We start from the raw sequence: 144,179 nt of genomic DNA on the forward strand, positions 1-144,179 counted from the left end.
AATTCTGAAATACCTTTAAAAGTGGAAAATTTACGGTTTACCCTAGTAGATAAATTAGAAATACCCCTAGGGTTAAATTGACCTAAATGCATGTTTTGATGTTGTTATTTCTTGCATGCCATGTTGTTATTATCGATGCATGGGATGGGATATTGACGGAGGAAGTCTTGAAAGTGGCTTGTCCACGTCTTGGAGGCTTTGCCTCAATTCTTTGATAATCGGCGACAAGGCTGCAATCTGTGGAGTGTTGAAATTTGGGTGGATTGAGCTATTCCTACATGGAGTGTATGGCTGGTACGGTGGAGTGTAGTGGTTGGTGGGTTGAGTAGTCTCCCAAATGGGCTTGCATCGTTCTTGATGTTGCATGTATTTTGAAATGGGCCTATGGGCCATATTGTTATCTGAATAAGGGCTAAGGCCCGTTTATTATGTCTGAAAAGGGCTTTGGCCCAAGATCTTTATTACCCAAATGGGCTTGAATATGTTATTGATGTTGCATGTATTTTGAAATGGGCCTATGGGCCATCTTCATTATCTGAATAAGGGCTAAGGCCCGGTTTATTATGTCTGAAAAGGGCTTTGGCCCAGACCACTATTACTGAATGGGCTTAGGCCCAATAGGCTTGAGTGACTTGGGCTTTGAATGGGTTTTCCTTACACATTGAGTTTCCCAAACTCACCCCTTTTATTTTCATCCATGCAGAAATCCCCAACCATAGTGGGCTTGGAGTCGTGAGGGAATTGGAGTGGCCACCCGCTCGAAAGTTTGATTTTCTTCGGTGAACTGGACATCCTTTTAATTACGTTTGAGGTTTTGGGCTTTTAAATGTAATAAGGCCGCTTATTTATTTTGATGGTTTTATATGTTTTTTAAGATAGATAATATTTATTTTAACTGTTGAAATTGGATAGCTTTAGGGCGCGTTTTCAAAAACAACAGTTGATTTCAAAATAACACGACAACAAGCAAAGCTTCCGCAATGAAAGTATTTTCCAAAATTAATCACTTTTCCTAAAAATGACTTAATCGAATTGGTTTCCTAGAAATATCCATGACGTTAAGGTGTGGCAATGGCGGTATGCATGTCTAGGATTGGATCCGAAGGAAGCTTGGTACTTAAGTAGTCCGATGGACTCACCACCTCTTTTCCGGTTTCCTACCTGGTGCACAGCTTCCATTCACTTTAACCCTTAATGAATGAACATCAAGTACGATTTTCTGGACTTAGAATGGAAATATTTTTTTTTACGTTTTTGATGTGGTATGCCGGATCCGACCATAACTTCTGGGCCGGGTTTGGGGTGCTACATCTAGTGGTATCAGAGCCTAGGTTGCAACAACTCGACTGTGGAATGGGTTTACAAAAACAAAAATTTTCGAAAGCGAAAATTTTATAAAGAATGCGAAAAACTCGATTTTCAAAATTTAGATCTTTAAAAAGTGGCATTAGAATCTCCTACCAAGCCTCGTAAGTATTACTCGAGCTCTTCGAATATTTTTCTAAATTATTTGTGCATCTTTGAAACCCTACTAGGACACTCTAGATAGGATGATCTGAAACCATAGGAAAATCGATAAGAGATTGAAGCGTAGCTAGACTTCGATTCTGCGAAAACAAACTCTCAACTCTTATCGATTCATAAAACATCGTAATAAACATTAGAATATTAATTGATGCATAAAAATTCGTAATCAAGATAATACGATATGAGTACAAGAGGCCGTGGGCGTGGCCGAGTAAGTGCTCGGCGAGATCTTCGTCTTCGAGACATATGCCTGCGGTAGATGCACCGGTACCACCGATAATAGAGGTAGAGTCTCATGATCGCGTCTTCGGGATGATGCTCTATCACAGGCAATGTTTCGTGTTCTGGAAAGGGTTACCGGGACAAGTTCGGGCAACGAAATTCGAGGATCGATTTCTAAATGACTCCGGGCTAACGGAGCAGAGATCGTTAGGGGCGTGTCTGGTATAGCCCTAAATGTGGCGGAATATTGGTTGGAGGCCACAGAACGTGTGACAGCCCCAAAATTGACCCTAGTCGGAATGTGGTTTCGGGACCATAAAACCGAGGCATAAAAATAATTAAAAATTTATTTTGATGCCTATAATATGTGTGTGCTCATGTATGACATTTTATGATGATTGATTTAGTGTTATAAAGGTGAATTTCACTAGAAAGGACTTGTGTGAGAAAACTTAGAAAAGAGATAGGCAAATGTTGAAGTGGCCTATTGATGCACACTAGGAAATGTTGTCCTTGCATGTCAAATTCCCAAAATTGACTATAATGGCCGGCCAAGGTGGGTATGATGGGCAAGGAAAACATGTTTCCAACATGTTTGGCTAGTGAGTTATGTAGGAAGTATTATAATAAAAATAAGCATAAAAAATGAAAAAAAAGAGAAAGATGAGCTTGGATGCCCTTGTTGCCGTGAGTAGAGGAAAGAGAGGAGAAATTTTGTTCATCCATTTTCACTTCTTGGCCGAAAATACTAAGGAAAAGGGGAGGATTTTTGCTTCATGCTTGGTTTAGAAGAGATCTAGAAGGAGATTTGGCTAAATTTGCATCAAGATTAAGGTATGTATGAGGTTGTGTTGGGAGTTTCATGCATGTTTTGGTTGCTAACTTGATGTGCATGTTAGCCATGGCTCAAATCTTTGTTATGCCATGGAAATGGTATTTGGCCAAAGTTGTTATGGTGATAAAGCCATTGCATGCTAAGTGTGAAGCTTGATGATGATGCATGCAATGATGGATTGTCTACTCTTGAGTAAGATTTTGAGTTTTCTTTTGTTTAACCATGATTGAAGTTGAAAAGGGCATGATTGTCATATTCGCCATGATGCATTCATGAGCATGGTTCATGCTTCTTGCATGTTAGTTAAAATTTGTGTTTTGGATGCCTATGGACACCTTGAAATTCGGCCATGCTCATATATGTATATATATGTTTGCACATGATGTTTTGGTTGTGAACTAAGTGATGAATATGTTTGTTTAAAGAAGAAGATGTTGAAGAATGATTGTGAAATTGCAAGCACATTCGCCTAGCACACATATGAGTGCTTGATGCTATAATATAAGTTTTGAGCTACAATATGCAAAGCATTAACTAGTAAAATGCATGCTGTTTTTGTGAGGTATTAAGTGCATAATTGGCCTCAACATGGACATGAATATTCGGCCTTGGGTAGCCTATTGAAGGCCTTAGCTTTTCCTTGATGCTCGAATAAATTGTATTGAATTGCTTGATGTAGTATAAAATGTGCATGACCATTGTGTATTCAAGCTAAAGGGTGGCCATATGACCATTTAAACTCCTTGTCATATTCGGCCATAAGCTAGCACAATGAGGTTTTAATAAATTGAATTTGTTTGAATTAGCTCAAGAGCTTAGAGGGCCACAATTGGACAAGGGGAAGGAAAAAGTGATCGAATAGCCGTAAAAGTCGTTCGACAACATCCGAGGTAAGTCCTCAAGAAGTGACCCTACTTGAATTATGTGGAATGAAATATGGATGTATTGATTATTGATTGATGTGTGTATGAGTATTCGAATGATACCCGGGCTAAGTCCCGAAGGCGATTATGCTAGTGATTATAATTGTGTTTGAGCCTTAGTAACGAAAATGAAATATGTATGTCCAATGATTATTGATGTATGTGTGCATGAGAAATTGAATGATATCCGGGCTAAGCCCCGAAGACAATTATGCTGGAAATTATATCCGGGTTAAGACCAAGGCAATTGTGCTAGTGGCTACATACGGCTAAGACCAAGGCATTCGTATGAAGTCATTCTATCCGGGCTAAGACCCGAAGGCATTTGTGCACGTGGTTACATCCGGTTATATTCCGAAGAATCTTAGGCTGGAGGTGAGTGTTGGTTGCTGTATTAAATTCAATTAGTACGCTCGAAAAGCCCAAAGAATAAGGTACGTTTATATGTGCATCGGAAAGTCGACATGTTTGAGCAACATTCGCTCAATCGACTAACGAATTTCAGCTATTGGATTGGTTGATACGTTATGAAAGTATATAATGATGAAGTGTGAAGTAAGAATGATTATGAGAATGTGTATTAATGAAATGATGCATTTGGTTATGTGAATGTATTGCTTAAATGAGAGCTGATTTTATTCCTTGAGACTTACTAAGCATAAAAATGCTTACCCCGTTGCTTTGGCTCTCTGTTTTATAGATTTTGCTCGATAGCAATCGGATTCGGGATCAATAAAGTCGAAGTCATCCACACTATCAACGCCTCTATTTTGGTATAAATTTTGGTTGAACTTTGAAATGGCATGTATAGGACTACCCCTTGTTGGTTTAAAAATGTGGTGATGTATATGTGTACGGCCATGCGAAAATGGCTCGTAAAAGTGAAGTATCAACTTAAACTATTTGCGGTTTGTATATATATATATGGTGTCATGATGTGACTATGAATTGGAAATGGGAATGTTGGTCACATGATCAGCCATTGGCATGGTTAAAATGATCATATGTGGACCTATGTATGGCAAGACTAGTTGGTTCATGGAGACTACAAAATAGGTAAGACCTACCTTAAAAACAGATGCTGCCAGTTGCAGTAATGTGAATGTGAAAAATCACCAAAATTTTTAGAAATGGTATTAAATAGTGAATCAGCTATGTAAATGAACCTTGATGAGTCTATTTTCATATGGAAGAAACGAAATGGTCATAGGAGTTACATGTTAAGAGATATTAAAGCTATTGTGAGACAGGGCCAGAACAGTTTCTGGGTTCCCTGTCGCAACTTTAAAAATTTGTTATAAATTATCCAGAAAGAATTAGGAGTCATGCCTTATATTTACAGATTCCATTTTGAGTCTAGTTTCATTAGAAACAAACGGCACCAGTATTAAAGCCCTTTACAGAGAGATATTCAAGTTATAACGCGCGAAGGTCAGAGCAGTCGATCCCTGTAACATGGGTGACTTTAACTAATAAACTGTACCAATTGGCCTGACCAAAAATTCTAGAAATAAATCCATGGATGGATATATGAGTCTAAATTCAGGGAAAATTTACGAAACCAGTTTCTGAGTTTTGAAACTCGAGATATGATTTTTAAGGCGACGGTGACGCAGTTTTCCAGCCTGACTGGAAATGTCAAATTGGTGGGCAAAATATGTGAACTTGGCTTGTTAACCCCTCGTGTCCGACACCGGCGATGGTCTCGGGTTCGGGGTGTTACAGAACGGATTATGGACAACTTGGACTGCTCTGAGGAGATTGTGAGTGGGGTATCTGTACTAAGTCCTTTAGGTCACTCGGTTAGGGTAGACAAACTGTATAGGGATGTACCCTTAGAAACTCAAGGTAAGATTTTCCCTAGAGATCTGATGGAGTTACCGTTCGAAGAGTTTGATCTCATTTTGGGAATGGACTGGCTTGTTAAGCATAAAGCGACTCTGGATTGTACTGCTAAACGAATGGTGTTAAGGACCACAAAGGATGAGGAGGTTATGGTGATAGGTGAGCGAAGGGATTATTTGTCCAATGTGGTGTCAGCATTAAGAGCCGAAAAGTGGATTCGGAAAGGTTGTGAGGTCTATTTGGCATTTGTAAGTCAGTTAGAAGAGGAGGGGCTGACAGTGGATAAGGTTAGGACCGTAAAGGAGTTCCAAGATGTTTTTCCGGAGGAGCTTCTAGGATTGCCTCCGAACCGAGAAGTTGAGTTTGGAATAGATTTGTTGCCTGGAACGGCGCCCGTGTCCATCGCATCGTATAGGATGGCATCGAAGGAGTTAGTGGAGTTCAAAGCTCAAATTCAAGAGTTGTTGGATAGGGACTTTATTAGGCCAAGCGTGTCTCCATAGGGAGCACCGGTGCTATTCGTGAAAAAGAAGGATGGTACGATGCGGATGTGCATTGATTATCTCTAGTTGAACAAACTGACGATTAAGAATAAGTATCCACTGCCAAGGATTGACGATCTATTCGACCAGCTTAGATGAGCTTCTGTATTTTCCAAGATCGACCTTCGATCTAGATATCATCAGTTAAGGGTCAAGGAGGCAGATATCCAAAAGATGACATTCAGGACTCGATATGGTTATTACGAGTTTCTGGTTATGCCATTTGGACTAATGAACGCTCCTACAGCGTTTATGGATCTGATGAATCGTGTGTTCCAACCATTTTTAGATCAGTTCGTAGTCGCCTTTATTGACGATATCCTGGTATATTCTAAAACTGAAACGAAACATGATGAGCATCTCCATATAGTGCTATAAGTATTAAGGGAGAAGGAACTCTTTGTGAAGTTCAGCAAGTGTGAATTTTGGTTGAGGAGGTAACCTTCTTAGGACATGTGGTCTTTCTTTGAGGGATTAAGGTGGACCCTCGAAAAATTGAAGCGATTTTAGAGTGGAAGCCGCCTAGGTCGGTGTAAATACGGAGTTTTCTAGGACCGGCGGGATATTCTGAAGGTTTGTGGAAGGTTTTTCGTGATGACAGACTTTGACAAAACTCATAAGGAAATGAGTACCGTTTGTATGGACTAAGAAGCAGCAGGAAGCTTTTGAGAAGTTGAAGAAAGTTCTGACTGAAGCACCTGAGTTGATTCAGCAGGAGTCTGGGAAGGATTTTAGTGTGTACAGTGACGCATCACACATGGGTTTGGGCTACGTGTTAATGCAAGAGGGTAAGGTGGTTGCATATGCATCACGATAGCTTAAGCCTCATGAGGGAAACTATTTGACTCATGATTTAGAGTTGGCAGCAGTGATATTTGCACTTAAGATTTGGAGACATTACTTGTACGGAGAAAGGTGTATTATATACACTGACCATAAGAGTCTTAAGTATTTGTTGACTCAGAAGGAGCTGAACCTTAGGCAAAGGAGATGGATTGAGTTGCTTAAGGATTATGACTGTTCGATCGAGTATCACCCAAGCAATGCTAATGTGGTAGCCGATGCTCTAAGTCGTAGAGTCAGATTCGATCCGAGAGCAATGTTGCTCGTCTCGAGTCTCAGATGATGATGGAAGTCATTGGTGAGTTGCAAGTGAGGCCAACTGGTTGGATCAGATTATGGAAAACAGTTGAACGATGAGTCTTTGGTCGCTCGTTTTCAACAAGTTAAGGAAGGGAAACTTCGAGTTTGGGAGCCGAAGAGACGATGCAACAAAGAATACCCTCATCTGTTTGATTAGGTAAATTTCGAGGACGAAATTTCTTTAAGGAGGGTGGAGTTGTAACGCCCCAATTTTCGGGAATTCTATGAATGTTGACAAAATTTCATGCTTTGATTTTGTCATTTGTGAGTGAAATTATGAAATAGGACCTATGTGAAAATGTTTGAAAATGCTATAGGCTAAATTGAAGTGGCCAAATAAATAGGAGTGCAAAATAGGAGGATTTGCATGATAAACCTCCCATTTTACATGAAGTGGCCAACCATCATGTTGTTGTAGACAAAATGTACACTTGATATCCATAATTTATGGTACAAATTGATACAAATTGATAATAGGTTAGGTAAATGTTCCATGATAATGGGTTAGGTAAATGTTTCATGATAATAGGTTAGGTAAATGTTCCATGATAATGGGTTATGTAAATGTTTCATGATAATGGGTTAGGTAAATGTTTCATGATAAGAATATCATGTCTTTTGTATTAAAGAATTAAATGGATGAAATATGAAGTTTTATTAAAAGAAAAAGGGGTGAAAAGAACAAAGTTTTGTCTATCTTTGTTCATCATAGCTGAAAGTTAGAGAAGAGAAAGGAGAGGAGAAAGCTCTTGAGTATTCGGTCATTAGGAGGAGGAAAATTGAAGGTAAGTTCTTGGTACCTTGTTTCTATTTTGAGGTTCATGAGTTCTTCTTGATTCTACCTTAACTCTTGAAGTATATTTTTATTTTTAGTTGTGTTGTGAGCATTTAGTCATGAATTAAAATGAAGGAAATGGTTGTTGTTTCATGTTCTTTTGATGAAAAATGGAAGATAGGTGAAGTTGAGCCAAACAAATGAACATGCATGTGCCTTAGATGCTAAAGGGAAAAATCGGCTAACATGTTGTGCTTTAAAATGATGAAATGGAGATTATACTTAAGTAAAATCATAGATATGTGATGATTGATTGGTGATATACATGTTTAAATAACATGCATGCAAGTTAGGTGTGAAAGAGTGATTTGGTAATAAATCTGCTTGGGACAGCAGCAATAACGTGACTTTGGAAAATTACCATAAATTGTGGGAGATGAATTAGAAGCTTAATAAATTATGTAATTAAAGCTTATTGAGTCTAGTTTCTAATGAAATAAACAAGAACATATTTTGAATTCTGTACAATGAGAAATTTGATTCGTAATGAAGAGTGGTCAGATTAGTCAAATAGTGAAACATGGGAAACTTTGAGAAAAATCTGGTATTGATTGGATAAACCAAAATTCTGAAAATTTTATGGATAGAAGATATATGAGTTTATTTTAGGAAAATTAACGGAACTTGATTTGGAGTTTCGTAGCTCCAGTTATAAATGATTTAGTGACTGTTGCTCAGGAAGACAGCTTGCAGTGAAATTATGATTTTGTGGTAAACATTGACAAAAATTTGTTAATGGGTTGCTTATTGATTTCTTATAAGCTTACTATGATCTGTAGGTGTGGTTGGCCGAATATTGTAAGGGATTAATACGTAGTTCGTATTTGAATAGTTAGATTAACGTGTTAGTAATCCAATTGTAGGCGGTTCGTGTGTGGATCTAAATCAAGATATCGTCGCAAACAGTGTGTAACTAACACCCTCTTTCTTAGTCTAGATCGGTAAAAGCGAAAAGTCGAAATGCGAAAACCGGTATTTTGTAGATTTGCGAAAAGCGAATGCTCATGAGGTAAATCGATTAATGTTTTTGGTAAGCTGCAATGTTTGGACCGCAAAGTGCATGATTTCTATGCCCTCGATATTTTTGGGCTTAATGGGCCAAAATTGGAATGATGGGCCAATCTGCCCAATTCGGTAAGAACCCTCGACGTGATTCTATTAGTACGTGAAAAGTAGGAATATGCATGAAAAACCCTAAAATAGATAAATTACTGAAATACCTTTAAAAGTGGAAAATTTACGTTTTACCCTAGTAGATAAATTACCAAATACCCCTAGGTTAAATTGACCTAAATGCATGTTTGATGTTGTTATTTATCGCATGCCATGTTGTTATTATCGATGCATGGGATGGGATATTGACGGAGGAAATATTGAAAGTGGCTTGTCCACGATCTTTGGAGGCTTTGCCTCAATTTATCGTTAACCGAGCGACAAAGGCGCAAATGTGGAGTGTTAAATTTGGGTGGATTGAGCTATTCCTACATGGAGTGTATGGCTGGTACTGGTGGAGTGTAGTGGTTGGTGGGTTGAGTAGTCTCCCCAAATGGGCTTGCATACGTTCTTGATGTTGCATGTATTTTGAAATGGGCCTATGGGCCATCTTATTATCTGAATAAGGGCTAAGGCCCGTTTATTGTAATCTGAAAAGGGCTTTGGCCCAATATCCTTATTACCCAAATTGGCTTGCATATGTTATTAATGTTGCATGTATTTTGAAATGGGCCTATGGGCCATCATTATCTGAATAAGGGCTAAGGCCCGGTTTATTGTAATATGAAAAGGGCTCGCCCAGTACCACTATTACTGAATAGGCTTAGGCCCAATAGGCTTGAGTGACTTGGGCTTTGAATGGGTTTTCCTTACACACCTTGAGTTTCCCAAACTCACCCCTTTTATTTTCATCCATGCAGAAATCCCCAACCATAGTGGGCTTGGAGTCGTGAGGGAATTTGAGTGGCCACCCGCTCGAAAGTTTGATTTTCTTCGTGAATCTGGACATCCTTTTAATTACATTTGAGGTTTTGGGCTTTTAAATGTAATAAGGCCGCTTATTTATTTTTGATGGTTTTATATGTTTTATTAAGATAGATAATATTTATTTTAACTGTTGAAATTGGATAGCTTTAGGTAGCGTTTTCAAAAACAACAGTTGATTTCAAAATAACACGACAACAAGCAAAGCTTCCGCAATGAAAGTATTTTCCAAAATTAATCACTTTTCCTAAAATGACTTAATCGAATCGGTTTCCTAGAAATATCCATGACGTTAAGGTGTGGCAATGGCGGTATGCATGTCTAGGATTGGATCCGAAGGAGCTTGGTATAAGCAATCCGATGGACTCACCACCTCTTTTCGGTTTCCTACCGGTGCATGACTTCCATTCACTTTAACCCTTAATGAATTAATCTTTTGAACATCAAGTACGATTTTCTGGACTTAGAATGGAAATATTTTTTTTTTTACGTTTTTGATGTGGTATGCCGGATCCGACCATAACTTCTGGGCCGGGTTTGGGGTGCTACACTTTAGGTACAAAATTACATTTTAGTACTTTTTTTCACCCGCAGACTGATGGTCAATCCGAGCAGATTATTCAGATACTCAAGGATATGTTAAGATGTTGCATTCTTGAGTTTGAAGGTATGTGGGAATAATATTTTCCATTGATTGAATTTGTGTATAATAATAGTTGTCAATCGAGCATTAAAATGGCATCATATGAAGCCTTATATGTTCGCAAATACTGTACACCATTGTATTGGTATAAACTTAGTGAGAATAATATATACGGGGTTGATTTGATTAAAGAGACTGAACAGAAAGTAAAAGTAATCCGAGATAGTTTGAAAGCAGCTTCTAATCGTCAGAAATCATAAGCAGAATTGAAAAGAAAAAATATTGAATTTGAAATCGGAGATAAAGTGTTTTTGAAAATATCCCCGTGGAAGAAAGTACTTCAATTTGGCAGAAAAGGTAAATTGAATCTGAAGTTCATCAAGCCGTATGAGATTATCAAGCGTATTGGGCCAGTTGCTTACAGATTGTTTTTGCCACCAGAGTTAGAAAAGGTTCATAACATGTTTCACGTATCAATGCTTCAATGATACAAATCCGATCCCTCACATGTGATTTCTCCGTCTAAGATTGAAATTCAGATTGATATGACCTACGAAGAATAACTGATCCGTATCTTAGTTCATGAGATTAAAGAACTGTGAAATAAGAAATTTTCTTTAGTAAAAGTATTGTGGCATCGATACGGTGTTGAAGAGGCCACGTGGGAGCCCAAAGATGTTATGAGACAGCAATATCCGAATCTGTTCAACGGTAAGATTTTCGGGGATGAAAATCCTTAAGGGGGAGAGTTATAACAGCCCGATTTAGACTCTAGTCAAAATAGTGATTTTGGGACCACAAATATGAGTCAAAAAATATTTTAATATTATTTTCCGTATTTATTATACGTGAATTAGCATGTGTAAAAGTTTCGTATGAAAATTTTATCATTTGTGTGCTTAATTTGATAAAAGGACCTAATTGCATAAAATGTAAAAGCTGCCTGCTGTTTGTTAAAGTGCCTATTTTCTATGTCTTCTTAAATGTGAGGTTCTTATGTTGTAAATGAACCATTGGATTCATGAAATGACATGGATGAACATTAGTTAGTGGAATTGTAATGAAAAATAATAAGGCTAATTTAGTAAATGGCTTATTATGTTAATTAAATTAAACAAAACATGAAATTAGTTCATTTTATGCTCATCCTTGCCGAAAAACACAAAGAAAAAGAAAAAAAATACAAGCTAGGGTTTGGCCATTGATTTCTTTGATTTAGGTATGTGTTTTGTTTGGTTTTTTATAATATCTACGTTTTTGTGATTATTGCTCTGTATTCTATCAACCCCATGTTTCGATTTTTTGGACAGTGCCCAATATCCCCACTCAAATGTCAACAGCTAAAAGATGTCACTTGATTTTTTTGATGATTTTGAGTTGAGCCATTGATGAAATTATGAGTTTTATGAATTTTGATAATAGTATATGAAAGATTGATGTTGGGTTAATATGTTTTGTCTTTGAATTTTTTATGAATTTGGGTAAATTGGGCTAAATTGTAAAAATGAGATTTTGAGGGACTAAAATGTGAAATAAATTAAATATATAGACTTATATGAACACCATGTATATTCAGCTAAGCAAGTGTGTATGGAAATTTGGTGTATTTTGTTATTTTAAGAATTAGGGACTAAAATGCTAAAATGTGAAAATATGAGGGATAATTTGTAAAATTCTCTAAATATGTATATATGGATTGATTTGAATGAATGTATGATTGAATAAGTCAAATTTGAATTTATATAGATCAAGAACAAAAGAAAACGAAATTAGATAGGGGAAATAGAAAATCGTCGAGTAGTCGCTTCCGTTTGTTCAAATCCGTACGAGGTAAGTCAATATACAAATAAATGTGTTTTAAATTGAATTATTATTGTTTAATGCTCTTGAACAATGATAAATGATTATATGAGTTGAGTATGAGATATTCGAGAAAGTATCGACAAAGTATCGACGTCCAAAAAGCCTCGTACGAACCATAGGAATAGTTAGGATACATATGTCATGACATAGGATCCAATATGTGTTATCGTGTAAGACTACGTATGGGATGTTGGCATCGACTTGTGATTTACGTGTAAGACCATGTTTGGGACATCGGCATCGTATTTGATTTCGTGTAAGACCCTGTTTGGGACAGTGGCATCGATATTTGATTACATGTAAGACTACGTCTGGGATGTTGGCATTGTACGAGCTTTTTGATCTATCTGAGTATCCTTATTGATTCCGAATGGTTAAACAGATATTTTGAGAAAATGAATGACTATGTGAACATGTATCTGATTCAGGTACGTTTGAAAAGTATATTAAGATTGAGAATGAAAGGTAAGTACATGAACCTTTGTGAACATATGATATAATTATGAGTTGTTATGAGAATGAGATATGATATATATATATATGTAAATCATGATCAAATGAACTATAAAAGAAATATGGCTATGTGAATGTATATTGCCTTGTGTTATATGAATGAATTAATTTAGATTGATGCTATGTGTTAAATTTGTTTGTATATGGCTTACTATGCTTTTGGAAGCTTATTTTGTGTGTGTTTGCATTGTTTTATAGATATCGTAGCTATCGGGAGCTCATGGATCATCGAGGATCATCACCAGACAATCGAACTCTATTTTGGTACCTTTTCAAAATGTATATATTGAAGTATGGCATGTATAGGCTAGAAGTTTGAGAATAAGTTTGGTAATGTGTATATCTAGCCACGTGATTTGGCTTGGTTTTGGTTGTATATATGAATGAGTTTTTGGTATGAATTATGTGATCCAATAATGTTTATGTGATGTGTTATGGATGACCAAGAGAGTTAGTCAATTTGGTAAGTTTTTGGTATGTCCCTAGTTTGGCATTTGGTTAGATTTTGGTATGTGAATGAATAAAATGAAATGAGGTTATGAAAAAAAGTTTAGATATGATTTTGGCTTATGAATTGGCATGATTTGGTAGGGATTACAAGCATGAAATTTGTTGATAATAATATGTCATGATTGGTGCATGTTTTAGTTGTGAATTGATTGAAAATTTGGGATAAAATGTTTGATTTTGATCATGTAGGGAGGACCCAAAATAAGGGTGGCATATTGGCCTTGAAAATGGCCTATTTTTGCCCATACGGGCAGGGACACAGGTGTGTGTCTCAGCCGTGTTGTTCGAGGGCCATTTCGAAATGAGCCTGGGTAGACCACACGGGCGTGTGCTAGGCTGTGTGGCCAAGTTAGTTGCGAACACGGGCGAGTGACTGGCCCTGTGATCCAAGTTAGTAGCCTCCCTAATTTTCACACGCCCTGACATACGGGCGTGTCATGTGGTCGTGTGGACAAGTCAGCATGTATGCCCTGTTTTACCACGGCTTAGGCACACAGGCGTGTCTAATGTCGTGTGAGGCACAAGGCTTGTTCACACGGGCATGTGACCTCTGTAACTTTGAAAAATGTTTAAGTTTCGAAAAATTTTGTATGAGCTCGGTTTAGTCCCGACCCCTTTCTAAAGCATGTTTAGGGTCTCGAAGACCTATATAAAGGACAATTGTGAATGATTATTATATGTTTTGATTATGTTATGCTTAAGTATATATGAATATTCTGATCTGTCCGGTAATGCCTTTAACCCTATTCTGGCGACGGATACGGGTTAGGGGTGTTACAGAAATGTTATTTTCTTATTTTTAAAAATAAAGCTTAGGTGATTGTGGATTTATCTGGTCAAGAGTTAGTAACAGTGGCCATGGCTGATAGATTTTTTTTTCTAGATGTAAATCAGTTAAATTTGAAGGCTTATGCTAGTTTAGCTGATTATTCATGTTTATTTCACAAAATACTAGGGCATGTTAATCATAGATCTCTAAATTTGTTGCACAAGTTGGATCTGGTTGAAGATATGTTTAAGGTTGATGTTAAAGATGAAGTTTGTAAGGTTTGCCCGCTTGGGAAGCAGGTTAGATTGCCATTTCCAGTCAAAAAAGCATGAAGAGCTCAAAATAAGCTTCAATTGGTCCATACTAATGTTTGTGGACCTATGAAGACTTTCTCTCTGAGTGATACCAGGTACTTTGTTTTATTTATTAATGATTACAATAAGTTTTGTGAGGTGAATTTCTTGAAGCAAAAGTCAAAAGTAGTTGATTTCTTCTAGAAGTTTAAAGCCTTGGTTGAAAATTAGGCCAACTATAAGCTCAAGACACTGAAGTTAGACAATGGCACTGAATACATATCAGAAATGTTTCAGAGGCTTTGTAAAGAGGTAGGAATTCAGCATCTGCTGACCAACATTTATACACCTCATCAGAATGGTGTTTGTGAAAGGAAGAATCGAACGGTGTTGGATATGGCTAGATTTTTGTTATTTAAGAGAAAATTGCCAAATAATTTTTGGGTTGAGGTAGTAAATACCTCAGTGTATCTGCTCAACAGATTGCCAACTAATGCAGTAAAAGGCAAGACACCTTTTAAGTCCTGGTTTAGACACAAACCATCTATTTCATATTTGGGAGTATTTGACCGCATTTTCTATGCACTTGTACCTACTGAGAAGAGAAGCAAATTGGAGAGAAAGTCAATGCCTGAAATTTTTGTTGGCTATAACAGCACAAAGAAAGGGTACAAAGTTTTTTATCCTTCTACCAAGAAGATTGTTATGAGTTGGGATGTGAAGTTCAATGAGAGCATTGGATGAAAATGGGATGGTATTGATTCAATTTTGATTGAACAAGATAAAAAAAAAAAGAAGTGATCTACGACCAATTGAAGATGAAGTTCAGATTGATGGGGGGTTTGATGACATACTTGTTAAGGGTACAATGCCTACCACTGACATTTAGCAAAGATGTGATCTGGCCATTTTGGAGCCTTCAAGTTTTGATAAAGCTACAAATGAAGGTTGTTGGAAAGAAGTTATGGAAAAAAAAATAGACGTGGCACACAAAAATGATACATGGGAGCTGGTTGATAGATCGGTCTAAAAAAAAAGTCATTGGTGTGAAATGGGTATTCAAGTTAATGGGTGACCGAATAAGCATAAAGCAAGATTAGTTGTGAAGGTTACAACCAACAACATGGAGTTGGTTTTTCAAAAACCTTTACAATAGTTGCAAGGTTAGACATTATAAGGCTCTTATTTGCTTTAGCAGCTCAAAGGCAGTGGAAAATACATCAGTTAGATGTAAAATCTACTTTTTTTGAATGGTTTTCTCAATGAAGGGATTTTTGTTGAACAACCAGAAGGTTTCAAAGTGGTTGGTGAAGAAATCAAAGTTTATAAACTAAAAGAGGCATTGTATGGCCTAAAACAGGCTCCAAGAGCCTGGTATGACAAAATTGATGCTTATATGTCAAAGCTTCGGTCTGAAAAGAGCATTAGTGAGCCTAGTCTTTATGTAAAGAAGTTTGAGAATAAGTATTTGCTAATTTTGTCACTGTATGTGGATGATTTTCTTGTAATTGAAAGCAGAAATGAGTTGATTGATGAGTTCAAGAAGCAAATGCAAGTTGTGTTTGAGATGTCTAATTTAGGAGAGATGACTTATTTTCTTGGCATGGAAGTAATCCGGACTCAACATGCCATTTTTATAAGTCAACAAGCATTTATTTTTAAGATTTTGAGGAAGTTCTGCATGGCAGACTATAAACCTGTTAGCACTCCAATGGCACAAGGTGGGAAGCTTTCTAGAAAATGTGACTATGAGAAACTAGATGAAAATGGGTATAGAAGCATTGTAGGTTTTTTGCTCTATTTAACAGCATCGATGGCTAAAATTATGCTTGCAGTCAGCCTTCTATCAAGGTTTATGCATTGTTGTAATGTTGCTCATTTCAAAAAAGCTAAGAGGGTCCTAAGATATGTCAAAGGAACTATTAATTATGCTATGAAATTTGTGAAAACTGAAGAGCTCAAGATGGTTGGATATTCAAACAGTGACTAGGCTGGTTCTATTGATGAAATGAAGAGTACTTCAGGGTATATTTTTCACTCTAGGCTCAGGAGTTTTTTGCTAGAGCTTGAAGAAGCAACAAACAGTGGCACAATCTACAATAGAAGTAAAGTACATTGCAGGTGCTATAGCTGTTAATCAAGCCATTTGGCTAAAAAAGCTTTTGTGTGGTTTGAATGTGAGTCAAGGGGAAGCAACATATATTTAGGTTGATAATTAGTCTGTAGTTGCTATAGCTAAAAATCCATCTTTTCATGGGAAAACGAAGCATATCATTTTGTGAGGGAAGTTGAACAATCAAGGAAAGTCAACCTAATTTATTGCAATTCAAAAGACCAATTTGGAGACATTTTAACCAAGCCCCTTAGGACTACCAGGTTCAAAAGTTTGAAGAGAAATATTGGTGTCTGTTGCATAGAGACCAAGGAGGAGTGCTGAATATTGGCTAGCAATGCAACAACTTGGACTTTTGGTGAACAACTGTATGCATCTGAAATTTTTTTTGCTACATGCAAACTAGTCTAGTTCACTTTGTAGTCTGACTTGTTGATGTATAAAGACTAGTTAGATGATTTGTTGATGTTTAGGTACTGATTTGGCTGATAAGTCAGCTTGTTTACGTGTACAAGTTATGTTTTGTAATTTTCAATGTCATTAATGGGAGTTGTTATGTATTTGGTAATTGTTTGTAACAAAAGAAAACAATGCCTTAATGAAAATCAGATACGCCGAAATCTTTTTGATCATCTTATTCCCTTTCAGTTTTCTTTTCTTTCTAGTTTTTGTCTATTTGTTGCTAATAACCCCAACAGTAAAACTATGCAGAATTGAACGAATCTGTATTGTGATTTTCTTCACTTAACAATGTTAGGGTGCATCGGAAGCCAATTTCGTGTGAACTCTTGGACCGTGAAATTGAGTAAATGAGAGAAGTTACAGCAAGTGCTTGTCGAAGGAAGAGGTCAAAGTGGAGTTCACACAAGGCATCATAAATTCACATAAAATATTGGGATTATTAAGAAGATTCCATCATTTCCCTCAGAAAAATCAGATTAAAAGTCAAAACGAAAAGCCATACTGATGGTACAAACGAACCTTCCTCCCAATATCAGTTGAGTTCAATTCTTCCAAGCTACTATTATAAAAAAGGAAAAAAGAACACAAACTTATGACAAGAACCATTTCTTACAGAAAATCTATGTGCAATTGATGCAAGGTCATACAGATGAATTTTCAGCTACTCGGCTTATAAAATAATTGAACACACAAGTTGTATTCTGCCGCTATCGGATTATATCGATCATCACAAGGGGAAATAAAAAAAATGCTGAGGCAATTTTGGAGAAAGAGAGGTTATTTCAGACAAGTTAGAAGGGAGAAGGGTGAAGGTGTTGTTCCTAAAGGGTATGTTCCAGTTATGGTTGGGAGGGAGGAGGAGGGAGCCAAGTGTTTTATCCACATCGATATGTTCAAAAATGATTATTTCGTTAGCTTGCTTGAAATGATTGCTGTGGAGGTTGGGTATGAAAATCCAGGCATCCTTAGAATCCCATGCCACACCCAATGTATCACTCACATACTTAACCAGATTTCAAGGATCAACACCTAGTTTTCATTGTTTCGCCTTCCACCACTGTTTTCATTGTTGCGCTCTACTTTTATTTTATAGTGAGTTTCTTTTTGTGAGTTTGTAGTTAAGGCATTAATAAAACAAAGATTTATTGGTCCCTTTTCATTCGCAAAATGCTATTATTCGTTTTAGTATATTGAGGTTCCACAAATGGTACAATTCTTGACTTAAAAGGGGTTGCTAGAATTTCTTTCCATCGTAATAGAAGCATGTTCAAGCTCATGGTGAAAGAACAGATAGGTAATCAGATTACCATTCCGTCAAGAAAAATATATTTTTCTGCGATAGGTGTGGTTCCTTGTCAAAATTATAGCCTAATCACTTCTACACCAACCAGTAATAAGAATTTTCATCTTCTAAAAGGGTAAATTATAGAAATAGTCACTTTTGTTTGCCTTAGATTACATTTTAGTCACTTATATTTAAAATTTTATATTTTAGTCACTTATATTATCATTTTGTTACGAAGTGGTCACTTTACCGTTAAACTCCGTTACCTCTGTAACGATAGTCCTACATGGCAATCCAAATAGGTTTTATTAAAATTTGAATATTCAATTGTTAGGATAAAAATAGGTTTTTAATTAAATAAATTTAATTTGGACTCTCACGGAAGATCTCCGTTAGGGAGGTAACGGAATTTAATTGTAGAGTGACCACTTCATAACAAATTGATAACGTAAGTGACTAAAACATAATATTTTAAACATAATTAATTAAAATATAATTTAAAATAAATAAAAGTGACTATTTTTATTCTCTACTATTTCTAAAATAGGCTGAAACAGGGAAAGGGCATCCATTTATTCCAACGAAAACAGGACTAACAGTGTATATTGCCGGGGCAAAAAGTATGATACGAGGAGGATAATTATTTACTAAGCTAGTGTACTTTTATTTATTTCATAATTAGAATAAAAAAAATCACAGCCCATCGATCTTCGATATTGTTGGAACTTTGCCAGATAGGTATTTGCATTTGGGCTTCAACAATTTTCATATTATATTTGGGGTTATTTTTAACTTGTTAAATATTTATTGAGTGATGTTTACGACGAATTTTTTGGAAGAAGAAACTAGAATACTTATGGAAATATGATCATCCATAAAACGGATTTTATCTTTTTCTATTATCCTTAGATATTGATATTGATGAGGAGATATTTCAAAAGTTTATTTGAAAAAAAATTATGACCAAATTATGGAGATCTAGTATTTTGTGAGAATTAATATATCTAATTGCTAGACTTGCGCCTTTTGTGAGAATCTAATGTACAACTATTTGAGTGTGTTTACTACTTCTATAGGAGGTTGTCGGTTGAGAGTGAGTGCATAAAAATTTATAATCTTTGTGGCTACAATTATCCTTGGTGAGCTTGAGTAGATTAGGTTAGTAAGCAAAGCTAGGCAAGGACTTGTAGAGGTATGTTGTTGAACTCAAAAGCAAATATAGAGGCTGGCGGGGGCCCTGGCCCCCCTTAAAATGGAAAATTATTATTTAGACCTTTTAATTTTTTTTTTAAATTTTAAATTAGTAAAGGTAAAATTACTCTTTGGCCCTCCTAAAATTATAAAAATCTGATTTAATCCTTTAAAAATTATAAAGATATAAACTATTAAAAATTAAAATTTCATTTGGCCCCCCTAAAAATTTTTTTGCCTTCGCCCTTGGTTGAACTGAGCTACACCAACAAAGTCCTGGTCTCCATTTTTGTTTTATCTTGTTGTTTTATTCTCTCATTGTAATTGCCAAACTAAACTTACATTACACCACTAGTTGTGTATGCTAACTCAAATAGGTTGTTTATTGAACTTAATCAAATTTCAATTAGTATCAAAGTCACAAATCAAATGTATTTGGTGAGATCCTAAAGTCTGGTAAGCTACAGAGGCCATGAGAGAAGGAAGTTCTATCACTAGATCACCTTTTTTGATCAACATTGCAAATTATGCCTATTGAAAAACAAGATAAGGGCATTTGTGAAATATATTGATGAGAGTTGTTGGATGGCTAGAAAAAACCCACAATACTCACAAAGATGGTGTTGTGTCACTTAAGGCAAAGAGTAGCTACATTGTTGCAACACCCCTCACCTGTCTCGACGAATAATACAAATAAGAGATGTTACCAAAGCACTTATTGAACTAAAACCTTGAATATCTTTAAAATTTAACATCTAAAAACATTTTTTATAAAATCATTAAATCAAGTTTGAGATGATTTAGGGGCTTTAAAAATAATTTAAAATCATTTCCAAAAGGTGCGGAAGTGATCAAGGTGTCCGGAAGCCAAAACTTGTCAAAACAGTGCAATGGCCTAAGTCTAAAGAAGAGGTACAAGTACGTCTAGGAGAAGTACTGATAGATTTACCCTAAAATGCCCATTTTTGCACTCTAACTCAGTTGTTCCAAACAACTTAGCCAAATACCAATACCTTGGACCTTTAGAGCAGAAAATTAGTTCAAAATAACTTAAAACCATGTCTAAACACTTTCATATCATAAACATAAGTTCCAAAGAATTATAAAACAAAGTTTAAACCTTACTTAAGCTTGGAATATAAATCATAAACATATTCAAATTAAATAATGATTCAAGGTTCAATTAATAACACTAATAGGGGTTCCAAAATATAGATCAAATTTACAAAATTTCAAGTTCAATTAATTTTTTATGTACATGCCAAAGTAACAATACAAATGGTAATCAAATAGTTGAACTACCACCTCAAAATCTCAATGGTGATACGATGCTCCCAAGCTAGAATCACAAGCTTCTCAAACAATTCATTGATCTACTGTTTAAAAAACTAATGTGTGAGCTTGATGAACCCCATAAGTACATTAGGATAATCATACTTATTCTATCCTGTTATTAATGTTGAGCCCCTTAAAATTAATTATTTTAGAGTTCACTCATATCATATTTTAGTATCACAAGTAGATTCATTTCTTATTATCAAATTATAAGGGCTCAACTTATATATTAATGGTTTATTTGGTAACCATATTATGAAGTCCAGACAAGTGGTACTCTTAAGGAGTGCTTACATGAAATTAAATCAAACATATGCTCTCTTTTTATCTGGTTTTTCTTAACATAGTATTACATGAGTTTGTTTCTCTTAGATTCAAATGCTCATTGGTCCCATTTAAGTGTCTGCCAATATATTTTCATTTCTCTAATCAAAAGCAAACAAAAAGTAGAGATTTCAATATATTATCATCATTTTAAATCCCTTATATGTGTATAACTTACTTCATAGCTTTTCTTTTTGGTTGAAAACTTAGTTTCTCATCTTAATTAATGTAACCCCTAAAATAGGGCCTAGACACTATAGCCCAATCTGAGCAATTACATAGGCCTTAAAGATGGCCAAAATGATTTTAAAAGAAAATTCACATGTCTTTGAAAACATTTGATTTGTAAAACATCTTGTACTTTTCGTTATAGAGTCATGTGTTCCTTTATAGCTAAAAAATTATTTGAAATGTAACTTAGTTTTTTTAAAACTCATATTTGCAGCGGCTAGTAATCACTAAAACATTTCTTTGATCATGTAGAAATCTCGTAAAAACAATTCATGCATAATACCTTATTATATCAAAATAATGTCCCATACCACAATTCATAATATAAAAATGAAAGTCCCGAAACCATTTAAACACCCCAATTTAAAGTCCATAGTAAATGTCCAAAAGAAGTTTAAACACCAAACCATATCCCAAATGTAACACCGCTTACCCTTACCTGAGACAAGGACCAGGTACGAGGCGTTACCAAGCATGTACTCGAACATTTTTAGGAAATACGAGTTATAAAATTTCGTTCCAGTTTGAACCCAATCCAATAACATCTTGGTGTTACTATTATGGGCCAAGTCATACATTAAAAAGGATCCGGGACCAAATCGGAACTTAGGAAAATTTCAAGGAAAATCCTAAGTTAGTATCTCACATGCCCGTGTGGAGACATAGCACACGCCTGTGTCCCCTACCCATGTGGAATTAATTGAATTTATTTTCTACTTCGAACCTACAGAGGTTTTCACACGGCCAAGCACACGCCCGTGTCTCCAGCTCGTGTCCTTCACACGCCTAGATACGCCCGTGTGGTCACCCGTGTCCAAAAGCTCGAACATTCTGTTTATGACGTCAGCATGCATTTAAGGGCACACGGCCAAGACACATACGCCGTGTGTTAGGCCGTGCCCTCCACACGGTTGAGACACACGGTCGTGTCTTTACCCATATGTTTACTACCATGCATTCTGACTTAAAATTTTAGGTGCACGGGACATATGTCCATACCACACGCCCATGGGGTGGTCCGTGTGTCACACACGGCCTAGACACATACCCATGTGTCTACCCGTGTGGATCTTGTTAGGCTATTTTCCAAGCCTTTGGTCACCCTTTAACATCCATTCTCACTTATAGGTTTTCATAATACATAATAGGGCCTAATTATACACTTAAGTGACCTTAATAAACCTCATTGCATGTAAACCTCATTTCATCGGTTTTACACAAGCTAGGTTATTTCTCTTGTATCAAGGATAACTTATTGCCAATTATGGCCTAGCCATCCCATGTGATTTGGTCACATTACAAGTGTATCTACTTGTGATGTGCCATGTTCATTCATCACAATAACATTTGATTACAAATATGCATAGCTTTGTAGGTCATACCTTATAACAAAATGAGCCAAATCCCATGGCCATGTGCATATGGACATATACCTTACAAGCCTTCATATTGGCTAATCAAATGGTACATATTACAAAATAAACAAAAGCCCTATACATTCCATTGAACAAAGTAAAAGTATCTTTATACCAAAGCTAGACAAGATGATAGAGTGTTGACTCTCCAACCGTCTCCCAATCTTCTCGAGTCCACGAGCTCTATAAGACAGGGAAAATAGAGCAGTAAGCATTTACATGCTTAGTAAGCCCGAATAACTGGAAAGTAAACTTACCGATTTATTAGCATACATCCATATTAAGCAATAAGACTAACAAGTAAGAAATAATTTCCCTATCACATGCACTCAATCAACAAGTAAGTTCCATAATAATACACCATGTAATTTGTCTTAGATGAGCTCACCATTCAACATTTTCATTTTTAAGTCTCATGTTAATCCCGTTGAGTTTCTCGGAAATCTCAATGGATTATCCAATTGCCGTCAAATCATAAGAGCGATCATCTCATGTATGCACTCCCTTGAACCTCACATCTTACGGTGGGATTACCAATCTAGGCTAAATCCCTCGTAATGTAAACTCATAAGGTGATGTCAAGATTACCAATCCAGGCTAAATCCCTTATAGCGACAAACACCCTTAATAAGCTCGGATCTGAATTACCAATCCAGGCTAAATTCAGAACCTAATCGGATTACCTGTCCGAGCTAAATCCACAATGCACACATATTCTTCGAGGGGCTCGATCACTCAAGAAACACCCGTCTGGGCTAGATCCTTTTTACATTTGAGATCAACGAATTACCCGTCCGGGCTAAATCCTTTCTGCAACACATGCAGGATCTCAAGTCACATGCAAATCATGGTTTCCCCATCGGACTTCCTTTTTAACCTCAATGGGGACATTTATCATAATGTCATTGTTAATAACAAATTTCATAGGCTTTCATGCCATCATCAAAGACAATATTCATACATTCATAAAACATGTAATTAGATATATTATGAGTTTACTTTAAGTTATTCGAACTTACCTGGTATCCGTTTTGGCTTTGCGTCTCGGTTATTCTGAAACCTTTTGTTTTTCTTGATCGACCTCCGGAATTTGTTCCTCGGGGTCTATAATAATAAAAATGAATCATCAATACCTCACATTATTCTTTTCGAGTCTAAATTTCACCTTTGAACAAAATGACCGTTTTGCCCCTAACCTTTCACATTATTTACAATTTAGTCCTTAGGCTCGTATAATGAAATGCATGCAATTTCCACCTTACCCAAGCTTAGCCAAATGTTTTTCTCTCTTATGCCAGCACACATCTTTCCATTATTTCACATTTCTACCACATATTTTACACATTTTGCAAAAAGGTCCTTTTAGGGGTTTTTCATAAAAATCACCTAAGAAAAGATATTTAACACACATCCAACTTTCATATTCCTCTATAAAACATCAAAGAATAAATATCTCACACATGGTTCATTTTCCAAATATGAACCCTAACTCAAAATATAGGTAGAAATGAAGAGAGTAAGTTACCAGGATTTTAAAAATACAAAGAACATTAAAAACGGGGTTTAGGAGCACTTACTATTGAGCTTGAAAATGTTGAAAACCCTAGCTATAGAGGGCTTGAGGAATTCAGCTGGATGAGGGAGAAGAATGGCTGATTTTTGCCTTCATTTTCCCATTTTATTTCATTAATTAGCCAAATGACCAAAATGCCCTTAAGCCCTTCCTTCAAAATTTTATCCATACATTCCCATTTTTTTTCCAAAAACTTAGAAATTGGGAAAATTTCTCTTTAAGACCTTCTAATTAATAATCTAAAGCAATTTCATACAAATTTCTTCTAGAATTCTAGTTTTGCACTTTATTCAATTTGGTCCTTATTTTTCAATTGGACACCTTACTCATAGAATTTCTTCATGAAACTTTAACACATGCATATACCCATATTCTAGACCTCATAATGATCATAAGATAAATATTTCAATGTTGAATTTGTGGTCCCGAAACCACTGTTCCGACTAAGCCCTATTTTGGGATTACACCAAATCTATAATCACGAAAACATATTATACCAAGAGCCCTTCTGAAGATCCAATTCTGAGCCTTAAGTACGAGGATTACCTAAGACACACGAATACCATGGATGAGCTTTAAAAGGCTTAGTGTGAGCTCAATACAAACACTTATTTTAAAACACAACACATTAAAATATCACAAGGCATTTTTCACAGAATTCACATATTATTTCATTTATTGAATCAAACATGGCATGCTTATGAACAATGCACAAATATAGGATTTCCTACCCATCTCCACCACACACTGATATCGAGTTCCAAGAACTCGTCCATCTAATAACACACTAGTTTGTGGACAAGCCACCACATAGATACTGATGAATACTCACATAGCACATCATGAATAAACCACCACATAATTGCCGATAACGACCACATAATTGTAATTAAACTACCACATAGCTTACTCTTTACACAATCCCACCCCATGCATGTAATATAACCCTTTAAACACATATGTTTCACTTTTCACATTTTTCACATATTCATGGTCATAACTCATAACTCATATTTCTCAATTTTTACACATATGCATGTATCATGCTCACATTTTCACATATCACATAGTTTTCACTTTAGCATGCTTTGATCTACATATTTATATTAAAACATGGATCTTAACATACACATACATATATATCATATGTTTAGATCATCACATATCAATCTAGCCATAAATCAGATGACATAGAGTTGAGATCAACATTACATACATCACATATCACAAATCATGGATTTTCACAACACTTAATAGTTTAGGTCACTTACTTGGTTTCCTCTTTGATTGAGTTTTTCAACTCCACATGAGTATTTAAGGTACTTACACATTAATTAATTAAATAAAATTTTAATTAAATAGTAATATTAAACTTCCACTTAGAATGGGAGTTAAAGCCCACACCTTAATGCAAATCTAAATCGTTTGCTCCCTTATAGAAGTTTCATTTGGGACTAGCCTTGATCGCAAATCTAAACGCACGATTAACCCATTTTAGTCATGATCTACTAGAATAATTTGGCTTTTAATACATGATCTAATGTGAAAATCTCACCAACACTTAGCCTCAATTCGAATGCTCGAATTCGTCACTCTTGCAATGTTTCAATATTGATTTCTCGGAGATTGATATTCGGTTCTTCATGATAAAACAAGATCATATTAGTACTAATATTTTTGATATAATAAAAATAAAATACTAATTATTTAGGCCCTAAACCATTTGACCATGTAACAATCTTAAGACGAAGGATATTCAATCCCAAACTTCACTTACACTTATTTCGTTACGAGATTATCGAAGGAACGAAAATGGAACGAAATTGATGGTTGAATAATCTAAAATAATCGAATAAAATAAAATAAAAAATAGGTGTTTTAGTCATTAGGGTAATCAAAAAAAGAAAGAGAAAATAAAAAGGAAAAATCAATCACCGGAGGTGATGGTGGTCAGATGGCAACTCGTTAATGGTCCGGCTATGAGGAATGTGGTTGTTTGATGGTGGTGCAAAATATAAGTAGGGAGGAGGGTTCTGTTACTTTCAATTGAAAGAGAGGAGAAAAAGAAAGAAGAAGAAGAAAAATTTGATGGAGGAGAAGATGACCTGCGGTGGTTGCAATAGTGGACACGGCGGCGTACAAAAGAAGAGAGGAGGGAAAATTGATAGGAAAAGTGAGGGAATGTTGGTTGTGGACGATGGGGTGGTGCAAATAAGCTCACGGTGGTAGACAGAAAAGAGTGGTGGTTATGGTGGCAAAAAAGAGAGAAAAAATGAGAGGAAGTAAATGAAAAAAAATAGAAACTAGGGTGCAAATGGGGGTGATGGACAGCACAAGGGGTGGTGTAGCTTGGTCAACCATGACCAAGTTCAATGCACCACAAGCTTATAGCAAAAGAAGAGCTTTTGACAGGGAAGTGAAACAATAAAGGAAAAGGGGGATGTGTTTCATTTTAAAAAGGCAAGTTTGACTTGCTAATAGAGGAAAGGAATCCTCCCTATATGGTAACATAAGTGAATGACAAGGCTAGCTAACACATGCTAAAACTGTACAAATATTAAATAAAAGAATGTACACAAAGGGGTTTGAACTAGTGACCTTAAAGATAGCTAAAGAGCTTCCTATCACTAAGCCACAACACTTCCTTATTTCCAATAATGCGCGAATAATTTTAAGACATAAGAGCTAGCAGATTCACCCTATTTACTAAATAAAATTAATTAAGAAAATGGGATGTGAAAACTCTACCCTCCTTAAAAGAAAATTCTTCCTCGAAATTACTTGATAGAAATAGGTAAGGATATTATTGATGCATCGTATCTTCAGGTTCCTAAGTTGCCTCACTTGAATCATGATTTCTCTACGACACTTTCACAAGTGGAACTTACTTCCTTCTTAAAACTTTAACATCACGATCAATGATCTATACCAGTTCCTCCTCAAATTTCAAATCACAACAGACCTCAATATCCTCTACTTGAATCAGATGAGAAGGGTCAAATCGATAACGTCACAATACGGACACATGAAACATATTGTGAATACACTAGAGAACATTACTAATCCTCCAAAACACCATAGAATAGATTAGTGCTAAACTTGTAGGCAACAGAGAAGACGTGTGAATGTAGAGATCAAAGGAAAAAAATTTCAAACACGTCATCTTCTAGATCAATATGCATCTAATCTTTATTGGCATGTCAATCATATCCTAACTCTTTTACTAAGTTTACTAGAGAACATTATAATCACAAATAGCTTATATCAATTAAGGCTATTGTTAGGCTGAACTCGAATTATGCAACGAACATGAACAAAAACTGAGAAAATTAGACACTAATATTTATGTGGAACAACTCCTCTAAAGAGGATAAAAAACCATAGGTAGAGAAACTTCACTAAAAATTACAAAAAATTGAAAGGGAATACAAGATGGAGAAACAAATAAACCCTGAACCAAAAATACAAAATTTTCTCGAAATTTGCACAAACTCTCTCTTAATGTTGTTATTATTATTCTAAATTATCTATGGTTGCTAATAGGCCTATTTATTGGTTGAATTTAGTGTACAAATATGAATAAGACATCCCTAGAACAATTAGAGTTAGACTGAGAAAATATAACAGAGTTTAACTAAGAGAAGAAACCCAGTTGAGTAGGGAATATGTCACCACGTTGTGGCATGGCATGTTGCCTCATCGGGACGCCCTTTCATCGTTCTTCAGGATGTGGTGAATATTCTCATCGTGACATCAATGTCATGTCACCGGGTGATCGCGTGATTCGTAACAAGTAATAAATATTTATAATGAAGATCAAACCTAGACTAACTATTATCACGACGAAAATGCAAGCACACCTATCGAACAATAGTATAGTAATGGCAAGACCGAGATATTGTACTCAAGGGAACCAAAAATACTAGTAATAACTATCTTTTTATTATCTAGCCTAAGAATAAAAGGTTTGTTGTAATTAACTAATTATTTAAACTAAGAACGCACAGAGAAAAGAATTAGGGAATTGCTTTTGAGAAAATCGATTGACTTGAGACAATACTTAAGGAAAAATCCGCCTAGACTGTACTTGTTATTCTAGCTCCGAATTGGACGATTTATTCATTCAACTTGTTCTGTAGAGATCCCTAAGTTATGTTATTATCCCTATTCAAGACTAATAACGTTTAATCCCTAGATTGAATAACTGAGACTTTTCTCTAATTAACACTCTAGGGTTGCATTAACTCGATCTATGGATCCCCTTATTAGGTTTCACCCTAATCCGGCAAAATCTTGTCACCCTATTTCTAGGCGCGCAATCAACTCCGCTTAATTATGGCAAATGTACTCTTAGACAAGGTCTATTCCTCCTCTGAATAAGAGCGTGTCTTAAATCAGTATCCTAGGATATCAAAACAAGAATTAAGAACACATAATTAAGAACAAGTTAAATATTTATCATACGATTCAGAAAATAATAACAAGATTCATCTTAGGTTTCATTCCCCTTAGGTATTTAGGGGATTTAATTCATAACTAAATAAGAAAACATCTTAGAAGAATAAAGAATACAAAACATAAAGAAAACCCAAAACTCCTGAAGGGGAATTGAGGAGAGATTTTCAGTCTTGATGATGAATTCGGCTTCTAAGATGGATCAATCGGCTTCCTTGAGGTAATTCATTACCCCTCTTCTTTGTCTCCCCTTTTCTCCTCCTCTAGCGCGTTTTTATAGGCTTTGGAATGCCTAGAAACCCTCCAAAGTGGCCTTTTTCGAATTGGACTTAACTTGGGCTCAGCAGGGACACGCCCGTGTGACACGATCGTGTGACGTGATTGCCAGGCCATGTTCAATCTGTTAAATTGCACACGGCCGTGTAGGTCAATAGCCAGGCCATGTGAATCGTGAAAGCCTTGGTCGACACCCTCAAAAGACACGGGCGTGTGAGCTACCCGTGTGGCAAGGCTTAAGCCGTGTCATCTTCTCGATTTGGCCCGTTTTGTCCCTTTTTGGCTCTTTTTTGGCTCCTTTTGACTCTTAGTGCTTTCCTGAGTACAAAACATGAAATTAAAGCATTAGGAGCATCGAATTCACCAATTCTAATGAGAAATCATCTATAAAATGCATTAAACATGAGGGAAAAATATGTAAAATTTACGGTTTATCACTGGGATATCGAATCTTCCTTGTCCCAATGTCAACCCTATTTTGCTCGAAATGCGAAGTATACTCCACGAATCTCCACCTTGAGTCGTATTTTTGTACCATTCCCAAAGAGACTGCTTTAGGCTGTATAATGATTTCTAAAGAAGACAAACATGGTCTTCCTTGCCTTCAATCTTGAAGCCTTCAGGTTGCTGCATTTAAATTTCCTCATCCAAATCCCCATGAAGGAATTCAGTTTTCACATCTAATTGCTCTAACTCGAGATTGTTTGATGCAACAAGAGCTAAAAGTGTCGGAATAGATGTTTGCTTTACAATTGGAAAGAAAACATCATGAAAATCAATTCCCTCCACTTGACTGTAGCCTTTTGCAACAAACCTCGCCTTGTATCTAGTGTTATCTTAACCTGATCATTATTTTTGAACATCCATTTGTAGCCAACTATTTTCTTTCCAGTGAGTGGTTTAACGAGCTAGTCTCATTCTTTTGAAAAGACTCCATCTCTTCTTCCATGGAGACAAGCCACTTGCTGGAATAAAAAGCCTAAACTACCTCTAAATAGTTTGAAGGTCGACTGAATCGATGCTCTCTACAACACTTAAAGCATATGCTACTAGATTTCCTTCATAGTACTTTTGCGGTGGTTTGATCTCTCACCTTTTCTGTCCCGGGCTAACTTATAATCTTGAAGGGTCTCCGATCAAGATGAAATTACTTCGAAAACCTTCTGCTGCATCGAAGAGATATTGAACTTGAAATTTCTATGCGATGTCGTGACATGGCAATTCTCCTCATCGAGATATCGCCTCTGTTCATCTTGACATTGCGGTATCGTGCTCCATGACGTCAAGACATCACTTTCTATTTTTGTTTCTGACTCCACCTTGCTCGAAACACTTAACTTTTTGGTGTTGTTTTGTCCTAGTGAGCCTTTTTGTGACAGAATCATTGATGTTCCATCAAATGTAACATATCTACTGACAATGATCTTACTTGTTTCTGGGCACCATAACTTGTAACCTTTTGTCCTGACCGCAAAACCTAGAAAAATACACTTTACCGCCGTCAGTTCAAGCATTCCCTAACTAACTCAAGCATAAGTAGGACAATCGAATACTCTAAGCTTATTGTAATTAGGATGGTTACCAGACCAAATCTCTTCGAGAGCCTTTCCATCTAAAACTTGATGTTGAGACTGGTTCACCAAATAGCTTGCAAAATTAATTGCTTCAGCCCAAAACTCCTTTTCTAAGCTTGCATTGGAAATCATACATTGGGCTTTCTCAAGTAATGTTCTATTCATCTGTTCGTTGACATCATTTTGCTGCGGGGTACCAACAACTATGTAGTGCCTTTTAATTCCTTCCCGTTTGCAGAAATCATTAAATTCGATTGAACAGAACTCGAGCCAATTATCCGTTCTAAATCATTCTATGAACTTTCTAATCTGTTCTTCAAGTAGGGTCTTCCACTGTTTAAATATATAGAAGACTTCGTTTTTGTGCTTTAAGAGGTATACACAAACTTTTCTGGAGTAGTCACCTATAAAGTTAAAAGATATCTACTACCTCTTTTAAAGACGACTGGAGCCGAACCCCATAAATCCTAGTCGAGGGTCCCTTTAGTCCTGTATACTATCGAATCGAAACTGACTCGATTCTGATTCCCATAAACACAATGCTCACAAAAAAATCTAACTTTCCAACTCTGGTGCCTCTGAGAAGACCTCATTTGCTTAAAACAATCATACCTTTTTTCACTCATATGATTGAGTCGCATGTGCCACAACTAGGTTGATTTAGAATCTGGAAAGAGTGGATTTTTTTGCTTCATCGTGACGTTAGAAGGATCCTCATTGGGACATTGTAATGATTTCATCCCTTCTTCTGTAGTTGCTACCAATCCAGACACCGTTTTACTTGTAGAATCTAAAAGCTGCTAACTTTCTATTCTCTCATCAAAACAAGGGCTCATCAAGATACTTTTAAGTCGTTTGACTCGATGATGATCTTACAACCATTTGAGTCTAAAATACTGAACATCTCTCTCCCTCAATCTCATGAATGATGGGAGAGAGTAGAAATCAACACTAGGGAATTAAGATAAAATAACGCGACTTTACTGTAAGTGTGACAGGTCAATTGTAATATTTGCAGTGTTACAATAGAACATTAGAGTATTCCAAGGATCAAACCCAAGAGAATCATGGATTGAAAATTTTCTAAATAACGTGCACACGAAGTAAATAGTCGAACCAACTAATCTTAAAAATTTATATTACGGAAAATCATTAAGTTAAAAGAAATGAAATTAATTTACTACCTAGCTAATAATGACAAAATTGTAAAATGTACGAAATTATGAAATTAATAATTAAATCACAAACGATGGTCTTGATGTGGTTTATTAATTTTTGAATTAAGGATTCAAATCACTTAAACTCCCAAAATGACTTTATTTTACATCTCGGTCTCAATTTTGCTACTCTGCTCTTTGCTCTAACCTCTGCCTTTTATTGCAATAGAATCCCAACAACTCCTAACTAACCGATATGAGATTTAATCTGAATGATACTCATACAAATTGTTCATCTATATCTTGTTAGATACTTTCGTTTGGCGGGGTTTTCAAGACAAGTAAGCCTCCTACGGTTTCCTCATACACCTTTGATAAACCATAATTTATACATATTTCTATCCCATGCTTAGAACATTTTATGGATGATTTTTCCTTAAAATTAGTGAATTCGATGCTCTTAATGCCTTAATTTCATATTTTATACTTAGGTGAGCATAGGAGAGTGAAAGGAACGAGAAACGGGCCAAAAACAGAGAAAATGGGCCAATGTACGAAATCAACACGGCCTGGACCTCCTTACACTGGCAGACCACATGGCTGTGTCAATTTGGAAAAATCGAAGCACGACTCACAGGGTGGACCATACGCCCGTGCCTATTTAACAGGCTTGACCACGACCTGAAGTAATCGCACACGGGCGTGTCCCTGTCGAGCCCAAATTGAGTCCAATTCAGAAAAGGCCAATTTTGAGGGGTTTTAGGCATTCTAAAGCCTATAAATACACCTTAAAGGAGGAAGAAAAGGGGGAAACAGAGGAGGAAGCAGGGAACTGCTCAACTGAAGATCTCCCCTCAATTTCCCTTCAGAAATTTTGGGTTTTTCTTTATGTTTTGTATTCATTATTCTTCTAAGATGTTTACCTTTTTAGTTATGAACTAAAACCCCTAAATACCAAAGGGGAATGAAACCTAAGACAGATCTTGTTATTAATATCTGAATTGTATGATAAATATTTAACTTGTTCTTAACTATGTGTTCTTAACTCTTGTTTTGATATTCCAGGATATTGATTCAAGTTAAGTTCTTATTCAGAAGAGGAATAGACCATGTCTAAGAGTACATTTGCCATAATCAAGCGGAGTTGATTGCGCGCCTAGAGATAGGGTGACAAGATTTTTTCAGATTAGGGTGACACCTAATAAGGGGATCCATAGATCGAGTTAATGCAACCCTATGGAGTTAATTAGAAAGAGATTTCAATTATTCAACCTAGGGTTAGACGTTGTTAGTCTCGAAAGGGATAATAATATAACTTAGGGATTTCTACTGATCAAGTCAAATGAATAAATCGTCCGATTCAGAGTCAAATAACAAGTGAAGTCTAGGTGGATTTTTCCTTAGGTATTGTCTTAATTCAATTTTCCAAAAGTAATTCCCCAATTCTATTTTCTATGAATTATTAGTCTAGTTAATTAGTTAGTTAAAATAAACCCCATTATTCTTAGGCTAGATAATAAAAAGACAGTCATTACTAGTACTTTTAGTTCCTTTAGGTTCGACAATCCAGTCTTGCTAAAGCTATACTACTGTTCGATAGGTACACTTGCCTTCATCGTGATAATAGTTAGTTTCAAGAACGATTCATTATAAATATTTAAAACCTGTCACGAATATCACGTATCAAGTTTTTGGCGCCGTTGCCGGGGAACTAAGATTTAGGAACACTTGATTTTTATTACTTTAGCCATTTACTTTTACTTCAATTTAAATTTTATTCTAATTTTTATTACTAATTCTTCTTTTTCCCTTTTTCTGGCAGGTTCTTATAGTTTATGACTAGAAGAAACCCATCAGGACCATTGCTTTTTGACAGTGAGATAGACCGCACAGTTCATAGAAACTGGAGAGAAATAAGGCGAAGCCTAAGATACACAGAGGACAAGCAAGAGGACGATATTCAAACCACAACTGAGGAGATGGCTGAAACCAAGAAAATCTGCTACCTCCTGCAATTGCTGTTAATCAAAATCCTGCCCCGCGCACTATGTATGATTATGTTAAACATAATTTAACAGGAACTGAGTCAAGTACAGTTAGACCTGCTATTGCTGCAAATAATTTTGAACTAAAACCTAACACAATTCAAATGATACAACAATTTGTTCAGTTTGATGGTTTGCGGGACGAAGATCCCAACACTCACTTGACAAATTTCCTAGAATTTTGCGATACCTTTAAAATTAATGGCGTTTCTGATGACGCTATTCACCTTCGGTTGCTTCCCTTTTCGTTAAGGAATAAGACGAAACAATGGTTGAACTCGTTACCACGAAGGTCAATCACTACTTGGGAACAAATGACCGAAAAATTTTAATTAAAATATTTTCCACCGGCTAAAATAGCCAAATTACGTAATGATATCTCTTCTTTTTTGCAGATTGATTTAGAAACACTCTACGATGCATGGGAGAGATAAAGGACCTTTTGCGAAGATGCCCTCACCATGGGTTACCATTTTGGCTACAGTTTCAAACTTTTCATAATGGCCTGAATCCTTCGACTAGACAAATGGTTGACGTAGCTGCTGGCGGAACCATCAATAATAAAACACCTGAAGATGCCTATGAATTTATAAAAGAGATGTCACTGAATAACTATCAGTGGCAAGTCATGAGGACAAAGCCAATGAAAACAGTTGGTGTTTATAACGTCGATTCGGTCACCATGCTTTCTAATCAGGTAGAATTCTTGAATAAGAAAATTGATGGTTTTCTTAGTTCTTCACAGGTTCACCCAGTAATGCAGTGCGAAGCAAATAGAGGTGGATCGAGCAATTCAGAATACCCACCTTATGGCCACAACATGGAGAATGAGCAGTTAAATTACATGGGTAATAATTCTCGATCTCAAAACAATCCTTATAGCAATACTTACAATGCAGGTTGGAGGAATCACCCAAATTTTTCATGGGGAGGCCAAGGAAATCAAAAACCACCACCCCCTCCAGTCTTTCAGCAACCACCATACCAGCAGAAGAAAAAGTCGAACCTTGAGGAGATGCTAACCAAATTTATCTTGGTATCAGAGACTCATTTTCAAAATACTGACACGACACTCAAAATCAACAAGCATCGATCCAAGGGCTCGAAACTCAAATTAGACAGCTGGCTAAGATGATTTCAAAAGGAGCACCAGGAAATCTACCTAGTAAAACTGAACCTAATCCAAAAGCACATGCGAAAGCAGTTACACTGAGGAGTGGGAAAGTGTTAGCTGAATCAAAAAAGAAGCTACAACAAGAAGCTGACAGAAGCAAAAGAGATGAGGTAAAACCTGAAAGCAATGACAATCCAATGCCGAAGGTATATAAACCACCAATTCCATACCTAGAAAAGTTGAAGAAAGACCGCATGGATGCATAATTTGGTAAATTCCTTGAACTTTTTAAACAACTACAAATTAACTTACCTTTGAAGCTATATCGCAGATGCCTACATACGCAAAATTTTTAAAGGAGCTCCTAACAAACAAAAAGAAGTTTGAAGACTTATCTACAGTGGAAATTAATGAGGAATGTTCGGCTATACTTCAAAACAAACTGCCAACCAAACTAAAAGGTCCAGGAAGTTTTACTATACCCTGTTTAATTGATAGTTTTAACGTTGATAACGTATTAGCTGATTTAGGTGCTATCATTAATTTGATGCCATATAAAATGTTTAAACAACTTGGCCTTTGGGAACCTAAACCTACTAGGATGAGTATTCAACTAGCTGATAGATCTGTTAAATATCCTAGGGGTATTATAGAGGATTTACTTGTAAAAGTAGATAAATTTATATTCCCTGTTGACTTCGTTGTGCTTGATATGGATAAAGATGTTGAAGTGCCTTTAATCTTAGGGCGTCCATTTTTAGCCATTGCTCGGGTTGTTATTGATGTGGGTGATGTTAAAATGGTACTTAGAGTAGGTGATGAAGAAATCGTTTTTAAAATTTATGTTTCCATGAGATTTTCTAGGGAACAGGATGACTCATGTTATTTTATTGACTCTATTGATCATGTTGCTCAAGATTCTTTTCAGGAAATCATACATAAGGACACGTTGGAACTGTGCCATGCCCAAAGAGAGGAGATAGATGACAATGATTCCGAGACAAGTAAAATAAAAGCTAAACTGAACTTTAATGAATCTTCCCAAAGACAAGCAGAATATGAGAACATTAAAGGGAACGATGATTTTAAGCAAAAACCCTCTATTGAAGAACCTCCCAAACTGGAACTCAAACAATTACCAAATCACTTGGAATACGCATTCCTTGGAAATAATTCTACATTACGAGTTATTATTGCGTCTAACTTGCAACCCAAGGAGAAAGAGGAATTAATCTAAGTATTAAAAGAACATAAAAATGTCATAGCTTGGAAAATTTCTGACATTAAAGGGATCAGCCCTTCTTTTTGCACCCACAAAATTTTAATGGAAGATGAATATAAACCATGTGTGCAAACTCAAAGACGACTGAACCCCAACATGAAGGAAGTTTTTAAAGCCGAGGTAATTAAACTTCTAGATGCTGGAATAATTTATCCTATTTCTGACAGTTCTTAGGTAAGTCCAGTGTACGTTGTTCCTAATAAAGGAGGTATGACTGTGGTAGCCAATAAGAAGAATGAACTATTCCAACTAAGACAGTCACAGGTTGAAGAGTTTGCATTGACTATAGGAAGCTAAATGATGCCACGAGAAAAGATCACTTCTTCTTGCCATTCATTGACCAAATGTTGGAAAGACTATCAGGGCACATGTACTACTGCTTCTTAGAAGGACTATCTGGCTATTTTCAAATCCCAATAGCTCTTGAAGATTAGGAAAAAACGACATTCACATGTCCATATGGTACATTTGCCTATCGAAGAATGCTTTCTGGATTATGTAATGCTCTTGCTACGTTCCAGCGCTGCATGATGGCCATCTTTGACGAACTTGTAGAAGATATCATAGAGGTATTTAGGGATGATTTCTCGGTATTCGGTAACTCTTTCCATCTTTGCCTTAAAAATTTAAAACGAGTTCTAATAAAATGTGAGGAAACAAACCTTGTACTTAACTGGGAAAAATGTCACTTTATGGTTCAAGAAGGTATTGTGCTAGGACATAAAATTTCTAGTAAAGGGATTGAGGTTGATAAATCTAAAGTCGAAATCATTGAAAAATTACCTCTTCCTAGTTCGGTTAAGGCTATTAGAAGTTTTTTAGGACATGCTGGGTTTTATAGAAGATTTATTAAAGATTTTTCTAAAATAGCTAAGCCTTTGACCAAACTATTAGAAAAAGATATGCTCTTTAATTTTGATCAGGAATGTTTAGAAGCATTTAATACTCTAAAGGATAAATTAATTAATGCTCCAATTATAATAGCACCTGATTGGAATTTACCTTTTGAACTAATGTGTGATGCGAGTGACTTTACAGTGGGTGCAGTTTTGGGACAGCGAAGGGACAAGCACTTTCAACCTATTTATTATGCTAGCAAAATTTTGACAGCCACACAGGAGAACTACACCACCACGGAGAAAGAATTGTTAGCTGTGGTTTTTGCATTCGATAAATTTAGGCCATATCTAATATTGTCTAAAGTTGTTGTTTATACTGACCATTCTGCTCTTCGCTACCTGTTAACTAAGACTGATGCAAAACCTCGACTCATTCGATGGATTTTGTTATTGCAGGAATTCGACCTGGAAATTCAAGATAAGAAAGAAGCAGAAAATCTCGCAGCTGATCATTTATCCAGGTTTGAAAATTCAAGTACTAAAGAGCTAGATGAAGTGGAAATAAATGATTCATTCCTTTTGCTATTTCTGACTCGGAGGTACTTGGTTTGCAGACATCGTGAATTTTTTAGCCGCTAACGTTATCCCAAAAGGGTTGACACATCAGCAAAAGAAACGATTCTTTACTGATGTGAAAAACTATTTTTGCGAAGATCTTTGTGACAGCCCAAAATTGACCCTAGTCGGGAAGTGGTTTCGGGACCGCTAAACTGAGTCACCGAAATGTTTGAACGTAATATTTATTGTCTAGAATATGTAATTATGAATGTGTGAAAATTTCAAGCTTCGATTTAGTCGATTGCATGTGAATTCAATTAGTAGGACTTGTGTGACACTTTTGAAATGTGATAGGCTAATCTATAAGGATCTAATAGTGCATGTAATCAAAAGGGAGGACTTGCATGTCAAATTTCCCCCCTAATTAGTAGTGGCCGGCCATGCTATGAGTGGAAACATGTCACAAACATGTTATGTTAGTGAGGTATGTTAGGAAAAATAAAATAAGGAGTATGGGTAATAAAGAAATGGAAAAAAAAAAAAGAAAGAATGTGTGTGAGTGTTCCCCCCCCCCATTGCCGTGAGTTGAAGAAAAGAGAAAAAAAAATTTGTTCATCCTTTTTCATTTCTTTTGGCCGAAAATTCTAAGGAAGAAGGAAGGAGTTCTTGCTTTATGTTTGGTTTGGAAGAGGATTAGGAAGAGGTTTGGCCATACTTGTATCTAGATTAAGGTATGTTTGAGATTGTGCCATGAGATTCATGCATGTTTTTAGTTGCTAGCTTGAGTTCTAATTAGCCCATGGTTCAAATCTTTGCTATGTCATGGGGATGATATTCGGCCAAGGTGGATTTTGTGTTAATGCCATTGCATGCTAAATATGAAACTTGATAATGATACATGTGATGGTGGATTGATGACTCTTGGATTTTCTTTTTAGCATTTTTGAGTGAGACATTAAGTTCTTTGTTTAACCATGACCAAAATTGAAATGGTATGGTGTTGTGATGTATTCGGCCATGGTATATCCATAAGTATGATTTATGCTTATTGCATGGTAGGTAAGATTTGTGTTTTGGATTTATGTTCATGTTTAGTTATAATCAACTTTGAGATTCGGCTCTTGCACATATATATATATATATATATATGTTTGCACATGATGTATTGGTATGACATATACAATATCTCAAGGTATATACTTACATATGATGGTGTTTCGGTTATGGAGTACATGATGGATGCGTATTGAGTTATAATATGTAATGCATTAGTTAGTAAAAGGTATGCCATTTGTGTGTGGTATTGAGTATATAATTGGCCTCAACATAGACATGCATAATCGGCCACATGAATGAGTACATAGGTTGATGTGTTGTTCGGCCATAGGTAAGCATATTGAAGGCTTTATCTTGACTTAGAAAATTCCGCTAAGGAGAGTATTAACTAATGTGTTGAGTTTGATTCATGATTCCGTACATATGTGACTTTAATGTCTAATGAATATATGTGGGCTAAGTACCTTGAGTTCCTCTTTTCGATGCTCAAATGATTAAATCAATTTATTTGTTAAATTAAGCTCAAGAGCAAAGGGGAACTAAATCCGATAAAGGGAAGGAAAAAGTGGTCGAATAGCCATCGGAATCGTTCGAGAACATCCGAGGTAAGTTTTCGAGTAATGGAACTTAAATTATGATTCGGTTAGATTATGTCTTAAGTAAATCAAAATCATGCTCTTGTATGTGGCTATTGAGCCGAAATTGTAAATGTGATAAGTGTCTTGTGTTTGAGCTTTGGTAATGAAAATGAAATATGAATGTGTCATGATTTATTGATATATGTGCATGGTTACTCGAATGATATCCGGCTAAGTCCCAAGGCTTTTGTGCTAGCGACTACATCCGGACTAAGATCCGAAGGCATTTGTGCTAGCGACTATATCGGGCTAAGTCCCGAAGGCATTTATGCTAGTGACCATATCCGGCTAAGACCAAGGCCTTGTGCGAGTGGTTATATCCGCTAAACTCAAGATGCTTGATTTGGGAATGAGCGATCTTGCTGTAAAAATTTAAATTAATACGCTCATAAAATCCTAGCGATGAGGTATGTTTCGTGTGTGCTTGAATTAGTTGATCCCTCATAAATCTGTATTCGCTCAGTCGATAAATGAGCTACCGGCCTTTGGCTAAGTTGATCTTTTGTGTATGAACATAAGGGTTGGTAATGTGAAGTATGATATTGAGAATTTGTGCATATGAAATTATCCGTTTAGCTATATGAATGCTATGCTTTTGTTGTGCTGGAATCCCTTGCTCAAAACTTACTAAGCATAAATTGCTTACTCCGTTTCTTTGTTTCTCTGTTTTATAGATTTTGGCTCGTCAGCTATCGGACTCTGGATTTTTGGAAGTCGAAGTCTCCCACACTATCAAAGCCCCCTTTTGGTACAATTTTGGTTGAACTTTGAAATGGCATGTATAGGACTACCCTTTTTGTTGTTGGTCATGTACCCATGGATTTTGTGTAAATTTGGATAGCCATGCGAAAATGGCTTATATCGTTTTAGCATAGTACTATAATCGTTTTGTATGTTGATCACTAAGAGGTATGGAAATGTTTGGAAACGATTAGCCATTGGAATGGTTAATCATGATTATACTTTGTGCTATGTATGCAAAAAGGGCTAATTGAATCATGGAAACTATGAAATAGGTAAAGTCTACCTTAAAGGCAGATGCTGACAGTAGCAGCGATGTGGATGTGAAAAATCACTAAAAATAGTAAGAATGGAATTAAATAGTGAATAAATTATGTAAATTAACCTTGGTGAATCTACTTTCATATGGAAGAAACGAAACGGTCATATGAGTTGTATGTTAAGAGATATTTAGGTTTTTGTGAAACAGGGCCAGAACGGTTTCTGGATTTCCTGTTCCAAGTTTGGAAATTCATTATAAATTAACCAGAGATAATTAGGAGTCATGCCATATATTTATAGATTCCTATTTGAGTCTAGTTTCTATAGAAACAAACGGCATCAGTATTGAAGCCCTGTACAGGGAGATATCCAAGTCGTAATGCGCAAAGGTCAGTGTAGTCTATCCCTGTAACATGGGAGACTTTAACTAATAAACTGTACTAATTGGCCTGACCAAAAATTCTAGAAAAAAATTTGTAGATGTATATATGAGTCTAGTTTCAGGGAAAAATCACGAAACTGATTTTTGAGTTGTGGAACTCAAGATATGATTTTTAAGGTGACAGTGACACAGTCAGCCAGCTGCCTGGAAATTTTTAAATGGACTGTGAAAATAAATATATTATGTCTGTTAGCACCTCGTGTTCGACTCCGGCCACGGTCTCGGGTACGGGGTGTTACAATCTTTCTCTTTTCCGTATATGTGCAGATCAAGTTATTCGGCGATGCGTTACAAGAATAGAAGCATTAAAAATCTTGGAATATTGCCACTTAGGACCAGCTGGAGGACATTACGGTGGAAACAAGACCGCACATAAAATACTTGAATCAGGTTTTTACTGGCCCACCTTATTCAAAGATGCCAACAGGTATGTTATTTCTTGTGACAAATGCCAAAGGACAGGTAATATCTCTAACCGTGATGAAATGCCTCAGACATATATGCTTTCATGTGAAATATTTGATGTTTGGGGTATCGACTTCATGGGTTCATTCCCTAGTTTATTTGGAAATAAATATATCTTAGTAGCTGTCAATTATATGTCTAAATCGGTTGAAGCCCAAGCTTTGCCTACAAATGATGTCAGAGTAGTGGTACGTTTCCTTAAAAAACTTTTCTCTCGATTTGGAACACCTAGATTAATCATCTGTGATAGGGGAACTCATTTCTGTAACGCCCAATTTGGAAAGACCCTCAAGAAATATGGAGTTTACCACCAAACAGCCACCACTTACCACCCTCAAACTAGTGGCCAAGTCAAAGTGGCAAATCGAGAACTTAAACGTATCCTAGAAAAGACGGTCGGATTAAACAAGAAAAATTGGGCAATGAAAGTAGATGAAGCATTATGGGCTTAGAGAACTGCTTTTAAAACCCTCATAGGAACATCACCATACAAACTCGTTTATGGAAAAAGTTGTCATCTACCATTTGAGTTAGAACACAAAGCATTCTGGGCTATAAAATTTCTAAACTTTGATCCCAAACTTGCAGGTGAAAACAGGTTGATGCAGTTAAATGAGTAGACGAGTGGCGAACCTATACATATAAAAATTCAAGACTATATAAGAAAGCAACGAAAAGATGCCATGATGCTCGATTAAAACAAAATAAACAATTTGAAGTTGGAGATCTTGTACTATTATATAGATCGAGACTCAAATTATTCCCTGGGAAGCTTAAATCACGATAGTCAGGTCCATTCGTAGTCAAAACAGTTTTCCCATACGGCACCGTAGAAATAAGTCACCCATCGTAAGGTACTTTCAAAGTAAATGGACATCGCCTCAAACCTTACAACGGTGAGAAATTTAAAGATGACAGGGAGGAGCTACGGCTCCACGAATCGCCTTAAGTATACTCAAACGGTAAAGTCTAGCTTAGACTTTAAATAAGCACTTCTTAGGAGGCAACCCGAGCACTAACAATATTACTTTCTTTAAATTTTAGTTTTTAAAATCTAATATACTAACCAAATCATTGAACACAAGCTTTTCAGAACCACACGGGTGTGCCGTAGGCTGTGCACATACCACGGGATACAACACGGCCGTGCGATACGGCCGTGTGAAAATAAGGCAAAATTTTTTTCCCAAACACGGGATGTGATAAGTAGCCCTGGCCGTGCGACATAGCCGTGGGCAAAATTGCCAAAATAACACGGGCGTGCAACATGCCCGTGTTTTGAAACCGTGGGTAAACCCGTCAATTTAACACTGGCATGCGCCTGCATACACGGGCGTGGGAGAAGTGAACGGAGATCAACACGGCCGTACACCATGGACATGTACACCAATGCGCCCAATTTCGAAAATTACGAAATGCACGGGCTGAGCTTAGAGCACACGGACGTGTCCCACGGCCGTATGCCCTAATTTCTCTATAAACACCTATTATTTATTTTATTTTATTTTTTGAAATTATATTTTTATTTTTCAATACTATTTTATCCTGAGTTTTTTTTACAATTTTTATTCTTTGGCTATTTCATTACGAGTAATTATGCTTCAGTATACCTCTTAAAGAGTTCTTGATTTTATCACAGTCAGAAAGAGCTCCAAAGCTCATCCTCGCATAGGAACTAAGAACTCCACCGGGAAAGGTTCTCCACGACTGCCATGTCCAGCTCGACCACGACCATAGCTACCACTAGATATAATATTCTTTTGGCGCAGGACTTATGGACTAATGAACCACTACCACCACTAGAGTATCCTCCTCCACTCTCACGCCAATTATCCTCCAAAACTCCAGTTCAAAGAATTCATTCATTATTCAGGAAGTTTCACTTCTCTCCCTATCTTATGATTATGAATCTATCTTTTTCATTATATCTATCTTTGTACATTGAGGGCAATGTACATCTTAAGTGTGGGGGGCCTTTTATATCATCATTAGAAATCCCTAAATTTTTTCTTTTTCTCATGTGAATCACTCATATCACTATTAGAATGAATTTTAATTAATTTATGATTTTTATTGATATATCTTAAATTAAAACATAGGTATGCTTGTTTAAACTTTAAGACATTAGGGAATTAAGCATGATAAGTTGATTTTTGAAGAACTAAAAACTTTTAGGTTGTTCCCCCAAGTTTAGGTATTATCTTGAGTTGGAATTCACAAGTTTAAACATCAAAAGGCCATAATTTTTGTGAGATCTTGAGCCTTTAGAGCATATATTCTTTCTTTCATGCTCACTTTCATTATGAATGCGTCAGTATTGAATTGTTATTCTAGAACTTGCTTGATTATGCATGTCAAGACCACACCATTTGATTTGATATGTCAAAATGATAAAGGCACTTAGGTTTAACCCACTCACTCCATAAAAACCTACCTTCGCAATTAACCCTTAGTGAACCCTCTAGAGCCTAACAACCCATTCATTGATTTACCCTCAATATTAACCCATAACTCATTATTATTGAAATCCCCTAAATTAATTTAATCCCTATTTTTGACGAGATTTGAGTTGGAATAGTTGCTTAGCTATGTTTTATTCTATTTTGTAATTTGACTTGTTCTTAAAAAAAATTACATGTATACATATTAGTAGTAATGATCTTCTGAGCTAAAGAAGTTAAATTCCATATTCTGAGAAAAAGCTCTATTGTGCACAATTGATAACTGGTCATTTTTCTAGTTAGGCAATTTTTCAATTCAATCTTGATTCTAACCCTTTCTTTCAGTTTGTGACTACACCCTCTAACCAAAGCCACGTTACAACCCTCTAAAGACCTTTTGATTGATGTTTCATCTCAATTTATAGTGGTGGAGATTTGATTTTTATGCAAGCCTATGGTAATGACTCTTCATTATTGACTATTAAGTGCTTCAATTATTGTTCTTAAACACCTCAAGTGATTTGAGTGAATCTTTAGTGAGGATATGAAACTCTGTGATATTTTGAATCAAAGGTAATTACTTAGACGAGGGGAGACACCTATGTTTTCATGATAAAATGCTCAACTTGGAATGTTTGAAACTTTGATGTTCTTTTAATTGAATTTTCAATGTATGATTACCTATGGATTATTTTGAGATGTTATCGATAGAAATTATAAGTTGAGAAGAATTTATTTTGATTATGAGTTGAGGATTTTGCTTGAAGACAAGCAAATGCTTAAGTGTGGGGGTATTTGATAAACCGTAATTTATACATATTTCTATCCCATGCTTAGCACATTTTATGAATGATTTTTCCTTAAAATTGGTGATTCGATGCTCCTAATACCTTAATTTCATATTTTATACTTAGGTGAATATAGGAGAGTGAAAGGAACGAGAAACGGGCCAAAAACGGAGAAAATGGGCCAACGTACAAAATCAACACGGCCTGGACCTCCTTACACGGGTAGACCACACGACAGTGTCAATTTGGAAGAATCGAAGTACGACTCACACGAGTGGACCACACGCCCGTGCCTATTTAACAGGCTTGACCACGGCTTGAAGTAATCACACACGGGCTTGTCCCTGTCGAGCCCAAATTGAGTCCAATTAGGAAAAGGCCAATTTTGAGGGTTCTTAGGCATTCTAAAGCCTATAAATACACCCTAGAGGAGGAGGAAAAGGGGGCCACAGAGGAGGAAGCAGGGAACTGCTCAAGGAAAGCCGATTAATCCATCTCAGAAGCCAGATTCATCATCAAGACTGAAGATTTCCCCTCAATTTCCCTTCAGGAGTTTTGGTTTTTTCTTTATGTTTTGTATTCATTATTCTTCTGAGATGTTTACCTTTTTAGTTATGAACTAAAACCCCTAAATACCTAAGGGGAATGAAACCTAAGACAGATCTTGTTATTATTATCCGAATTGTATGATTAATATTTGACTTGTTCTTAATTATGTGTTCTTAACTCTTGTTTTGATATTCCAGGATATTGATTCAAGTTAAGTTCTTATTCAGAAGAGGAATAGACCATGTCTAAGAGTACATTTGCCATAATTAAGCGGAGTTGATTGCGCGCCTAGAGATAGGGTGACAAGATTTTTTCAGATTAGGGTGAAACCTAATAAGGGGATCCATAGATCTAGTTAATGCAACCCTATAGAGTTAATTAGAAAGAGATTTCAATTATTCAACCTAGGGTTAGACGTTGTTAGTCTCGAGAGGGATAATAATATAACTTAGGGATTTCTACTGATCAAGTCAAATGAATAAATCATCCGGTTCAGAGTCAAATAACAAGTGAGTCTAGGTGGATTTTTCCTTAGGTATTGTCTTAATTCAATTTTCCAAAAGTAATTCCCCAATTCTATTTTCTGTGAATTCTTAGTTTAGTTAATTAGTTAGTTAAAATAAACCCCATTATTCTTAGGCTAGATAATAAAAAGACAGTCATTACTAGTACTTTTAGTTCCTTTGGGTTTGACAATCCAGTCTTGCTAAAGCTATACTACTGTTCGATAGGTACACTTGCCTTCATCGTGATAATAGTTAGTTTCAAGAACGATTCGTTATAAATATTTAAAACTTGTCATGGATATCACGTATCAACCATGCAGTCTCCTCATGTTTAAACAAACTCTGAGGTGTACCCCCCGTTTTTATAGGTGTGCACTTTCTTAGGTGTAATCTTTATCCTTCTGGGAAGATCCTGCAACCAAATCCTTAGGTACCACCAAGGGGCACATACTTTAACACTAGTATGCGGCAACACTTTAATTCACCAAGTAGCTAGTCGAGTGGTGAATTAAGCTGTCACGATACGCCCAAAATAGAATTAACATATGTTATCTCACTCTTAATTGGAATCGTAAATTCTGGGGCGTAACATACGATGTCTTCATCCCATAGGTTCATCGAACCTCTATTCCTATCGGATGTATACTTGTTCAGTTTAGGTGGGATTTCGCTCAAACGCTTGGGTTGTTCGTCTTTGTAATCTCGCCTCCATTGGTTTGTCAAATCTTCGCACAACCAACTCAATTTGGATTGTTCATACATCGACCTATAAAAATCAATATTCATAATTAAATCTGATAATAAAAGAGGTAGATAAAAAAATTAAAATAAATAAAATTTACTTAACTATAAAAATTCAAAATGATTTTTTTAGAGACTAAAAGAATAAATTAAATTAAAGTTAGAACACTATCTAGCTCGTTTTTCTTTCGACTAATATTATTTTATTGTAACCAATCTAATAAAAATTTCACCATCGTAATCACCGATAATGATGCCAACAACTTATCTGCCTATACACGTGTTATTGTTTATAATAAAATATCCCACCTAAAAATATATATTAAATTAAATCAGTGGTGTCCACAAGCGTACATGTCAAATTGTAATATAGTTAAGTTTACAATGAAACACTAGTAAGTATTCCGAGGATCATACACAAGGGATTGCAGATTGGAAAATTTAATATTAAATTAATTACAGAAAATAATTAATAAACTAATCAAGTCACGAATCAGTAGTGTAAATCCAAATTAATATTTTAATTAAACTAACTAAACTAAATTAACCTAATGGACTTTCCTATTCCTAGTGTTGACAATGCGAGCCTCTATCCTATGATCGATTAAATCATTGGTTGCTTAATTAAATAATTAATTATCCTAGATTGAGTTATTGATCACCCTTAGCTACAACTAAGGATTACCATTTATCACCTAAGTCATCCTTTCGGTCTCTTCCTTGGCATATGGATCCCCTTCTGGTCTCACCACTTGGCACAAGTTATACACGACAAGGTACCCTTTCGGTCTCACCTGTCTCAATATTCTATTAGAAGTGTCACTCCCTAATACACTAAGTACCCTTGAATACATAATCAATTTCATATAAATAATAATTCAATAAATAATTTAATTTATTAATCGAATCATGCGAGATAGAAAATAAACACAAGACTGTATTCTAATATTCATACATCGAGTAGTCGGCCTAATTAATGAAAAACAAATAAAAAAAATAGAAGAGGAGATAAGAGAATGCTCATAAATATATATATATTGAAGTGTGGATTTGGAGCAATCTACGCTCGCGATTGTCTACACATCGGAATGGAAAAGTTCGACTACACGAACATAAAAAGAAAAGAAAACTAACAACATAATAGTAAAATTATTTGTCTAAGTCTACTTACAATTCTGATGACCCTAAGGCGTCTATATATAGTATATGAGTTGCTTGGTGACCACTTAACCTAGATACACTTTGGGATTCTAATAAATAAAATATTTTGATAAAGCTAGGGTCCAAATAAGGAAATTTCTCAAAATTATCGTCCAAGGAAATCAAATTCGTTTTGGTCTACCATCGTTGCCACATTGCCATGCTAAAGAAGAGCTCATCAAGACATCGTACGTTACTTCAACTTGGGATGTTTCTCTGTAACGACCCAAAATTTATGGGTATCAAAAAAGTACATTTTCGAGTCTCCGTTTTCGTGAAACGAATTTGTAAATATTTATTAAAAATATTTACGAAGTTAGTTGTGTGATTAATTAGGTCTTGGTTAGGTGAATTAGCTTGAATTAAGGTTAATTAGGTGAAAGGACTAAATTGAATAAAGGGTGAAAGTTTAATTGTAGATTAAAGGAAAAGTGAAGGGACTAAAATAGTAATTAAACCATAAGTAACAAATATATGGAAAATATAATTTTATGTGTATGTATAATATACATATATTTATTTATATTAAATGCATACTTAATATTTAAGAAAATATTATTATATTATATTATTATATTATAACTAAAGTAAATAATAAAACAAAGAAAGAAAATAAAGGAATAGAAACAATAAGGGCAAACAAAATAGGGGAGAAAAAGAGAAAAAGAAAAGGAGCATTAGGGTTTTAAGGGTTCAAATTCAATTTGGTAAGTCAACTTAGCTCATTTTCTTGTAATTTTTGAGTTTTTGGAATCTTAATGATAAATACTATTTGATTTATGTTGAAATTTTGAAAGTTAGTGAATTTATAGATATAGTTCATGTTGAATAAATTGAAGAATTAGGGTTTAATTGATAGAATTCCAAGTTAGAATTGAGAAAAAGATTGAATTGTAAAATAAATCATAAGTTTTGAGTAAGGGACTAAATTGAGAGAATTTTGAAATTAGGGTCTTATGGTGAAATTAAAGAGTTGAAATTAGTTTAAAGTGGAAATTGAATAAAATATAGAATTAGTTGTGGAAAAATAAAGTTAGTTTCGGTTTAAGGACTAAATTGAAATTTGGGCAAAAGTTGTGTATAAATTGAATTATTTAATGTTAAATTGTGTTGTATTGATAATTTTTAATTGTTTAATTCTCGTAGCTAACGCTGAGCCGGAGACCTCAGTTAAAAAAGGAAAAGACAAGATTATCGAGGAGTAACTCGAGAATTACGGTTTGTATTTCTATAATCTGAAGCTAATTATTAATTGTCGTATTTATTATTTTATTTATGGTAAGTGGAATTGAGGTGAGTATTGGTATTGAATGTGTATTGATTGGAAATTGAAAAGTGAATGAAACTCTATTAACTGTATCGGGTTGAGTCGGATATAGTTGGCATGCCATAGGATTGGAAGAGTTCAGGGATTCTTCGACCATGAGTCAACGAGACACTGGGTACCAACTATTACTTCGGATAAATTCGATGAGGTACTGGGTACCAACTTACTTCGGCATGGCCGATGAGACACTAGGTGTCAACTTATTACTTCGAATTATTCGATAAGGCACTAAGTGCCATATTGGTCTGTTTTGGTTGGATTTGTGTATCCGCCAAAGTCTGAGTCTTGTTAATAGGGGTAAATAAATGAATTGACAATACGAATGATATTTGATGATTTTGAACATGAATTGAATTGAGTTATGAAATTGAAATGTATGAACCAATAAGTTCATGAAACGGTTATTGATATAGTGAAATGATATGTGTATTCTATTGAGAAAAAAATTATTTGATTATCAATCATGAGATTGAAATAGTAAAAGATGAGAATTGAAAGTGTTATGAATGATGTGTTATGAAATTGATTATTTGTTTAAATGATTTTTGTTATGTGTGTTTAGATATATAAATTTTGTAAATTCTTATTTAGTAAGTATTCAGATTATAGAAATACCACTGAGTTTATACTCAATGTAGGTTTATTTTCCGTGTGTAGGATAGGTTGAAGTCAAATTGTTGAATCAACGTCCAAAGCCGATCCCGAACTCATTGTGGTGAAGTACATTTCCTTTGGTAACGGCATGTACCTAGGTCATTATATGTATGTCATCTTGAGAAATGGTTGTAAATAATGTTATAAGATGTTATTAGACACTTTATATACAATAATTATATATAGAACATATTGAGATATTAAATGGTATGATTAAGGTAGTGAATATGTGAGAATGCATTAGTTTAAAGATTTGAGCTAAATTTGGTATGAATTAGAAATTGTTTTGATTGATGATATGTTAGATTGATTTGATAATAATAGTATATTAGATAGGTACTTAAAATGATTAATTTGACATGTATTAAATGTATTTGAATATGTTTTGGATTGGTTGAATGATTGGTTTTTGTGTTTCTTAAGGTTTAAGATTTGTAGGGTTGGTAAACTTTATGTATAAGGCTCATTTTGAGTCCACATAGCCTGGCACACGGGTGTGTGACCAGACCATGTGAGACACACGGCTTACACATGCGCGTGTGGATAGGCCGTGTGTCCCTGCATTTTAAAATTTTCAAAACAGAATGCCTAGGAATCTCCACACTGACAAAGACACGGGCGTGTGTCTTAGCCGTATGAGGCACACGGCCTAGCACACGGGCATGTGTTTCGTCCGTATGGAAACTGCACTTAATTTTTGTTTAGGGCAGAGAGTTGCACGGGGTTGGACATGGCTTGAAGCACGAGCGTGTTTAGGGTCACACTAGCATGTCCCTAAACCACACAGGCGTATGAGCCCTGTACTTAGGAAAAATTTTGAAATTTCACGAAAAATTTTCTAAACTTTCGATTAAGTCCCGATTTGTTTCTAACACGTGATTTGAGCCACGAGGACTCAATAAAGGGACATTATGACTAAATTATGATATGTATGTTATATTATTATATGATTGTTCGTATTTGATCTAAAATATCCGATAATGCTCCGTAATCCTATTCCGGCGACGGATAAGGGTTTAAGGGTGTTACATTCTCAGCGTCGTGTCTCACCACGACCTCCATTCCTTGCAATCATAGGCCTGAAACAACTTCCTGCATATTTAATTAACCTACTAGACCTTATCGAGGCCTGAGTCGGCTTTACGAGTCATTAGAATGGTAGAAAATGCGTGTAAATGCTTATTTTATTAGCTTTTAGTTCCTAACCTACTAATAATGGAAACGAAATAATTAAATATAAAATGGGTTTAGGTTAATAAAACAAGTTCCTTAAGTGTAGAAATGACCTAAAATAACTACTACAATTGACGTCAGATTAAAAACCTAGCCAAAAATGGAAGATTTGTCTACGGAAATCTAGTTAGGAGTTGTTTTCTAAGTGATTTAAACAAAAACTCAAAGTTAAGAGTTGAGATCTTGAGAAAAAGAAAGAAAGCTCCATAGGTGGAGAGAGAGCCAATGCTAGGAGAAGAAGAAATGGCCAATTTTTGGCTTTTTGTTTCCTTCTTATAAAGTAAAAGAAGACTAGGTTAAAGTTTGGTTAAAAGTCCAAGTCAAATATTCTAACATGTGGTCGACATTTTATACATTCAAAATTATCACATCCAATGCATCAAATTTATTTCATATATCAAATATATTATCATTTTTCATTATGAATTATTGAGAAAAGACCAAATGCTTTATGTTGTAAAATTATTATTTTTTGCCCATTTTCACTTATTATTTCACTTTATTCACATCAAATAGATATTTAATAACTTAAATTTCAATAATTCACATTTAGTATTTATTATGAGTCCATGGGTATTGTAAATTTCAGTTTTACCCTTCTCTTGGTAAAATGGAAAATTTACAATTTCGTCCTTATACTTTTGAATATTTTTAATTTGGTCCCAATAATGATTTCCATCAGACAATTTCTCTATTGGCCAAATTGCATTCTAGTCCTCTAACCTTTCAAAATTTTCAATTTGATATTTTTCTCACGTTTTCACATCCACAATTTTCTTTATTAGATTTCATCTCCATTATCAATTTTAATTTCATAAAATTTCTTCACCCAACTCATTTTCCAAATTTTCTAGATGTTATATAGGAATTTTTTGGGAGTTACAACTATCTCTCAAGAAAATTTCATCTTCAAAATTTCTTCCTAAAGATTTCTAAATAACACTGTCATTTTCATTTCATATGATCTTATATAAGATAAATATCGACTCACGTCGAATGCTAAGCCTTAAGAAATATAATAATTTTAATTATATTTTCACCAAATGATTTAAAAATATAATATATAAAATTTATCTTTAAATGCTATTATACCAAAAGTGTGAGACATCAAAAGCTAACAAAAATTAATAGTTTAAGTATCCCATTTAACCACAAAAAGTTGAGTTCTTAAGTGAGAAAACTGATACAGTTTGAAAGCCAATTTTGTATTTAAGCCTAAAACAACATTTTATCAAAATAAAGTTAAAAATCCAAAACCTAAAATTAATAACAAAAAAATTAAGAACATAATTGAATTAAATTACCATAGAATTGTATGAAAAATCTAAAAGACTCAATTGAACTCAGTCATATGAAACTCTTTGAAATAATGTATTTCTAGAAATAAAATGTAATAAAAAGAATTATCTTGAATATAAATATGCAAGAGGTCCCAATATTATAAAATTAGGGATAATTTAGTCACTCTTAAAATGAAGAAAGCAATTTAGTCCTTTATACCATTCAAAAGTGACTAGACAAACAAAATTGAGATTGCATAAATTATTTGGTTAAAATATGCCATAAGTTTTCATATTTTTAAAGAAATTAGAATTTAATCTTTGTACTTTTATTTTTAGGAATTTAGTTTCTTTACTTTTCAAATTTCAAAATCAATTTCCAACTATTATCACTGTTATTTTTTTGTTTAATTTATTGGTATGACATTTTAAAATAAAAATTACATTATAATTAATCTAAATTCAACAAAACAAATTTAATAGTGTAAACAGTTAAATCTGAATTTTGAAATCTAAAAATAAAGGAACTAAATTCTGAAAATAAAAGTACAAAGACTAAATTCCATATTTTCAAAAAACATATTTTAACTTAACTATTTTCGTTAATACATGACATATTTTTATCCAAAAATTTCAAAAATAATAAAGAAGTTGTACAATATTTTAAAAATTCAAAACAATTAAATTCTTTTTCAAAAAGTAAAAAATTACAAAAGAATCTTAAAATTCTAATATTTTATAAAGAGAATCTAAAATTAATAGAAATTTCAAAGTTATGAAAATTGAAAAAATAAATAAAAATTTTGAAAAATAGATATTTAATATTTTAAATAATTTTTAATTTTGCTAGAAACTATTTGAATATTATATAATTTTTATATTTTATACGTTTTTGGATAAATTTTGTAAAATTTTGAAATTTTTAAGAATTTTTCCCCAAAACATTGGAATTTTCATTAGTTTTTATTTTTGTTTTTAAATTTTTCTATAATAGTTTAGAATCTTTTAAGAACTTTAGAATTTGTTTGTAATTTTTGGAAGTTTGATTAATTTTAATTTTTTTATGATTTTTGTAAAACCTTTTGAAACATAACACGTTGAATGCATCAAAGAAAATAACTAATCCTAATTTTAATTTTTTTACTAACTTCAAATAATATATGAAAATAAATTACATTGTTGAGAGAGAAATTAAATTATTCATAACCTTAAAGTATAGGGAGTTCTGGGTATTTATACCAATATAAATTTCCCAGATTCAGCCGCAAAAACACCCCACGATCCATAAAAAGGTGGATGGCGGTATGGTCAAGGCCATTGTCGTAATTTCATAATCACAAGCGCCTAGTATATAAAGAGAACGGAACGCGTGATTCCAACGTCTTCGAAAAAGAAGAAGAAAAAAAGAGCGAATGAGTTTTGGCGTTTTAAACTCGATTCTGTGACTCAAGGGTTAACTTGGAGGCGGCCATTGCTCCGTCTAAGCATGGTACCGTAATATTTCATCCCTTTCCTGTTTTTATTTATTTAGCTTTTGTTTCAGTAAATTTCTTTTGTTGAAAACTATGGGGGGATTTTTTACTTGTTTGTTTGATTAAAATACCCTTAGATGGAGAAAAACAGGGGATCTATGTCTTCCATTGTAGACAAACATGGAGTTTTATCTAAACGTAAGTTGCGTTCTGAATCTGCTGATGATGATTTATCTGATATCAATGACGCCGAGGTAAGTACATCACGGTTTTTTTTCTTAAAAAAATTATTTTAAATTTTAGCTAATAAATGCATTGTAGATTACTGGTTATCTTAACAACAAAAAGGAGATGCTTTTCAAGAAGTTCATTTGGGAAGCCATGAATAAAGATTATCAAAAGGTATTTTAGTTCTTCTCTCTTTTTTGTATTTTTTTTCAAAATTCAAATTACAGTTATGGCAATGTCTTTGGGTTTATATTACATTTGTTTAGAACTCGAAAAAAGAGAGGAGGGAAGTGGTAGAGAAAAAGGAAACTGATTACTTGTCTGAATACTTGGTCTTGGAGTGTAGGGAATGAGATAATGAATCTAGTTTGAATGTCGGATTGTGTTGTAGAATTTAAGCAATAAGTTGGCGGAGTGAGCCGTGGAGTCAGCTGGTGATCTCTCACTGAAAATTATCAATGAAGCTTGTAAGCAGTGTGCTGAAGGTATTTATTGTTATCCCTTAACGGTTAAGTTCATAAAAAGAATAGAGAATCTTTAAACCAAAGTAATTAGGTGAGTTTAGTTGTAAAGTAATTGTTTTGGATACTGTTGTTCTTGTGTATTGCCTGGTTTAGAGGCATAAAATAAGTAATCTTTATCTTCCGAGTGAAACTATGAACTAGTGGAGTTTTATGAATTGGTCTGATTGCTAATTTGTCACTGCAATTTTCCATAAAACTAAATTGGCTACCAAGAGGTCCATTAAATTTGAACTTAAATTTAGCTTTTTTATGCACTTTCTGCCAAGAAAAGATATACGTCTAGGTTCTGAGTGAATTATGATCAATGGGGATGAAGAATTATTAAGCAGAGAGGAAATATAACAAGGCATAAATGATGAGAGGAAGTATTTGGTTCATTCTATCTATGAGTATTGTCAATGGGGAATATAAAATACTTCTTATGGTCTAAGCTGCACAAATTCTTAGCAGTCATGCCAACTGCTAATTCTTCATCTCTTCTGATGGAGTCCAACATTAGAAGTGCTTAATTGGCGTTTTCATATTTGTTTAACATTCATATAACCACTTTCACACGCTTTCCCTTATTTCTCTATGAATGTTCCAGACTGATATTTGTCCATGTATAGAACTACATTTAACTATACTTTTATCATTCGTTATTTTCTCAAAGTGCTACTAAACCATGCATTTCGTTTGTCATCCTGCTTGAACTGTTCAATCACTTGAATACACTTCATTGTACACTAGAAACTTGTGTCACAAGTATTGCTTTTTACATTCTTTATTACACCTTTTGCTCTTTTCATATACACGGTTGAGTACTATTAGGGTATCTGTATACTCTTGCATGGAATTTCAAAATTGCATTAGCTACCGCTTCTAATTCTGTGCAACTTATTCAAATTCATCCGTATCTTATACGGCAGAAGAAACAAAGCAAGCCTGCTACAAGGAAAAATTCTTCTGCTAGGAAAGCTGTTGGTAGCAGGATGGAGAAAGTAACGGAGGAGGAGGTGGTGGAGAAGAAAAAGGTAAGTGTAAGGATAGTTGTTGGCTATTTCAACTGCCCCATCAGATGTAGAATATTCCTTGTTGAAGCAATGTCGTTTCATGCCTCCTTGAGAACATAGAAGAAAATTCCACTAATCTACAACGAATTTATTTACATTTCATGTCTTGCCTTGTTGAAAATTTTCTTTATATTTTATGGTTATTTGTAGGCTTTCTTTCGAGTAAGTTTTTAGGTCCATATTTGTTGGCATATTGATGTTGTTTTTTCCTCTTTTCTAGGGACTAAGTTCAAAAATCAACTATGATGCACTGGAGAAGCTAAACAATGAACCTGTATGCTCTCTCTCTCTCTGTAATATATATGCTATGTTGTTTTGGAGATAGATAATCCAGTATCGGTCGATTAGTAATTTTTACCCTGGAGTTTGATTCCTTGTAGGAGGAGAAAGATTCCGAAAAGGCTAAGGAAGGTATAGACTCGAACAGAGACAAGCAGATTGAAAGAGAGCACTCCAAAGGATCATCAACTTTGGAAGATGGTGGCTTTGAGGAAGACAATTTTAGTGACGAGTCTGAGCACGAGAATGCTTATCTATGCTCATACGAGGAGGATGAGGAGTATGGTTATGGGGAAGATAATGAATATGAAGAGTATTGATATGGTTATAGGTAGGATTATGGTTATGAAGAGTTTTATGTGATTTTTGTTGAGTTTCGAGGCATGCTATTTGGACACAATCATGTGATCAAATTTTGGGGGAAGCTTCGGCCCTTCTCTAAAAGAAAAAAGAAAAAAGGAAGTAAAAGCTTTTACCACCATATCAATTGGTTATAAGTTACTTCGTGTGGGGACCAATAGAGCTTGTTATATAAATAGATTTATTGATATATATTATAGATTTTGTTATCAGTATAAAATGTTATATAAATAGTTAAATTGAAAATTATAAAAATTATAAAAATAATTTTTTGGCATTATAAATTTTAGATTTTTTTATAATTTTGAAGAATTTTTATAAAATTGGATTTCTAGAATGAGTATTTGATTAAAATTTTGTGTTTTCATTAAGAATTTGAGTAAATAGTTTATGGTTTTGGTAGTTATAAATAGTGTTATTTAAGGAGATTTAGTGAGATAATTTGTTATCTATTATATAAATAGATTTTGAACTGAAGACGTGACATGTTGATTGGCGTTGACGTTGATTATCGTTGTCTCATTTCATAGGAAACCTTAAGTGGCTTTATTTCATTTTATTTTATACTGAGATATCAATTTCATTTTTATATTGTCATTGACATGATATAAGAGATGTCGGTTCTAGTTTATCTTTTTCTATTTTTATATATGTATATGGAAAGTTCAAAATCATCATATAATAATTCGAAATAGAAAATATGAAAGGGAGGTTAATGATGATTTTAAATTTTTTTATATTAGGAAATCTAATATCCTTATGCATGACGATAATCAATTCAGTCATTATGGTCGATAAAATATTTTAATTAAATTTTATTATAATATTATTCTAATTCATATTCGAATTATATAATAATAATTTTGAATAGTCTAAAATTAAAAAGTAAATAAATAATGAAACTATATAAATATAATATTAATATATAAATTGTATAAAATTAAAATAAAATAAAGTAATAAATTACTAAAAATGAATACATAAAATAAATACAATAATAGATAAAATGATATGCGACTTCCTCCTATATATTTTACACTCTCCTACAAAAAAACTTGTAATGTCTACTCCATTTATAATTCTATCATTACTCGCCTATAAAAAATGAGTTAATTTTGCCAATCCTCTTATACATTTTGTTAAGGTATAATATATTTATAATAACTACCAAACCTATCAATTATTTACTCAAACTCTTAATGAAAACACAATTTTCTAATTAATTGAAAATTAAAAAGTGTGGCGAATCATAACTACAATTAACCATTTTATAATAATTTCATTTGTTTGTTAAGATTTTACTATGACTTTTATACACTTATAACAATATGTTATAAAAGATAATTGTTGTAAACCTACCATAGAATTCATATCGTGATTTTTCATCAAACAAATAAAGTGAGAATTATGTTCAAAAAAAAATAAAGAAAGTTGGAATCAAATCAACTAAACTAAAATACGTATGCATTATTGCTTTCATATGATTAATTTTATGAGTTATCAAATTAAATTAATTAATTTATCACGAGTTATTTAATTCATGTAATCAATTTATAAGTTTATGATATTCAATTCATAGTAAAATATTTATTTAGGGAACTTAATAATCTATTAAATTGATGTTTTTAAGTTCACTCATTGATGATTATTTTCATTTAATAAAATATTAATATATTTTTATGTGAAATTTAAATTTTTATTGAAATTATATTTTAATTAATATCATTTTATTTTAAAAACTATAATTAATAAGTTTACTTATACAAAAAACTATAATTTTACTTCAACTTTTAAAGTATATGTTGTAATTGAGAACTAATTTAATAAAAATAGGTTTTTATAAAAAAAACTTAAAAGATTAATTAATTATATAAATGATCCATTTTTTTTAATTAAACACGTAAATGATTTAAAATCTACAATAGAAGTTGGTGGAGTCAAAGAGTTTGGCACCACCAATATGCCACGTCAGCGACTAGGAAAAAAGTAATTTTTTGGTGGAGTCATGTAGAATGACGCTACTTGTATAAATACTAAGAAAATATTGTAATTTCTGAAAATATGAAGGAATTTAAAAAAATTTCTATTTCCTGATGGAGCTAATTAATTTGACACCTCCGGATTCGCCTGACACACCCACCTTGTTACTTTCTTTGTTGTTGTTTTTTTTTTTACTTTTTTAACTTTTGTCCTACTTTTTTTAACTTTTTAAGTTTTTCTTTGTCCTTTTTTATTATTAATTTTAAAAACTTGAAATGTATATTTGAAATGTTTTATAATATATTTTTAAAATTTTAAATATATATTTTGAAATTATTTTTTAAAATTTTAAATATTATTTTTAATTTATTTTTAAAATTTAAATATTATTTTTAAATACTAAATATATATTTTTAATAATATAAAAATTTAAATATTTTAAAGATATGACCTTTCAAATTTATTATTAGTTTTAAAATATTTTAATATTTTTAATTTGTTTTATAATATTTTAAATTATGATTTTTAAATTATTTTTAAAGATATTCAAACTTTTTTAAATTCTATTTAAAAGTTAAAAATAATATTTTATTTAAAAGGTGAAATTTGAATTAATTAGAAAAATAAAAAATTGTTAAAAACGATTTATTTGTTAAAAATGAATTTATTTAAAATATATATATTTAAAATTAAAAATTAAATTAAAATTAAAATATATTATAATTGGTCACATCATGTCAGTTTTTAAAATTTCAAAAATAATTTCAAAATATATATTTAAAATTTTTAAAATATATATTATAAAACATTTCAAATATACATTTCAAGTTTTTAAAATTAATAATAAATAAAGTAAATAAGGATAAAGATAAAACTTAAAAAAAAAAAGAAGAAAGAATAGGGCAAAAGTTGAAAAAAAAAACAAAGAAAGTAAAGGGTGGGTGTGTTAGGCGAATCTGGTGGCGCCAAATTAATTGGCTTCACCAAAAAATTGAATTTTTTTTAGAGTCCCCAATATTTTCAAAAATTACATTATTTTTCTATTATACAGGTGACGCCATTCTACATGGCTCCACAAAAAAATTAATTTTTTCCTAGTTGCTGACGTGGTATGTTGGTTGCGCCAAACTCTTTAACGCCACCAACTTTTACTGTAGATATTAGGTCATTTACGTGTTTAATTAAAAATGGTAATTAATTAACTTTTTTGGGCTATTTTTATAAAAAAAAGCCAAAAAATGTACTTCTTAACTTTAATGATTGCTGCTATAAGTGAAAAGCTATTATGAAGTGTAGAAACGAGGAGGGTACTTGCTTTCCAAACAAAAACTATGTCTGAAATAATGTTTGGAACTATGACAACAGTTTCAACCATGAAATCAAAAGTGCAAAAACGTAAAGATGAACACCAAGATTGTTTATGCAGTTTGACATCAGTTTATGTCTACGGGGTTTTGCCTAGAGCAGTGATCCACTATCTCAGTACAACTAATTATTGAAGTTCTAACTTCAGTCTAAATCTCACCAATTTAGCAACCTCCCCATTGTAACAAAACTAGACCACTCTCCCATTAAGCTTTCCCCTCAAAAGCTTAGTTTTGCAATATATAGGAGTGAGAAAAACTCGATTCGACTCGAAAAAATTGAAAAAAATTTGAATTTCAAGTTAAACAAATCGAGTTATTCGAGTCAACTCGAATTTTTTTTGAATTTCGAGTTCGAATCGAGTTTGGTTTTTGAATTCGAATAACCCGAATAACTCGAATATCAAACTATAATAATTTACATTATTACCTCAAACTCCTAAACCTCTTCATTTTCCTCCAAAAACTTTTTTTCCTTCCCACTTTCCCCCCATAACTTTTGTTCCCCTCCCATCCCACCCCCCTTCAACCCCAAACCCATTCCCCCCTCATTGTTTTTGAATATTTCTCTCCCAAAATTTTACTCCTCCCATTTACCTCCCTCCCAAAAAGATTTTTTTTTTACTCCCTCAACCTATAAAACTTTTTATTTTCCCACTAAACTTTTACTTCTCACCCTTTACCCTCAAATAAAAAATTAAAATCATTCAAAATATCCTAAACCTAAATAATAATAATTTTATTTATATCTATTATTTATATTATTAAATTAAATTTCATATTTTGTACTATTTATATTATTGAGTTGTTTTATCATATTGAATCTTTATAATTTTTTCTAAAATTAAATTATTGATGATGTCATAAAATATTCGTATTAATATTTTATGTTGGTATCAATTTCACATTTTATCCTTAAGATAATTTTTATTAGAAAATCATATTTTTACATTTAATATATTTTTTAATTTCAAAATACTTAGTGATAAGAATCGAAGATAATTAAAGCAACTAAATAAGCAAAGAAGTTAACCCCGTATATAAAAGGTTAATAAAGAAATTATAAGGGGATCAAAGTTAATAACAAATTTGATTACAATGGACAAATTTAATTACAGTGGGTGACAATGATTATAAGGACCTAAAATATTTTTTAAAATTTAACTTGAATAAATATATTCGATTCGATTAGAATTCCATCTCACTCGACTCGATTCGAGAAATTTTCAAATCGAGTTAGGATGATAAAATATGATTCGTCAACTCAATTAACTCAAAAAATTTTCATTCGATTCAATCGGGCGCTCACCCTTAGCAATATAAGAGACTCTCTTGATTGCTTACATAAACAATGCTCACATAAAATGTTCCTAACTTAAACAAATTTGCACTCTATAAATCTCTCGGATATTGCTTAACCTAGACAAAACTTAAGTTTATATACTACTTAAGTTTTGCTTAGATAAGAGTCATAATCTAGTCGTTTCTCTATAAAGTAAAGTTAAAAAAATAAGCATAGAATAATAATTCCATAAGAGTCTTAGGGTAATTCAAAGTCTTCAACTATAGAAAGTGATGTTACTTATTTCGCAAGTAACCAAATGTAACACCCCTCGCTCAAGTCGATCACAAGACCTGAACTACAATATGCTACATTCGTTACCAAGCAACAACAGTCAATTAGGCAATATATAAACATTTACACATGTAATCAAGTATCAATCAAGTTCAAACTATGTTAAACAATCATTTCTGAGTCTTATACGAGCTTACAAGAACTCTTTTGTCAACACGAGCATGAAATAGGACCAAATTGTAATGTTTTGAAAATTGAGGACCACGTCGTGACTTCATCACTTCCACGTTGTGATGTCACCAAAACAGTAAGTCACGTCATGACTTCATGCCATTCGACATCGTGACATCACTTATTGTCGGTCAACATTGCAACGAGGGACGGTGGTCATGTAACGTGGACCCTATTTTTGGCAAATATATACAATTTGGTACCTAATCCAAAGTTTCCAACCAAACCTTTCAATATGTACATCTAATTTCCACTTCTACTTGACTTAAAACATACAAAATCATGCCAAACAAGTTCAAACAACCAAATTCAACTTCTTATCAAGACATACAACTCTTATACATTAATTAGACTTAAACAAATTAATTTCATTAAAACTTAACATCCAAACCATTCAACTACCAATCTTCATCTATGCCATACCGCAGAAAACATGTCATTTTACTTCAATTACCTACACTTATGTACCTATACACATCAATAGCTTTTTAGACTGTAAACATGAATCCCAACAATCAATAATAAGTCACATTTCTTAACCATTCATGATTTAGGCATATTTGATCCCAAATTTCTATCTAACTATGTCAACCATCTTTAGTCTAACTCAAAATTTGCATACATATACAATTCAATCATCAAAACCTTCATGACATTAACAACGAACCAAATTAACCATTCACTAACACATACCTCAAGCATGGAAATAAAAAATTATCATTTTCAACTAGACATTAACTTACTAATTCATATACCATGACCAACATTCAAAATCGTCATCATATACCATATTCATCACAAATTTTCAACTAACCAAGACTTTTATACATTAAAGTATACAGTAACACACATATACATGCCACAACCTTAGATTCAAAATGATCACATAACTACCAATTCGGTGGTAGTGTAAGCTTCGAAATAATCCAGCTTGACAAGTTTCGTAATGTGACAATCTACAATGAAAAGGGAAAAAAAAAAGGCAAACAAGGTAAGCATGTAGGATACTTAGTAAGCTCATATGTATAGTATAAGACTTACCTTATCTTTTTATTTAGATATTATAAGCTACCTTAACTTGGCATAATTTTGCTAGACTTGGCAAATCAAAACATTAATAAGGTGAGCATTAACTTATAATCAACCATATGATGCCACAATTACTTAAAATGCCAATTCATGTCATTTAATCAAAGGTAATACAATCACATACATGTTAAACACATTACTCCAATCCATTTTTCATATTTAGTTCATTCAATATTTTTCCATTTGATCATCAAGTTCATTTCATTTCATCTCATTTTAATTTCTCATTTCATATACTATTTCACCCAATGAACCCTAGTAAACAGACTCGGATTCACATGTATCTACACCACACCAGTTGCTCATACAAGCTAAAATTATACATATCAAGTTACCTGTTCGGGCTAGACCTTTACTACGACATATCAGGTTTCTCATTTGAGCTAGACCTGTGTCATATATAATTGAGAATCTATAACAAATGCTAGACCTCGAAAATATCTGTAATCAATCCCGTACAATTGCGCATAAGACCCTATTGGTATGCCAATCGTATCCTAACATTTACTAAGCTTACATGGGCATCTATTACACATATAAACGTCACTTTTTAGTTTAGTCTAATTGTCACCTTTCATACTAATTCATAACCAATTAAATTCACAATCATATATATATATATATATATATATATATAAATCAAATACATAACAACCTAAGTAAACCAATATCATATGAACTTACCTAATCAAAACATCAAACAAGTTGATTCTTTAAAGACTAATCAACAATTTTAACTTTTCATTGATTACCTCTATTTTGATCATATTCTTGATCTATACAATTATTCCATACAATCCATCAATACCAAACATTTTCATAATGTGCCATGACAAAAATGAACCAATGAAATCTCATTTTTGATACCCTTAAATTTTTATATTTTATTCAATTTAGTCCCTGAATTTGAAATAGCCATAACTTTCAATTTTTTAACACAGTTTAAAATTCAATTCAAATACATTTACTTTTTATTTATACAAAAATTTCACAAAAATGCATATTTTATTCACTTTAGTCCCTATGTACAAAACTAATAATTAAAATTTACAATCTAGTCCTTTTTATAATCTAAGCTTAAAATCTATCAATTTCACACCAATTTCTTCAAGAAATCAACAAAGGAAACTTAAAAGTTTTTTTAAAAATTGGTACATGGGCTAGCTAAATCAAGCTTTCATGACCTAAAAAATATAAAAATTATAAGAAAAAAAACTAAAATTTACCTACTAATCGGTAACCAAATTCATACAAGCTTCCAAGGGTTTTCTTTCTTTCAATTTTGACAAGATGAAGAAGATGAAATAATGGTTTTTCAAGATTTCCCACTAACTTAGTATATATAGTTTAATTAGGATTTAATTAAGCTAAATAAATTAACAAAATCATGGTTTGATTAACTTAAACCTATCTTAATTAACATTAGTGTATTTCATCAACATTGTCCACTATCTAACATTTAAAAATGGTTTAATTACCATTTTGGGCCTTTGATTAATTTTTATTTAAATCCCTAAGCCTTTGACCAATTAAAAACTTATACCGGTTGGACTTTTATAATTTAGCCCATATTCCTAAATTAACTATTAATTTAGAAAAATTTCTAGACCAAACTTAAATATATTTTTATACAAACTTCATAAATATTCATATTTAATACTTACAGGCTCAATTTATAGAAGTAGGGTTTTGAAACCGCCTTTTCTAGCTCCATTGAAAATTAGGTTATTACACCAAACTTGAATTGCTAGTAACCAATCTTCAAGCCTTCAATTTTAACTCAATTGGTCTTTATAGTTTGGGCTCTAACTCTGAAAACAGATAGTTTAATGCTTTTGTTCTAAAATTTTCCAACTCTGAAAATAGGGAAGTAAGATAATGAAACAATGCCTCAAGTTGTGGTCATTATTTTAGGCATAGAATTCACCTTGCCTTCAAATATGTCAATAATCTCCCCTTTTGGAAATTTTTGAATAAAACATACAGAGGAAAAATTAAAATAATCATAATTTCATATTCTCCCCTTAAGGATCTCTCTCTTAATCAAACAATCGCAACTATCTTATCTCAAACCATAACAAAAGTAAAGGCTTGTTAATATGATCCAAAACATGTAAGGGCAAGAGTACAAGATTATTGGATTGAGTGAACCACCATATTGGATTGACGAGAATTGTATTTTTAAGTTTGAGGTGTTTATTGCCCAAAAAGATGTACTACTTACTCACTACTCCCCTTTTTTGTTCAATGATTGCAAAAAGATCACTAAAGTTGCCAAGACAAGATTTCCAACTTCATGGTCAATAGCTTACTATTGTGTGCTTTAAAATCCTTGATTTGCATATCATTGGCAACACTCTCATAAAAAAAGTAACTTGAAGAGCCTCTGTGTAACACCACAATCCACTCATCTGATCGATAAACGATGATGTTATCGAAAAATAAAAATCATTTCGGATTGACAGAAACATTGGTTTTGAAAATTAAGACAATCAATACAATGTAAATAAAACAATCTTAAGAATAATGTTTGGTGGAGTAATATTTTTTTTAAAACAAAACCAAAAGAAAATAAAGGTATACATTCTAAAATATCATTTGCAGGATTAAAAGCATTAAAGGATAAATCAAGGGAAAATAAGAGTAAGTCTTGATTTTCAAAATATAAAAGTTAACAAATTTGGAAAAGAGCCAACATTCATTATGTATGGACAATTGTATAAAAGAAGTTCACATTAACTTTTTTCAAAACGATAGACTTAAACCATAGGCCACCGACTCGATATACATGTTACGACAGAACGAAGATTGGCTCACAAAAGAGTCCTCTGGCTGGCTGAATCCCTTCAAAAGTTCACTTTCTCAATAGATCTTGAAATGGTAAGGGAAAAAGTAGGTAAGTTCATAATAAACTTAGTGAGTTCCAAAGATAAACAATAAACATTCAAATAACATTTTTGAGAAGTGAAATTTAGCTAGATTTTTACCACACTTAGTAATACCAACAATTCACACACAAATATGCCAATATAGTTGTGTGCGATCTATTGGCGGATTCAAAACAACACAAAATTTGAGTCCGTTGGTGGATACTATCCGCCACTAAATGCAGACATTAGTAACTTCAATTTTCATGAGAATAACATATATGTCAAATCACAAACACAGATAATTTCACACCACAATCAAAGTTAGCTAACATGTGAATACTTTTCACTGTTAAGTACAAATCACGCGGATACTTTTCATGGTTAAGCACAATTCTTGCGGATACTCAGTCATTTAAACACTATTCATGTGCATTAACCTTACGTAACACATACATGCTTTGCATGGATTGTTCATGGACCCCTTCCCTATGTTAGCTTCTGATCCACATATTGTTTTGAAGAGCCACGTTTTCATATTCACGATAAGGCTTTATTGAGCCAGTATTTCATATCCAATTGAACCTCTGTAAATTCTCCTTGTTAGTTTAAACACTTACGTGTTCCCCTGCAAGGCCAAGGCATTTACTAATCGTAATTTGCATTTACATGTCGTACCAGAGGTAAAAATCATTTCATATCATAATCTTTATACATTTCTCCCATTACATCTCATCAATTTCCACCATTTTTCCCTTTCGACCATTCCAGATATTTAGACTCCTTATATTTCATGTTCGTTAGCTAGAAATTGTTCAATTGCAGACTTTCTTGAGTTCGATCCTCGGATTACTCCGTACCCTATTGTACAATTATATTACAATTGACATGTCACACTTGCAAATACCACATGTATTTTTGAAAAAAGGTTTGGTTTGAAAATGATTTTCTTTCGTAGTGAAAAATTAAAATTTTGAAAATCGACTTAGTTTGTGATATTTATAACAATAAACCCTAACTAAATTCATACATGTGTTTTCGGCTTAATAGATGTTTGTCGTTCCAACTTTCAACCAAACAGTCTTCTCCTCTATTCTCGTACCGCAAACTGCTTCAAGTGAGGCCTTGAACCAATTGAATTGAAAAACAGAACTAGAAAAAGTTTTCTCTCTTTTATTTGGGGTGAAAACAAAAATTCTCTCTTTTTAATAGAAACTGGTAGAATTATTATTCTAGAAAAATATATTTGATAGTTGAGAACAAATTCTCTCTATTTTTTGACAGAATAATAATCTCTTAAAGTTGTGTTAATAGCTCTACTGATGTCATTTATTTATAGGAAGAGAAACTAGAACCCTTGTTGAGTTGTAGTGATTTATTTCAAATAGAAAAAAAAAACAACTTCCTACTTAAAGTAGGAGTGGGGTGGATGGAACACCCTAGTATTTCTACTAGGGTTGTCGCCCTTTTCATGTTATATGAAGGGTTTTGGGTCTTTCTCATATCGGGTCCTATTATGAGTACTTCCTAAGCCTTTTGACCCAATACTTTATAATGTGATCCAATCCGATTTGGTTTTTCTATTTCCCAAAATAAAATTTAATATTCCATATTAAATAATTTTCTCATCCCTATTTTACCCCAAGTAAATTTTTTAACTATTTTACCCTTAGTAAAATTTTGAGAAAATATGTTCAATATTTCATAACTCAACATGTTCACTGTGACTGAATGGTTTATTTTCATTTTCAGGCTTCAAAACAGCTCAAAAACATAAACTCATTCTTCTGATCATTTCTAAGTATTCCATATAGAGTTCCAAAAGGATCATCTCTATTTTTATTTCCATTTTTGGAAACCTACATTTATTTCCAAATGATTCCATTTTTCCATTTTAGAAAAAACCATAATCATTCTAGAATATTTTCCATTTCACTTTTCCCATTCATTTTGTTCATTTCTATTCAAACTCGCAATTCATTTCTAGTTTCAACGAGCTAGCAAAGGGACCGATTGGACATATGTAATTAGGGCTCAAATGATTTATAATTAAGTTATGGATTTTTGTTTATTAATTATAAACTCATTTAGTCACGAAGTCATTCCAATGTAGTATCGTGATTGAGCTCCCCCCAACGACTTAACATTACGAAAGCAACTACTCAATGCTCGCCTAATGATATTGTCATAAGTGTGTTACCCCCATAGGATAAAATTCGTTCTCCTAACATGATCCTATTTTATTTCATGGTAATCATTACATCTTCCTTCATGAAAAGTCAATTACTATCGAATAGTAATTAAGTCATTCATCATAAAGATGAAAGACCCATGACAATGTTTACTTTTCATCAACCATATAATGCCAATGAGAGGATATCATTTACCCATGTCTCGAGCTATGAATTCCACTGTTGTGAATGATGCTACATACTACAGAAGTCGTACACCCAACACACCAAATTTCAATTCCTTATCTATTCGAACTCAGGATTTTACTTATATCAAAGTGTACGAGTCACACATATATAGCCTGTCATCCATTCAAGATTTAGGTATGCTACACTATGAACATCACAAGTGGATAAATCTATAAAGGGATTCAAGATCTATTTTTCTTGGGTCTTATCCGATGTACTATCAGTCCATTCAGCCACATCTATATCTCTATCTTCTGGGAGTCATCTGCTTCGATGCTTAAGACAAGACATTTCCCCAATTAGACTTGATAGACAACATATTAGTCTTTCAATTGGTTTGCTCACTTCCAATTAGACTAAGGACATGTTTAGGTTCGTTTACTAATATAAGTTGTCTTTCTGTATTACAATCTTACCACATAATATTGCTTAATATTAGTTAAACATTAGACAACCAATGAACAACATTTGCTTCCATTTTGTTTTGCATGCCAAAACCATGAGAAGACAATATACAAAGTATTAATGTAATTCATAATAATTTTATTAACCAATCTGTTTGAAAAATTACAAATGTACTTAGGCGAAAATACTACACCTAGGGCATCAAATCCAACACATATTAGTTCTATTCAATTCTTGTCTTCGTTTGTTGATTTCCTCTCCTTTGTTCGCGATAGTAAGGAAAGAGGGCAGTCAAACCTCCATGTTGTGTGGATTCTAGTTGAGTAATAACATTGAGTACTAAAATTTAATCTTAGTATGACACCAAAAGTTGATCCTCTAACCTCAGCATATTTTCTTCCATTTATTTGTTTTTATTATTTTTAGTTAATTTATTTAAGTGATTTTTATTTTTATTTCTAGTGTTTCTTACTCATACTTTCATTTTCGACACTCACTCTAACGTTAAGTGTTAAATATTTGTTCTAGCATACTTTTTGTAATCTTGTAAGCTCTAATCAACTTCCCTGTGGATCGACCTTGAACTCTCAAGATTTTATTACTTGAATATTACCTGCACTTGAGTTGTAGACCTAGAAAATCCCTATCACCTAGTGATCCGAGTTATAACTAGGATTAAAGCCCCTTTGTTAGGTTTAATAAATTATTAGTTAATTTCAAATTAAAATTTATTAAATAGTAAAAAAATAATTTATCATATTTTTATTATATCTTATACAATTCAAATTAATAATATTTATATGCATTTAAAAAATAGTCGAATGTATATTTTTATTTAAGTTTATTGGTATAAAAGGCTCTTGAGATATTTAAAAAAAAAATCATTAATTAAGCTCCTTTGGATATTTTGCATCCAATTAAGCTCTCCAACTAAGAATATTGGTCAAATAAGTCTTTTGATCATTGGCTATTAAATTTGCTAATGTGGCATTTAACGGTAGATGGGTCAACAACCTCTATTCATGTGGTAGTCCAATGGATCATTTTCTTGTTGTGACACTATTTTATCTTATTTTTCATGTTAGCAAATAATTTAAAATTTATAAAAAAAATATTTTAAAAAATTAATAAAATTCAAAAAATATTGTTGAGGCAATTATGTGAATAGTGGCTCATGCAATGCCAGAAGTAGTGGCTACTATAATTAGCATTACGACTCGAAACATAACTTGTCGTTTTTGAGTTAGCAACCTTTTAGAACAAAATCCTTAGGCTGTGAATCTTGTTGATATTCTAGAAGTATGACAACCATTTTTGAAGACCGATCCATTTGAGGCAACATATCTTGAGGATTGAATTTGATTGGATCAAGTAATCAAATCCTGTAAATTGAGTAATTAGTTTATGTTGTGTTGAAGATTGAATTTTTATTTTTTTTATATAGTATCATGAACTTTATTAGAAAATTGTATATGCTTGATTAGTTGGTTTTTAGTAGGGGGATTAATTATACTTGATATAGTATATTAACAAGTCTTAAATGCTTATATATTTGAAAAGACTTGTATAGGTTTTTTATTGATAGTTTATATCACTTATCTTTTCATTGAGAACCCTATTATCGGGAGTGTATAAAGATTGTAAACAAGTTTTATTATTTAGTTTACAACCTAAGTTTTCAACGAAAAACTTACAGTTGAGTGATATAGATCTTTAGGTACAAAAGTGAGGTTGCTATATCGGGGTGCGATTGAACTTAAATCATTGGTTGAATTATGTTTAAAGATAGTGGATTATCTCATTGAGCTAGGATTTATAGACATAGGGAAATCAAACTGCGTAAACAACTTGTTTGTGTTTTTCTTTTATCTTGTCGTAGTGCTGATTTAGTGGGCACAACAGTCAGCACTTCCATATGCACACCTTGTTCTCTTTGCAACTATCAAATGTAGGCTCTAATAATTGGTATCAAAGCTTCCCACTTAACGTAACTATGGTGTTTTCCTAGTGTTAATAATTGTTAGAAATGGAGGGATCTTTGGTGTCTCGTCTCCTATGCTTATTGGAAGGTTAGAAAAAATAGATGGTTCCAACTATGCTTATTGGAAGGTTAGAACAAAGGCTTTCACTAAATCCATGGATGAGAAGTATTATGTGTTGTTCTTACTAGTTAGGAACCACTTGTTATTGAGACAAAAATATGAAGAACTCCTAAATATGAATTGGTATGGACTATTGATGAAGGGTGACTTGCAAATGCCAATTCTAAAGCTTTAAATGCTATTTTTTAGAGAATGAATGCTCAAGAGTTTAAAAGAATCTCAAAGAGCACAATTGTAACAGCCCAATTTCAGTAGTGTTGGAACAGTGGTTTTGGGACCACAATTTCGAAAAGTGAATTATTATTTTAATATTTATTTAATGTCTACAGGATTATTTTAAGGTCGTATTAAAGTTTCATTTAAGAAATTTTGAAGTTTAAACGGTTAATTAGGTAAAAATGACTAAATCATAAATGTTTCAAAAGTGGGTATCTATTAGTTTAAAAGGCTAAATGGCTATGGAAAGGAAATCTAATGCATTTTGGTAGTGATTATACCATAATTAAGTTAGTGGATAGTTATGGACAAGGTTTAATTGAATTTTTTTGATTGAATTTTTTGATTAATAATAATATTAAAGTAGTAATTAGTAAATAAAAGAAATTTTAAGTAAATAAAATACAAAAGAAAGATGCTATCTTCTCCATCTTTGTTTCTAAAACCTAAAATAGCCATTAGAGAAGAAGGAAAGTTTGGCCAAGCACTTTGATCTTGCATGGTATGTAATTTGTCCAGTTTTTAATGATTTTTATGTTTTTGAACTCGTATTAGCTTAATCTAGCTAACCCGGGGGTTAATTTGCAAAATTGTTAAAGGTTGAGGGACTTTCCGTAGTTGAGTTTGAATGTGTTTTGATGTTAGTTGATAAATTATCAATATTAGTTATTAAACAAACTTGTTTTGTTAAGTGATTTTTGATGAATTTAAAGTTTAGGGATTAAATTGTTTAAATGGTAAATTTCATGAATTTTGAGTAAAATGAGAAAAAAATATGGATTAATATAGTTAAAGGGAAGAATCGGCTATCATGTATGGAAGATTAAAATGGTTAAAATTCAAGTTACGAGCTTGAGGACTAAATTGTGAAAAGTTAAAATATTAGAGGTAATTTTGTAAATTTACATAAATATGAATTATTGATTCAATTGAATACTTGAAGTACGTAATTGAATGAAATTATCTATTTAGATCAAGATAAACAACAACCGAATTTAAATCGAGGAAAGACAAAAGCTTCGGATTAGTTCCAACTCTACTTCTACAATTATAATTATCAAGGTAAGTTCGTATGAATTATAATAGTATTGATTTTAGCTAAATTGATTATCTGTTATATTTTGTTAGTTATAAATGAAATTAAATATACATGGATCGATGTTTTGAGTAATTGACGGATAAATGAGTCCATTTGAACCTTAAGAATTTTTAGGATACGAATGACATGTCATTAGAGATTTCATGTTTTGGGTGATGGTCTTGAATGTCCTACCGATGGCTGAGGTCTAGCATTTGTTGTGGATTCTCCACAACTCATATGAGCAGCATCATGTAGCTAACATTCTAACCCACAACTTGTGTGAGTAGGCCTATTTCATAGCTCGTGTGAGCACTAATGAAAAGTAAAGGTTACGGTTATATGGAAAGGCACACTATGTGTGAGCATTCCCAAGTATCCAATATAATTCTAGATGGTTCAATAGGTAAGTAAAGGTTAAAGGCAAGGTATGAATACAATTGAACAATGGTTCATGATCTTATGAAAATGTTAATGAGTGAAATGATGTTTATATAAAATCTATTTACTATATGATTGAACTCATATGTATCATGGATAAACTTACTAACTTGTGAGCTTGATGGTGCTTGTATAAGATTTTACTAAGCTTATGGTCCTGGTAATGATATTACGCTTATTCTATAATTGTGCTAAAGAAATGGTAAGTTATGTTTGAGTTTATACGAGATTACTAAGAACTAGTTACTTATGTAGTTATTTTCATTTATTTCGTAGATTATCAGAAGCTCGATCGGTTAGAGGCTTGTCGGAGATCTATTACACTATCCAGTAACCATTTCGATAGTTTTTGAGTTATTTTGACCAAGGTTATAAATGGCATGTATAGGACCTTTTGTAATGATAGTTCTTGAATGTGTTAATGGTTGATTTGGTAGTATATGCTTTTGAAGCCTATGTTTGATTTGATGAACTTTGGAGCTTTGACAAGTTAGGTCATGTTGGTCACTTTAGGTACTTGTAATGTATGATACTTTTTGGTATGTTTGTGATGATATGTAAATGGTTGTATGTGATGTCATTTAGTAGTTAAAGGGTCTAGGCTTTGTGCTTGAAATGTGGCTATGTTGCTTTGTTTTCATTATTGGTGTTTTGGTATAAATGTGGTGTCTTTGAATGACTCATTCATTAGGTGAAATAGATTGAGCGATTTGGTATGTTTATATGTTTTTTAAAAAGTATTTAAGTCTCTTGAGTGTGTGCACAAATGGAATAGTTGATTAGGTGTGTTGTGGCCTTGAAATGGCTTGAATAAGGGTCAAATTATGGAGTACACGGCCTGAGACATGGGCTGTCACACGGTCTGGGACACGGGCTATCACACGGCCTGGCAACACTGTTGTGTGTTACTTGTTAATATTTAGTGTAACAAGTCAGTGTGTTATACGGCCTAGCACACGATCTATGACACAGTCGTGTGTCACAAGTCAGAGAGTTATACGGCTTGGCACACGGCCTGCAACACGGCCATGTGACGCAACTCAATAAGTTACACGGGTTGAGACACGAGCTAGGACACAGCCATGTGTGTAACACCCCAAACCCGGCCCAGAAGTTATGGCCGGATCCGGCATGCCACATCAAAAACATAAAAAAAAATTTCATTCTAAGTCCAGAAAATCGTACTTGATGTTCAAAAGATTAATTCATTAAGGGTTAAGGTGAATGGAAGTGCGCACTGTAAGAAAGCGGAAAAGAGGTGGTGAGTCCATCTGACCGCTAATACCAAGCTTCCTTCGGATCCAATCCTAGACATGCATACCGCCATTGCCACACCTTAACGTCATGGATATTTCTAGGAAACCGATTTGATTAAGTCATTTTTAGGAAAAGTGATTAATTTTGGAAAATACTTTTATTGCGGAAGCTTTGCTTGTTGTCGTGATATTTTGAAATCAACAGTTGTTTTTGAAAACGCGCCCTAAAGCTATCCAATTTCAACAGTTAAAATAAGTATTACCTATCTTAGTAATACATATTAAAACCATCAAAAATAATTAAGTTGCCTTATTACATTTAAAAGCCCAAAAACTTCAAACGTAAATAAAAGGATGTCCAGTTCACTAGAAGAAAATCAAACTTTCAGAATGGGTGGCCACTCCGAATTCCCTCACAGCTCCAAGCCCACTATGGTTGGGGATTTCCTGCATGGATGAAAATAAAAGGGTGAGTTTGGGGAAACTCAGTGTGTAAGGAAAACCCATTCAAAGCCCAAGTCAGCTCAAGCCTATTGGGCCTAAGCCCATTCAGTGTAATGGGTCTGGGCTAGAGTCCTTTTCAGATTACAATAACCGGGCCTTAGCCCTTATTCAGATAATAAAGATGGCCCATAGGCCCATTTCAAAATACATGCAACATCAATAACATATGCAAGCCCATTTGGGAGACTACTCAACCCACCAACCACTACACTCCACCCGTACCAGCCATACACTCCATGTGGGGAATAGCTCAACCCACCCAAATTTAACACTTCTCATTTAAACCTTCTTCGCTCATTAATAGTAAATTGAGACAAAGCCTCCAAAGACGTGGACAAGTCACTTTCAGTACTTCCTTCGTCAATATCCCAGTCCCATGCATCAGATAATAACAACATGGCATGCAGTAAATAAAAACAGTCAAACATGCATTTAGGTCAATTTAACCCTAGGGGTATTTCGGTAATTTATCTCTTAGGGATAAAACTGTAAATTTTCCACTTTTAAAGGTATTTCAGTAATTTATCTATTTTAGGATTTTTCATGCATATTCCTACTTTTCACGTACTAACATAATCACGTACCGAGGGTTCTTACGAATTGGGCTGTTGGCCCATCATTCCAATTTTGGCCCATTAAGCCCAAAAATATCAAGGGCACGTAAATCATGCACTTTTGCGGTCAAATTTTGCAGCTTACCAAAAACATTAATCGATTTACCTCACGAGCATTCGCACACTCGTAAATCTACAAAATACCGATTTTCGGCATTTCGCCTTTTCGACTTTTGCCGATCCAGACTAAGAAAGAGGGTGTTAGTTACACATTGCTTTGCACGATATGTCGACGAGATCCACACACGAACCGCCTACAATTGGATTACTAACACGTTAATCTAACTATTCAAATACAAACTACGTATTAACCCCTTACAATATTCGGCAACCACACCTACAGATCATAGTAAGCTTATAAGAAAACAATAAGCAACTCATTAACAATTTTTTGTCAATGTTTACCATATAATCATAATTTCACTGCAAGCTGTCTTCCTGAGCAACAATCACTAAATCATTTATAACTGGAGCTACGAAACTCCAAATCAAGTTCCGTTAATTTTCCTTGAAAATAGACTCATATATCTTCTATACATAAAATTTTCAGAATTTTTGGTTTAGCCAATCAATACCAGATTTTTCTCAAAGTTTCCCATGTTTCACTGTTTGACTAATCTGACCACTCTTCATTACGAATCAAATTTCTCATTGTACAGAATTCAAAATATGTTCTTGTTTATTTCATTAGAAACTAGACTCAATAAGCTTTAATTACATAATTTATTCAGCTTCTAATTCATCTTCCACAATTTATGGTGATTTTCCAAAGTCATATTACTGCGGCTGTCCCAAGCAGATTTATTACCAAATCACTCTTTCAAACACCTATCTTGCATGCATGTTATTTAAACATGTATATCACCAATCAATCATCACATATCTATGATTTTTACTTAAGCATAATCTCCATTTCATCATTTTAAAGCACAACATGTCAGCCGATTTTTCCCTTTAGCATCTAAGGCACATGCATGCTCATTTGTTTGGCTCAACTTCACATATCTTCCATTTTTCATCAAAAGAACATGAAACAACAACCATTTCCTTCATTTTAATTCATGACCAAATGCTCACAACACAACCAAAAATCAAAATATACTTCAAGAGTTAAGGTAGAATCAAGAAGAACTCATGAACCTCAAAATAGAAGCAAGGTACCAAGAACTTACCTTCAATTTTCCTCCTCCTAATGACCGAATACTCAAGAGCTTTCTCCTCTCCTTTCTCTTCTCTAACTTTCAGCTATGATGAACAAAGATGGACAAAACTTTGTTCTTTTTACCCCTTTTTCTTTTAATAAAACTTCATATTTCATCCATTTAATTCTTTAATACAAAAGACATGAAATTCTTATCATGAAACATTTACCTAACCCATTATCATGGAACATTCACCTAACCTATTATCAATTTGTATCAATTTGTACCATAAATTATGGATATCAAGTGCACATTTTGTCTACAACAACATGATGGTGGCCACTTCATGTAAAATGGGAGGTTTGTCATGCAAATCCTCATATTTTGCACTCCTATTTATTTGGCCACTTCAATTTAGCCTATAGCATTTTTAAACATTTTCACATAGGTCCTATTTCATAATTTCACTCCCTTTTTCTTATGGAACAAAAATTAACTAAAATTACTGGGTTTTATCTTAAGCTTGGGCCTTCTAGAGGCCCACTAACATAATTAAACCTATGCCAACATTCACAGGATTCCCGAAAATTGGGGCGTTACAACTCTACCCTCCTTAAAGAAATTTCGTCCTCGAAATTTACCTAATCCAAACAGATGAGGGTATTGCTGTTGCATCATCTCTTTTGGCTCCTAAACTCAGAAGTTTCCCCTTCCTTAACTTGTTGAAAACGAGCGACCAAAGACTAATCGTTCAACTATTTTTCCTTAATCTGATCCACCCAGGTTGGCCTCACTTGCAACTCAGCCAACAGACTTCCATCATCATACAGACTCAGACGAGCAAACATTGCTCTCAGATCAGATACAGTTCTACAACTTAGAGCATCGGCTACCACATTAGCTTTGCTTGGGTGATACTCGATCGAACAGTCATAATCCTTAAGCAACTCAATCCATCTCTTTTGCCTAAGGTTCAGCTCCTTCTGAGTCAACAAATACTTAAGACTCTTATGGTCAGTATATATAATACACCTTTCTCCGTACAAGTAATGTCTCCAAATTTTAAGTGCAAATATCACTGCTGCCAACTCTAAATCATGAGTCAAATAGTTTCCCTCATGAGGCTTAAGCTATCGTGATACATATGCAACCACCTTACCCTCTTGCATTAACACGCAGCCCAAACCCACGTGTGATGCGTCACTGTACACAGTAAAATCATTCCCAGACTCCGGCTGAATTAACATAAGTGCTTCAGTCAAAACTTTCTTCAACTTCTCAAAAGCTTCCTACTGTTTCTTAGTCCATACAAATGGTACTCCTTTCCTTATGTGTTTTGTCAGAGATGCTGCCATCACACAAAAAAAAACCTTCCACAAACCTTCTGTAGTATCCTACCAGTCCTAGAAAACTCCGTATTTCTAACACTGACCTAGGCGGCTTCCACTCCAAAATCGCTTCAATTTTCCGAGGGTCCTCCTTAATCCCCTCAGCAGAGACCACATGTCCTAAGAAGGTTACATCCCTCAACCAATGTCCTAAGAAGGTTACCTCCGTCAACCAAAATTCACACTTGCTGAACTTCGCAAAGAGTTCCTTCTCCCTTAATACTTACAGCACTATACGGAGATGCTCATCATGTTTCGCTTCAGTTTCAGAATATACCAGGATATCATCAATAAAGACGACTACGAACTGATACAGACATGGTTGGAACACACGATTCATCAGATCCATAAACACTACAGGAGCGTTCATCAGTCCAAATAGCATAACTAGAAACTCGTAATGACCATACCGAGTCCTAAATGCCGTCTTATGGATATCTGCCTCCTTGACCCTTAACTGACGATATCTAGATCGAAGGTCGATCTTGGAAAATACAAAAGCTCCTCTAAGTTGGTCAAACAGATCATCAATCCTTGGCAGTGGATACTTATTCTTAATCGTCAGTTTGTTCAACTGGCGATAATCAATGCACATCCGCATCGTACCATCCTTCTTTTTCACGAATAGCACTGGTGCTCCTCATGAAGACACGCTTGGCCTAATAAAGCCCCTATCCAACAACTCTTGAATTTGAGCATTTAACTCTACTAACTCCTTCGGTGTCATCCTATACGGTGCGATAGACACAGGCGCCATTCCAGGCAACAAGTCTATTCCAAACTCAACTTCTTGATTCGGAGGCAATCTTGGAAGCTCCTCCGAAAAAACATCTTGGAACTCCTTTACGGTCCTAACCTTATCCACTGTCAGTCCCTCCTCTTCCGACTAACTTAAAAATACCAATTAGGCCTCACAACCTTTCTGAATCCACTTTTCGGCTCTTAATGCCGACACCACATTGGACAAATAATCTCTTCTCTCACCTATCACCATAACCTCCTCATCCTTTGTAGTTCTTAACACCATTCGTTTAGCAGCACAATCCAGAGTCGCTTTATGCTTAACAAGCCAGTCCATTCCCAAAATGAGATCAAACTCTCCGAACGGTAACTCCATCAGATCTCCAGGGAAAATCTTACCTTGAGTTTCTAAGGGTACATCCCTATACAGTTTGTCTACCCTAACCGAGTGACCCAAAGGACTTAGTACAGATACCCCACTCACAATCTCCTCAGAGCAATCCAAGTCGTCCATAATCCATTCTGTGGCCTCCAACCAATATTCTGCCACATTCGGGGCTATACCAGACACGCCCCTAAAGATCTCCGCTCTGTTAGCCCGAAGTCGTTCAAAAATAGATCCCCGAACTCCATTGCCCGCACTTGCCCCGGCAACCCTTTCCAGAATATGAAGCATTGCCTGTGACAGGGCATCATCCCCGGTACCGCGGTCATGAGACTCTACCTCTGTTGCCGGTGGTACCGGTGCATCCACCGCCGGTATATGTCTCGAAGACGAAGATCTCGCTCGGGCACTTCCTCGGCTTCGTCCACGGCCTCTTGTACTCATATCGTATTATCTTGATTACGAATTTTTATGCATCAATTAATATTCCAGTGTTTATTACAGATGTTTTATGAATCGACAAGTAGTTCGAGTTTGTTTTCGCAGAATCAAGTCTAGCTACGCTTTGATCTCTTATCGATTTTCCTATGGTTTCAGTATCATTCTATCTAGAGTATCCTAGCAGGATTTCAGTATAGACAGATAAGTCAGAAAAATATTCAGAAGAGTTCAGAGTAATACTTACAGACTTGAGCCAGAGATTCGGAATACCACCTTCTAAAGATCTAAATTTTGAAAATCGAGTTTTTCGCATTCTTTATGAAATTTTCATTTTTGAAAATCTTTGTTTTTGTAAACCCATTCCACAGTCGAGTTGTTGCAACCTAGGCTCTGATACCACAAATGTAGCACCCCAAACCCGGCCCAGAAGTTATGGCCGGATCCAGCATGCCACATTAAAAACGTAAAAAAAAAATTTCATTCTAAGTCTAGAAAATCGTACTTGATGTTCAAAAGATTAATTCATTAAGGGTTAAGGTGAATGGAAGCTGTGCACCAGGTAAGAAACCGGAAAAGAGGTGGTGAGTCCATCGGATCGCTATACCAAGCTCCTTCGGATCCAATCCTAGACATACATACCGCCATTGCCACACCTTAACGTCATGGATATTTCTATGAAATCGATTTGATTAAGTCATTTTAGAAAAGTGATTAATTTTGGAAAATACTTTCATTACTAAGCTTTGCTTGTTGTCGTGTTATTTTGAAATCAACTGTTGTTTTTGAAAACGCGCTACTAAAGCTATCCAATTTCAACAGTTAAAATAAGTATTACCTATCTTAGTAATACATATTAAAACCATCAAAAATAATTAAGTGGCCTTATTACATTTAAAAGCCCAAAACTTTAAACGTAAATAAAAGGATGTCCAGTTCACGGAAGAAAATCAAACTTTCGAGCGGGTGGCCACTCAATTCCCTCACGACTCCAAGCCCACTATGGTTGGGGATTTCTGCGTGGATGAAAATAAAAGGGTGAGTTTGGGAAAACTCAGTGTGTAAGGAAAACCCATTCAAAGCCCAAGTCAGCTCAAGCCTATTGGGCCTAAGCCCATTCAGGTAACAGTGGTACTGGGCTAGAGCCCTTTTCAGATTACAATAAACTAGGCCTTAGCCCCTTATTCAGATAACAGTATGACCCATAGGCCCATTTCAAAATACATGCAACATCAATAACATATGCAAGCCCATTTGGGGAGACTACTCAACCCACCAACTACTACACTCCACCCGTACCAGCCATACACTCCATGTGGGGAATAGCTCAACCCACCCAAATTTAACACTCCACGATGCTTGACCTTGTTTGCTCGATTAACGAAGAATTGAGACAAAGCCTCCAAGACGTGGACAAGCCACTTTCAAGACTTCCTTCGTCAATATCCCAGTCCCATGCATCGATAATAACAACATGGCATGCGATAAATAAAAACAAATGAACATGCATTTAGGTCAATTTAACCCTAGGGGTATTTGGTAATTTATCTCTTAGGGGTAAACGTAAATTTTCCACTTTTAAAGGTATTTCAGTAATTTATCTATTTTAGGGTTTTTCATGCATATTCTTACTTTTCACGTACTAACAGAATCACATACCGAGGGTTCTTACCGAATTGAGCCCGTTGGCCCATCATTCCAATTTTGGCCCATTAAGCCCAAAAATATCAAGGGCACAGAAATCATGCACTTTTGCAGTCCAAATTTTGCAGCTTACCAAAAACATTAATCGATTTACCTCACGAGCATTCGCACACTCGCAAATCTACAAAATACCAATTTTCGGCATTTCGGCTTTTCGACTTTTGCCGATCCAGACTAAGAAAGAGGGTGTTAGTTATACACCTGTTTGCGACGATATGCTGACGAGATCCACACACGAACCGCCTACAATTGGATTACTAACACGTTAATCTAACTATTCAAATACAAACTACGTATTAACCCCTTACAATATTCGGCCAACCACACCTACAGATCATAGTAAGCTTATAAGAAAACAATAAGCAACTCATTAACAAATTTTTATCAATGTTTACCACATAATCATAATTTCACTGCAAGCTGTCTTCCTGAGCAATAGTCACTAAATCATTTATAACTGGAGCTACGAAACTCCAAATCAAGTTCCGTTAATTTTCCTTGAAAATAGACTCATATATCTTATATCCATAAAATTTTCAGAATTTTTGGTTTAGCCAATCAATACCAGATTTTTCTCAAAGTTTCCCATGTTTCACTGTTTGACTAATCTGATCACTCTTCATTACGAATCAAATTTATCATTGTACAGAATTCAAAATATGTTCTTGTTTATTTCATTAGAAACTAGACTCAATAAGCTTTAATTACATAATTTATTCAGCTTCTAATTCATCTCCCACAATTTATGGTGATTTTCCAAAGTCACGTTACTGCTGCTGTCCCAAGTAGATTTATTACCAAATCACTCTTTCATACACCTATCTTGTAATGCATGTTATTTAAACATGTATATCACCAATCAATCATCACATATCTATGATTTTTACTTAAGCATAATCTCCATTTCATCATTTTAAAGCACAACATGTTAGCTGATTTTTCCCTTTAGCATCTAAGGCACATGCATGCTCATTTGTTTGGCTCAACTTCACATATCTTCCATTTTTCATCAAAAGAACATGAAACAACAACCATTTCCTTCATTTTAATTCATGACCAAATGCTCACAACACAACCAAAAATCAAAATATACTTCAAGAGTTAAGGTAGAATCAAGAAGAACTCATGAACCTCAAAATAGAAGCAAGGTACCAAGAACTTACCTTCAATTTTCCTCCTCCTAATGACCGAATACTCAAGAGCTTTCTCCTCTCCTTTCTCTTCTCTAACTTTCAGCTATGATGAACAAAGATGGACAAAACTTTGTTCTTTTCACCTCTTTTTCTTTTAATAAAACTTCATATTTCATCCATTTAATTCTTTAATACAAAAGACATGAAATTCTTATCATGAAACATTTACCTAACCCATTATCATGGAACATTCACCTAACCTATTATCAATTTGTATCAATTTGTACCATAAATTATGGATATCAAGTGCACATTTTGTCTACAACAACATGATGGTGGCCACTTCATGTAAAATGGGAGGTTTGTCATGCAAATCCTCCTATTTTGCACTCCTATTTATTTGGCCACTTCAATTTAGCCTATAGCATTTTCAAACATTTTCACATAGGTCCTATTTCATAATTTCACTCCCTTTTTCTTATGGAACAAAAATTAACTAAAATTACCGGGTTCTATCTTAAGCTTGGGCCTTCTAGAGGCCCACTAACATAATTAAACCTATGCCAACATTCACAGGATTCCCGAAAATTGGGGCGTTACAATGTGTCCCTTTGTTCGATTGTTACACAGTCTAGGCTATATCACACGGCTTGGCCACATGGCCGTGTAACCCTTGTCACTACAAGAAAATAGGGCTTTAGCGGCGTTTTTAGCGGCATTTTATTAAAAAACGCCGTAAAAATTGTAAAACACAGAGCAATAGCGGCATTTTAACAAAAATGCCGCTAAAAACAAAGTAATAATGACGTTTTAGTAAAAAATGCCGCTAAAAATAGAGCATTAGCGGCGCTTTTGGTAAACCACCGCTAAAAACCAGAGCATTAGCTGCGCTTTTGGTAAAACGCCGCTAAAAACAAGAGCATTATCGGCGTTTTTGGTAAAACGACGCTAAAAACAAGAGTATTAGCGGCTTTTTTGGTAAAACGTAGCTAAAAACCAGAGCATTAGCGGTGTTTTTGGTAAAACGCTGCTAAAAGTCATATAACCCCTAAACCCCAAAAAAATCATAAACACTAATCTATAACCCCTAAAACAATAATTATTAAAATTTATGGTTGTACAATATATTAATATTTTCTTATATAATCGTAAAAGAGATAGTGTTGAAATTAAAATATTGAATTAATTATCATTATAGTTTAAGGTTTATGGTTTAAGATATATGGTTTAGGGTTTAAGGTTTAAGGTTTATGAGTTAACTATGGTTTAAGATATATGGTTTAGGGTTTAAGGTTTAAGAGTTAACTAGTATTTGAAGGTTTATGATGAATTATGGGTTTAGGAAATATGATTTAGGATTTAAGGGTTAAGGTTGGAGTTTAAGGTGTAAGGGTTTGGGGTTAAGGGTTAAAGTTTAGGGTTTAGTGTTTATAGGATAGGGGTTAAGAGGTTTAGGGTTTAAATTAATTAGTATTTTTTAATTTATATATTAAACGATTTCTTATGTAATTGTAAAAGAGATAATATTAATTTGAATATATTAAACTTATGATTATAGTTTAAATTATTTAAGAGATAATAGATAAACTTTATATATATATTAAATGGTTTAAGATTTAATCTAAAAATATTTTGATATATTAAAATAATTCAATTCAAATTAATTCCTCTACACTTAATTTATTTAAGTGAAATTTAAACTTAAAATTTAGTCCTTATATTTTAATTTGATTAGTACTTTTAGTCCCTGTATTTTTCAAATCGATTAATTTTATCTTTTGTACTTTTCAAAATTTAAAATTTTAGTCATGATCACTCAAATGATAGCAATTATATATGTTTGGTTAAATTATACTATTAGTCTTGGTATTGTGTGTAAAGCTGTAGGTTTGGTTCATGTTATCTAATTAGATCATTCTTGGTCCCTATACTTTTCGAATTTTAAAATTTTAATTTTGACACAAATGACAACCGTTAAATCCATAACTGGCTTTTTGTGAGTAATATGTTTGTTACATTAGATTTTAGAAATAGCAAAACTTAATGAATTTAATAGCTACCATTTAATTAATACTACAATTTCAAAATTCAAAATTCTTGATGAATTACTAAAAATAACAAAATTAAAGTAAAATGACTAAATCCACAACTTACATATAATTTAATGACTGATAGAAAAAATAATTAAAAATATTTAACTTGTTTATATTTAAAAATTAATAAATATGAAAATAACATGTACACATTTATAAAAAATTTAAAACAATATTATTAAGTTTAAGTAAATTTACGTTTTTTAAAAAATTAGAGATTTAAGAGATTAGCGACCTTTTTTTAAAAAACGTCATTAAGAAAAATAATTTAACGATGTCGTTTTAATTGAAAATTTAGAGGATTAGTGGCGTTTTTTTAAAAAAACGCCACAAAAAATATGCAATAGTGGCGCTGTTTATAAAAAACGCCACAAAAATTCATTTTACTTTTTTATCGCAAATTTTCCCAAAATTTCCCGCGCTAAAACCCTTAATTTTTTCCTCTAAAATCAGTATCCTCCAAACACCCCCAATCTCACCCCTCTGTTGCCCTTTTCAATAAAGAAACTCTCCAACAACAGCGTCTCCAAGCTCTTATCGAAGGTGCCCACGATTACTCTGGCTCCGTTGTACTTGAATGGGGCGATTGGTATTACACGGGTGAAGAGGATAAAGGAAAAAGGAAGTTGAAAACTTTGTCTGCAGTTGCGAAGTAATTCCTTGTGGAAAGAAGGAATTTATTGCAGAACTTCATTCAGTATTCTATACACAGTAAGTTAGGTTTTATGTGTTTGTTATTTTTATTAATTAGCACTAGCAATTAGTGGATTTTTTGTTTCTTGGCGTTGTTGTTGTTCCCATAACAGTTTGCTACTTTCATTTTTTGTCTATTTATCTGTGTATTTATCACTCAGCAAAGCACTAATATTGACTTTTGGCTGTCTATTTATCTGTCTTAGTTTCCCCCTTTTTTCTATTTTCATTTTCTCTCTTTCCTTCTAAATTCCGAATCATTCTTTAATTCCCTAAAGGTAAAGAAAAAGATTACCCCTTCCTTAAGGAAATAAAATCAAAGGAAAAAAAACCCACCTTTTTCCTGTACAAAACAGTTAATGTCCATAGTCAAATAATAGTAATTTGTTTTGTTATTTTCTATGAAAGAGCAATGGAAAATATTTCTGGGTTTTGTCTTTTATAGGTATATATGTGTGTTTCTTTCTTTTGATGGTGCAGGATCTTCAAAATCTGAGAGAAGAAATTCAATCCAAAAAAAGAAAAAAACCCCAAAAGGTGAGGATTAATGGGAGTTGGGAGTTGATTTTTATTAATTTTTTCAAGGTAAATTCTTTGTTTTTGTTCTTTATTTTTCTCTGTGATTATTTTATTTCTTCTAAGTGTTTGTTTAAATGCCTGAGTTTAGACTTTAGCCCTATTATTAAAAAAGAATTTATTTTGATTCGTTGGGTTTAATTTAACCCAAAGTTTCTCTTCTAATGTTCTGTAAATTTACTTTCATTGGATTTATTTCCATTATAACTTGTGAATTTGTCAATGCCTGCATATATATATATATATATACACAATTTGATAATTAAGTCAATAAATGTTTGCTTTTTTATTTTGTTTTTTTGTTAATACTTATGAATATTGATGCATATGATCTCTATGTGACCCGTTCTCATACTTTTTTATTGTCATTAATCAATGTTTTTTTATGAGGGCTTTTGTGTTTTTTTTATTTATTAAATTTTTATGTTTCAATTATGAACTTTGAGTTTAAAGGAGCAAATTTTTATTGTTAAGTGATATTGTTATATAGTAAAAAAAAGATGAATTCACAAAATCAAGTGGAGTCAACTCTGAAGGAAATACTCGAAGTGGTCAAGCCGTTGCATGAAGACTGGGTTACTCGGTTTAAGATCATCAATGAACTGCATGAAGTCATTCAATCTATCGAAAATTTAAGAGGTAAAACTTGATGTTACTTTATTTTGATTGTTCCATGGGAAATGCTAATAGTGAAAATAGTTTTCCATTTTTTGCCTATCATATCTTATCTAAATCGAGATTTTTCACCCCTTTTTATACCGAAAATTTATCATAGAGCTATGTAGAGGTGTATGCCATTTCTTGTGAATTTAATTGAATTCTGGGTTCTTTCTTCTTTCTTTCTTGTTTTTGCTTGTGAATTTCATTTTGGCTGCTGGTAATATTATGTTTCAATGCCTGGAATTGGTTAAAAGCCGTCAGTATTGCTACTCCCTCGTTGTTAGAATATTGGTACAATATAGTATGGTGGCGTTTTCTCTGGGAAATTTCATTGATGAAATTGATGCTTTAGCAACTAGGTATGATAGTCTTGTTGCTACTCCTATCCCTTCTTTTTTTAATGCAAGAACTTGTTGAAACCACACCATTTGTTGCTTTTTGTTACTGATTAGTTATATGATTTGGTATGTAAAATTCGTAAAGCTGATAAATATATTTCTTTGTCTGAGTGCTCTGAAAGTTCGAAACTAGTAAACTCGAGATTGGTGATTTAAATGAAAATATTCTTGATTGTTAATGTTTCTTACTCTGTATTGCATTGTCTTGGTTTTCTATATTGTGATAGTTTACTGTTCTTAAAATGTCTTTGCAGCTTCCGTGGTGGGCTCTTATCCTGCTTTGTCTTTCAAAGCGAGTTCACTCAATATTTGTGCTTCGTCTGTTTAATGACTGTTTCGCAATGACACTCCTCCATGCTGCAATGGGATCTATTCTTTTTGGATGGTGGCATTTGGGGTTGATTATTTTTAGGTACTATGCTTATTTTATCAGTAGCTTTTTCCCCTTCTAAGAAGGAAAAGAAAAGAAGTGGATCCTACTTTGCCTCTTTTTTTATGTGTAGTGCTGCCCTATCGATAAAGATGAATGTCCTACTCTATGCTCCATCTCTTTTTATACTCATGCTAAAGGTGCATTAACTTCTACTTGATTACATTTTTCTAGTAATTGGCAACTAGGTTAGATAGTATACTTAAACAGTTCTGTCTTTCTTTGTTATCACTTCTTATAACAGGCTATGAGTATCAGTGGGGTAATATCAGCTTTAGCTGGTGCGGCACTTGTGCAGGTGTGTCAACTATTCCTCTTTGGCCCTTGAGGACTTATTATTAGCATTAAGAATTTCCTGTTAATCGAGATTTCTATTTCTATTTCCCTTCCTTGCTTTATAGATTACATTCTTTTCCTCTCTTAACACGGGAAGTAAATATAAATCTCCATGCATCTTAACTTATTTCAATGTGGTTAGGTGAGTTGGACTACTACACTTAATGTTTGTAGCAGGGGACATTGCCTGCCAGTGTGTTGATTCTTTTCTACATACTCGGTAAAGGGTTCTGCAGATTGTGCTGGGGCTGCCATTTTTATTATCATTTCTAGTTGAATATATATCACGAGCCTTTAATCTTGGACGTGTCTTCATCCACTTCTGGTAATTTTATAGTATTGAAAATGCTCCCCCTTCCCCTTAGTTGCCTGTTACTAACATATTGACAGGATTAATCAGCGCCATTTCTCTGAATGGTGGTAAATAAAAATATTGTTTATGTAATTTTTCTTTTATTATTGATATTTCAAGTAATATTAGCTTGATAGCCCCATCAGCTTGGTTACATATTAGGTTTTCTTTTGTGCATAGGACTATATATTGTATTGCTAGATCAAAACATGACCTAAAGAATTCCGAACTTGAGAAATTTTTTCTTTATAAATCATTTTGATAAGAAATTATTTCTTTGATCTCCTTAAGGATTGTGTGCCCTTTTGCTGTCAATGAACTTAAATTTTAAAACTCATGCAAAAGCACTCCATGATGCATATGCATTATAATGTTCGTTCTGTTACTGCTTTTGAGGGTATTAAACATATTTGGAGTAGTTCGATTCTTAATATAAACTTGCCTCTGAAAAATATAGCTTTTCATACAAAGAGCTGTATAGATTTTAGGGGTCAGGAGTACTGTTCTTTAGTAACTTTTTGAAGGGATAAAGGTTCAAGATGACATTTCCTAGCAGGTGCTTATATGCATGAGCATGCTTGTCATTTTGTATGTTAGAGTGGTCTGCACTTTGCACTTCATTGGTTTTCAGACAACTTTTTCTGTATTTTACTTGCACAACGATGGGTGTTGTTGAGTTCTAACTTTGATATTTATCCTTTGGCTAGGTCTTTCAACTTCAAGTTTGTTCCCGGAACCTTTCAATTTTCAATGTTGTTTAGGTTCGCAAACAAGATACTGTATTTGGACTTGCTGTTAGTAAAAGACTTGCTGTATTTTATTTATATCTTTATATTTAATCTAATTTTTATTATTTATTTTAGTTTTGATTCTATATTTTTATTTTTATTTTAATATTTAATAACTTGAGTTCTAACTTTTGAATTTTAATTGTGTTATTAATTTATTATTTTAAATTCTAAATTTGAATTCATCAAATTTTATATTTAGTTTTAAAGTTAAAATTTTCATAGAAAATTTAATTTGATAATGAATTTTAATAGAAAATTTTTATATTTATATCATGGATATTATTCTCCTCAATATTTTGATAATGAATTTTAATTTTTCATGACATTTATAATATTTTTATAATATTTTTTTAAAATTTCACAGCTTTTAGCGGCGTCTGTGGGAAAAACGTCGCTAAAGGTCACGGTCACTAAAAGTCAGTTTTGCTGTAGTGTGTTTTCAAATTTTGCAACTTTTTCCCAAATTTTTTGATTTGTTTCAAATCAGTCTTGAATTACTTCTAAACTTTTTTTAAGGCCTCGAAAGCTTAATTTAGGGCCTAAATGCATATGTTTGATAGGTTTTTAATGAGATTTATTTATTAATGTTAAATGATTTTATTGAAATGTTATGATGTTAAATGTTATTCTAATTGTTCAACAATACTCCATAACCCCAATCCGGCAACGGAAACGGGCTAAGGGTGTTACAATAATTGCCAAAAAGGCTTGGGATATCCTTAAGACTACTCATCAAGGCATTGATCAAATATACAAATGTTGACCACAAAGTTTGAGACATTGGTAATGCATGATCGCATACTTGGTCACCCGATGCTATGGAGGGTCCCACTCCAGTATCCGCTTTGATTCATGCAGCTACTATGGTAACAGCTGGCGTTTTCATGATTGCAAGGTGCTCCCCTTTATTTGAATACCCACCTACGGCTTTGATTGTTATTACTTTTGCAGGAGCGATGATAAAAGAATTGGAAATTTCTGAGCTAAACTTTATGACATGTTTATGTTGGAAAATCCAGTTTAGAAAACAATGCTTTTAGGCACGCTGGAATTTTAAATTTTTTCTTTAAAATCTAGCCATTATGATATTTATAATAATAAATATTAATCCCAACTTTCTACCAAATGACCTTTTTTACTATTCTTGAATCACAAACTGTTTTCAGTGTGGGCTCAAAGTGTCACAAACTAATTGCATAGAATGAAAAACTGTATTAACTTTCAATAGAAAAATTAGTTCTCTCTATAATTGAAATTACGTGTTTTACCTAGAAAATGGAATTTATTTTGTAAAATAAGTAACCGTTATTTTTAGACATTTAAATAACGGTGTTGAATAATGCATGTATATTTTTTAACATATAGTTCATATTTATAGCCAATATTTGCTTTTATTTTTCTTTACATGCAAAAACTATTGAGGACAATATACAAAGACATTAATGCTTCCAATGGATATTTTATTAAACCAATTTGTGTGAAAAATTACAAGTACATTTAGACGAAACTACTACACTAAAAGCAATAGATCCTAACAATCTAACCAAGTTCTCAATTCAAAATTGGTTAGAAAATTCTTAAGATCTTTATTTGAGAGGATTGCCACCAAATTCATTGCAATCAATGAAGCTAAGGACATAAACAATATGAGGATGATGAACAGATTGGATATTTACAAATGTTTGAAATGAATCTTGATAAAATCAAAAGGAGCAAATTAAAGGTGAAAAATGTATTGCTTTGCAAATGATGGACTCAATGGCCACAACAAGGTTCATTGTGATTGAAGATATTCAAGAACAAATAGCTTTGCTTACTCAAACATTCAACAAAGCTTTCATTAACTTAATTAAAAAAATTAATTATTTTTTCAACACAATTTCAATTCCTTAAAATCATAAAATTTTTACCATTTACAATTTATAAGTAAATTAATTTAATTAACTTGTTATCATGAAACTACGATGGATTTATTAATTTAATTTTCACTTTCAACTTCAATTCTTTAATTAACAAATATTAAATAATAATTCAAAAAAATTAATTTAATTCTCAAATCATCTCTCATTTATAGTGAGAAAACGCATTCACTGCAGATAATGATACACACAATCTATTTCTTCAGTTCGTTGTTTCACATTTTCCATATCGTCAATTAATGCAAACCATCACGGTTATACCGAGCTAGTGAAGGGAACAATTGAATATATATAATTAAGGATCAAATAATTTGTAATTAAGTTTTGACTTTTTGTCTATTAGCTACAAATTTATTTAGTCATGAAGTCATTCCACTAAAGTATCACGACTGAGCTCTCCCTATTATATACCAGAACAAAAGCATATAATTAACTACTTGTTAATGACCTTGTCATATGTGTGTTACTTATAAGATATCCTTAATCTCTTTGGGTTAAATTCATTCACCCAATATTATCTTATTTATCTCATGGTAACTATTACATCTTCCTTTATGAAAACGTTAGTTACTAACAAATAGTAATTAAATCATTCGTGCTAGAAAAATGACTCATGATCATGTTACTTGCCCATCTATCAAGTAATGCCTATAAGAGGTTACCATTTGCCCTTTACTAAGCTATGAATTCCAATATCATAAGTGAAGCTATGCCATGCAAAAGTCATATACCCAATGTATCAATTTTCAACTCTATTACCAATTGAATTCAGGCTCTCAATACATTAAAATATACGAGATAGCACACAAGTCAGTCACTTACTCAGGATTGAGGTAAGTCACACTATTATATACAATTACGAAAGCTACTTAATCAATTGGATGAACAATGACTTTGTGATATGTGTGTTACCCCCATAGGATATCTTTAATCTTTTTGGGATAAATTAGTTCTCCCGATATGATCCTATTTTATCCTATGGTAACCATTACATTTTCATTCATGAAAAGTCAATTACTAACAAATAGTATTTAAATCATTCATCTAAAGAAAAATGTCATGTTGCCATGTTACTTTTCATCTATCATGTAATGCCAATGAGAGGAAATAATTTATCCTTTATTGAGTTATGAATTCTACTATTGTAAGTGAAGTTATGTTATGCAGAAGTTGTATATTCAAAGTACTAGTTTTTGGCTCTATTACCAATTGAGTACAGGCTATCAATACATCAAAGTATACGAGCCACACACATATAGTTCGTCATTTACATAAGATTGAGACAAGCCGCACTATGAATGTCACAAGTGAATACATCCATAAACGTATTTAGGATTCACAAGTGAATACATCAATACATCCATGTTTAGACTTCATAGATGACATATTAATATTTTAATGGACTTGTTGAATTTTGATTAGATTAAGGAATTATTTAGATTATCTTTTAATATAAGCTAATTTCTTATATTATAATCTAACAATATAATGAAACTTATTATTAGTTAAACATTAAATAATTAATAAGCTAATATTTACTTTGATTTCACTTTGTATGCAAACATTATTAAAAATAATGTATAAAAGATATTAATGATAGATGAAATTTTATTAAACTAATTATTTAGTTGAGTACATATAAGCAGATCATGAAAATGTTACTTTCATATGTATCAGAAGAAATATTTATATTATTTGTTTTAGCACTTTTACTATAAACTTTAGTGCATATGTACTAAAATAGTCCTTTGGATTCTTTATTTCCTTTATTAAAAGTGATGTATTAAAATTTAAAAAGAAATGTCATGGTTTTGATTATGAAATAAACCCAAAATTTTATAATTACAAGCATTTTAAACAATCTTGAAAGAAATTTCTAAATACTAAAATATATATATTTGAAAAATTAATCAATTTTTGGTAAGTTAAACAAGTGTCATAAAAGAAAGAAAAGTCAAAAGTTGGGGCCCCACAATTCCGTGTTTGTAGGAGCCACGATTGTCGGTACTGCAGCTATCCAGCCACGTGTTGTTTGAAGTCGATAAAGAAAGTAGTGTGGGGAGTAGATGTTGCTGATACTACTTTAAGCAAGTGACACGTGTCGGAAGATGGATAATAACATATAACAATTGGGACCATATTTGGAGTGAGGTGGGAATTTGTGAGTCACAAATGGTTGAGGGGCCAATATTCACTCTATTTCTGATGCGAAAGGACAAAACAAAACAAGGCTTTTAGCTTTTATTTTTCCCCCTTAAAATAATTACCTCACTTCCATCTTATAACATTTTCCGAATCAGGTATATAACCAATTATATCATATAAAAATTGATTAGCATTTATAAATAAAAAAAATTCTCAAAAAAACACTGCTAATCCCATCCTTAGTCAATCAATCATTGTCAAATTACTTTCTTTTGCTATAAATAATTTCTTCTTTCTTTTTTATTTGTCTCATTATAACCATTTTAACGGTTACACTCTACATCCCTCTTCACATAGAAAGAGTGAAAGAAACAGAGAGAAAGCATAAGATTAATCAAGGAAAGAAGCTGTTTGTATAGGTTTTAGGCAACCAGAAAAAACACATCCAGATGGAATTTAGCTCCTTTTTGACGTCCTTAGGGACTTCATTTACGATTTTCATAATTTTGATGCTGCTCTTTACTTGGCTGTCGGCAAAACGAGGGAACGCGGTGGTGTATTATCCAAATCGGATCTTGAAAGGTTTGGAACCATGGGAAGGCGGTTTAAAGACACGAAACCCTTTGGCTTGGATAAGAGAAGCCTTATCTTCTACTGAACAAGATATTATAAACATGTCCGGGATTGACACTGCTGTCTACTTCGTCTTCTTGGGCACTGGTTTTCTTCTCCTCCTCCTTTTTTGTTTTTTGAGATCTGTTTCTGTTTTCTCATGACGTTTAGTTCTCTTTTCTTGTTTTTGTTTTACATTAAGGTTAGAATTTCTGTAGGTTTGTTGTTTTTTTGAGGTGATTTGCTTCTAAATTTGGATTTTTCCTTCTTTTTTTTTTTTTTGAGTTTTTAAAATATATTTTAATGATTTGAATATGGCAGTACTGGGAATATTGGTTTTGTCTGGCGTGGTACTGCTTCTAGTTCTTCTACCCACTGCTTCAACTGATGATGAAGTAAAGAAAAACGCAAAGAGCACTACTAGCAAGGGGACTTTCAATGACCTAGACAAATTGTCAATGGCGAATATTGAAGTACGCTATAACATTCTCATCACCTGGAAATAACCCCCCTTTTCATATTACTGATAAGCTTCATTTTGATCCGTACAGGAGAGGAGTCCAAGGTTGTGGGCATTTCTGATAGCTGTATACTGGGTCTCTCTTGTCACCTATGTCCTTTCGTGGAAGGCTTATAAACATGTTTCTGCACTAAGAGCTAATGCTTTAATGTCTCCTGAAGTGAAACCTGAGCAATTTGCTGTTCTTGTTAGAGACTTGCCTGATGTCACTCCAGGTCAAACTAGAAAGGAGCAGGTTGATTTGTATTTTAAATCTATCTATCCTGATACATTCTACAGATCACTGGTGGTAACCAACAACAAAAATGTAATTTAAAGTTCCATTGATTGATGGTATATATTGGTCACATATATATGTTCATTGATTCCATATGTCATCTTGCCTTGTTAGGTTGACAAAATCTGGGCAGAATTGGAAGGATACAGAAAGAAGCTTGCACGAACTGAAGCAATATACGAAGAGTCGAGAAGGAAAGGCAATTCGGAAGGGAAGAGACCGACCAACAAAACCGGCTTCCTTGGTCTCTGTGGTAAACAGGTAGACAGCATTGAGTACTACAATGAAAAGATCAAAAAAATGACACAAAAATTGGAAGCTGAACAAAAGGTGACCCTCCGAGAAAAGCAGCTCGGAGCTGCTTTAGTTTTCTTTACCGACAGGGTAACTGCAGCCTTGGCTGCTCAAAGCCTGCATGCTCAAATGGTAGATAAATGGACAGTAACAGACGCTCCCGAACCTCGTCAACTTATATGGACCAATCTGACTATCAAGTTTTTCGTAAGGATAGTTCGACAATACATGGTTTACGTCCTCGTGTTTCTGACTATAGTTTTTTATATGATTCCGATTGGTTTTATCTCTGCAATCACAACCCTTGAGAATCTGAGAAAACTTTTGCCATTCTTGAAGCCAATTGTTGATCAGGTTCAAATAAAGACAGTACTAGAGGCATATCTTCCTCAGCTTGCACTTATTATATTCTTGGCATTACTACCCATGTTTCTTTTGTTTCTATCCAAGATAGAGGGAATTCCATCAGGGAGCCATGTAATAAGGGCTGCATCAGGGAAGTATTTTTATTTTAGTGTGTTGAATGTGTTCATTGGGGTTACTATTGGTGGAACTTTGTTTGATACATTGAAGAGTGTTGAGGAAGAGCCTAACTCCCTTGTTCCGTTGCTGGCAAAAAGCCTTCCAGGCAATGCAACTTTCTTCATCACATTTGTGGCTCTAAAGTAAGCATAATTGGCTTCGTTGGAGTTATAGTCTATCTTCTATTATTGCTTTTATGATTCCTTTTTTATCATTGACATTTTGGTTTGTAGGTTCTTCGTCGGTTACGGGCTTGAGCTTTCCCGACTATTTCCTCTAATCATATATCATCTGAGAAGGAAATATCTTTGCAAGAGTGAAGCAGAGATAAGAGAAGCTTGGTTTCCTGGAGATATTAGCTATGCCACTAGAGTTCCTAGTGACATGCTTATCATCACCATTGTTCTGTGCTACTCAGTTATAGCTCCTGTGATCATCCCATTCGGAGTACTTTACTTCGCCTTGGGTTGGCTTGTTCTCCGGAATCAGGCACTCAAAGTCTATGTTCCATCATATGAGAGCTATGGAAGAATGTGGCCACACATGCATACACGAATAATGGGTGCCCTGCTGTTATACCAAGTTACTATGTTGGGTTACTTTGGGGTGATTCAGTTCTACTATACTCCCATCCTGATTCCGCTACCGATATTGTCTCTGCTCTTCTACTATGTCTGTAGAAGGAAATTCTATAACGCATTTTGTCACACGGCTCTTGAAGTTGCTAGCCAAGAGCTGAAGGAAACTCCAAACATGGAACTGATATTCAGATCGTATATCCCGCCGAGCTTGATTCCTGAGAAGCAAGAAGATGAGCAGTTTGAAGGTGCTTTATCTCGTGTTTCTAGAACAGGATCATTTGTTTGAAGTACATCTTTTGTGTATTTCCACCACTCAGATGCCGTTCTGTAACTTGGATTGTCTGTTTATAATGTGCTATATAGGTTGTTTGTTTGTAACATAGTCCTTTCTCCTCTGGATCCTTAGCTCGAGTTTGTTTAATCGTCACCTCGTTCAGCTTGGATACACTTCAATAACTTGTCTATTATTTTTCAAGCTTTCTTCATTGCTTCATTAAAGGAGGCCTTCTTGTTTCCGCTCCTGATTTCGCTAAATTTTAATGGTCAAATCACTGACAAGAAATTGTTGATAAACATAAATAAATGGTTTTTATATTAATTAATATTCTATACATTTAAAAATATGGAAACCAATTGATGGAGTACCTTGTTAATGATAAGTTTAAAGATTTTTTGAATTAGCTGGTGTAATTTAATTTCTTGAGTTTTGTTTTCTCTATCAAAAAATAAATGGCAATCAAGAAAATGGTTCATAAAAACAATTTCCCATAGCATATATTCTAAAAGAGAATTCCAACTAGTGTTGGGGCAAGTTTTTGAAGTGACCTCTTAAGTGTCAATCGAAAGTGGTTACTTCCATTGATTTTACGGCAGTCCAAAAAGCTTGTTATATTTAGAGTTGACAATTTATTGAAACAAAATTTTTGGGATTTGAATTATGATGATACTATGGATACATAGAAGCTCGACTTTGAAGACCAATTCATTCAAAGTAATTATTCTTGAAGATTGAATTGAATTGAGTCAATCAATTACATCCCTTGGAACATGGAGAATTGATCTAAGTATATTGAAGATGTCATTCAAGAGTGAATCTCCATTAGTTCACTTTATATTGGACTTTATTAGTATAATGCTTTTGTTATTTTGTAACTGCTATTTTTAAGGGGTTAGATTGTAATTAATTAGTAGTATGTTAGCAAGTCTCAAAAACTCTTATATGTTGAGAAACTTGTATAGGTTTTGTAGGAGAGCATAGGGAACACTTTATTGTTCATTAAGGAACTTATTTTGTGATATTTTTTTATTGCATTTGAAGAGTAACTATTTTGTATTTACAACCTAAATTCTCAAGGGAAAATTTAAAGGTGAGTGTCCTATTCTTTAGGTACAAAAACGAGGTCTCTATACTTGGCGAGTGATAGAGTGTGATACGCTTATTGTATTGTCGATTGAAGATAGTGAAATTACTCACTAAGAAAAGCTCCACAGATATAGGGAAATTGAACTATATAAACAATCACCCGTGCTCTTTGTTTATTTTGTTTACTTAATTTTCTGCAGTGGCAGTCGAAGTGGCCACTACAATCTGGCACTTCTATTTAACAAAAATTGTAAAGGCAACTTACAACTTTAGGTCCCAACATTTGGTATCAAATCTAGATGCTTAACATAATTAGTGGTGATTTTTAGTGTTGTTTGTAATACCCCCTACCAGTATTCATTGCCGGAATAAGGTACGAGGTATTACCGGAGTTTACGATTTTTTTTATATATATTCAATATAGCCCCTTTATAAATATCTAACCTTGCCTGCAATATTAAATCGAAACCAAAAATAATCCACATCAACCAATCCAATTCAACATATTTTCAAGATAGGTTAACGCATATATATTCACGCATATTTATAAGATAACATCATCGCATACCAAAACCAAGATTTGTTAGCCATACCATTGGTTGACCTTACATTCATTTCACAGAATCATTTACTTTATTAGCTTATACATGCCATTGATTTCCAAAATAAAGTTTTTTTTATATACCGAAATCCTGAGGTTGATAGTGTGATGTGTCTCCGACCAAATCCGACTTCCGAGCTCTTAAGACTACAAAACAGGGGAAAAGGAAACAGGGTAAGCACTTTGTGCTTAGTAAGCTCATGTAACAAGAATTATACTTACCTAATATTTTCAATACAATACAATAAGCATTCATATATCCATTCAATGCATTATTACCCTAACATGCACAACCTCAACATTCAAGTTAGTTCAATAATTTCTATGTACCAATAATATATACTATGATTGATGAGCTCATCAATACCATGATTTTCATTTCCTTGTTATTTTTCCAAATTTATCCCGTTAAATTTCTCAGAATTTCGATGGATTTTCAGAGGTACACTTTTAGTGTACATTCCCGGGTCCGTCAATTCATATTCATGTGCGCACATTTCCATTTCAGAGAGCACACTCCCACGAACCTCATCCTTACAGCGGGATTACCAATCCAGGCTAAATCCTCTGTAATATAAACTCATAGAGTATTGTCAGGATTACCAGTCCAGGCTAAATCCCCTGCAACGACAATTACTCTAATGAGCTTGGATCTGAATTACCAGTCCAGGCTAAATTCAGACCCTAATTCGGATTACCCGTCTCGGCTAAATCCATTTTACACATATTCTTCGGGAGGGCTATATCAGGATAGGATCACCCGTCCGGGCTAGATCCTTTTTACCGTCAATTCCTTTTCAGAGATCCATCGAATTTTCCATTCATTCAACTGGGATTTCTTCCCATTTTATCAAATATATCAATGTTTCATTAGTTTTCATACAATGAACATTCAAATGATATTCAAATCAATAACATACATTTCAAGCATTTAAGAATATAATTCAAGTTACACGAACTTACCTTGATACTTGTTTGTGTACAAAAATCTACTAATCCTGAACTTTTTCCTTTCCTCGATCTAGCTTCGTATTTGAATCTTCTGGATCTAAATAAATAAATTTAATTATCAATTTAATACATTTCATGTTCATATGCAACAATTTCTATAATTTCATTATTATTATTATTTATAGTTTATTCAAAGCTGTCTATTTGAGTCATAGTCACTAAATTATTTATAACTCGAGCTACGGAACTCCAAATTAAGATCCGTTAATTTTCCCTAAAACTAGACTCATATATATTCTTACCATAAAATTTTCAGAATTTTTGGTGTAGCAAAAAGTACAGTTTATTCTTTAAAGTCACCCCTGTTCTGTTGTCTGATAGTTCTGACCCTTCTTCACTAAAAATTAATTATCTCTTAATACAGAATTTGGATGATGTTACTGTTTATTTCTCTTGAAAATAGACTCATTAAGGATTCTAGGCATATAAATTTAAGCCCCTAATTATTTTTTTTTATGATTTTTCAAAGTCAGAACAGGGGAACTCGAATTCATTCTGACATTGTCTCATAAAATTCATTATATCTCATGATTTACAGATCCATTGCTTACACTGTTTCTTCTATGAGAAACTAGACTCAATAAGCTTTAATTTTATATTTTTTCATCTTCTAATTCGATTTCTAAAATTTATGGTGATTTTTCAAAGTTAGTCTACTGCTGCTGTCCAATATTGTTTTAGTACAAGCTGTTTATTACCAATTTTCCCTTAAGCTTTTAATAAATAACAATTTCATCCCTACTCAATTAGCCTCTCAATTGAGCTGATTTTTCTCAATTAATACTTTATTCTATCACCTTAAACTAGTTTACAACCTTTAAGAATCAAAAATTCAGCAATAGACTTTAATTCCAAACATTTTCACAATTAGGTCCTAAAAATAAATTTCTATTGAACTTACCTAATAAAATCATCTCATAAACAAATTAAAGCTTTAATTTCATTCTATTTCATCATAAACTTACAGCACTCAACCATGGTGACTTTCAATTTCATCCATGAAATCAAAACTAATGAATTTAATAGTAGGACCTAGTTGTAAAAGTCTTAGAAACACAAAAATTACAAGAAAAAGGCAAGGATTAACTCACTTGGTGCAAAAATTATAGAATACCAGCTTAGAGAACCCTCCTATGGCATTTTTAGCTGCTGGAATTGAAGAGAAATGAAGAGAAATCTAGATATTTCCTATTTAGTCCTAGTTTTATTTAGTTAATTTTGCAATATTCCAATTTTGCCCTTAATTTATCAATTTTCCTGCTGATTTCATGCCCTTGCCGTCCAGCCCAAATAAATTTTGGGTCTAATTGTCTTTTAAATCCTCTCTCATTAGACACTTAAGCTATTTAATCATCCCATCCACTTTTACACCTTTTACAATTTAGTCCTTTTCATTTAATTAACTATCCAAACATTAAAATTTTCTAACGAAATTTTAATACCATATTACTAACATTTCATAAATATTTATAAAATTATTTTCGACTCGGTTTTATGAGATATAGGTCCCGATACCTTATTTTACCCAATTTCTTCAATAATTTCTTTTTCTAACTAACCATTAAATCGGTAAAATTTTTCTATCAATATTTTCATACGATTTTCCTATCATATCAATTTTCATGCAAAAATATTGAAATAAATTTCTCTTTAAATCGGATTTGTGGTTACGAAACCACTATTCCAATAACCTTGAATTTAGGCCATTATATTGTTAGTTGCTAGCAATGGAATGATCTTCGACTACTCGACCCTTTATGTTGGAAAGTGGAAACTATCCCTACTGGAAGGTAAGGATGAAGGCTTACATTAAGTCAATTGATGAAATGGTCAGGCGCTTTGTGCTTACTAGTTAACAAACCCCCATGGTGGATTCTGAATCAAGTAGAATTCCAAAATCTGAACTGGAATGGAAAGCTAAAGAAGAATGTGTGGCCAGTGCAAATAGTAAAGCCCTGTAAGTCAAATTTTGTAGTGTTGATCTATAAGAGTTTAAAGGATCTCTAAGTGCACTATGGCGAAATAAGCTTGGGACATTCTTCAAACTACTCATGAAGGAACCAACACAATCGAGTAGTCCAGGATGTAAATGTTGACCACCAAATTTGAGGCCTTGAGAATGTAAGACTTAGAAAACATTGGTGAATTTTATGCTAAACTCTGTGACCTAACTAATCAAGCGTTTACTTTCGATAAGGAGTATTCCAACACTAAAATTGTAAGAAAGGTTCTGAGATCACTTTCTAAAAGGTTTTCAATTAGAGTGGTTGCAATTGAAGAGGCGAAAGACATAAAATGCTTAAAGATTGATAAGTTAATTGGATCTTTACAAACATTTGAGATGAACATGGATGAAGTCAGGTATAGCCATACCAAACGTGATTGCAATAAAGGAACTTCAAGAATAGATTACTTTGCTTACTCAAAATTTCAACAAAGCCTTTAAGAAACAATCACGAAGGTTCAAGAAGTTTGAAGCAACTAAGAATAATCTCAAAACCAAAAACAAGGGAATTATAATAAAAAAAGAGACTGTAAAGGAAAAGAAGAAAGGAATCCAATGCCATGAGTGTCTTGACTATGGACATATTCAGTCTGAGTTTGCTAACACTTTAAAGAAGAAAAAGAAGCCTCTTTGCAAGACTAGTAGTGATGAAGACTCCAATAGCAACTCATAATCTAATAAGACTAGGTGAACAATTATGTGGCATTTGCAACTAGTGTGGTTACTACATTAGAAGTGGATACATATAAAGAATTAGATTAGGGGTCTAAGGAGGAATTCTTGAAGACATACAAGACCATGTCAGGGAAATAGAAATAGGTTTGTGATGTTAATGCTAAAATAATGTAAGAAAAGAAGTAAATAAAAGAGGAAAACTCGAAGGTGGTCAAATAGATAGAAGCCAGAGAACCCTTGCTTGTTAAAAAATAAATTGAAGAACTTCGTAAATACCCTAAAAGAGATTGTGTCTAAACAAGTTGATGATAGAAAAGTTTAATACAAGTAGTGACAAGCTAGATGAAAGACCTACAGCTTGAAGGAGAGGTCTATGCAAATGAGGCATTGCTTTGTGAAAAAAGGTAAGATAGTCATGAAAAGCCCAACAATATTTGTAGAAGCATTAAGTCATGGAGAACATGGAGAGTGTTCCACCAAACCTTTGTTAATCAAGACTGACAAGAAGGTAACAACATGTCACAAAGTTATTTTCCATTACGATGGTACTTTGGGACATATTAGACCCTGGTGTTTCAAAATGTTGCATGATCTAAGAAGAAAATTCACGGTGCCAGTAAAAGTGCTTACTTCGCATGATACATTGCTTGTTAAGAAGTAGAAGCTTGTTTGGAAGAAGAAAAAAGCCAAAGTGTATGCTTGGAGCCCATCACTCTTTGAAGGCTTCCTTAGATGATGTGTGGTACTTTGACAGTGGATAGTCTAGATGTTGGAAAAAAATCCAGTTCGAAAACAATTTTCTTTCACAGTGAAAAAATAAAATTTTGAAAACCAAGTCAGTTTATGATATTTATAGTAATAAAATTTTTTCTGAAATGGCACCTATGTTTTGGGCTAGACAAATCCTAGGTGTTCTCAGCTTTCGACCAAGTGGTCTTCTCTGCTATTCTCATACACGAATTGCTTTAAGTTTGGGCCCGAACATTTTCGAATAAAACACAGAACTAGAAATTATTTTCTTTACTTTCAGTGGGAAAGTAAAACTTTCTCTCAAATAGAAACTGGTAGAATTGTTATTCTTAAAAAATATAATTTATTCTAGTAAATAAATTTCCATTACTTTCTAGAAAAATAAAAATATTGAAAACTTATAATAGGCTTGTGCTTCTCTATTTTCTGATGTGTGTTTTGAAGCCTACCAGTGCTATCTATTTATAATGACAGTGGGAAGAATCTTGATTGAACTAGTAGAACAAAAATAATATTAATTTAATAGAAAAAACCCTAAATCCCTAATATTTAGCAGAGAGGGGCAAAAACCCTAACTAAAAATACTAGGGTTTGTTGTCCCTTTGTTTCATCAAGAAGGAATTGGGCCTCTCCTGTACTAGGTCTAAATATATGTGCTTCTTAGACTTTTAACCCAATACTTTTATAATTTAATCCAACCTAGTACATGTTTTTTCTATTTCATTAAATAAATATTATTTTACTAAATTAATTTAAATTAATTAATTTTTGTAACACCCCTAACCTGTGTCCATTGCCAGAATAGGGTTACAGAGCATTGCCAAAAACTTTTAACTTAAAACATTCGATTAAAATCAATTATAAAACACATCATATTCCATTCAAACACATGCATAATGTCCATTTTTCAAGCCTTCGAAACCTTAGAAACACTTTAGAAATTATTCGGGACTAAATCAAAAACATTTAAAACTTCATGGAAAAAGATGGAAAAATTCACACTGCAGGGGTCACACGGCTGAGACACACGCCCGTGTCTTAGGCCGTGTGGACATTCGAAATAGGCCATTTTCAAGCCATTTCTTTCACCCAAAATCCAGCCACTTACACAACCCAAATGTATTTATATTCATGCATTCAAAGCAACTCATTTTTGCAAAAATTCCATACCAAACCCTTGTATTTTTACTATTTCAACAATTTAGCTCCTAATCAGAAAATTCATCAAAAATCACTTAATAAAATACTTTTAAATAACAACTAAATCTCAAATTCATCATTTAACATCTAAAATCATAAGGTTCATCAATGACAACATTCAAAACCTTTAACAGTTTCAAAATTGAAGATATGGGCTAGCTGGACCTAATTGCAACGATCTTAAAAATATCAAAATTATTAAAAATGAATAACTTAAGGACTTACATGCATAATTTTAACCATGGCCGAACCTAGCTTCATTTTCATGGAGTTTTCTTCTTCCAATTTCAATGAAGAAGACACTAAAATGATGATAATAGTTTTTCTTTTATTTAATTAAAGTTTAATTATGAAATTACAATTTCGTCTATTTAAAATTCAACCAATTTTCAAGCTTTTAATTGCCCAAAACCATCCACTAAATTCTTAAATGGTCTAATTACCATTTAAGTCCCTTTTCCTTTATTCAATAAACCATTTAATCACTCAAATCAAATAGTGACTAAATTTTACATCTTTTACAATTTAGTCTTTTTTAATTAATTAACTATCGAAACGTTAAAAATTTTCAACAAAACTTTGATACCACCTTAACAATATTCTGTAAGTATTTATAAAAATATTTACGGTTTGGTTTATAGAAACGAGGTCCCGATACCTTATTTTCTAAAGCCACTTGACCTTAGGGTCTTACCACTTGAACTTAATAAATCATTATAAAACATAAATTATCAAACCAAAAACCTTTTTAAAACCATATTTGACTCGTAAATATTAAATAATAATATTTACAAACTTACTCATTGGATTTGGTGGTCCCAAAACCACTATTTTTGACACCATTGAAAGACGGGTTGTTACAACTCTCCCCCCTTACGAAAATTTCATCCTCGAAATTTCTCACTTGATACAAGCCATCAAGTTGAGTCTTTCTATCATCTTTTTAATGGTAATTCATAGATAAGTCAATCATAATTCATTTCAATTCAGAACTCATATCAGAACTTGATATTATTTATGAACTTAACTAAGCAGCTATGGTGTTCTCCTGTCATAAATTTATCATTAAAAGTATAACTATCAAGAAATTCCTTACTGATCGTTTGTCGAAACTCGGATTATCAAACTCTGACAGATGCCTCTGACATGTTTTGTAACACCCCTAACCCGTATCCATCGCCGAATTAGGGTTATGAGGCATTATCGAACAAGACACAGCTTCAGAACGTTCACATTTTCACATAGGTCATATTAGCATAAATAAAGCATATGGTCGATTACAACTTAAACCTACTTTATAATCATAACACGAATTTAATTCATACCTCAAAGTCATATAAATATGCTTGAAAAATATATACATAAATTACGTGCTCATTGTTATAATGGTATTCGAATACTAAGTAAATACCAAACATTTTATTTCATAATTTTTATACATGCACTCATTAAACCAAACAAATCACATATCAATCTTTATATCTATTATCATAAGCGGCATTGATAATGGTCTTTATGAACAAGAATACTTTACACATTTATTTAAGTCACAAAACCATGTGCCAATTCACGTGCCAAAATTTACCATATTTAAAAGACAAACACATAACCAAAACACCAATCAAGCTTTAAGCACAAGTCATATCCATTATTATCCATTTACTATGAACTAAAACAACCAACAATTTAACCAATAATTTACATCCATTTGACTATTATACCAACCACCATTTTCGATCACAATTGATAGATTCATAATATACCTAGTTTACTAGCATTTTATTCCACATACACGATGTATAAGATATATACACTTATCCCTATATATTACACATAAAATGACTTTAGAACTATACCAATTGTACATCTTCTCTTATTACATATTTTATGTGCATAAGACCATATTATAAATGAACCCTTTTAAGCACATTTAACAATGATAAATATACCCAATTCATATGTTACTTCTCATGCTCAGTAACGCATACACAAAACCACTCGTCTTTAAATATATATTCGAACTTCCTCAATAAGTTCCTTACATAACATTTAAATTATAAACATTCTTTACCATACTAAACCGAATCAAATATCAAACCATTCATCATATTTCATGAATATAAATGCCGAATCACAACTAGCTCATAACTATCACTTATATTTTATCACCTAACTGAATATATAAGTACATAAACAATCCATAATCCAAACACATTCATCAACCACAAATATATATATGTCAAGCTTTTATTTTTTTAAAATAACTAATCATAAGCCATATACAATTATTTCATGCCAGAACATATTTATACCAAGCATATCACAAATACCATTCATGCATGGCATGTAGCATTTTAACCAAAATAAGCTTAAACCATGATCAAACATAACCGAATTCAAGCATAGAAATCAAGCCATTTTCGCATGGCTTAAATATATACATACTTCAAAATCAAACATATTAACTAGCCTATACATGCCATAGGTTCAAGTTCAAACTTATAAAATACCACAAAAGTGATTGATAGTGTGACGGATTTCTCTGACGATCCTCGAGCTCGTAACTAGCTTCCAAAATCTATAAAAAAAAAGAATATACACACACGGAGAGTGAGCTTGAGTAGCTTTGTAAGTCATAAACAAATAGATCATTTCAATAACATTCATAATTCAATTTAATTAAACTGAATCATACTAACCATAACCACATATACAATTATCAAGCTTGCAACTTCATATATCAATACATATACTTTAGCATTATTTTCCACTTGGCCGAATACATATATATTCATAAGCATATTTAACTCTCACTTTCATAATTCACATTTCATATATTCATATAAAGTATATACTTACCTTACTACTCAATCATTTAACTTAGTACATACCTGACCTTTTAACTCGATTTCACATTCGATCTTTACTCGATATTTCCCGTTGAACCATTTGGAATTAATAAGCAAACTTGGATAGTCGAAAAGCTCGTACAACGCCAACGTCCCAGACATGGTCTTATATGTAATCTTATATCGATGACACTGTCCCAGACAAGGTCTTACACGAACTCATATACAATGCCAATGTCTCAGACATGGTCTTACACGTAAATCAAAAATTGATGCCAATGTCCCAGACGTGGTCTTACATGAAATCTCATATCGAAATCCTATGTCATGACATATGTATCCTAACTATTCCTAAGGTTCGTACGGGGCTTTCGGACGTTGTAACTCGATCGATTCAAGCTAGTAAATATTGCTCCCATGCTTAATTCAATTCGGCATATACATATACACAAGTAATAATTCAATTCGGTACTATTAAAATATATACAATCGAATTTAACAACATTTATTTACTTATGAACTTACCTCGGACAAAGACGAACGAACGGAGACGACTATTCGACAACTTTAGATTTCCCCCGATCCAAATCCAATTTCCTCTTTTCTTGATCTAAATTAATAAAAATTAAACTTATTTAATCACACATATACTCAAATTCACTCAAAAACACATAAAAGAGCAATTTTCACTTAAGCCCATACATTTCACATTTTTCACAATTCAATCCCTATTTCACAAATGTAACACCCCGAACCCGAGACCATCGCCGGTGTCGGACACGAGGGGTTAACGAGACAATTCCTCTTAAAGTACCGACCAATTTGGCATTTCTGAACAGGCTGGAAAACTGCATCACTGTCGCCTTAAAAATCATATCTCGAGTTTCAAAACTCGTAAACTGATTCCGTAAATTTTATCTGAATTTACACTCATATATCCATTCATGGATTTATTTCTAGAATTTTTGGTTGGGCCAATTAGTACAGTTTATTAGTTAAAGTCACCCATGTTACAGGGGTCGACTGCTCTGACCTTCGCGTGTTTCAACTTGAATATATCTCTGTACAGGGCTTTAATACTGGTGTCGTTTGTTTCTAATGAAACTAGACTCAAAATGGAACCTGCACATATAAGGCATGACTTCTAATTATTTCTGGATAATTTATGGTAAATTTTCAAAGTCGCAACAGGGGACCCAGAAACCGTTCTGGCCCTGTCTCACGAGAACTTTAATTTCTCTCGGTATACTGTTCATATGATCGTTTCGTTACTTTCATATGAAAATAGACTCGTCAAGGTTCGATCACATAATTTATTCACTATTTAACACCATTCCTAAAAATTTTGGTGATTTTTCACATCTACGTCACTGCAGCTGGCAGCATCTGTTTTTAAGGTAGGCTTTACCTATTTCATGATTTCCCTGATTCAATTGGCCCTTTTTGCATACATAGCACAAAGTGTGATCATGATTAACCATTCCAATGGCTAATCGTTCCAAAACAATTCCATACCCCATCATGATCAACATACAACGATTATAGCATTATACTAAAAACGTATATAAGCCATTTTCGCATGGCTAACCAAGTTTACACAAAACCGAAAGGTACATGACCTTCAACAAAAAGGGTAGTCCTATACATGCCATTTCAAAGTTCAACCAAAATTATACCAAAATGGAGGCTTTGATAGTGTGGATGACTTCGACTTCAAGGATCCCGAATCCGATAGCTAACGAGCAAAATCTATAAGACAGAGAAACAGAGGAAACGGAGTAAGCAATTTATGCTTAGTAAGTTTGAGCAAGAAATTCCAGCACAACAAAAGCTTAGCATTCATAAAGCTAACGGATAATTTCATATGTACAAACTCTCAATATCATACTCATTTCACATTTCAACCCCTATGATCATACATAAGGGATCACTTTAGTCACATACCGGAAACTCATTACTCGACTGAGCGAATATTATTCGAAGGGAATCAACTGATTCAAGCTCATATGAACATATCTCATTGCTGGAATTTTTCTCAAGCGCATTAACTGAAATTTTACAGCAAGATTGCTTATTCTAGAATCACGTACCTTCGGAATTTAACCGGATATAACAACTCGCTCAAATGCTTTCGGGACGAAGCCCGGTTATAGCGACTTGCACGAATGCCTTCGGGACTTAACCCGGGTTTAGTAACTTGCACAAAGCCTTCGGGATTAGCCCGGATTTATTAACTCGCACGAATGCCTTCGGATCCTAGTCCGGATATAGTCACTTAGCACAAAGCCTTCGGGACTTAGCCCGGACATCATTCGAATAGCCGAGCACAATTGTCAATAAATTATGACACATTCGTATTTCATTTTCAATAGCAAAGCTCAAACACAAGGCACTTTTTACACTTACAATTTCGGCTCAATAGCCACACACAAAGAGCATGATTTTAATTTGCTTTAAACATGATCTAATCAATTCAGAATTTAAGCTCTATTACTCAAGAACTTACCTTGGATGTTGTCGAGCGATTTCGATTGGCTACTCGACTACTTTTTCCTTCCCTTTATCGGATTTAGCTCCCCTTTGCTCTTGAGCTTAATTTGACAAATAAATTGATTTAATCATTTGAGCATCGAAAGAGGAATTCAAGGTACTTAGCCAATATATATACTCATTTGGCATCAAAGTCGCATATGTACGAAAACATGAATCGAACTCAACACATTAGTTAATATTCCTCTTAGCCGAATTTTCTAAGCCAAGAATAGGCATCAATATGCTTGCCTCTAACCGAGTGCATGCACACCAATTTCCCTCATGTGGCCGAATATGCATGTCCATGTTGAGGCCAATTATACACTTTATACCACACCAAAAAACAGCATACATTTTACTAACTAATGCATTCCATAATGTAACTCAATACACATCTATCATTTCCTTCATGATCGAAACATCATCACAAGCAAATATACACCTTGAAATAGTATATATGTCATACCAATACATCATGTACAACATATATACATATATATATGCTAGAGCCGAATCTCAAGTTGATTGTAACTAAACACGAACAAAATTTCAAAACACAAATCTTACTTTCCATGCAATGAGCATAAATCACACTTTTGGATGTACCATGGCGAATACATCACAACACCATAATTTTGGTCATGATTAAACAAAGAACTTGATGTCTTACCCAAAAATACTAAAAAGAAAGTCCAAGAGCCATCAATCCACCATCACATATATCATTAGTAAGCTTCATATTTAACATGCAATGGCATTAACACAAAATCCAGCTTGGCCAAATACCATCCCCATGATATAACAAAGGTTTGAACCATGGGCTAACAAGAACATCAAGTTAGCAACCAAAAACATGCATGAATCTCATGGCACAACATCAAACATACCTTAATCTTGATGCAAGTATAGCCAAACCCCTTCCTAATCCTCTTCCAAACCAAGCATGAAGCAAATCTCCTTCCTTATCCTTAGTATTTTCGGCCAAAGAGAGTGAAAATGGATGAACAATTTTTTTTGTTTTCTTTCCTACCTACACGGCAATGGGGGGAAAGAGAAGTCTTCACACACACATTTTTTTTTTATTCCATACTCCTTATTTTATTTATTCCAACATAACCCACTTACCAAACATGTTTCATGACATGATTTTTGCCCATAATTCCTTGTCATGGCCGGCCACTAGCTATTGGGGGGAAATTTGACATGCAAGCCCATTGTTTTGCATGCATGCTTTAATTAGTCATCACACATTTCCCCATTATACTTTCAAAGTTTACTACTAGGTCCTTTCTAGTGAAATTCACATTTATAACTCTAAATCAAAGCATCAAAAATGTCACACATGAGTTAACACACATTATAGGCAATAAAATAAATATTAAATTATTTTTATGCCTCGGTTTTGTGGTCCCGAAACCACATTCCGACTAGGGTCGTTTTAAGGCTGTCACAACAAAACACAAAATACACATAATTTCACTAAACTCTAGTATAGCCGAATTTTACTAAGGTCCATATCAGCCCATTTCTTTCATTTATTTAACATTTTGACCCTCAATTTACAAAATTTACAATTTAATCCCAAATAAGCATTTTTACTAAAAATCACTTAATTAAACATTAAAATCTATTAACACACTTATTTTTCATCATCAAACACAAAAATCATCAAGCTTTCAATAATGGCAAAATAGAAAATCATCATCAAATCCGAAAATCAAGGCATGGGCTGGCTAAAACACGAAGCAAATATCTCAAAAACGTAAAAATTATCAAAAACCAAGCTTAACACATACCTAATTTGAAGAACACAAGGGCCGAACCTTTAAAACTCTTTTCTTTCTCTTTTCTTTTGAAGTTTCGGAAACTAAGATGAACACATGCGTGTTTTAATATGTTTTATTTTATTTAATATCTTTTTAACACATAAGTTACTAAATTAACCTTTATAAACTAATTTGGAAACATTATAATCAATGTCCATAACCGTCCATGCATGTTTCCAAAGGTCAAATTATATTTTAAGGACTCCTCATTATAAAAACAATAGCAATGTAGCACTTTAATAATTAGCTAGTCACTTTTACATTTTACACGATTAAGTCCTTTTAATTAAATTGAGCACACAAACGATAAAATTTTCACACAAAATTTTCACACATTAATTAACATGCTGTAGACACCACAAATAATATTAAAATATTTTTTTGACTCTGATTAGTGGTCCCAAAACCACTGTTCCGAATAGAGTTTAAACCAGGCTATTACAACTCTTCCCCCTTTAGGGATTTTCGTCCCTGAAAATCTTACCGGCAAATAAGTTTGGATAAGGTTCTCTCATAGCATCATCGGGCTCCCACGTAGCTTCTTCAATCCCGTGCCGATGCCATAAGACTTTTACTAAAGAGATTTTCTTATTTCTCAATTCTTTGACCTCGCGATCTAAAACTCAGATCGGTTCTTCTTCATATGTCATATCGAATCGAATCTCAATCTCAGATGGGAAAATCACATGTGATGGGTCGGATCGATATCGTTGAAGCATCGATACGTGAAACACGTTATGGATCCTTTCTAACTTAGGTGGCAACAACAGTCTAAAAGCAACCGGCCCGATACGTTGGATAATCTCATACAATCCAATAAATCTTGGACTCAATTTGCCTTTACGACCAAATCGAAGTATTTTCTTCCACGGTAAGACTTTCAAAAACACTTTGTACCCGATCTAAAACTCAATATCTTTTCATTTCAAGTCTGCATACAATTTCTGATGATCTGACGCTGCTTTTAGACTATCACGAATCACTTTTACTTTCTGTTCAGTCTCTTTGATCAAATAGACCCCATGTATCTTATTATCACTGAGCTCAGTCCAATACAAAGGTTTTCGACATTTTCGGCCGTACAAAGCCTCGTAAGGTGTCATTTTGATGCTCGATTAAAAGCTATTATTATACACAAATTCAATTAGTGGCAAGTATCGTTCCCATGTACCTTTGAACTCAAGAATACAACATCTTAACATATCCTCAAGTATCTGAATAATCTGCTCGGATTGACTATCCGTCTGTGGGTGAAAGGCAGTATTAAAATGTAGCTTCGTACCTAATGCATCTTGCAGTTTCTTCCAAGACCACGATGTGTACTTCGGATCTCTATCTGAAATAATAGAACTAGGTACTCCTTGCAATCTCACAATCTAAGAAATGTACAACCCAGTAAGCTTATCAAGTGAATAATCTGTGCGAATAAGAATGAAATGAGCCGATTTAAACAATCTATCAACAGCAACTCAGATTGCATCTTTCTTACTAGGTGACAAAGGTAAACCTGATACAAAATCCATCGAGATTCTTTCCTATTTCCATTCGAGAATCATAATCAGCTGAAGTAACCCAGATGGTACCTGATGCTCAGCTTTAACCTATTGATAGATTAAACATTTCGAAACAAAGTCAGAGATGTCTCGTTTCATACCATACCACCAGTAAAGCTGTTTCAAATCATTATACATTTTTGTACTACTCGGATGAACAGATAACCGACTGCTATGAGCTTTATTCAAAATCATCTGAATCAACTCTGAATTTCTCAGAACACATATTCGATTTATTAACCTCAAACAACCCTCGGCATCAACTTGGAACTCTGAATCAGTATTCAAATCACATTGGGCCCGCTTTGCTAACAAATCATTATCGAATTCCTGAGCTTCGCAAATCTGCTGTATAAATAACGGTCTTGCTTTTAACTCAACTACAATCGAACCATCATCAGATAGAGCTATATACGTATTCATCACACGCAAAGAAAATAAAGATTTTCGGCTTAAAGCATCAGCAACAACATTAGCCTTTCCCGGATGGTAGTCAATCACAAGCTTGTAATCTTTTAGTAATTCTAACCATCGTAGCTGTCTCAAATTTAGATCTTTCTGAGTCATCAAATATTTTAAGCTTTTGTGATCAGAATAGATGTGACATTTTTCACCGAACAGATAGTGGCGCCGTATTTTCAATGCAAACACAGTAGCTGCCAATTTCAGGTCGTGTCGGTTAATTCTTTTCGTGAGGCTTTAACTGTCTCGAGGCATAAGTTATGACTTTTTCATGACTTTTTCTTCCTGCATCAAAACACAGCCCAAACTATTTAAAGATGCATCACTATAAATTACAAATTTTTTACCCGATTCTGGCTGAACTAGCATTGGAGCTTTGGTCAACAAAGCTTTCAACTGATCAAAACTTTTCTGGCACTTTTCTGACCATTCAAACTTAACATCTTTTTGAAGTAGTCGTGTCATTGGGGTTGCAATCATCGAGAAACATTTTACAAATTGTCTGTAATAACCAACAAGTCCCAAAAAACTTCAGACTTTAGAAACATTTCTTGGCAGTTTCCAATCTAGTATCGCGAGAATTTTACTCGGATTAACCCGAATACCCGATGTTGATACAACATGTCCCAAGAAACCAACTTTATACAACGAGAACTCACATTTACTGAACTTCGCATACAACTGTTTATCTCGCAAAGTCTGTAGCACAATTCTCAGGTGTTCGGTGTGTTCAGATTCATCACAGGAGTGAATTAGGATGTCATCAATAAACACAACCACAAATCGATCCAAATAGGGTCTGAAGATATAATTCATTAAATCCATAAAATCAATAGGTGCATTAGTAAGTCCGAAAGGCATAACCAAAAAGTCATAGTGTCCGTACCTCATTCGGAAAGCAATTTTTGGCACATCTGAGTTTTTAACTCGCTGCTGATAGTAAACCAATCTCAAGTCTATCTTTAAAAATACTGTAGCCTCTTTCAACTGATCGAACAAGTCGTCTATTCGTGACAAAGGATATTTATTCTTTATAGTCACCTTATTGAGCTGTCGGTAGCCGATGCACATTCTCATAGTTCCGTCTTTCTTTTTCACAAACAAAGTCGGTGCACTTCAGGGAGAAAAACTCGGTCGCGCTAAGCCTTTATCAGTCAATTCTTGCAACTACGCTTTCAGTTCTTTTAATTCGGTCGGTGCCATTTTGTATGGAGCTATCAAAATCGGAGTTGTCCCTGGCACTAGCTCAATGCCAAACTCTACTTCTCGGATCAGAGGCAAACCCAGTAATTCTTCAGGAAACACAACCGGATATTCGTACACTACTGGTACTGATTCAATCTTCTTTTCAGTCACTTTAGAATCAAACATATTGGCATAGTGAGCTTCACAACTTTTTCTCACATATTTCTGAGCTAGCATCGAAGATATCACTACCGGTAAACCATTCAGATCATTAGACTCAATCCGAATAATCTCATCATTCCAGCATCGCATATCAATACTCTTTTGTTTGCAGTTCACAATAGCATCGTGCAATGTTAACCAATCCATACCTAAAATTATATCAAACTCGTCGAATGGCAATAACATCAAATCACCTGGAAAACATGAATCTCGAATCATCAACGGACAATTCTTGCATACTTTATCAACCAAACACGCCGGCCTAAGGGATTCGATACTCTAATCACAAACTCAGTAGACTCTACAGGAAAAGTCTTACTGAATGCTAAAGTTTCACATACATAAGAATGAACCGATCCAGGATCAATCAATGCAACAACACTAGTATCATAGAGAGTGAAAGTACCGGTAATCACATTTGGAGACGAAGCTTTTTCACGAGCGCGGATAGCATAAGCTCTGGAAGGTGCACAAGTCTTAGATCTAACAGCCGTGTCTTTAGTTCCCTTTTAGCTGCCACTCACATTACCCATGTTTCTGGGTGGTCTACCTCGAACTGACATGTTACTAGGCCTCGTATTCTGCTTCATGTCTTGCTCAACCAACTCAGGGCATTCACGAATGAAGTGATCCATCGAACCACATTTAAAACAAGTCCGATCATTCAATCTACAACCGCTGGGATGTCGTTTACCGTAATGTTTGCACTCAGGTTGGTTCGGTCGGATGTTACCAACACTAGCTACTAAGGTAGCTCTCGAACCCACAGGTGGTCTGTCTCAATCACATCTAGAATAGTCCGCAGTAGCCTTTGAACGACTAACTTCATCTCGAAATTTCTTTGGTGCCGACTAAAATGTAACTTTTTCGTTAATCTCTAGCTTCAAAGTCAGCTTTTCTTTTCTCTTTCCCGAGCTTTTCAGCTTTGCATGCTCGCTCGACTAGTACAAAGAACTATTTTATTTCAAGTATCCCAACTAACAGCTTAATATCTTCATTCAACCCGTCTTCAAATCTTTTACACATTATAGCTTCAATCGGAACACATTCCCGGGAATATTTGCTGAGCCTTGCAAATTCCGTTCATATTTTGTTATGGTCATACAACCCTGTTTCAACTCAAGGAATTTTTTGTGTTTTTTATCAATGAATCTCTGACTAATGTATTTCTTACGGAATTCAGTCTGAAACAACTCCTAGGTAACCCGCTCTTTTGGAACTACTGATATCAATGTATTCTACCAGTGATACGAAAAATCTCGAAGTAAGGATACAACACGTTTTATACACTCGTCAGGGGTACAAGATAGCTTATCAAACACACGAATTGTATTATCGAGCTAGAATTTAGCTCACTCAACATCGTCATCAACAGTGGCTCTAAATTCTTCAGCCCATGTTTTTTGATTTTATCAACCGAGGGCTTATTTAAACTCATCGGATCAATAACTTGAGGTATTACAGGTATCTGAGGAGGATTAGGCGAGGGTGAGGGTTGTTGAATAACCAGATTAGTTATAATATATTGAGTGAACCACTCATTCATCATCTGGAAGAAGGTTTGCTTAGCCTCTCCCTCGTGGCTACTCGTAATCGGCATAGAATCAGTCCGCCCTGCCCCTTGAGCAGGAGCTGACGCATTACTTTCCACGTCATCTCCTACGACTCGATCAGGATCCATTTACTATACAAAAACACATTTTAATTGTCAGGAATCATCACACTATTGTAGTTTATAAATATGGCATGTATAGCTAGACTCATACGCGCTACATTAGTCCTAGAATAAACTAAACTGTACCTTTGATACCAATCAAATGTAATATCCCTAACCCATATCCGTCACCGGATTAGGGTTATGAGGTGTTATGAGGCATTATCGAACAAGACACAGCTTCAGAACGTTTACATTTTCACATAGGTCATATTAGCATAAATAAAGCATATGGCCAATTAAAACTTAAACCTACTTTATAATCATAACACGAATTTAATTCATACCTCAAAGTCATATAAATATGCTTTAAAAATATATACATAAATTATGTGCTCTTTGTTGTAATGGTATTCGAATACTAAGTAAATACATTTTATTTCATAATTTTTATACATGCACTCATTAAACCAAACAAATCACATATCAATCTTTATATTTATTATCATAACGGCATTGATAATGGTCTTTATGAACAAACATACTTTACACATTTATTTAAGTCACAAAACCATGCACCAATTCACATGCCAAAAATTACCATATTTAAAATACAAACACATAACCAAAACACCAATCAAGCTTTAAACACAAGTCATATCCATTATTATCCATTCACTATGAACTAAAACAACCAACAATTTAACCAATAATTTACATCCATTTGACTATTATACCAACCACCATTTTCGACCACAATTGATAGATTCATAATATACCTAGTTTACTAGCATTTTATTTCACATACACGATATACAAGATATATACACTTATCCCTATATATTACACATAAAATGACTTTAAAACTATACCAATTGTACATCTTCTCTTATTAAATATTTTATGTGCATAAGACCATATTATAAATGAACCCTTTTAAGCACATTTAACAATGATAAATATACCCAATTCATATGTTACTTTTCATGCTCAATAATGCATACACAAAACCACTCATCTTTCAATATATATTCAAACGTCCTTAATAACTTCCTTACATAACATTTAAAGTATAAACATTCTTTACCATACTAAACCGAATCAAATATCAAACCATTCATCATATTTCATGAATATAAATGCCGAATCACAACTAGCTACTCATGCTGAATCAAAACTAGCTCATAACCATCACTTATATTTTATCACGTAACTAAATACATAAGTACATAAACAATCAATAATCCAAACACATTCATCAACCACAAATATATATGTTAAGCTTTTATTTTTAAAAGAACTAATCATAAGCCATATACAATTATTTCATGCCAGAACATATTTATACCAAGCATATCACAAATACCATTCATGTATGGCATGTAGCATTTTAACCAAAATAAGCTTAAACCATGATCAAACATAACCGAATTCAAGCATAGAAATCAAGCCATTTTCGCATGGCTTAAATATATACATACTTTAAAATCAAACATATTAACTAGCCTATACATGCCATAGGTTCAAGTTCAAACTTATAAAATACCACAAAAGTGATTGATAGTGTGACAGATTTCTCTGACGATCCCCGAGCTCGTAACTATATTCCAAAATCTATAAAAACAAAGAATGTACACACACAGAGTAAGCTTAAGTAGTTTAGTAAATCATAAGCAAATAAATCATTTCAATGACATTCATAATTCAATTTAATTAAACCGAATCAACTAACCATAACCACATATACAATTATCAAGCTTGCAACTTCAATATCAATACATATACTTTAGAATTATTTTCCACTTGGCCGAATACATATATATTCATAAGCATATTTAACTGACTTTCATAATGTACATTTCATATATTCATATAAAGTATATACTTACCTTACTACTCAATCATTTAACTTAGTACGTATTTGAACTTTTAACTCGATTTCACATTCGATCTTAACTCGATATTTCCCGTTGAACCATTTGGAATTAATAAGGATACTTAGATAGTTGAAAAGCTCGTACAATGCCAACGCCTAGACATGGTCTTACTGTAATCACATATCGATGCCACTATCCCAGATAGGGTTTTACATGAACTCATATACGATGCCAATGTCCTGGACATGGTCTTACATGTAAATCACAAATCGATGCCAACGTCCCAGACGTGGTATTACATTGAATCACATATCTAAATCATAAGTCATGAAATATGTATCCTAACTATTCCTAAGGTTCATACGGGGCTTTCGGACGTTGTAACTCGATCGATTCAAGCTTATAAATATTGCTCCCATGCTTAATTCAATTCGGCATATACATATACACAAGTAATAATTCAATTCAGTACTATTAAAATATATACAATCGAATTTAATGACATTTATTTACTTATGAACTTACCTCGGACGAAGATGAACGAACTGAGACGACTATTTGACAACTTTAGATTTCCCCCGATCCAAATCCGATTTCCTCTTTTCTTGATCTAAATTAATATAAATTAAACTTATTTAATCATAAAAATACTCAAATTCACCCAAAAACACATAAAAGGGTAATTTTCACTTAAGCCCCTAGCATTTCACATTTTTCACAATTCAGTCCCTATTTCACAAAACACAAAATACACATAATTTCACTAAACTCTAGTATAGCCGAATTTTACTAAGGTTCATATAAGCCCATTTCTTTCATTTATTTCATATTTTGACCCCTCAATTTAAAAAAAATTATAATTTAATCCCAAATAAACGTTTTTACTAAAAATCACTTAATTAAACATAAAAATCTATTAACACATACTTATTTTTCATCATCAAACACAAAAATCATCAAGCTTCAACAATAGAAAAACACAAAATCATCATCAAATCCAAAAATGAAGGCATGGGCTAGCTAAAACACGAAGCAATGATCTTAAAAACGTAAAAATTACCCAAAACCAAGCTTAACACATACCTAATTTGAAGAACACAAGGGCCAAACCTTTAAAACTCTTTTCTTTCTCTTTTCTTTCGAAGTTTCGGCAACTAAGATGAACACATGCATGTTTTAATATGTTTTATTTTATTTAATTTCTTTTTAACATACAATTTACTAAATTAACCTTTATAAACTAATTTAGAAACATTATAATAAATTTCCACAACCGGCCATGCATGTTTCTAAAGGTCAAATTATATTTTAAGGACTCCTCATTATAAAAGCAATAGCAATGTAGCACTTTAACAATTAGCTAGTCACTTTTACATTTTACGCGATTAATTCCTTTTAATTAAATCGAGCACACAAATGATAAAATTTTCACACGAAATTTTTACACATATTAATTAACATGCTGTAAACACCACAAATAATATTAAAATATTTTTCTAACTAGGATTGGTGGTCGCGAAACCATTGTTCCGAATAGGGTCTAAACTAGGTTGTTACATGTTTGCATTTGTAACTTTCAACTGATATTTATTCCCCTTACATAGAAAATGTCACGCAACATCATTTTACACAAGTGCGATAGCTTCAAGAATCGAGACGACTTTAACCTATAATAACATTTTCTTATTAGAATTGATCTGATAGATATATTTCTGTATCATGTCTTTTAAAATATGAATTCTTCATTCAGACTGTTTGTCTATTTACCCGTGAATTCTCAAACTTTATTTTCGGACCTAAAGATAAACTTAAGTACATATAACTCAATTAAATTTTCAAATGAATAATGCGCTCTGATTAAAACAACTGAGTCGACTTTATCTATCAAATAATAACATATCAAAATAATAATTTCTTCTTATTGTCAAGACAACTCAGACATACAATCTATCATAATTCACTCAAAATACCAATCAAAGATTTCTATAGACTGCATTAACTCAAACGAAACATAACATCCCATTTTAACTCATTAACATATATCGAGATTATTAGAGCAATGATGTAACAGCCCAATTTTTAGTAATATCGAAAATAGTGGTTTGAGGCCACCAAATCTGGCAAGTAAGTTTGTAAATATTATTATTTAATATTTATGAGTCAAATATAGTTTTAGAAAGGTTTTTGAATTAGTAATTTGTGTTTTATAAAGATTTATTCAGTTAAGTGGTTTTAAAAAATGAGGTATCGAGACCTCGATTCTATAAACCGACCCATAAATATTTTTATAAATATTTACGGAGTGTCATTAAGGTTGTGTTAAAGATTCATTAGAAAATTTTAACATTTTGATAGTTAATTAATTAAAAAAGACTAAATTAAAAAAGGTGAAAAACTTGATAATTATAAGAAACAAGTGAATAAATGGCTTAATTAGTGAACAAGGGAGGACTTAAAAGGGTAGATAATCCTAAATGAGAGGATAAGGCAGCATATGAATAAAAAAATGATAAAATAACAAGAAACAATGGCAAAATGGTAATTATATTGAAATCAAATAAGACAAATTGAAATTTAAAAAGAATTCTAGGCTTTTCTTCTCCAAATTTCAGTTGAAAAACAGAGAAGAGGGAGAGGTCAAGTTGGTTTTCATATTTTTGGTTGTAGATCGAGATCGGGTGGAAGATTGAGGGAAATAGAAAATTACCAAAATACCCCTGAATCTTGGTATTTCTGTAATTTAGCCAAGTAAGTTCATTTGGTTAAACTTTAATGTTTATTTATTATATTGGTAGATTTTAATATGTATTTATTCATATTTAATGTTGAAAATAAAATTATTATTGAATTATGAAGTTGAATTAAATGTTCAAAACGAGTGGAACGCGAGATTGAGTACATTTGTTCTGTGGTAAAGGTCGAATTGACGGATAAGACCATAGCTGGGCTATGGCATTAATGTAAAAGATGAATTAACGGATAAGACCATAGCAGGGCTATGGCAAACCGATGATAAGGCCATAACTGGGTTATGGCACTTTGAACATAAGACCATGGTTGGACCATGATAGTATTTATATGTAAGACCATAGCTGGGCTATGGAATTTTGATGATAAGACCATAACTGGGTTATGGCACTACGAATGTAAGACCATGGCTGGGCCATGGCAATGCATGTGCAAGACCATAGTCGGACTATGGCACAAAGAAAACGATGCACTCATATTTGTAAGTCGTTTTTCGATTCAGTAAGATTTGGTAAAAGAATTATGTTATTAAATTGAAATATTTATTGAATATTATTGATATTGATCTGAAATAAGTGTACCCATCGATATTTAAATGATTCAATCGGCAAAGTTTTGATATGAAATAACATGAGATTGAAATGACCTATTACTGGTATACACCTGAAATACATGGAAATGATATTTACTTGATATATTGAAACATGACATGGAAAATACATGTATATTAAACTTGCTTGATAGTTATGTATATTCATGATTATAAACTATTACTGGAATAAATATACACAAAATTCATGAAAATGATGGTACATGAAATATTGATATATGTTTATGAAGAAACGACAAGAGAATGATATGTATCATAACATGTAAATATGTGATTATCTTTGATATGTTGATACAAGGAAATTATGTATGTTGTGACGAATAATAAACTCAAGTGTGACATGTTTAGAAAATAAGTTTATCGATGTGGAATTTATACGCAATATGTGCAAGCATGCTAACCAGTGTTGTCGCTTAATGTTTAGGCAATTGTCAAGCTATTAGTTGAATGGTAATATAATTATTTATACGATGCATTGAAATGATAAGTATTTAAGTGAAAATATGCTAATGCTCATGAAAGTGGTAAGGTTTAAATTATACAATTTCTTATGAAATGACTTATCAAGTGATCAATTCGAGAAAGGCATTGGTTAAATGCAATAGCTTGTGACCATGGTTGAATGATATGATTATGACTTGTGTGTCAAGCATATGGAATAAGTGTGGAAAGTAAAGAAATACAAATGAAAATAAAGAAATTTGGAAGAGTTAAAGTTATATAAAATCCTACTAAGCTAGGGATAATATGTATAAGTGATACTGTGAATTTATGCACCTTGTGAATTAATGAATATAGCTTCATGAGTATTGCAGTATCATTATTGGATTGTTTTTTTATATGTATTAATTTTATATTTGAAATGAATTGATATGATTAAAGTTTATGCGAGCTTACTAAGCATCTGTTTCTTATGTAATTGTTTTCTTTTAATTTTCAGATTATCGAAAGCTCGATGGGGTTGGAAATTTTGTCGGAGTTATATCACACTATCCATTGGTACTTTCAGATGTTTTAATTTTGGTAATAATGGCATGTATAGGTATTCTGGTTAATGTTGACCTATATGAGTTTTGTTAATATTAGCCACTTATTTGGTTTGTGTTTTGGCACATTTTGGTTTGTGCATATTTACCTTATATGGTTAATGTGTGGGTTGGTTTATGTTTGTATAGTGAAAGGTAAAGTGTTAGCTAAATGTTCATTTATATACATGTATTTTGGTATGTTTTGGTAGGTAAGTAACTTGGTTTGAAATAATGCAAATTAGCTTGGTAAACCTTTTGGTAAATTATACAGATAAGTTAGTTATACATATAAATATATTGAATACATCAACACACATGTTATAATCTGTCACCTGAGGTGCTTGAAGGAATAATGGTTGTATGTAAAGATATTATATATATTTAAGGCTTGATTTTTACTTGTTTTGGATGCTATAATATGGTTTGTTTACACGTATGATGATAGTTGTAGATACATGCCTTGTTGGTTGAGAAAAATGGCTTATAAAATAGCCTATTTTCGTCCATACGGGCGTGTGTCTCAGCCGTGTGTGACACAAAACCGTGTGTCCCTGTATCTTTTAAACAAATGCAAGTAAGTGAGTTACACGGCCTTAGACACGGGCATGTCTCTTGACCGTGTGAGTCACACCGCCTAATTACACGGCCATGTAACCCCTATAATGTTGAAAATATTAAATGTTTCCAAAAAAATTTCTAAGTTTTTGATTTAGTCCCGATTTGTTTCTAATGTGTATTTTGGGCCTCGAGGGCTCATATAAGGGACAATATGTATGATTTTAATTGGTTTTTGACATGAATGATATCTGATATGAAATGTTTGCATTTTCTGTTTGTTTGATTTGTAAATTCCAGTAATGCTCCATAACCTTGTTCTGGTGACAGATTCGGGTTAGGGGGTGCTACAAATGAAAACCAATATACAAGTTTAAACTCGATCTCCCACTGTCTACACTTTTGCCGATGCCTACCTCTTGACAAAAGCTTGAAAGGGTATATAATAAAGCTATTTCAATTATTAACAGTGAAGCTTTGAACCATACCAGAGCCATAACCATTAGATAGATTAAAACCATAGTGCTATAATAAGACTAACGTTTCAACTGTATAGATAGAATTATACCTCAACATCAATAGTGCACTCACAAATAAAAGAGGAAAACTGAAGATCAGATAATGATAAAGACTTAGCTGCCACACAACCTTTATAATCTGATATCTATATCATCGAGCTCCCATGATCGAACCAGGATTTATAACTGTAATAAATGTAGTTACATCCGGCTAATGAATATCTTTTACAGATGAACCATGTTTGATAGATAAAATCAGACCATAAGAGTGATAAGAAAACTAAGATAATAAAATTCAAGATTTGAAGCTCTACTGAATTTCTGAGAATACAGCCCATATGATAAAGAGATCGATGATTCCTAAGAGAAAATCTAGAAGAGGAATACCACTCATACGAACTACAATCAGTTGTGACAAAGACAACATAATTTGCATATATATATATATATATATATATATATAAAGTAGAGCAACAACTAGTAGAAACAGAATAATAGCATCATATAACATAATGGAGTAGAATGCCAAAGAAAGATAGAGTAATGTCGATCATAAATTAACCAGTTTAACATTATGGTTAGCTAGCATTCTTATATGATAAGAATCACATCTGAAGTTGAACAATTGCATATATTTCTGAAGATAAAAGAACATATAGAATACGCCGAAGAGACCATCATAAGATATTCGTCTATAACCGTTGCATTCAAATATCTTGCAATTCAAACATTATTCCACTTACTACTACAATCATCAATAATCCCACATTATCCCGTTCCACTAAAGAAATCAATTCAGAGTAAATTCTTATTAATCCGTTCTTTAGATACCATACCCGAATAAGTCAATTATTCGTGAATAATTTCTTCTTTAATGGCGAAGTTGCGTATCCCGAATGATCTTCAAAAAAATCTAATATCTCTTCTAGAACTTTCTTTACTTGCTATCCTATTCTCAGCTTTGACCGTATTATTATTCATTTAACCACTGAACTCTTCGATTTCATACTTGTGGGCTTAATCAACATAAATCTTGTAAATTCCATTGTATAAGACTGTACAGGTGAGGGGGTGAAGATCGTAAAGCCTCTAAATTTGACTCTCACATAAATACACATAACATAAGATTCATCATTAGTATACATTATAAAATATTTATTCATACCTTTATGAGTCTTGACTCATCATAAGTAACTTTTTAATCAGATACTTGAGTATCGCTTTCAGCATAATCAGAATTAGCTCAGTTAGAAAGCATCTTTGTCTAAAAATAAAACAAATCTCATTAGAGTCGGGATATATCACACTATCACAGGTTATATAATGGCACGTATTTCTAGACTTCACACATGCTACGTTTAGTCCGAGAATCGACTAAAACATAACTTTGATACCATTAAATGTAACACCCCTAACCCACGTCCATTGCCAGAATAGGATTATCGAGCATTACCAGAAACTTTTAACTTAAAACATTCGATTAAAATCAATTATAAACCACATCATATTCCATTCAAACACATGCATAACATCTCTTTTTCAAGCCCTTGAAGCCTTAGAAACACTTTAGAAATGGGGGTTTTTACCCAACTGGGTTAAAAAAAATTTTAAAACACCAAAATAGGGTGTCAGATACATCATTTACGAGAATGGGTTGTTTTTTTGGGTCGAGCCTACTTGACAGGCGCGACCCATTTTTTTAATAATATATATATATTTTAAATATTATTATTTTATTATATTTTAATAATTTTTAAAATTTTAAAATCCAATCGGGTCAAAACCAGGTCGAGCCAGACCCAGAGGCGCGACCATTCGCGCCTGCTGTAGGGGCGCGACTGCCCTGCAGCCTGCCACGAGCACCTGTAGGGACCTGGAAAGAGAGAAAAAAAAATTAAATTTTGAAATGGGGGACCATATAAGCACCGGTCCCCCAATTTTGTGAAGGCAGCAGCAAAGAGAGAAAAAGAAGAAGAAGAAGGAGAAAGAGGGCTTTTTTACTAAAATAAATTAAAACAATTATTTGTTAAAATAGGTTGTCAGCCCGATTATATACGAAAATGGGGTGTTTTTTTCATTCGCGCCTATCTGACAGGCGCGAATCATTATTTTATATTATTTTTTTTGTTTTTTTAAATAAAATATTATTTATTTTACTTTCGGGTTAGTATGACCCGTGTATAAAAATATAGGTTGCACCTACCTGAGAGGCGCGACTAATCGAGCCTTTCTCAAAGGCGCAAATGGTTGTGCCTATCTCAGAGGCGCAAATGATTGTGCCTATCTCAGAGGCGCAAATGGTGGGGCCTATCTCAGAGGCGCAAATGGTGGGGCCCATACGTACTTGCCTTTTCCCCTATATATACACCCCCAAAAATCAAATGAACACATACACAAAATTTAGCATAGCAAGTTGAACGGAAATAAGAAGATAGGGAGAAGAAAAAAAAGAAAGGAGAAGAACAAGGAGGAAGATAAGGTATTTTAGTATATTTTTTTGTAAATAGAATGTAAAGTTTTGTTAGTAATTTTATTATTTGAAAGCTATTTTGTTAGGTTATTAATTTTGTTAGCTTATGAATAAAAATTTTTACATTAAAAATTTTATGTATTTTTTTGCTATTCAAACTGTTTTGAAAATTTTAAAATTTTTAATGATCTAGTATTGAAGATGGAGAATCAGTTTTTCGTATGTGTTTTTTTCGATGGAGAAATTTTGACAACAACCGTGGGATGTATATTTGAATGTCGCAAACAAGTAGCAATAAGATTTAATAAAAATATCTCGTTTGATGATATGAAGGAAAAAATTAGTGAAAAATTTTATAGACGTTGTGGGAGAAGGATGTCGAAACTTTTCTACAAGTTTCTAGTTTTGACGGATCCCATAGAATTCACTAAAATGGAACTCGTAGACGATGAAGACGTGGAGACAATGGTCGCTCTTTATTGTGGGACTCGAAGCAACCAAAATTCACCGATTCAGTTATTTGCTGAGTTAGCTGGTATAGAGGCAACTGAAGATCCCACTTCATTAGGTGAAGAAGATGGATCTCAAGAGCCGTGTATGGTGGTTCCGATATCGTACGTTGATAGTCAATCAACTATACACGGGATCGACATTGATCTTAATGCTGCACCCGAGACTAATGTGGTTGGTGATGATGTATACCAGAGTAGTGATCCTTCTAATCACGAAGTTGATAGTGAGAGTGATCCCGACGTAGACGAGGTCCCGGATGATATTGACGATGAATGCGTGAATGATAATGGAAACGTTAACGCGTCTTCAGTCGGGAACTAGATTCGTCGTATTGTGATACACAATAATCCTGCGGTACACATGTCTCGGATAGACCCCGATGCGGCACACGCAGCTGAGTTTCTGGAATACCCTGAAATACTACCTGCTCACCGGATGGCTGTATATTCTGATCCTGAGGAGTTGTTCGTGGGCCAGAGATTCGAAAGTAAGGAAGAATGTGTTTTTTCCATTAAGCAGTATAGCATGAATATATCAGTAGACTATAAAGTTGTAACGTCTAAACCGACATTATATATTGGAAAGTGTTGGAGGTCTGCGAAAGGCTGCAATTGGTGGATACGAGCTGTATTTATCCAGAAGTCGCAGATGTGGGAGATACGAAAATTTGTTGGGCCTCACACATGCACTTCAACACGTATGACAGAAGATCATCGAAAACTTGATTCCAAAACTATCTGTACGTGCATCATGCCAATGGTGAAAGACATGCCTATAATTAAAGTTTTGGTACTGATTGCCGAAATGCAGACACGATTCCAGTATTGAGTATCATACCGAAAGGCATAGATAGCTAAACAAATGGAAATGGAACAATTATACAGAGATTTCGATGCATCGTACAATGAGTTACAAGGATGGATAGCCGCTATGAGGGAGTACGTGTCGGGGACTGTCATTGAGTTGCAGACACGATGTTATTACGGGCCGAATGACCAACTACAATTGGGAAAAAGAATTTTTCATCGAATGTTCTGAACGTTTGATCCATGTGTGCTCACATTTCCCCACTGCAAGCCATTTGTGCAAGTAAATGGGACCTGGCTATATGGAAAATATACACAAATCCTACTTCTTACAGTTGCTCAAGACGGCAATAGGAACGTGCTCCCTATAGCATTTGCCATCGTCGATAAAGAGAACATGGAATCATGGGAATTCTTCCTTACCAACCTACGAAGGTATGTTATTAGCAACGATAATATTTGCATCATCTCCGATAGAGGGAAAGGATTAATTGCCGCCATTAGGCGTTCCGGTGTGCCATGGAGATCCGTTTACTGCATCCGGCACATCGCAGCTAATTTTCAGCGAGATTATAAGAATAAAGACTGGAAGAGACAAGTTGTGAGAATGGGTAAAGGATTACCTTATCTTTTCAATATAAGTTTTAATGTTTTAGGGCAGTGATGTAACTTATCTTTTCTTAATACATATGCAGCGCATGAGTTAGAGCCACACATTTTTCGCCAAAGAATGACTCGACTTGTGAGCGACATGGAGGGTCAAACAAACACATCTTTCCGAAAGTGGTTGGGTACTATAGAGCCGTGACAATGGGCTCAAAGTTTTGACGAGGGCTTTCGTTATGGTCAAATGACCACAAACTTGGTGGAGGGGATCAACGCTGTGTTGTTAAAAACACGACATCTTCCAATTTCATCTGTCTTCTCAGCTACATTCTACAGGTTGGCTACCTTGATGCCAAGAATGGGTCAACAACAAGCTAACCAAATGGAGGCGAGACACGTGTTTGTAGAAGATGTCAAGGATGCAATTGCTGCAAACCGTCGGATGGCGAGGCTAATGACTGTAGAAATATATTCACGACGCAATGAAACGTTTCGAGTTACTGAGACTATCTGTTGTTGACCCGGTATACCACCTAGATCCTACGGAGTTGATCTTCGAAACAAACGGTGCGATTGCAGGAGGTTTCAAACACTTCATTATCCATGCGCACATGTTGTGGCAGCTTGTGCTAAAGTTTCACTCAATGTAGAACAATTTATCGATGAAGTGTACACCCTCGAACGCACGTTGCGTGTATGGGAGAACGAGTTCCCAGTGCTTCCTGACCTATCTACTTGGGAGGTACCTTCGATAACCTTCGAGCTTATTCCAGATAAAGGGTTACGTAGGAACCCGAAAGGTCGTCCGCAATCATCCAGAATCCATAACGAAATGGGCATTAGGGAGAAATCCGACGGAAAGTTGTATGGCATATGCAGATTAGCCAGTCATAATCGAAGTAAATGCCCGCTCCGAAACTACCATGTTGGACAATCGTCGCAATCGGGTAGAAATTGATATGTAGTTCATTATATGTTAAAAGGATTGAATCACAAATTTGTCAACAATTTGTTGCAGTTAATCTAATTTGACTTACATAGTTAGTATAAAGTTTATTTATTTAAATAATAAATAAAAAAACCATAAAATTGATAAATAAATAAAATGAAAAAAAGTCATTACATAAATACAAAGTTAACTATTTAAATTGCAAAAAAAAAATTGTTAATTAAAATGCCAAAAAATTCATTACATAAATAAATATGAAGTTATTTATATTACAAAACCCCCTAAAATTGATGATTTGATGATGTCGTTCTAGGGGTATATTTTTGTGGAGCTCGACGTTTACGTTGCGGGCGATTACGGCGATCAACATTCTCTTCATCCGTATGTGGGGGTGTGTGAAATATAGAAGAAAAATCATATGTCTCAAACGCCATCGATGAACTTGAGCCGGGAGGAGTGGAGTACGGCGATTGATACGGGTCGGGAGGAGTGGAGTAACTCGTATTTTTTTCAATAAAATTTATTAAATTAATAATACTAAAAATTATTAGACTTAATTTAAAAATATTAAAAATCTAAGCATAAAAATAATAAATTATCAAAATTATTAAAATAATAATATTAAAAATTATTAAACTTAATTTCAAAATTATTAAAAATTTAAGCATAAAAATAATAAATTAATAACATTATTAAAATAATAATATTAAAAATTATGAAACTTAATTTCAAAATTATTAAAAATTTAAGTATAAAAATAATAAATTAATAACATTATTAAAATAATAATATTAAATAATTATTAAACTTAATATTTTTTTCTTTTCTCTTTTTGCAGGTGGCATGGAAGGGTGCAGGGCCGGGCGGTGGGGGGCAAGGACACGTGGCAGGTGCAGGCGATCGCGCCCAGAGTGGGCCGAATAGTCGCGCCTCAGGTGCAGCTCGACCGGTTTTGACCGATTGGATTTTAAAATTTTAAAAATTATTAAAATATAATAAAATAATAATATTTATATATATATATATATATATATATATTATTAAAAAATGGGTCGCACCTGTCAGGTAGGCTCGACCCAAAAAAACAACCCATTTTCGTAAATAATATATCTGACACCCTATTTTGGTGTTTTAAAATTTTTTATAATCCAGTTGGGTAAAAAACCCTTAGAAATGATTCGGGACTAAATAAAAAACATTTAAATTTTCATGAAAAAAGATGAAAAAATTCACACTGCAGGGGTCACACGGCCGTGTGGTTAGGCCGTGTGTACATTCAAAATAGGTCATTTTCAAGCCATTTCTTTCACCCAAAATCCAGCCACTTACACAACCCAAATTTACCTATATTCATGCATTCAAAACAGCCCATTTTTTGCAATAATTTCACAACAAACCCTCATATTTTTACTATTTTAACAATTTAGTCTCTAATATGAAAATTTATCAAAAATCACTTAATAAAATACTTTTAAATAACAACTAATATCTCAAATTCATCATTTAACATCTAAAATCACAAGGTTCATTAATGGAAACATTCAAAATCTTTAACAGTTTCAAAATCGAAGATATGGGCTAACTGGACCTAATTGCAACGGTCTAAAAAATGGATAGCTTAGGGACTTACATGCATAATTTTAACCATGGCCAAACCTAGCTTAATTTTCATGGAGTTTTCTTCTTCCAATTTTAGTGAAGAAGACACTAAAATGATTATAAGAGTTTTTCTTTTATTTAATTAAATTTTAATTATAAAATTACAATTTTGTTCATTTAAAATTCAACCAATTTTCAAGCTTTTAATTGCCCAAAACCATCCACTAAATTCTTAAATTGTATAATTACCATTAAAGTCCCTTTTATTTTATTAAATAAACCCATTTAATCACTCAAATTAAATAATGACTAAATTTTACATCTTTTACAATTTACTCCTTTTTAATTAATTAACTATCGAAACATTAAAATTTTTCAATGAAACTTTGATACCACCTTAATGACACTCCGTAAGTATTTATAAAAATATTTATGATTTGGTTTATAGAAACGAGGTCCCGATACCTCATTTTCTAAAGCCACTTGACCTTAGAGTCTTACCACTTGAACTTAATAAATCGTTATAAAACATAAATTACCAAATTAAAAACCTTTTTAAAACCATATTTGACTCGTAAATATTAAATAATAACATTTACGAACTTACTCGTCAGATTTGGTAGTCCCGAAACCACTATTTTCGACACCACTGAAAGACGGGCTATTACAATTTCCCAATTAAATAAATTTCTCAACACAATTCTAATTCTATTAAAATCATGACAACTTTACCTTAAAAGAATATATGAGAAAATATATTTAATTTTTTTTTCATTCAACAGATTCACAATGACTAGTTAATTAAAATCCATTTTTAAACTTCAATTAATTAATTAATAATTCAAAAAAAACATAAATTAATTCTTAAGTCATTTCCATACTTAGCGAGAAACCACAATCATTTCTGAATGTAACATATCTCTCTAACTTTATCATTTTTATCCATTTTTATTCATTTAATTCAACATGCAATTCATTTCTAGTTTCAATAAGCTAGAGCAAGGACCGATTGGACATATGTCATTAGGGCTCATTTGGTTAAGGTTCGCACAACTATCTCTTACAATAGTGTCAAGTATTGGATAGGTACATACCAAGTTTCACAACCGATTTGGAAACACACCCAGCGTACTTTGGCGATCTATTGGTCCTTGGGAAAAGAGTGTTCTATCGAATCTTTTAGACCTTTGAGCAATGCAGAGAGGCTTTCCGACACTGCAAGCCATTGGTCCAAATTGACAAAACCTGGAAGTACGGAAGGTATCAACATAGTTTGTTGTTTGATATTGCTCAGGACAATAATCGGAGGATTCTACCGATAGCGTTTATGATAACTCTTAGAGAAATGGAAGATGACTGAGATTTCTTCCTAAGTCGATTGCGCCGCCACAATTGCCCGCAGCCTGACATATGTGTCATGTCAGATAGGGGACCAGGAATATTGTTCGGGACTGAGTGTCATGGCAGCCTCTGGGATTGCACCCATCATCGATACTGCTTACGACATGTGGGATCGAACTACCACCAAAAATATCCTTTGGAAACTGAGTGAGACCTAGTTATTAACATGGGTTTGTAGTTCCAATTATTTAATATATACATTACAATGCTTCCACAATTCAAGTGTTTGTTCCTTGCATTAGAGGATAGACGTTTCTCGACAGCTTACGAGCTCGTCCAACATCAATTCCATGAAATGCTGAACAACCTGAGCACCATCAATGCCTATGGTGCGGTGTACTTAGCGAATATACCATTCTAACAGTGGATGCAATCATACAATAGGGGCCTACGGTACGGGCAAATGATGTCAAACTTAGCTGAGTGCATCAATTCTATACTGAAGGGGACGTGTCAGGAAACATACTTCTACTTGGCCTCACTATTTTCAAAGAGGGCGACAATTTATGCTAGACAGATAGCAAGCGATGGTACATGGTGCAGTGACGTAACAAAGGAGATCCGACGGAACATAATGAAGGCGAACACTATGTATGTAGTGTGCCACTCTCATGTCATGGAGCACGTTAGGCCCAACCAAGACATGTTGACGGTATCCTATCGTGTAAACCTAACAGTAGGGACTTGCAATTATGGGATATTCCAAGCACTTTGGTTCCCATGCGCAAATGTGATTGCCACATGTGGGAACATACGAATTGAGTACGCATCTTACATCAATGACGTCTACCGACTAGAACGAATTCACAGTATGTAGAGTAATTCCAACATATGAAACAACAGGTAGATAAACATAGGAGCGAGAAAGAGTTTAAGGAAGGAAATCTAGTCTACTTGAGGTTGGAACCTTATAGGAAACATTCTGTCAAAAGGTTGTTGAACCAGAAGTTGTCTCCTAGATACTTTAGACCATTTCCGATAGCAGCTAGAGTAAGGAAAGTTGCTTATAGATTACAGTTGCCTCTTGGATCCCAAGTACACTCTGCATTTCATGTTTCTCATCTTAAGAAACATGTAGGGTCAATCCTAGTTCAAGCAACTTTACCTGTGATTGATGTTATAGGTGCTTGGGCCAAAGAGCCAGTTCCTGTGTTGGATCGAAGGATAGTTAAGAAAGGGAATAGTCCAGTTATTGAAATTTTGGTGGAATGGGCTAATTCATTCCCTAAATATGCAACATGGGAGTCTTTGTAATAGATCAAGAGCCAGTTTCCTCAATTTGATAATTAAGGACAAAGATTCTTTTTGAGGGAAGAGTAGTTGTTATGGAATAAAAAACAGAAGTATCACAACGACACATTTCGAATAAACAAAATGGGGAGTTTCAGTTTCAATCAAAACGAGGAGTTTCAGTTTAAATAAAATGATGCGTTTAGCATAGTCTTGTAACTACCTTTCTGTTATTGAGTTGTTACTGTTGTTTATTTTGTTTCCTTTTATTGTTTTGGCTATAAGTGGGAGAGGGTAATCAGTAGAATACACAAGATTTTTCTTTTCTCTGATTTTTCTTCTTCTCGTCTACATTTTTGAGTTTCCGGTTAGTCCTTATAAGTGTGTTAGGACTTTAAAAAGTTGTAGTAATTTCTCAAGTGATTCCATTATTGTGCACTGGATGAATTTGCCAGTGCTTCAACCATCGTTTTGTAACTTCATCTCTGGAGACCAAATGGTCCGTTTCCACCTTAGTTGCATGTAGGTGTATTTGAAAATCAAAAGACTTTACAAAGCCATGGGTCTTGTCTCATGTTTTGTCTTTTAAGGTAAGTTGGATTAAATACTAATGTATAAGGGAATAATCTCTTTTGTTCTATTGTTGATTATGCAATCAAGCCCATATGAGAACACTTATGGATGGGTTTTTTCAATTGTCAGGTTCTGAACCTGGCTCCTTGAATGGAGCAAGGAATACAAACTCACTCGCAAGGGAAGTACACAGTTTCTGTTTTATGTGATAGGTCTGTCTTATAGGACAAGTTGAAGATTATTTTTATTAATGAGCTACTCATGTGAAGAGTCTTTGATTTTTCAACATCACCATCTGCCTACCAAAATATTTATGATTTGACCAAATGGAGAAGAAAATACAGTTGGATCTTTAGAGCTCATAAAAGTGTAATGGTTTAAAAATAATTTTCTTAAAGAATATTTTACTTTATCATTGTTTGTATGAAAATTTTCGTTTTAATTAATTATATTGTTGGTTATACATCAAATTTTCTTTATGAAATCCGAACAAATTATTACTACTAATTAAACACTTATTTTATATAATGAGATAAATAAAATATCAAATAGATACATTTGAAAGTGTTATCCCAAATTTAAATTTTGATTTATCAATAAATAAATTTAGATTTCAATTTTATATGAATTTAACTCCTTTTATTTATTTATTTATTTATATATATATATAATTAACATGCTTTTATTTTCTTCTTTAAAAAGATCTCGAGTTTATATATTTAAAAATTAGAAGCTTCACGGATCTAACGATTAAGTAAAAAATAGAAAAGTAGTTTAAATTTTAACTATTCTTTTAGTTAGCAAAACCCTTGCGATAAGTAATATGGTATAATAAAATAATAATAATTAATTAATTATATAAATAAATATGACGTTTGTCATACTTTCAATCCGCTTGTGAAATTTAAAAATTTTATTAACGATGTATCAAATAATTATCTTAATTTAATAAAAAATTCAACAGACATCCAAGTTTTGAATTTTTTTTCTAAATACATATAATTACCAATACACAATATGATGGAATCTCTAATTTGATTTTCTATAGCTTTGGGGGTTCAACCACTTAGATTGCATTCTTTTAAGCCATTAGAGATGTTTCAGAATGTGAAAAGATAATTAAAAAAAGTGTGCATAAATTGTAATTTATTAAAATTTAGTAAATGGAACATTGAGTGAGTGCTCTCACCAAATAACCCATTCTTCCTTTTAAAGGGCTTGACTATAGTGGGACCATCTTTGTTGTTTACACTGATTCAATAATTGCATTGTTGAATCCCCCTACAATGGATTCAATAATTGTCTTGGCTGTTGTAGAGTAGGGTTTGCTGATCATAATTGGTGATTAGTATGTGAAAGAGAAGATAAGATGTGGCAAGTGGAGAGGGAGAGAAGATTTGGTTAAAGTCTAGAAGGGCAATTCTCCAAAGCAAAAAGGGCTACTATTACTATTTAGATAGGCAAATATAATGGAAAATGACACATCATAATATTTCACTGTGTAGATAAACCCCATTAAAAGGAGAAAAAGTAAAAGTGGTAATGATAATATTTGAGAGTCATATTCCCACCCTAAATTAGCTCATCTATTTTTAATTTATACTATCTTATGATAATATGAATTCATAGACTTGTTATATATATAATTATAATAAAAACAATCTAATCCAAATTTGATCCGATTAATCTTCCTATATAATAAAATTTTAAAAAGTTTTATAGAATGGACTACTCCAAACACCTCTTTACTTCTTCACCAGAACACCAATCACTTCTTTTTTTACTTCTGTTGATATCATGTATCAACAAGATTCAAATCTTTTAAAGTATATATATCAACAAAAGAAACAGAATAAAGATAATAAAACAATTTGCACTAAGGAGTTAAACAATTAACTAAGAAAAAAATTTGCTATTATCAAAACAAACAATAAATAAACTCAATGGATAGATTATTTCAACTATTTGAGAGAAAAGTGTGCTACTTTTGGGGAGCAAACATGGCTCACCTCCTAATTTTCACTAACTATTACTATACAAGAAAAATTCTTTTACTCTTACCCCATTTTTTCTCCTCTATCAGTGGAGGAGAAAAGGTGGTGCGACATCCACTACGAGAGGAGAAAAGGAGGAAAGGGGGAGAGGGGGAGAGGGAGGACAAGGGAGAAAAAAGGAGAGAAAAAGAAAAAAAAATGAAAAGAAAGAAAACAACAATATCTGTTTAGTCCCTTGAAAAAAATAATATCTTCTAGATAATTCAGATAAATATTTTAATTATTCAAATTTATCATTTTTTTTGGTCAAACTAAAATCTGACAGTTGACTAAGGGACAGTTATAGACGGGACAAGGGGAGCAAAAATACTAAAATTTAATATTTGCAAAGGAATGGAATCAAACTAAGTCTTTAAGTTAGCTACACTCTCTCATTACTTTCTTTTAACCATTTTACCAGTAACTCATTCTTGAAATAATTTTTACAAACTTTTAACTAAGAGTCACAGCATAACAACTCCTCGTCCACTAACTCAATTTCTTCTAACCCTATTTTTGGGATATGATAGTAGAAGTCATATTCCTAACACACTAGCTTTCGGTTCCTTATTTATTTTAACTCAGACTTTTGCTTACATCAAAGTATACGAGTCACGCATACATAGTCCATCATCCACTTAGAATTAAGATATGTTACATTATAAACGTTACAAGTGAATAAATCCATAAACGAATCTAGAATCTATTCTAGTTGGGTCCTATTTGATATAATGTGAGTCCAATTAGTCTCATTTATGTCTCTATCTTCTATGAATCACCCGTTCTGATGCTCAAGACAAAATATCTCTCCAATTGGACTTGATAGATGGCATATTACTTTTTCAATCGGTTTGCTCATTTTCAATTAGACTAAGGACATGTTTAGGTTTATCTACTAATACAAGTTGTCTTTCTATATTACGATCCGACCACGTAATACCTCATAGTATTTAGTTAAACGTTATATAACTAGTGAGCCAATATTTGTTTTAATTTTACTTTGTGTGTAAAAAAATCAAGAACAATATACAAAAGATATTAATGTAATTAATGAATATTATTATTAAACCAATTTGTTTGAAAAATATAAGTATACTTAGATGAAAATACTACACAAATGCACTAGATCTCAACAAACAGGGGAGGCATGTCTCAAGACATTATTTCACTATCTTGAGACGTAGCCTTGCATTTTGTGATTTTGACCCATGATTCATAATTTGGCTTCATGTTTGTCCGTCTTTGACCGCAATTTATTGTTCGTGGGCCCTTTTAAGTTCATTTGAATCCATTTATCACTTGTAACATCTTTCAATTGTTGATGATTTTGGCTTCGATGATAGTTGTAATGTTTGTTTTGAGTTGCTTTTAGCAACGAACATGTCATCTTACATCCAATCAACTTTCGTGTTGGGTGTTATACATGTAGTTTTATTTATTTGATTTATTTTCTCCATTTTAATTAATTAAGATTTATATTAAAGTATTATAAAATTAAATTATATTTGACTTCAAGTAAAATTAAGTATTTTAAACTTATATTTAATTCAACTATATATTATTCTTTAAATGAATTTATGATATTATTTTTATTCAAAATGAAGGTTTAATGGAAATGAAATTGATTAAAATATAAAATTAAAGAAATAAATGAAAAAAATGAGTTTATCTCAAAGTTAATATATATAAATGAATTAAAATTAAGTTTAAAATATTTAATATGTATTTGCATAAAAATATTAAAAAAATTAAATGAGAGGAAAAATATAAATTTATTATCATTTATGATAATTTTAAAATTAAACTTAAATAAATTATTTGAAAATTAAGATATGCTTATATTAAACTATAATATAATTTATAATTTGATTTAATAATAATTAAAACAATTTAAAACTAATTAGACATTATTATTTTAATTTAAAATTATTGAATAAAAAATAAAAAATAATTAATAAAGAATATTTTTATATAAAACCAAAAATAAATAAATCATGAAGTGCGATTAGTGTACTTAAAAAAAAAAACCCAACACATAGAAGATAGAAATATTTAAAAAGAAACTCCTAGGTTTATTTGCTTGTATATATGAAAGAGAATAATTAATTAGTAAAGTAGATGAGATAACAAAATTATTTAGCAATTATATTACTTTGAACAATGGAGGATTCGAGTTTACTGTATCTATCTATATATTATAAAAATCAGTCCCTAAGGAGCTATGTAGAAGTAAAATATTGACTATAAAAGAAACAAATATGGCCAAAGTTATCTTTTCATTTTTTTTATTTTTTATTGACTTAACGTTTACTTGTTTTGTCAAAATGGTCCTAGTTGTATTTTTAGTCTTTTGTTATCTTTTTTCAAATTACTTTTTTAAAATAGATTTGATGAAAATACTGTTAAAAATGTTAATGAGATGATATGAAATATGTTTAATGAGATGTAATCTATTACTTAGCTAACCTAATAAGGTAATAACATGTGAAAATAATAAAATAAATAAAATCTTACATGAAATTAAAAATATAACTCAAAATAACTCAATAAAATAAATACATGTGAATGAAAGCATACATTCAGTATTTTCGGTTTGATTTATTAATTATATTTTGAAACCTTCCGTAAACAAATGTATGCATTCATTTTGAAACCTTTTTTAGATAATTACGTTTATTTTCTTCAAATTAAGAGTTATTTTTTAATTTCATATATGATTTATTTATTTTATTATTTTTCACATGTAATTATTTTATTGAGTTATTTAAGTAATAGATTACATCTCATTAAAATATTCCACATCATCCGTTAAATTTTTAATAGTACTTTCATTAAATCTATTAAAAGAAGCAATTTGAAAAAATAATAAAGGTTTATGGAAAAAAAGCTCAAAAATACAATTAAGACTAATTTGACAAAATATATAAACATTAGTGACTAAATTTATCACCAAGCCTTTTTTTTCAATATATCCAATTAAATATTCCTAAGTATCTAGAATATTAATTTTTCTTAGGTTTTAATGGAAAAATTTAACATTATTGTATTAGAACAATAATAATAATTAATAAATTTCTTTAAGTCAAAATTATGTTCTTTTATCTATTATATCAATTAACAATCAATTTATTATTATTAATTTTAAATTTTAAACTTAAAAATTTAGCATTATTTATATCTATATTTATAAAATATATTTCCAACTCTTAAAAAGAAAATATGAAATAAATAGGATCAAGATTGACCTTTTACTTTTAAATATATTTTAAATTAATATTAAATCACTAAATAAAATGCAATATTTTTAGTTAATATCATTAATGCCTCAATAACTCTCCATTGCATGAATGTAATTGAATCAATTTAAATATTATTTTATATCAATATTTTCTTAGAATAAATAGAGCTTTAGCCCCAAAAGTATCATATTTTAGAATATGTGGATATTCTTATTTTGATATCTAAACACACCCATACATAATCTAAAATATTCATTGTACTATTTTATTTTATTTTTAAAAAGTTGGGTTTGGTGGTTTTAATTACAAGTAAATTTATTAATGTGGGATTACATGTTTACCTAAGTATTTATATAATATTAAATTACTTTGTAATAATGCTATGGAATTAGTTTTTGATTGAAATAATAAATTGTAAATTAAAATCAATGAATATAAAAAATGCAGGTGGTATTCCTAGTATGGCAGTGTTACATATATCCATTGAAGTGAAAGAATACATGACCAACCTATCTTCTTCATAGCATAAATCATATTTTTCTTATTAACATATCAACAAGACTTTATCTTCATACAAGTCCATCTATAAAATTAAAACCTCAAAGTAGCTTAATTTACTAAATAAGCCCAAATAATCATTATTTAAACCTTGTTGATGCATTCTCTACCCTTTCATTTCTAACTTAACTCAATACATATATATATATATATATATATATATATATATATATATATTAACTTATTAAATAATTTTATATCTTATCTAATTTAATAAACAAATTTCTCCTTTTATATATACACCAAAATATTTCCTTAGGTTTATTATTGATTTATTTTTTTTAACAAGATAAACAAAACCATTACATCAAACTAATATGGAAGAAAGCATCACTTGCTATATCAGGCTTAAAAGAGAGCTATGAGTTCCTCAAGGACCTCCTCAAGTACCTGAATACTGCCCTTCTTATCATAAGGCATTTTAGCTAGAGAATCCACAACTCTATTTGCCTCTATAGGAACATGTCATAATCTCCAATGACCAACAAGCTATAATACTTAAAGAATTCTCCTCACTAAGGCTAAATTCAAACTTATAGGTTGCCTATCTTGGATGACTTTAAGCACCTCTCAATTATCTGTTTGAATAATCACTCTATCAAGACCCCGCCTTTGAAAGACCATCCAAAATCGCCAATAGCTTAGCCTCTAACACTGAACACACCGCCAAATAATGATTGAACCCAAGGATCCATTCTCCATTATGATCTTGTAACACCTCCTCGACAGAAGTAAGGCCTATATCCGGTTTAACCGCCCCATCAGTATTCAAGAGGCACCAATTACCTATCAAGGGAAGGTTTGAATCAATTTGTTGTTGTCTAGATGTGGTCTTCATGTGTGTCAAAGCATACTGTTTCCCCAACTAATGGAGGTCTTAATTGTCTCAATGGTATTCCAAGTTATTCTTTGAAAGATGAATAAATTTATACTTTTCCAGATACTCCAAGCAAGCATCCCAAAAAGAAAAAACCAACTAATCCCCACACTAGACATTCATAAATGATCGCTTAAGTTGTACTCCAATCATTCGACTAAGTTTGTAAAGAAAAACCTGCAATGCTAACTAATAGATACAACCTAAAACAAAACCTCTTTTGTAGCTTTACAATCTTTAAGCAAGTGTAAAATATCCTCTCTCTCATGTTGAGAAAACAAACAAGAGCGACCATGACTGATGTCCTTCCTTACTCTTTCCTCAGTAGGAAGGAGCCATTGTTTAAAGATTAGCCAAATAAATAGCCGAACTCATTGGAGTGTGTAGCCAAGTGATCTGATCTGACTCCTTCCTCCAAGGGACTTTCCATTGCCTCTCTTTAGAATGCCACGAACTCTCCTGAAGAGATCAATACACACATTTAATAGAGAAAGACCTTGTTGGAGTGTTTTGCCAAATGATCTAATTCGACTTGACTAGTGTGTGGAGGGGGAATGCTCACAAGTCTTCTAACACAATCTTTTGACAGTCAAACACAAAATATATCAAGCTTCCAGGTACCTTCTTTTGTTACCATTTCATTAAGCTGACAATTAGACACAAAACATCCATGAGAAGGTATTTGTTTAATCAATAGCCCTAAGTGCGGAATCCAATAATCTTTCCATGACCAAATAGAGCTGCTGTCCACCACATACCACACCAAGTTCTCACAAAGTAAAGGCCACACCTTAGCAATAACCCTCCAAAAAAAAAGAGCACCTCCCTCTCGCCATACTATCCAACACCCTCTCTTTCATTCCGTACTTTGATCTAAGAATATGAACCCATAAAGCATAAAAAACTACTAGATTTAAATATACAATTCTATAATTTAAAATATTTTAAAAAATATAATTTTAAATATTTAAACTTTAACATTTTAACTAAAATCCCATTTAATATTTATAATAATTTTATATTAAAAACATATTTGTAAGATCTAGTGAAGTGCTTTTGTAATAAAATATAGCAGTATCAGGCCATCAGAATTTATACTATGGCTTTTGTTTTCTCTCACTCTCTCTCTCTCATGTAGAGCCTTTTGTTTTTTTGCTTAGAAAAGCTCCAGTCTTCCCAAATTCAGAGCCTTTTTCTCATAAAAGAGATACTAATAGAATACCACCGAGTGAGCGTTTTGATGTTCTTTCCTTATTGTGTTTAACACCGGTTATGCGCAAGAATCCCTAGGGCATGAAAATCTCAGAAGGGCTTGACTTTGAGTCCTCCATGTCAGCTCCCCCATTGTTTACTGGTGAGTTTAAGCTTAATATATGCTCAGGATTCTCATAAAAGGTCATATTTTTATTTGGGTTTGCTTCTAAAGTTTAGTCCAAATATTTTTTTTTCTATTCTTTTGAGCTCTTTATTTATTTATTTCTGGGGTTTAATATATTGAATTGGTTCTTTTTAGCTTTCTGGATTTGGATTAGTCCATTAAAATACCCATATTCCAAAGGTTAAAATTTTCGACATCCTCCAATAAAAAGGGTATTTAAATTGGGTGTTATGTTCTCTCTCTACAGCTATTTAAGCTATCACCCTATTAGTCTAATTTTCTTTCACTCTTACTTTCCTCTTCCAGCTTGGGGAGGATTATATACCATTGTTCTATCTGATTGGCTTTCACTTTTTAAAATACCCTTGGAAGAATTTTTCTTTCCTTTATGGCCATTGGACATTAAACATAACCTTGTCCTGTTTTTGTTTCTTTTTATTGCATTGTTGGTGTATTTGAAGATAGCTACCTGTTCTGTCAATATTTAATAATTTGTTGCCTAGGATTGACATTTTATAAATTTGTTTTTGTTAGTGTTGTCACCATGTCAGAGGTTAGAATTCACTGCTCGTTTCTTTCTTCTTTTGATTTGATCTTTTCCTATTGCAGTTAGTGTGGTTTGCCCATTTATCTACACCCGTACTTAATCGGCCTTTATGGACTTAACAGAGTTAGTATGATTCACTTATACTTGTTTATCTATTTTAATGATATCAACATCACCTTCTTTTGGCATTCTAAATTAGTATTGAATGTAATCAAGAATAAGTATTGTACATGTTCATGATCATGTCTGTACTCTGGTTTGCTTTATGTGCTAAAATATTCAGCGAGTTTTGAGTTGAATTGAATTATTATTATTTAGGAGAGCTGAAAGATGGAGAGGACCAGATTGGATTTAAGGTTTCATCACTCTGGATCAACAGAATCAGAGGAATCTGCCTTAGATTTGGAAAGGAATTTCTGCAATCATCATAGTCTGCCTTCATCAAGTCCTTCACCTCTTCAGCCCTTTGCTTCTGGTGCTCAGCATTCCGAGAGCAATGCCGCTTACTTCTCATGGCCTACTTCAAGTCGATTAATTGATGCCGCAGAAGATAGAGCAAACTACTTCAGAAACCTACAGAAAGGAGTGTTGCCAGAAACTCTTGGACGGTTGCCATCAGGACAGCAAGCAACCACTTTACTTGAGTTGATGACCATTAGAGCATTTCATAGTAAAAAACTGCGTAGGTTTAGTCTTGGCACAGCAATTGGGTTCCGTATTCGGCGGGGTGTTTTGACGGATATACCAGCTATTCTTGTCTTTGTTGCTCGAAAAGTTCATAGGCAATGGCTTAGCCAGTTTCAATGTTTACCTACTGCTCTTGAGGTAAGTTCAATGCTTCTAGCTTAATTGCATTTACTCAACTGCTATGTTTCTTTAATATAATTTCAATGGGAGGTAGGTTCAGGGAAGGCTGTTCTTGTTCTAAAGCTACATCAAAATTTTTATGGTTTTTGTATCATCCATAGCTGCTAATCTGATGCTAGATTGTCCTTGAGAGGTCTTCAAATTCATTTCAGATTTGGCTAAAAAATGTTACAAGTTGTTCATAGTTTTGGAAGTTTCTAAACAAGTATATTGGCTCTAAGCAAGGAATTTTCGAATGTATGACTAACCTTTCATGAATTGACTGATCTTGTTTGGAAAGTTACAATGTTTATTTAAATATTGGTCAGGGGCCTGGAGGCGTGTGGTGTGATGTGGATGTTGTGGAATTCTCGTATTTTGGTGCACCTGCAGCAACTCCTAAAGAACAATTATATACTGAGCTTGCGGATGGGATGAGGGGGAGTGATCCAATCATTGGTTCTGGTTCACAGGTAATTGTACTTATTTAGTGTATAAAAGTGGTGTTTGATGGGCATGCACGGACATGAAATATGTAAGATTTGTTGTATCTTAAAATCTTCATCTCTTGATATTAGGATTATGTGGTTTACAATGTTTAGTTATGGTATGAATGATCTGTTGACATTCTGCTTGCTGGCATTATTTGGTATTAATTATATCTTATTGCAGAGGGGGAATTTGGTTTTCTACTGCCCTTTCCCCCTTTCTGGGACAAAATCTTAGAATGTCCTGCTGATGCTGCATAACATGTTTTCCTCTCATGTTTATATATTAATGCTGAATCTGTTTTGCCATAAATGTTGAACACTTACCTTGTAGTATTCTCTTTTACCGTTATTGGATTGTCTACTCAAGCAGTTGGTTGCACAATAAAATGGTAAGCATTCTTTGATTCTATCAAACACTTCAACTTTTAATTTTCAGGGAAAGAAAAGAAAAACATCTTTCTGGTGTAAATAATGTAACTCCTGAGATATCTATGGGACTTTGGATTCTGCACGCTAAGTTCCAATTAATAATTAGAAGATGGCACTCTGCAAAAATATTATCCTAATCTAATTTCATTGAAGTAGGCTGGCCAACTTTTTGAAAATGAAATCCTTGTCAACTTTTCATAATAAATAATAACGAAAAAGAGATAGAAGTCCTTTTTTTACAACAGTGTGAACAATCTGTACTATGAAAAATTGCATGGTAGAATAGGTTTCCTCTTTTTTTCACTTACCTTCTGTCCTGCATTATTCCTCCCTGGGCTGAAAAAGAAATCCATGTATCTTTCTCTGAGCATCATTTAGCCATAATTGTGTCATCATTTCACCTGCACCATCATTTGGGTATTAATTATACAGTGATAGAGATTCCTGTTTTTGATAATTAATTTGAAGGATAATAAACATGACACATGTGAAAGATTAACTGTCAGTTATCTTTTACAATGTTTTGCTAGAAATTTGATTATACAATGAGCAGTTTGATATTGCAAGTATTACTGAAGTATGGAAGCTTTTATGCTTTTATAATCAATCATAGATGTGCAGGCATTTCAGCTTTGGTAATATCAGGCTTGAGTTCTTCATTCTAGAATTGTTTGGTGTCTTTTTCTCTAAAATCATGTGTATAGCTTAATTTCAAATTCCCTTCCTAATCCTTCTAGGAGGCTGTTAAGACTTGAGACATTTCTTGTAACAGTGATGGTAAAAAGACTTCCTCTTTGAGTAACTTGCAGCCCTGAACATTCCAAGAAATGGATATAACTCTTTACTTGTTCCGGTTTTTACCATTTAAAAAATTCAGTTACTCTTTGTACATGTAGGTTGCCAGCCAAGAGACATATGGAACACTAGGTGCTATAGTGAAGAGCCGAACTGGAAATCGGCAGGTAGGTTTCCTCACAAATCGGCATGTCGCAGTTGACTTGGACTATCCAAGTCAGAAGATGTTTCATCCTTTACCGCCCAGCCTTGGGCCTGGAGTGTACCTTGGTGCTGTAGAGAGGGCAACCTCATTTATCACAGATGACCTTTGGTATGGAATCTTTGCTGGTATAAATCCAGGTAACTAACTTCCAATTTAATTGTCTGCCTTCAGATCTTCTGCTAGGAAGTTCATTGATCATTGCATTAGAAATTTAAGCAGAAAAGAGAGAAATTGATTAAAATTCAGACCAGGATGCTACTGTGGTCCTGAGTTTGGGATCGAGTTACCGGATGAGTAGCACAATAATCAAATTCGAATAAGGGGTCTTTTCCCTTATTTTGGTTCCTATTTTGCCTATTGTTGTGGACTCTAAGGGAGTTGCTTACCTTCACTTTACTGAAACTTTCAACTTATTTTGTTCATAAATAATTTACCTCTTATATAGTGGTTTACAATTTAGGAATAAGATGCAAAACCCTAATTTATAACATTTCTTATTCTAACAAGAAAGAAAATATAATAGCAAAATATCCTAATTTATTAGTAAAGTTTTATTTAAATTAGTAAGGAAATTCTAGGAAATAAAGATCAGAATCAAATCCCAACAAAGTCATAATCAAATCACAATCCGAATCTAATTCATAACATTTCTCCCTTGGAGAAAAAACTTGTCCTTAAGCTTGAAGTCACGGTTCCCTTGTATCTCTTTCTGTGTCTATTGGTTCACCGTCCTTTATTTCAAACTAGAAAAGCTTTTTGCATTGATGGCCTGGCACATACAGTTCATCACAATTGTAACAAAGGCCCTTTGGGCATCGTTCAACCATCTCTCTGTTTGTTAAAATGGTAGATGAGGCATTGCTAGATGCGGGTGTAACCTGAGTTTTTTGTCTGGAATCATCTTAGTTGCTCTTTTTGTAAATTTGGGACTCTAAACAAAACTAGGATTCTCATGCGGGTTCAATCCTATTAGCAATTTTTCTTTCAAATAGTTTTGCTATATTTTCGCTTGAACCAAATTGGGTGGGTGATGTAATTCCACATCAAGTCTGATGGGTTTGATTAGGTCTGTAATGAACAAGTCCACTCGTTGATTGGTTTGCACAGATGATGTGTGCCCCAAAAGCTGCTAATAATCGCCCTTGGTATTCCTCAACCAAATCTATTTGCTTCAAAATTATAGGTTTTCGTAACAGGTTGCCTTTCACGAGTGACTCAAAGTGAAGTGAAC

At 33.4% G+C, this 144,179-nt stretch overlaps 3 protein-coding genes, 2 long non-coding RNA genes and 1 other non-coding gene across 12 annotated transcripts in view; 4 read left to right on the forward strand and 2 right to left on the reverse strand.

The window, feature by feature from the left end:
* Positions 1-34,238: 34,238 nt before the first annotated feature.
* On the reverse strand, positions 34,239-34,344 carry LOC128294308 (small nucleolar RNA R71). The gene has a single exon (XR_008284621.1). It is a non-coding gene; the product is annotated as a small nucleolar RNA R71 (small nucleolar RNA).
* An 18,991-nt stretch (positions 34,345-53,335) lies between these two features.
* LOC108485540 (uncharacterized) lies at positions 53,336-56,126 on the forward strand. Of its 3 annotated transcripts, none has more exons than XM_017789392.2 (6): positions 53,336-53,480; positions 53,601-53,717; positions 53,785-53,865; positions 55,124-55,228; positions 55,488-55,541; positions 55,648-56,126. In XM_017789392.2, the coding sequence occupies exons 1-6, from the start codon at positions 53,478-53,480 to the stop codon at positions 55,864-55,866; spliced, it is 579 nt and encodes a 192-aa protein (XP_017644881.1). In that variant the 5' UTR covers positions 53,336-53,477; the 3' UTR covers positions 55,867-56,126. The 3 variants fall into 3 exon arrangements, with proteins under 3 accessions (XP_017644881.1, XP_052885427.1, XP_052885428.1); XM_053029467.1 differs by having other exon boundaries at positions 55,127-55,228; XM_053029468.1 differs by lacking the exon at positions 55,124-55,228.
* Positions 56,127-73,121: 16,995 nt separating this feature from the next.
* LOC128293691 (uncharacterized) lies at positions 73,122-81,152 on the reverse strand. The gene is made up of 3 exons (XR_008283860.1): positions 81,011-81,152; positions 80,049-80,090; positions 73,122-73,378 (listed from the first exon to the last, which is right to left on the reverse strand). It is a non-coding gene; the product is annotated as an uncharacterized LOC128293691 (long non-coding RNA).
* A 2,320-nt stretch (positions 81,153-83,472) lies between these two features.
* On the forward strand, positions 83,473-87,380 carry LOC108484884 (uncharacterized). Of its 3 annotated transcripts, XR_008284338.1 has the most exons (8): positions 83,473-83,784; positions 84,247-84,351; positions 84,833-84,981; positions 85,655-85,812; positions 85,904-85,970; positions 86,075-86,128; positions 86,309-86,491; positions 87,226-87,380. It is a non-coding gene; the product is annotated as an uncharacterized LOC108484884 (long non-coding RNA). The 3 variants fall into 3 exon arrangements; XR_008284339.1 differs by having other exon boundaries at positions 85,655-85,970; XR_008284341.1 differs by having other exon boundaries at positions 84,247-84,303; positions 85,655-85,970.
* A 4,142-nt stretch (positions 87,381-91,522) lies between these two features.
* LOC108486069 (CSC1-like protein ERD4) lies at positions 91,523-94,677 on the forward strand. Its single transcript, XM_017789882.2, has 5 exons — positions 91,523-92,093; positions 92,307-92,458; positions 92,537-92,812; positions 92,897-93,741; positions 93,832-94,677. The coding sequence occupies exons 1-5, from the start codon at positions 91,823-91,825 to the stop codon at positions 94,463-94,465; spliced, it is 2,178 nt and encodes a 725-aa protein (XP_017645371.1). The 5' UTR covers positions 91,523-91,822; the 3' UTR covers positions 94,466-94,677.
* Positions 94,678-138,922: 44,245 nt separating this feature from the next.
* LOC108486302 (protein NARROW LEAF 1) overlaps positions 138,923-144,179 on the forward strand; it is a 9,687-nt gene continuing 4,430 nt past the window's right edge. Inside the window, exons 1-5 of one of the 3 annotated variants that reach the window (XM_017790279.2) lie at positions 138,923-139,611; positions 140,245-140,309; positions 140,501-141,007; positions 141,358-141,501; positions 142,845-143,085. In XM_017790279.2, coding sequence (XP_017645768.1) covers positions 140,513-141,007; positions 141,358-141,501; positions 142,845-143,085 — 880 coding nt within the window. In that variant the 5' untranslated portion in view covers positions 138,923-139,611; positions 140,245-140,309; positions 140,501-140,512. The remainder of the gene's footprint in view (positions 139,612-140,244; positions 140,310-140,500; positions 141,008-141,357; positions 141,502-142,844; positions 143,086-144,179) is intronic. The other 2 variants (XM_017790278.2, XM_017790280.2) reach the window with 2 other exon arrangements.

Source organism: Gossypium arboreum, chromosome 6, assembly GCF_025698485.1.
Source record: "Gossypium arboreum isolate Shixiya-1 chromosome 6, ASM2569848v2, whole genome shotgun sequence".
NCBI classification, from domain to species: domain Eukaryota; kingdom Viridiplantae; phylum Streptophyta; class Magnoliopsida; order Malvales; family Malvaceae; genus Gossypium; species Gossypium arboreum.

What these genes read in the sequence shown, in the direction of transcription:
- LOC108485540 (XM_017789392.2), top strand. An exon ending in CTGATATCAATGACGCCGAG is followed by an intron (nt 53,718 to 53,784) that starts GTAAGTACATCA and finishes AATGCATTGTAG; the next exon opens with ATTACTGGTTATCTTAACAA. An exon ending in TGAATAAAGATTATCAAAAG is followed by an intron (nt 53,866 to 55,123) that starts GTATTTTAGTTC and finishes CTTATACGGCAG; the next exon opens with AAGAAACAAAGCAAGCCTGC.
- LOC108486069 (XM_017789882.2), top strand. Translation starts at nt 91,823, where the DNA reads ATGGAATTTAGCTCCTTTTTGACGTCCTTAGGGACTTCATTTACGATT. An exon ending in TGTCAATGGCGAATATTGAA is followed by an intron (nt 92,459 to 92,536) that starts GTACGCTATAAC and finishes TGATCCGTACAG; the next exon opens with GAGAGGAGTCCAAGGTTGTG. An exon ending in TGGTAACCAACAACAAAAAT is followed by an intron (nt 92,813 to 92,896) that starts GTAATTTAAAGT and finishes TTGCCTTGTTAG; the next exon opens with GTTGACAAAATCTGGGCAGA.